General features: G+C 43.6%; 1 protein-coding gene across 4 annotated transcripts; it reads left to right on the top strand.

Moving 5' to 3' along the window:
- Nucleotides 1-56,794: 56,794 nt before the first annotated feature.
- Nucleotides 56,795-106,853, top strand: LOC124010083 (protein FAM110B-like). 4 transcript variants are annotated; one of them, XM_046322425.1, is made up of 4 exons: nucleotides 56,795-56,936; nucleotides 95,278-95,374; nucleotides 104,046-104,079; nucleotides 104,327-106,853. In XM_046322425.1, exon 4 carries the CDS (start codon nucleotides 104,534-104,536, stop codon nucleotides 105,794-105,796), a length of 1,263 nt encoding a protein of 420 aa, XP_046178381.1. In that variant the 5' UTR covers nucleotides 56,795-56,936; nucleotides 95,278-95,374; nucleotides 104,046-104,079; nucleotides 104,327-104,533; the 3' UTR covers nucleotides 105,797-106,853. The 4 variants fall into 4 exon arrangements, with proteins under 4 accessions (XP_046178381.1, XP_046178379.1, XP_046178382.1 ...); XM_046322423.1 differs by having other exon boundaries at nucleotides 104,046-106,853; XM_046322424.1 differs by lacking the exon at nucleotides 56,795-56,936 and adding an exon at nucleotides 77,819-77,983 and having other exon boundaries at nucleotides 104,046-106,853.
- The last annotated feature ends 14,483 nt before the right edge of the window (nucleotides 106,854-121,336 follow it).

Genomic DNA, 121,336 nt, shown 5'->3' with positions numbered 1-121,336 from the left:
TGTGTGTGTGTGTGTGTGTGTGTGTGTGTGTGTGTGTGTGTGTGTGTGTGTGTGTGTGTGTGTGTGTGTGTGTGAGCGCGCCTGTTTTGACCCGTTGAGACCAGTAACTAGGTGGAGGAGGCAAAGTATTATTTTTCAGCTACTCTTAGAACATAAATATCAAAACAATTCATATTTTTGCACTCAAGAGGTAATTATCTTGAACAATAACTGTTTCCCCATACCTCATCAACCCTCAGTATAGAACATTTACATGCAGTACATTATTATTACCCTCAGGTGGTGACTAGTCCATTTCCAGCATTTTATAGAGAACAGCAGCTCTTGTATCTACAGTTTAGGAGATTAGTCAGATATATGGAACCTAGTATATAATTAGAGAGAAGTGAAATAGTCTCCAATGTCACAACAGTATGTTAGGTTTGGATGATGTAAGCTTTTTTGGGAAGAGCCTCTCTACATGGTTGTTTTGGACAAGTGAATGAGTCAGACACACATGCTTGAACAATAGGTACCCTGTCATGTCGGGATCTTTGTGGTTGAACATCACGTGTCATTTCATCAGTAAATACTATGTAGTGCTGGAACTGAGTGACACTGCTCTTAAAATAGGCTTTCTTTCTCAAGATTAATTCATATTCAAAAGTGTGACAATTTGACCTCAGAGTGTGTGGATTTTCAGAATCTAAGTAAAATCTTGAAATTGTAAGAGGATTGTTGCATCTTTCCTCATACATTTTTACACAGGTGAATTTCCCCTATATTCTCCAAAACACATGATGATGCTCTGATGAAAATAACTAACTAAGATGTTAATTTATGTTCATCCATGTCTGCCTGACTTGCCTACCAATGAAGTACTATACTTATTTTCTTCCCATCTCACCAAATGCAGCCACTATGCACACACAGCAGACAACTGACAGTTCAAGATGAAATCATGAGATTGATTAAAGAGGAACAGTTGAAATGAACCAGTGAAGATGTGAACAGGATGGGACTTGTCCACCTGATGGAACACTGAAATACCTGTGATGGTGTGTGTGTGTTTGTTTCAACCTTAAGTTAGCCGTTCACGAAAGAGATGACGTATTTCACCTAACCGACGGTTTGAAAAGACTTGCTGACACAGGTTATGTCCTTAACCCTGGCGTCATGCCAACTGATTTCAAGTTTAAAGTATTGTTCATTGTTTTTATTATGTCCCTTGTGGTCTCAGATGGAAAGGAGTTTTGCTACATGTTTTATTGTAAACTATACTATGGGGAAACTTTTAAAACATTCCTTAATAGATGTACTAAAAAACAGACACTCAAATCAGTTGATCAGATGAATCTTTGAAAAATTCAAAAAAATTCTGCACTTGTGTTTACACAAAACCATACCAAACCCCTCTTTCTTTCTGTAACTAACTCCCTACTTTACATAGCTTCAGATTTACTAAAAATGTGAGTCAAACCAAAAGCTCCTTCTGACCAGTGATGTGTTTGGATTGCATCACCACTTTCCTGCCCGCCTGCCCTTTGAGTTTAGACTGTAGTAACCTAAATCCATCCGCCTCCACACAGGTCACTCCTGGATAAAAGGTTACTCCACTACCATGGTTGTGGCAACCTGTGGCGGATGGCTCTAATATCATTCAGTTAACAGTCAGGAAGGCCAACCATTCCTTAATTTGAGCTATAATGCTGGGATGGGCAACTTTGATGGGGGTGGGGGCCACAACAAATCTGAACTCGCAGTGGCTCGCAGGTCTGTGTACCCACATATGCGGTCAGAGCCAGCCCTAGCCTTTTGGGAGAACCTAAGCAAAATGTTGTGTATTTTACTATTCTTACTCTCAACAGTAAGTTGAGCCCCTGACTGAGTCTACCATTTTTGAGAATGGCTATGTTGGTGGTTGTGGATCCTGTTAATGCTTGTATTAGATTGGTGTCACAATTTGTGACAGAATGTATTTATACACTACTCTGTCAGGCAGCTACAGTGCCTTCAGAATGTATTTATACACTACTCTGTCAGGCAGCTACAGTGCTTCAGAATGTATTTATACACTACTCTGTCAGGCAGCTACAGTGCTTCAGAATGTATTTATACACTACTCTGTCAGGCAGCTACAGTGCTTCAGAATGTATTTATACACTACTCTGTCAGGCAGCTACAGTGCCTTCAGAATGTATTTATACACTACTCTGTCAGGCAGCTACAGTGCCTTCAGAATGTATTTATACACTACTCTGTCAGGCAGCTACAGTGCTTCAGAATGTATTTATACACTACTCTGTCAGGCAGCTACAGTGCTTCAGAATGTATTTATACACTACTCTGTCAGGCAGCTACAGTGCCTTCAGAATGTATTTATACACTACTCTGTCAGGCAGCTACAGTGCCTTCAGAATGTATTTATACACTACTCTGTCAGGCAGCTACAGTGCCTTCAGAATGTATTTATACACTACTCTGTCAGGCAGCTACAGTTCCTTCAGAATGTATTTATACACTACTCTGTCAGGCAGCTACAGTGCCTTCAGAATGTATTTATACACTACTCTGTCAGGCAGCTACAGTGCTTCAGAATGTATTTATACACTACTCTGTCAGGCAGCTACAGTTCCTTCAGAATGTATTTTTATACACTACTCTGTCAGGCAGCTACAGTGCTTCAGAATGTTTTTATACACTACTCTGTCAGGCAGCTACAGTTCCTTCAGAATGTATTTATACACTACTCTGTCAGGCAGCTACAGTTCCTTCAGAATGTATTTATACACTACTCTGTCAGGCAGCTACAGTGCCTTCAGAATGTATTTATACACTACTCTGTCAGGCAGCTACAGTGCCTTCAGAATGTATTTATACACTACTCTGTCAGGCAGCTATGCCTTCAGAATGTTTTATACACTACTCTGTCAGGCAGCTACAGTGCCTTCAGAATGTATTTATACACTACTCTGTCAGGCAGCTACAGTGCTTCAGAATGTATTTATACACTACTCTGTCAGGCAGCTACAGTGCTTCAGAATGTATTTATACACTACTCTGTCAGGCAGCTACAGTGCTGAATGTATTTATACACTACTCTGTCAGGCAGCTACAGTGCCTTCAGAATGTATTTATACACTACTCTGTCAGGCAGCTACAGTGCCTTCAGAATGTATTTATACACTACTCTGTCAGGCAGCTACAGTGCCTTCAGAATGTATTTATACACTTCAGAATGTATTTATACACTACTCTGTCAGGCAGCTACAGTGCCTTCAGAATGTATTTATACACTACTCTGTCAGGCAGCTACAGTGCTTCAGAATGTATTTATACACTACTCTGTCAGGCAGCTACAGTGCTTCAGAATGTATTTATACACTACTCTGTCAGGCAGCTACAGTGCCTTCAGAATGTATTTATACACTACTCTGTCAGGCAGCTACAGTTCCTTCAGAATGTATTTATACACTACTCTGTCAGGCAGCTACAGTTCCTTCAGAATGTATTTTACACCCCTTTACTTTTTCCACATTTTGTTGTGTTACAATTTTGGATTAAAATGGATCAATACAAAATACTCAAAGTGGAAGAAAATATATAATAAAAAAAAGATGAATAAAAAATTAAACACTAATAGTGTATCTGTAACGGTTTTCCTCCTGGGAAGGAGAGGCGGACCAAAATGCAACGTGGTTGAAGTTCATGTTTTTTAATAAGAACTAACTATGAACATAATACAAAACAATAAACGTGGAAAACCCGAAACAGCCCTATATGGTGCAACAAACACAAAGACAGGAAACAACCACCCACAAAACCCAACACAAAACAGGCTACCTAAATATGTTCCCAATCAGAGACAATGACTAACACCTGCCTCTGATTGAGAACCATATCAGGCCAAACATAGAAATAGACAAACTAGACACACAACATAGAATGCCCACTCAGATCACACCCTGACCAAACAAAACATAGACACATACAAAGCAAACTATGGTCAGGGTGTGACAGTATCTTGAATAGATAAGCATTCAATCCCATAAATCGATGCGTTAGAATCACCTTTGGTAGCGATTACAGATGTGAGTCTCTAAGAGCTTTATTTAACTAGGCAAGTAAGTTAAGAACAAATTATTATTTACAATGATGGCCTACCAAAAGGCAAAAGGCCTCCTGCGGGGATGGGGGCTGGGATTTAAAAAAATAAAATAACTTAGGACAAAACACACATCACGACAAGAGAGACACTGCAACACTACATAAAGAGCGACCTAAGACAACAACATAGCATGGCAGCAACACAAGACAACACAGTATGGTACAGTAGCAACACAACATGACAACAACATTGTAGCAACACAACATGGCAGCAGCACAACATGGTAGCAGCACAAAACATGGTACAAACATTATTGGGCACAGACAACAGCACAAAGGGCAAGAAGGTAGAGACAACAATACATCACGCAAAGCAGCCACAACTGTTAGTAAGAGTGTCCATGATTGAGTCATTGAATGAAGAGATGAAGATAAAACTGTCCAGTTTTAATGTTTTTTTGCAGCTCATTCCAGTCGTTAGCTGCAGCGAACTGAAAAGAGGAGCGACCCAGGGCATGTTCGTGCTTTTGAGACCTTTAACAGAATGTGACTGGCAGAACGGGTGTTGTATGTGGAGGAGGAGGGCTGCAGTAGGTATCTCAGTTAAGGGGGATTGAGGCCTAAGAGGGTTTCATAAATAAGCATCAACCAGTGGGTCTTGCGACGGGTATACAGAAATGACCAGTTTACAGAGGAGTTTAGAGTGCAGTGATGTGTCCTTTAAGGAGCATTGGTGGCAAATCTGACTACAAGCGATTATGATAGAGGAAACCAAGTCTAGATTTAACCTTAGTCTTCAGCTTTGATATGTGCTGAGAGAAGGACAGTGTACCATCTAGCCATACTCCCAAGTACTTGTATGAGGTGACTACCTCAAGCTCTAAACCCTCAGAGGTAGTAATTACACTGGTGGAGAGAGGGGCATTCTTCTTACCAAACCACATGACCTTAATGTTTTGGAGGTGTTCAGAAAAAGGTTAAGGCCAGAGAAAGCTTGTTGGACTCTAAGAATGCTTTGTTGTAGAGCGTTTAACACAAAAGTATAAGAGTATAAGACTGTATCATTTGCATATAAATGGATGAGAGAGCTTCGTAACTGCCTGAGCTCTGTTGTTGATGTAAGTTGAGAAGAGCGTGGGGCCTGAGATCGAGCCTTGGGGTACTTCCTTGGTGACAGGCAGTAGCTGAGATAGCAGCTGTTGTGACTTTATTCACTGCACTCTTTGAGAGAAGTAGTTAGCAAACCAGGCCAAAAACCCCTCAGAGACACCAATACTCCTTAGCCGGCTCACAAGAATGGAATGGTCTGCCGTATCAAAAGCTTTGGCCAAGTAAAAACAAATAGCAGCACAATATTGCTTAGAATCAAGAGCAATGGTGATATAATTTAGGACCTTTAAGGTTGCAGTGACACATCCATAACCTGAGCGGAAACCAGATTGAATACCAGAGAGAATACTATAGACAACCAGAAAGCCAGTCAGTTGATTATTGTTAAGTTCTTCAACACTTTTGATAAACACGGCTAAATTAAAATGGGCCTATAATAATTAGGATCAGCTTGATCTCCCCCTGTAAATAAAGGACGCATCGTGGCTGCCTTCCATGCAATGTTGAAAGGAGCTCCTTTAGCACCTCAGACTCAATGATAGCCTGCAGGGGGAAACCTTGTAGCGGGCAGGGAAAAAAGAGGGAGGAGCATTGGGGCTAATCACATTAGGGGTAAGAGAGGAGGAAATGTTGGACAGGCAAGGAGGCATGGCTGAGTCAAATAGGAATCCTGACTTAAAGAGCTCAGCCATGTGCTCCTTGTCAGTAACAACCACATCATCAACATTAAGGGGCATGGGCAGCTGTGAGGAGGAGGATTTATTCTCCAGGTTGTTAACCGTTTTCCAGAATTTCTTGGGGTTAGACCCACTGAGAGAAAACTGCTCCTTAAAAGTAACAAACTTTGGCCTTCCGGATAGCCTGAGTGCACTTATTTCTCATTAGCCTCAACTAGAGCCAGTAAGCCTGAGTATGCGTGTGCCGAGCCTTTCGCCAAATGGAATTCTTGAGGTGGAGTAACTCTGCCAGATCATGATCGAACCAGGTGCTGAACCTGGTTTAAATTCTCATTTTCCTTATGGGGGCGTGTTAAGGGGCGTGTTTGGGAGCGTTTGTTAACAATACCACTGAAAATATCAAAAAAGAAGGTCCAAGCGTATTCGACAGAGAGGATCAGGTTGATTCTATGCCAGGTCATGAAGGAAGGCTTGCTCATTAAAGTTATTTAGCAAGCGTCTATGACAATTCAGGACAGGTCGTTTCACTGAGTAGCCATTACGTACACAGGCTGTAAAACAGTGATCACTAAGGTCATTACAGAAGTGGTCAGATGACGCAGATGCTAAGCTACAGGACTGTTTTGCTAGCACAGACTGGAATATGTTCCGGGATTCTTCAGATAGCATTGAGGAGAACACCACATCAGTCACTGGCTTCATCAATAAGTGCATTGATGAGGTCCTCCCCACAGTGACTGTATGTACATACCCCAACCAGAAGCCATGGATTACAGGCAACATTCACACTGAGCTAAAGGGTAGAGCTGCTGCATACAAGGTGCTGGACTCTAACCCCGACGCTTAAAGTAGTACACCTATGCCCTCCGACGAACCATGAAACAGGCAAAGCGTCAATACAGGACTAAGATTGAATCGTACTACACTGGCTCTGACGCTCGTCGGATGTGGCAGGGCTTGCAAACTATTACGGTCTACAAAGGGAAGCACAGCCACAAGCTGCCCAGTGACACGAGCCTACCATATGAACTAAATCCCTTCTATGCTCGCTTCAAGTCAAGCAACACTGAAGCATGCAAGAGAGCATCAGCTGTTCCGGACAACTGTATGAATATGCATTACCAGGACGTGAATTACCAGGACGTGAACTCAGAGCATGCTCTGACTCAGAGTATCTTCACTGACATTTTCAACCTGTCCCTCCTGTATGTAATAGCAACATGTTTTAAGCAGAAAACCATAGTCCCTGTGCTTAAGAACACTAAGGTAACCTGCTTAAATTACAACCAACCCGTAGTGCTCACGTCTGCTGCAGCCATGAAGTGCTTTGAAAGGCTGGTCATGGCTCACATCAACACCATTATCCCAGAATCCCTAGGCCCACTCAATTTGCATACTGAAACAGTGGACTGTAACTGGAACAGAAACAATAATGCCTAGGGAAAGAACCAAAGGGAGTGACATATATAGGAAGGTAATCAGGCAGGTGATGGAGTCCAGGTGAGTCTGATGAGGCGTTGGTACGTGTAACGATGGTGACAGGTGTGTGTAATAATGAGCAGCCTGGTGACCTTGAGCACTTGAGAGGGAGTACACACGACATAATCATTGACTATAGCTCAGTGTTCAACACCATAGTGCCCTCAAATCTCATCACTAAGCTAAGGACTCTGGGACTAAACACCTCCCTCTGCAACTGGATTTCCTGGACTTCCTGATGGGCCCCTCCAGGTGGTAAGGGTAGGTACCATCACATCTGCCACGCTGATCCTCAACACAGGGGCACCACAGGAGTGTATGCTTACTCCCCTCCTGTACTCCCTATTCACCCATGACTGCATGGTCAGGCACGACTCCAACACCATCATTAAGTTTGCTGACAACACAACAGTCTGATCACCGACAACAATGAGACAGCTTATAGGGAGGAGGTCAGAGACAACCTCTCCCTCAATGTGATCAAGACAAAGAAGAATAATTGTGGACTATAGGAAAAGGAGGACCGAGCAAGCCCCCGTTCTCATCCATGGGGCTGTAGTGGAGCAGGTTGAGAGCTTCAAATTCTTAGGTGTCCACATCACCAATGAACTATTATTGTCCAAACACACCAAGACAGTCGTGAAGAGGGCACAACAATGCCTATTCCCCCTCCGGAGACCAAAAAGATTTGTCATGGGTCCACAGATCCTCATAAAGTTCTACAGTTGCACCATTGAGACTGGTTGGTTGCATCAAATGACTTGTATGGCAACTGCTCAGCCTCTGACCACAAGGCACTCCAGCGGTTAGTGCGTACAGCCCAGTACATCACTGGGGCTAAGGTTCCTACCATCCAGGACCTCTATACCAGGCGATGTCACAGGAAGGACTGTTCTCTCTGCTACCGCACGGCAAGTGGTACCGGAGCGTAAGGTCTAGGTTCAAAAGGGTTCTCAACAGCTTCTACCCCCACAGCTTATCAAATGGCTACCTGAACTATTTGCCCCCTCTGAACTATTTGTGTGACAAATAACATTTGATTTATTAACGTGCAGAAAACCCAGGCTTTTACGAAAGCAGAAATCAGTGAAGCAGATATCAGAGCACAAGTCAGAATTGGGGCTAGCAACGATAGATGGGCCAGGGTGTACATGCACATTTCAAGATATAATCAACAGTAATACAATCAGGGCATGGCAGTGTTGATTTTTTTAATGGCATTTGAATGTAAATCAGAAGGTAACAAGATCAAATTGTACAGAAATGTAATTAGGTAACATGAAAACAAAGCCGGCGAGAGGTTGTTAGAATAGGATGGGAGGCCAAGAGTCCATGTAACCAATAGAGAGTTAGAGTCGTGAGTGTGGGAACAAACATTATCTGTCCCACGGTCGGGTAAACAATCAAGTTTATACTCAACAAAGCACACAGGAGTCATGGGGCAAATAGCATAGAATAGAACAGAATAGAATAAAACTTTGTCTATCCAGGATGGACATTTTTCTTTGGAGTCACTTTCCATTACAAGAATCACATACACATACATTCTCACATCATACACAATTAAACCAGTCAGTCCATCATGTTGCATACACTAACAACATAGAGGACAATTAATACATTCACTCACAAATGACCACTGTCCCAACTGCACTAGAAAGATAAGTAAATATACCGATAAAATGTATTTTGCATTTCGTAGTCCAGCCGCACAAGAAACAAATGAATGTTTCAACACGTTCTTCTTGGCCATGGGCATTCTGAAGCGCCAGCCAGAGGAAAGCCTCTCGAACTGAGGGTGTAGATGGTGTTAGGGGTCGCCAACGACAGCCAGTGTCTTCTTTTTGGTTGCCTTGTGGAACAGAATGCTCAAATGTGCCTGTGGTCGACCAATTACTTTGCTGGCTGTGTTTACTATTCTGGTCAGTTTGCTTTTGCTCATCACACTCAGATTACCAAACTGTCATATTGAACGTGAGGATGCTCTCCACCATGCTGCTGTACACCCTCTCCAGAACATGCTGGCTGACCCCAAACCCCTTTAATTTCCTGATTAAGAACAGGCGTTGGCTTGCTTAAAAAAAAAATACACGGCATTCTCTGTAAAAAGCCTGTTAACAATTTGTGTCCCTAGGTATTTGTTATGGGATTTATATGAATAATGACTCAAATGATGTATATGTCACGAGTCCGACCGAGGGTGGTTTCCCTTTCCGGGCGGGTGGCGCTCGGCGGTCGTCGTCACCGGCCTATTAGCTGCCACTGATTGTCTTTCCTCCCCCTCCTTGTATGTTTATTGGTAGCACCTGTTTATGTATGATTAGTTTGTCTTTATTAGACAGCCGGCCCGTCTGGTTGTTGTGCGGGATTATTTCAGTGTAACCTTCGGCTCTGTTGTAGAGGTACATGTTAGAGCCTGGTTGTGATTTTTCCGTTGTACATTTTCATTCCCTGTGTTTGGGGCCTTTACTATTGTGAGCACCTTGTGGTGCGTTGGTGCTATTAAAGACGCACAGCATTGCACTCTCTGTCTCCTGCGTTTGACTCCACACCCACGACACCCGGAGCATTACAGTATACTTTTAACGGAGAACTATAACTAAACAGAATACTACCCTGTCACTGTATGAATGTATGAATCGTATAATAATCATAACACCGAATATAATGTGTGTAGTTTTAGTCAAGAATTAGAACAAGGACTTTCTGACCAGAGCTCTCGAGAATAAACGCTATTGGCTCATTTTGGTGGCTGGTCTCTGTTTATTTTATGCAAATAAGAACCTTATAAATTCTTAGAAACGGAGTGTATTAATTGAATTGGTTAATGAACACAAAAGAACTAAATTCCTCTAACAGTATTTAAAAACACTTAACCTGTAACGGCGTTCTTCGTTTGTAGGAAGAGAGTCGGACCGAAATGCAGCGTGGTGGTTACTCATGACTTTAATATAAAAAGTGACACATGAAATAACTATACAAAATACAAAACAACAAACGGAACGTGAAACCTACTTACAGCCTATCTGGTGAAACTACACAGAGACAGGAACAATCACCCACGAAATACAAAGCGAAACCAGGCTACCTAGATACGGTTCCCAATCAGAGACAACGAGAATCACCTGACTCTGATTGAGAACCGCCTCAGGCAGCCAAGCCTAAACAACACCCCTAATCAGCCGCGATCCCAAATACTACAAACCCCAATACGAAAATACAATATAACATAAACCCATGTCACACCCTGGCCTGACCAAATAATATAACAAAAACACAAAATACAATGACCAAGGCGTGACAGAACCCCCCCCCCCCCCCCCCTAAGGTGCGGACTCCCGGACGCACCTCAAAACCATAGGGAGGGTCCGGGTGGGCGTCTGTCCATGGTGGCGGTTCCGGCTCGGGACGTGGACCCCACTCCATAAATGTCCTAGTTCCTCCCCTTCGCGTCCTGGGATAATCCACCCTCGCCACCGACCATGGCCTAATAGTCCTCACCCAGAACCCCACAGAACTGAGGAGCAGCTCGTGACTGAGGGGCATCTCGGGACTGAGGGATAGCTCGGGACTGAGGGACAGCTCGGGACTGAGGGGCAGCTCGGGACTGAGGGGCAGCTCGAGACTGAGGGGCAGCCCGGAACTGAGGGGCAGCCCGGAACTGAGGGGCAGCCCGGAACTGAGGGGAAGCCCAATACTGAGAGAAAGCCCAGTACTGAGAGGAAGCCCAGAACTGAGATGAAGCTCAGGCAGGTAGTAGGCTCCGGTAGATCCTGGCTGGCTGGCGGATCTGGAAGATTCTGGTTGACTAGCAGATCTGGAAGAGACTGGTTGACTGGCAGATCTGGAAGAGACTGGTTGACTGGCAGATCTGGAAGAGACTGGTTGACTGGCAGATCTGGAAGAGACTGGTTGACTGGCAGATCTGGAAGAATCTGGTTGACTGACAGATCTAGAAGATCATGGCTGACTGGCAGATCTAGCTGCTCTATGCAGACTGACAGCTCCTTGCAGACTGACAGTTCTGGCAGCTCCATGCAGGCTGACAGCTCCTTGCAGACTGGCAGCTCTTTGCAGACTGACAGCTCTGGCTGCTTCATGCAGACTGACAGGTCTGGCTGCTTCGAACAGACTGACAGCTTTGACTGCTCCATGCAGGCTGACAGCTCTGGCTGCTTTATGCAGACTGACAGCTCTGACTGCTCCATGCAGGCTGACAGCTGCTTGCAGACTGACAGCTCTGGCAGCTCTTTGCAGACTGACAGCTCTTTGCAGACTGACAGCTCTGGCTGCTTCATGCAGACTGACAGCTCTGGCTGCTTCATGCAGACTGACAGCTCTGGCTGCTTCGAACAGACTGACAGCTTTGACTGCTCCATGCAGGCTGACAGCTCTGGCTGCTTTATGCAGACTGACAGCTCTGACTACTCCATGCAGGCTGACAGCACCCTGCAGACTGGCAGCTCTTTGCAGACTGACAGCTCTGGCTGCTTCATGCAGACTGACAGCACCTTGCAGACTGACAGCTCCCTGCAGACTGGCAGCTCAGGCTGCTCCGAACAGGCAGGAGGCTCCGGCAGCGCTGTAGAGGAGGAAGGCTCTGATAGCGCTGAACAGGCGGGAGACTCCGACAGCGCAGGAGTGAAGGAAGGCTCTGATAGCGCTGAACAGACAGGAGACTCCGACAGCGCAGGAGGGAAGGAAGGCTCTGGCTGTGCTGAACAGGCGGGAGACTCCGACAGCGCAGGAGGGAAGGAAGGCTCTGGCTGTGCTGAACAGGCGGGAGACTCCGACAGCGCAGGAGGGAAGGAAGGCTCTGGCTGTGCTGAACAGGCGGGAGACTCCGACAGCGCAGGAGGGAAGGAAGGCTCTGACTGTGCTGAACAGGCGAGGCGCACAGAAGGCCTGGTGCGTGGTGCTGGAACTGGTGCTACAGGATCGAGGACACGCACAGGAAGCCTGGTGCGGGGAGCTGCTACTGGAGGACTGGAGTGTGGAGGTGGCTCTGGATAGACCGGACCGTGCAGGCGCACTGGAGCTCTTGAGCACCGAGCCTGCCCAAGCTTACCTGGCTCGATGCCCACTCTAGCCCGGCCAATACGAAGGGCTGGTATGTGCTGCACCTGGCTATGCACCCGCACTGGAAACACCATGAGCTCCATAGCATAACACGGTGTCTGCCCGGTCTCTCTAGCCCACCGGTAAGCACAGGGAGTTTGCGCAGGTCTCCTACCTGGCATAGCCATACTCCCATTAAGCCCCCCCCAATCATTTTTTGGGGCTGCTTTTTGGGCTTCCATCCGCGTCACCGTGCTGCCTCCTCATACCAGCGTCTCTCCGCTTTTGCCCGCCTCTATTTCCTCCTTGGGGCGGCGATATTCACCAGGCTGAGCCCAGGGTCCTTTTCCGTCCAGTTCCTCCTCCCATGTCCAATTCTCCAAGTGGTGCAGCCTCTCCCACTGCAACTGCTCTTCACGATTAACAGGGAGAGTAGGCTCAGGTCTGACTCCTGACTCAGAGACTCTCTCTCTGAGCCCTCCCCCAATAAATATTTGGGTGACGTTCGGTTTTCGCTCTGCGCCGCTGTGTCTTTCTTTTCGACTACATTTGCCTATAGCCCTCTTCGCACTGCTCTAGCGAATCCCAGGCGGGCTCCTGCACTCTCTCTGGGTCGGCCGCCCACCTGTCTATTTCTTCCCACGTCGTATACTCCATGCCATTGCTGTCCATAACGTCCTCCTTTTTCTGCTCCTGCTGTCGCTGCCTGTAACCACGCCACTCGGTCCGTGTGTGGTGGGTGATTCTGTAACGGCGTTCTTCATTTGTAGAAAGAGAGTCGGACCAAAATGCAGCGTGGTGGTTACTCATGACTTTAATATAAAAAGTGACACATGAAATAACTATACAAAATACAAAACAACAAACGGAACGTGAAACCTAATTACAGCCTATCTGGTGAAACTACACAGAGACAGGAACAATCACCCACGAAATACAAAGCGAAACCAGGCTACCTAGATACGGTTCCCAATCAGAGACAACGAGAATCACCTGACTCTGATTGAGAACCGCCTCAGGCAGCCAAGCCTAAGCAACACCCCTAATCAGCCGCGATCCCAAATACTACAAACCCCAATACCAAAATACAATGTAACATAAACCCATGTCACACCCTGGCCTGACCAAATAATATAACAAAAACACAAAATACAATGACCAAGGCGTGACACAACCACCTCCACTGGTTGGTTGTTCAGAGAGAGAGGTTATTCATCAGAGAGGGCCCCATTCATAAGGACCCTCTGTGGGCATTCAATTAAATAAATAAAGCACAAGAAAAAACTTGGGGCTTGAGGCTAGCCATTGTAAGTTCAAATGGTCACTCGCCCCAACAAGAGAACTTTGCACACTTGGATTGTACAATATTTTCTCATTGTTTTTTTAAACTCGTCAAACTGTGTCAAGTTGGTTGTTGATGATTGCTAGGACAGCCAAGTCTTGCCATAGACTTTCAAGCCGATTTGAATATAAACTGTAACTGGGCAACTCAGGAACATTCAATGTCGTCATGTGGTGATGCGCAAGTTGATTTATAACCCACCCGCGGTGGGGACGGATTAAATAATTAAACATTGTGTGGATGAATTGCAATTGGGTGGCGAGTGGGTTGAATAAAGAGAAAACAATACCTTAAAAATCCCTTAAATGTATCATTCTTGTGCAATTTATAGGCTACATTGATGTTTTTCTTTCATTATTTTAAGGCTTAACTGACATTACTGCATAAGCCTAAACTTTAGGGTCTAACTGTATGCGAGCCAAATAACCTATAAGCCAATTGTCAATCGCCAAATGCTTTTGGAACGGGCAGATAAAGTTTATCTCAATTTGTGGAGACAAAAATGACAATGTCCGAGTTTAATTCAATAAGAGAAAAGCTGCGGAATTGAGAGTTGAAAATAGAGATGGGAGGGCCAGAAAAGTAATGTTTGGGAAAGATTTGGTGAAGTGGTAAAAGAGAATGATAGCAGTGTCCGCTATGTTATGTGTGATGATTGTGAGGCGCTAAACAAATTCAACAGTCACAAGATGGGGACATCAAATAGAGAAGTTCAAGGGAACTGTAGCCTACTGTTCAGATGGATGAAATGGAACCTGAAATCTGGACACTGACTGTATGTCTGTAACCTCTCACATAGTCTTAATATTAATTCCTGCATAATTAAGCACTTCTTGCAGTAAAATTATACACCAAATGTATGCAACATTTTGACTAGGGAACAGGAATGGAGAAATATGGCTTCTTTCTTAGAATGCTAATGCTCAGTTAGATACCATCTGTGAGATGTGTTATCTTTATCAGCATCATAAAAGCTGATAGTATTTCAACCATATAAAATATGCATCCAAGCCAAACTGAAATCTTATCAGGTACATATTGGGTCGTTTTGACAGCTTTCTATTTCCTTTTGGACTATGTCATTTGGACATTTGGCACAGAAAATGTTTGCATTTTCTCTGAGGTCCCTAAACGTATTTGCTCCGCATAAGATGACAGAGAAAAGTACAGATGTCAACTAGATGAAAGCTATTTTGTAGTCAACTTGTCTATAATTAGATACATGCGACTTCTCTTCTGTCATTATATGTTGCCCAAGAAGACAAAAAAAACGTTGGTCACCAGAATAGTGTCATAAATTCATATAATGAATGCTTACCAAAATGTTGGAAATTATAAAGAGAAACATATCCAAATCAGGCAACAAAAAATCCTGTAACCCCTTTCAGAAACTGTTCTGCAGTATTTGACTGTAGCCTACAGCACATTTTCTATATTAGCGCGTTAGGGTTGGGTGCAGGCCTCAGATTTTCACTTTATCACATAGGTTTTTATGAAATACCACATATGGAATCATGTTGTAACCAAAAAAGTGTTAAACAAATGATAATGGAACTTATATGTTTAAAGTAATGATTAGAATATTCCACCCTGAAACCATATCATTGTATGAAATTGATTAGAATCATAAAGTTACTAGGAATGAGGTGTGTGGGTTTAGTCTGTAAAATTATATATCTGTACAATATATTTTTATAGTATCTTAAACACATATATCTGTACAATATATATTTATAGTATCTTAAACACAGACTGTCTGAGCAAAAGTTGGTGCCGACCTTGCTGGGGGCCTCTGAGAGATTTGGGAGAGGGCAGGGAGTACTTCTCACATCCTCCCTAATCTTGAGGGAGGACAGGGAGTGCTTCCCACTGTCACCCTAATCTTTGTGGGCTGGGTAGTGATACCGTGTGTGCATAGGATACCTACTGTTCGTGTGTATGTATGTGCGTATGATATCTGCTGTTTGTGTGGAAGTATGTGCGCCGCTATAAAATGGATGTCTTTATATTGTGGACTTCAGAACGTTCTCGTGAATAAACTGTACTAACCTCTTGCATAAGCTGAGTCTTTGACTAATTATTATTAAACCTATGGTCTTACAAACTTCGGGATTGGTCAAAGCTATTGATTGATTGTTATTATCATTGGGATTGAAAATTCTCGTGGCAGCAAATCAACGTATATTTGATATTTGATATTTTTCAAAGTAGCCGTCCTTTTCCTTGATGACAGCTTTGCACACTCTTGGCATATGTGTTATTTCATACTTTCGATGTCTTAACTTAATATTCTACAATGTAGAAAATTGTAGAAGTAGAGAAGAACCATGGAATGAGTATGTGTATCCAAACTTTTCACTGGTACTGTATGTAGTGACTGGGTGTAGTGATACATCGTCCAAGGCGTAATAAATGACTTCACCATGCTCAAAAAGATGTTCAGTGTCTTTTTTTAACCATTCTCCTTTTTTTGGGACAACATCCCTGGTTTTTGTGTTTCAATCTGTGCTTGCAATTCACTACTCGACTGAGAGACCTTACAGATAATTACATTTGTGGGGTACTAAGATAACATATGGAATTGTTTTAAGACGGTTATACCGTGGATCATTTAGCTATTTCATTTTGAATTTTAGAACCCCTCAATATTGAATTTGGCCCTTACTGCTATAACCCATAGAATACATAAGAAAGGTAAGGAAATATTTGTTTTTTCGACATATTTAGACCCTTTTTTTGGGACGCTGATTCCTAAGGTTGCAAGTTCAAATACAGTGTTTTAAGCTATCCCAAACCTTAACCCTTACCGTAACCATTTGGAGTTAATGCCTAACCTTAATATGTCAGAGTTAATGCCTGAACTTAACCCTAACCTTAAAAATGAGTTTGCAACAACATTGACATGTGACGTTTGAGAAACATAGATGAACGTCTAATTCTGACATGAGACTGTGAGAGCTAGTTGCCACCTGATCAATGTAACAAAAAAAAGGCACATTTTTTATTACACTACTAGGTACAATTTCTGAATTGCCAGACATTTATTAGCCTGATGATTACTGGTGAGGTTCAATAAAGATATGAAAACAATTTACCAGTCCGATCTGATGTGTCCCTTGTCAAGTTGCCATGGAGCTTTGGTTCAGACTGTTGGCTGGATAGAGAGAGATAACCCACTGCACCCTACTCCCCGATCAACAGTCATAGCGATTAGCAAGCAGTCCAGGGGACTGTTGTAAAATGGAGATACTTTAAAAAGTGAAAGGAATAGAAAAGGGAAGAGAGAGAAGAGCCCTCAGGGCAATTCATATTGACAAAGTTATTGCAGTCTTGTGCTGTCTTGTGCTCCTGAAGATGAAGCATACATTACACTTGAGGGGATTATTTCAGTGGTATTATCCTGTATTTTGTTTTACTAGACAACAATGACTAGAAACAGTTTTAACGTGGATACTTTATCCAATCATATTGAAGTTCGAGTTTACAGTATATCTGTAGCTGTTACATACCCAATATTTGTTCAAAGATTACACGATAACAACATGATATACTACTTTTTTGAACTTCAATTTAAGTAAGTACTGTAAGTATAAGTAATTCAATAAACAGTAATCATGTCACTCAAATAAATTAAACAACAAGTAAGTTAAACAAACATATTGTTGTTTCAGGGAAACCAGAAGAAACCAAAATGATTTGTTTGGTTATAATGACATTGCAGTTACTTTTACAGTGCACCGTACTTGTAGCATATTGTTAAAAGTAAATGACATTAAGGGGACAAGAGAGCTGATGTCCACAATCGGTGCTGCTCCACTCTCTATGATTCACAGATAGACTTATGGGTGTAGTAGGGTTATCATAAGTCATGGATGTGTTCATCTTGAACTAGCAAACAATAGGACTGGATAGAAAAGGAGGTGGGATTAGCGTTGATACAGCTGGGCTGATGATGGAATTACTTTGACACTATGTTGATTTTGTTATGTGATCATTTATGATTACTTATCATTTTCATACTTTCAGCATGTTTGATGTAATGGAAGACCTACACTGTCCCATCGAACAACCTCTACTTTGACACTCTGACCCACGCATGCACGCACGCACACATGCCCACCCGCCCGCCCACCCATACACCCCCCCCCCTCCCACCCCACCCCACACACAGCTGCACCTTGACACAGACAACAGATGATAGCTGTGGATAATTGGCCTTGACAGTAATGCTGTGTGGAGGATAATTGACCTTGACAGTAATGCTGTTTGACAGATAAGAAGCTGTAGAGTTATCTGCCAACTAGAAATTTATCTCAGATATTCTTCCTCTGAAATACAGTAGTACTGTGAAGCAGGCAAAGATCTGGATAAGAAGAGTGAACGCCTCATGTAATGGTGATCCACAACCTTGTATCAATCTCGTCCTGAATTCTGCAATTCAGATCTAGACCTGGAAGAACTGTGGACTTCTTAGCTAATCAACGACCTTGATCAGTTACAGTTGAAGTCGGAAGTTTACATACACCTCAGCCAAATGCATTTAAACCCAGTTCTTCACATTTCCTGACATTTGGTCCTTCTGTAGCTCAGTTGGTAGAGCATGGCTCTTACATTTACATTTACATTTAAGTCATTTAGCAGACGCTCTTATCCAGAGCGACTTACAAATTGGTGCATTCACCTTATGACATCCAGTGGAACAGTCACTTTACAATAGTGCATCTAAAACTTAAGGGGGGGGGGGGTGAGAGGGATTACTTATCCTATCCTAGGTATTCCTTAAAGAGGTGGGGTTTCAGGTGTCTCCGGAAGGTGGTGATTGACTCCGCTGTCCTGGCATCGTGAGGGAGTTTGTTCCACCATTGGGGGGGCCAGGGCAGCGAACAGTTTTGACTGGGCTGAGCGGGAGCTGTACTTCCTCAGTGGTAGGGAGGCGAGCAGGCCAGAGGTGGATGAACGCAGGTGAGACACTTGTGGGGCTTGGATTTTGATGGGGATTATTTTATTGTGTTACTTCATACACCACCGTGATATTCAATAAGGCCGTGACAACAAAAAGACAAAAGTCACACAGTGGTGTGAGGAGAGGAGGGTTGAGGAGGCAGAATCAGGAGATAGGTTTGAGCGGAGGGAAGAGATGATAGGATGGAAGAGGAGAGAGTAGCGGGGGAGAGAGAGCGAAGGTTGGGACGGCGCGATACCATCCGAGTAGGGGCAGTGTGGGAGGTGTTGGATGAGAGCGAGAGGGAAAAGGATACAAGGCAGTGGTCGGAGACTTGGAGGGGAGTTGCAATGAGGTTAGTGGAAGAACAGCATCTAGTAAAGATGAGGTCGAGCGTATTGCCTGCCTTGTGAGTAGGGGGGGAAGGTGAGAGGGTGAGGTCAAAAGAGGAGAGGAGTGGAAAGAAGGAGGCAGAGAGGAAAGAGTCAAAGGTAGACGTGGGGAGGTTAAAGTCGCCCAGAACTGTGAGAGGTGAGCCGTCCTCAGGAAAGGAGCTTATCAAGGCATCAAGCTCATTGATGAACTCTCCGAGGGAACCTGGAGGGCGATAAATGATAAGGATGTTAAGCTTGAAAGGGCTAGTAACTGTGACAGCATGGAATTCAAAGGAGGCGATAGACAGATGGGTAAGGGGAGAAAGAGAGAATGACCACTTGGGAGAGATGAGGATCCCGGTGCCACCACCCCGCTGACCAGACGCTCTCGGGGTGTGCGAGAACACGTGGGCGGACGAAGAGAGAGCAGTAGGAGTAGCAGTGTTGTCTGTGGTGATCCATCTTTCCGTCAGTGCCAAGAAGTCGAGGGACTGGAGGGAGGCATAGGCTGAGATGAACTCTGCCTTGTTGACCGCAGATTGGCAGTTCCAGAGGCTACCGGAGACCTGGAACTCCACGTGGGTCATGCGCGCTAGGACCACCAGAGTAGGGTGGCCGCGGCCACGCAGTGTGGAGCGTTTGTATGGTCTGTGCAGAGAGGAGAGAACAGGGATAAACAGACACATAGTTGACAGGCTACAGAAGAGGCTACGCTAATGCAAAGGAGATTGGAATGACAAGTGGACTACACGTCTCGAATGTTCAGAAAGTTAAGCTACGTAGCAAGAATCTTATTGACTAAAATGATTAAAATGATACAGTACTGCTGAAGTAGGCCAGCTGGCAGTGGGTGCGTTGTTGACACTACACTAATCAAGTCGTTCCGTTGAGTGTAATAGTTTCTGCACTGTTGCTATTCGGGGGCTAGCTGGCTAGCTAGCAGTGTTGTTTACGTTACGTTGCGTTAAAAGAACGACAATAGCTGGCTAGCGAACCTAGAAAATCGCTCTAGACTACACAATTATCTTTGATACAAAGACGGCTATGTAGCTAGCTATGTAGCTAGCTACGATCAAACAAATCAAACCGTTGTACTGTAATGAAATGAAGTGAAAATGTGATACTACCTGTGAATGCGACCGGGTTGTTGAGTTCTATACAGAAGACGTTGGCTAGCGTTGGCTAGCTAGCAGAGTCACCTACGTTAAGGACGACAAATAGCTGGCTAGCTAACCTCGGTAAATTAAGATAATCACTCTAAGACTACACACTCTAAACCTAAACAACACAATTATCTTGGATACGATGATACGAAGACAGCAAAGACAGCTATGTAGCTAGCTAACACTACACTAATCAAGTCGTTCAGTTGAGTGTAATAGTTTCTCCAGTGCAGCTAATCAGTGGACGTTAGCTAGCTGGCTAGTGAAGACTACGTTAGGACGGCGAAATACGATAATTACGCAATTATCTTTGATACAAAGACGGCTATGTAGCTAGCTGAGAAGAAATTGCTAAGATTAGACAAATCAAACCGTTGTGCTATAATGAAATATAATGAAAAAGTTATACTACCCGCGGGAGCGAAGTGCAGATGCGACCACTCGCTCCAACCGGAACCGGAAGTCACTCTTGTAACGCCAGGGTAGTGGGTTCGATCCCCGGGACCACCCATACGTAGAATGAATGCACACATGACTGTAAGTCGCTTTGGATAAAAGCGTCTGCTAAATGGCATATATATTTTTTTAAATATATATACATTTCATCTGAGTAAAAATTCCCTGTCTTAGGTCAGTTAGGATCACCACTTTATTTTAAGAATGTGAAATGTCAGAATAATAGTAGAGAGAATGATTTATTTCAGCTTTTATTTCTTTCATCACATTCCCAGCGGGTCAAACCTTTACATACACTCAATTAGTATTTGGTAGCATTGCCTTTACATTGTTTAACTTGGGTCAAACGTTTCAGGTAACCTTCCACAAGCTTCCTACAATAAGTTGGGTGAATTTTGGCCCATTCCTCCTGACAGAGCTGGTGTAACTGAGTCAGGTTTGTAGGCCTCCTTGCTCGCACACGCTTTTTCAGTTCTGACCACAAATGTTCTATAGGATTGAGGTCAGGGCTTTGTGATGGCCACTCCAATACCTTGACTTTGTTATCCTTAAGCCATTTTGCTACAACTTTGGAAGTATGCTTTAGGGTCATTGTCCATTTGGAAGACCCATTTGCGACCAAGCATTAACTTCCTGACTGATGTCTTGGGATGTTGCTTCAATATATCCACATAATTTTCCTCCCTCATGATGCCATCTATTTTGTGAAGTGCACCAGTCCCTCCTGCAGCAAATCACCCCCACAACATGATGCTGCCATCCCCGTGCTTCATGGTTGGGATGGTGTTCTTCGGCTTGCAAGCCTCCCCCTTTTTCCTCCAAACATAACAATGGTCATTATGGCCAAACAGTTCTATTTTTGTTTCATCAGACCAGAGGACATTTCTCCAAAAAGTATGATCATTGTCCCCATGTGCAGTTGCAAACCGTAGTCTGGGCTGGGCTTTGTGATGGCCACTCCAATACCTTGACTTTGTTTTCCTTAAGCCATTTTGCCACAACTTTGGAAGTATGCTTGGGGTCATTGTCCATTTGGAAGACCCTATTTTTGTTTCATCAGACCAGAGGACATTTCTCCAAAAAGTATGATCTTTGTCCCCATGTGCAGTTGCAAACCGTAGTCTGGCTTTTTATGGCGGTTTTGGAGCAGTGGCTTCTTCCTTGCTGAGCGGCCATTCAGGTTATGTCGATATAAGACTTGTTTTACTGTGGATATAAATACTTTTGTATCTGTTTCCTCCAGCATCTTCACAAGGTCATTTGCTGTTGATCTGGGATTGATTTGCACTTTTCACACCAAAGAACGTTCATCTCTAGGACAAAGAACGCATCTCCTTCCTGAGCGGTATGACGGCTGCGTGGTCCCATGGTGTTTATACTTGCGTTTGTACAGATGAACGTGGTACCTTGCTCCCAAGGATGAACCAGACGTGTGGAGGTCTACAATTATTTTCTGAGGTCTTGGCTGATTTCTTTTGATTTTCCCATGATGTCAAGCAAAGAGGCACAGAGTTTGAAGGTAGATCTTGAAATACATCCACAAGTACACCTCCAATTGACTCAAAATATGTAATTTAGCCAACCAGAAGTTTCTAAATCCATGACATCATGTTCTGGAATTTTCCAAGCTGTTTAAAGGTACAGTCAACTTAGTGTATGTAAACTTCTGACCCACTGGAATTGTGATACAGTGAATTATAAGTGAAATAATCTGTCTGTAAACAATTGTTGGAAAAATGACTTGTGTCATGCACAAAGTAGATGTCCTAACCGACTTGCCAAACTTCTAGTTTGTTAACAAGAAATTTGTGGAGTGGTTGAAAAACAAGTTTTAATGACTCCAACCTAGGTGTATGTAAACTTCCGACTTCAACTTTATATGCAAGGGAGGAAGGGAAACGCATAGACTAGAGTTGAACAATGTGAGCTATGAGATCCCTCATATAGGTTGTGAACTATTGTTCTTCATTCCTGATCCTTGGGACCCATAGGGCGTTCAGGCTTTTGTTCTATACGAATTCTAACAGATCATCGAGCCCTTGATTAGTTGATTCAAGTGTCTTACAACAATGTAATGTATAGGTCACGTATAGTTTACCCATCTCTTTATTTTGGAAAATCTCTCTGGTTTTTGTATTTGAATCTGTGCTTGAAATTCACTACTCGACTGAAGGACCTTACAAATAATTGTATTTGTGGGGTAGTAAACTAACATATGGAATTGTTTTAAGATGGTCATACCGTGGATCTATAGCTATTTCATTTTGATTTTTAGGACCCCTTAAGGTATCCCCAAAAAATATTGATCTTGGCTTTTACTACTATAGCCTATAGAAACGCACTGAATAACACATTCATAAATGGGAAAAAAGACAGTCAAAAAATAAATAATAAGGAAGATTGTTTTAAAGTGTCTATCCTATATCTAGGATATATAAGAAAGTTCAGGAACTGTTTTAAAAAATTGACACACAATTTTTTTTGTTGCCACAAAACTACCTTCATACTTCAATTTGTTTGTATGGGTTACCTTACATTTACATTTAAGTCATTTAGCAGACGCTCTTATCCAGAGCGACTTACAAATTGGTGCATTCACCTTATGACATCCAGTGGAACAGTCACTTTACAATAGTGCATCTAAATCTTAAAGGGGGGTGAGAGGGATTACTTATCCTATCCTAGGTATTCCTTAAAGAGGTGGGGTTTCAGGTGTCTCCGGAAGGTGGTGATTGACTCCGCTGTCCTGGCGTCGTGAGGGAGTTTGTTCCACCATTGGGGGGCCAGAGCAGCGAACAGTTTTGACTGGGCTGAGCGGGAGCTGTACTTCCTCAGTGGTTGGGAGGCGAGCAGGCCAGAGGTGGATGAACGCAGGTGAGACACTTGTGGGGCTTGGATTTTGATGGGGATTATTTTATTGTGTTACTTCATACACCACCGTGATATTCAATAAGGCCGTGACAACAAAAAGACAAAAGTCACACAGTGGTGGAATAAATTATTTAGAACCACAGAGTTACCGCAAGTCAGCACAAAAACAACAGGAGCACTGCCTCCGCTATTCAAGCACCATTTCAACTTAAACATTTAAACATCATCAAACCAACAAGGCTATATATGCTTAATAACCCCTAGAGTTGATTGATGCACCGGTGCGGGCAATCTAAGTGACCTAATAAAAAATCCCCATCATAATCCGTCAATTTAAGCTAGAGATATCTGTTTTTTCCATTTTGATGCGTCTCAATCCACCACAAACCGCCTATGTCACACTTCCTTATCTGGGGTGAAAGGTGACAGAGCTCGAGCAGTGTTTGTCCATGAGACATTCCGAAAATCAGTCTTCTCAGTCTGTAGCTTCTGAACTGTTTGACATTCCGAAAATCAGTCTTCTCAGTCTGTAGCTTCTGAATGGTTTGACCTACAAACTATTACAAACTGACCACTCTTTGGAGAAAGGATACTCTCACGAACACGATGGTGTTATCTTTTGCTCTTACAACCCTAACAAGTGTCACGGGACTCGTTTGGTAACCAGTACTGTATTTTTTGCCATTTATGAATATTTTATTCAATGTGTTTCTCTGGGCTCTAGTAGTAAAAGCAAAATTCTATTTTTTAATTCAATCATTTAATTTTTTCGATTTTTTTGATACCGCCCCCCCCAATGGCTTAGATTTACAGTGGTTTTAATACACTGAAAGCAAACTTAAAGATGCCAACAACAATTTAGTCCAATCAATGTTGCTAAATATCATGTGGCTGTCCATGGCACTGATTTCTGTCTGTGTGGGCATGCGTGCTTGCATGTGCAAGTAAAAAAATATATAATACTCACCCTACTTGTAGACTAGTTAAATGCCAATGTCATCCTCCTCTCTTTCATGTTGGCCAAGCGATCTATGGCTCTGTCATACAGTACACTTTTCATTTTCGTTTTCATAGGCTACCTAGCTAAAATGCTTGCTAGACTAACTTCCTCTCATGGGCAACAATGAACCAGCTATGTTAGCTAGCTATACTGAATAAAAATATAAACGCAACATGTAAAGTGTTGGTCCCATGTTTCATTAACTGAAATAAGAAATCTAAAAAATAAATCCATGCACACAAAAAGCGTATTTTTTGTACATATGGATTTTGGCCACACATTTTATCACATCCCTGTTCGTGAGCATTTCTCCTTTGCCAAGATAATCTGACAGGTGTCATATCAAGAAGCTGATTAAACAGCATGATCATTACACAGGTGCACCTTGTACTAGGAACAATAAAAGGCCACTCTAAATTGTGCAGTTTTGCCACACAACACAATACCACAGATGTTTCAAGTTTTGAGGGAGTGTGCAATGTGCATGCTGACTGCAGGAATGTCCACCAGAGCTGTTGCCAGAGAATGTAACGTTTATTTCTCTAACCTAAGCTACCTCCAATCATAAGCCGCCTGGCTCCCAAGTGCTTCTCCCAGTCCCTGCTACTGAAAACATTCCCACAGAATTATGCTGCCACCACCATGCGTCACCATAGGGATGCTCTCAGGCCCACCCATGGATGCACCCTTGTCCAATCATGTGATTAGGAATTGAATGATTTCCTTATATGAACTGTAACTCAGTAAAAAATGTCAAATTGTTGCATGTTGCGTTTAGATTTTTGTTCAGCATAGTTAACGTGAGTCTACTAGGATACATCTAGGTTACATATTGAACTTCAATCATCTCAGGCCAGTGGCACAACATATTCATGTATGGTTAGATCAGAATTGCCATTATGATCATTGGCCTGTACAGAGAATTAAATCTAAACCACAAGTCCAAATCCCCATCTACAACCATGGTTTAGGAAAGGGCCGATTTAGCAAGCTAACTACTGAAAGACATCAACACAAGCAGACTAGAAACAGACAACATTTTCTGATAATGATGACGTTTCGCTTAGGATGTGATTCGCCAGGACAAAACACAGTTGAGCTCAGCTTAGCGCTGATTGGTTAATTCTTTAATAAAAATGTTATCAATGGAGGCCAAATTCTGGTTGGCATCAATCAAATGGTACGACGGTAACATGTCATACTCTTTTGTTCCTGACAGAATCAGATATATGGGCTACACATACTGAGACAGAGGAGCGCTGTTTCCCTTACTCGGATGATTTGTCCGGTGAGCTTCAGCCACTTTCGAATTGACCGAAAATGATAAAAACACAGAGACGAAAGATAAATGATTTATATATATTTTTTATTGTTCAAATATTTGGGGAAGTCTGGCTTCCCTCGGCACCCATGAATACACACCACTGCATAAAGGTTCCTTTTTATAAACTCTAATTAGATTCTGATTGTCTGAAGGACTAGTCTGGAGGAAAATAACACTGCATTTTATGTATAGTAGCCTATGTCTATAATTCATTAACTAGATCTCTTTATCGAAACATCTTTCAACTTTGTTAGACTACTTTGCAAAATGAAACATATTATTTGCAAAATTCTTTCAATATTTAAAATGTGTCAAAATGTTATACTAAAACAGATATTTGGGAATTGTACCAATGGCAGTATCAAATGCCTGGATTAGCACATTCATTCACTGTAATGGATCACCTGTTTCAGGGCCAACGCGATGATATTCCCTGTAGCTGCTGATGTGAAATCAGTATCGCATTTCCTTCCCTTACGATTAAGGTTCCAATTTGGGGATGGTAAACTGATCCTACATCAGTGCCTAAAAGCAACCACAACTGGCAGCGTGTAGGGAACTCTGGGTTTGTCATGTTACAAACTTGTTTTTCTTTGTGTGTGTGTGCTGCCCCCTTCTGTTGAAACAGTAAAGTACTAGTAATAGCTTACATCCAATGGGTATCAAGTATAACAGATTAAGAGCACAGCAGTGAACCCCCCTGATGATATCTGATTCTGTGTGCAAAATCAACATCTCTGTGCTCTAAACATTGCATAACATTCCCAATGTTGTGTTTGTCCACCAGTGTGTCTTCATACAGTCATCATGACCTTCAATGAACAAAATCATTTCAAGAACATAATGTCAAAGTATTGTTGCCTGCATGTTTGTTTTTTACTTACTAAATAAACAATAGAAAAAATAACTAGCTTGCTTGTAGATTATTAATCTCCAATTCATTATATGGTCTCCTATTAATATATTTATTGCATAGATCCATTGCTCATAGCTGTTATGCCCAAAATGATACTTTGTCAACTCAACATGTTGTCAAACTGAGGATGTCAAACTGATACACCATTCCGGTGCTAAAGGCCTTGCAGAGTAGGGGTTGGATTCTGGACTCTGGACTGAAAAGAAAGCTTTTTAGGTCAATTATACCCTGCATGACTGCCCCTCCAGGATTTAGCAACCTCGGACACACAACCGTATCAAACCTCATTGATTCCTACCCAGTCTGTCTGAGAAACATACAATTTACCAGGCTAAAATGGATACAATTGAGAAAAGTACATAAAATATGAATAATACTTAATGTGTTAAGAATATAATGGTTTTGTCTTTTTTAGGCTCTTTGGAATTATAGATTTATGTTTGAATGTGAGGTAGAGTTAAAAATAAAATAAAAAACATTTTCAAAAACAAACTGTATCGTTGGTGGTCCTGATTCAACACACCGTGTTTGAATCAAAACACAGATACACCAATTCCACTACAGAATGACCCATGAACCCATCTCCTGTCCCCACTGACATCCTAAACGGGGCTGTGGTCAGTGGTTAAATCATCCTAACAGCCACTAAATAACAGTCACTGTATTTATCTCTCAGTGTGTTTACAAATGTCATCTGCAGCAGTAGCGGTTGACTGTGTATCAGCTAGTCATTTCAGGATGATCAGGCCATTTCCTCAGAAACTGCATCTAACAGCCCGTAATTCCGATGTATCTTCATGTAGTATTCCAGAGCATCGTGGGAATTCTTTGGAATTGTAGAACATTGGTGGGAATCCTGTTTCTTGGAAAGCATGTTCCCAGAAGTATAGTCTGAAACCACACTGTATTGTTTCTCCATATATCCCAATTCCCGATTTATGATTCTGTCATTTGATTTAATGCAATTAATTATTTTACATACACCATAATCATATGCCGGAAGTCATAACGGAATTACAGCATCTGCATCCAACCTAAAGTATAGAGACAGACACTCATATTACATCACCTGTATTAACATGTATATCACATCTATATACCGTATTTAATCATCTATATGTTTATTTTTTAAATCACATGGATTATCTCAATTATGTGACGTGACTATCTAATGTCAAGGTAGTCTTAGCCATGCAGTTATTATTGTGCTGTTTCTATCTCCATGTATTCCTTGCTGGATAAAAGTGTGTCACAGTAACCACGGCGACGTCACATTAAACTTGAGTTTATCCCTCTGGTGACAGAAAGACTTACAGCAGAACCGACATGACACATGGGGGCTGCCATCTCCACAGCTTCACCCTTCAACAGCATTGGAGCCAAACGGCTTTTGATGAATTCAATAGTTTATTCCCATCCCTGCAATGTTTACAGCAACAGTTCAATACTTCACTCCGTTAGGAAAAGTTTCACACCATATTGGATCTGATCAACTGATTTATAGACCCATTGTGTGACATGGCATTGTCAGTGGTGAGGCCCGCAAACCTGTCTGTCTGTCTGTCTGTCTGTCTGTCTGTCTGTCTGTCTGTCTGTCTGTCTGTCTGTCTGTCTGTCTGTCTGTCTGTCTGTCTGTCTGTCTGTCTGTCTGTCTGTCTGTCTGTCTGTCTGTCTGTCTGTCTGTCTGTCTGTCTGTCTGTCTGTCTGTCTGTCTGTCTGTCTGTCTGTTTGTCTGTTTGTTTGTCTGTCCATCGGTTTTACGGAACAACACAAAGGAGGCATGCTGTTGAGTGAAATATCTATAGGACTCATCTGTTAAAGTCATCTAGCCTTTTTGAGGTTAACCTTTCTCCTTCAGAATGGAGTTGTTGATGGATAAACGAGCAGACAGACAATATTGAATGCCTTTTAACTGAAAAGCAAGCTGAAACTATCAATTGATAACGATGGCCAACTGTGATTATTACAAATCATTGTACAAATCTGAACAAAACCCCTAATTTCCCAATGCAATGAGGTAAAGGCCTATATGTAAATCATCTTGCAAAATGGCTACTAATATTCATCAGCAAACAAACCTCTTAAAGGAGCAAATAGATAGGCTTACTTATGCAGACACACTTACAGTACAGTATACAGGAACCAAGACAAACAATAACAATCGGTTGAATGATTACAACAATTACATACAGTACAGTGCATTCGGAAAGTATTCAGACCCCCTTGGCTTTTTCCACATTTTGTTATGTTACAGCCTTATTCTAAAATGGATTAAATAAAACAGTTGCCTCATCAATCTAGGCACACTAACCCATAATGATAAAGCAAAAACTGTTTTTTAGAAATGTTTGCAAATTTATTCAAATAAAAACAGAAATACCTTATTTACATAAGTATTCAGACTCTTTGCTATGAGACTCGAAATTGAGCTCAGATGCATCCTGTTTCCATTGGTCATCTACAAATTGATTTGAGTCCACCTGTGGTAAATTAAATTGATTGGACATGATTTGTAAAGGCACACACCTGTCTATATAAGGTCCCACAGTTGATAGTGCATGTCAGAGCAAAAACCAAGTTATAAGGTTGAAAGAATTGTCCTTAGAGCTCAGAGACAGGATTGTGTCGAGGCACAGATCTAGGAAAGGGTACCAAAAAATGTCTGAAGCATTGGAGGTCCCCAATAACACAGTGGCCTCCATCATTCTTAAATGGAAGAAGTTTGAAACCACCAAGACTCTTCCTAGAGCTGGCTGCCGGGCCAAACTGAGCAATCAGGGGACCAAGAACCTGATGGTCACTTTGGCAGAGCTCCAGAATTCCTCTGTGGAGATGGGAGAACCTTCCAGAAGGACAACCATCTCTGTAGCACTCCAATAATCAGGCCTTTATGGTAGAGTGGCCAGACGAAAACCACTTCTCAGTAAAAGGCACATGACAGCCCGCTCGGAGTTTAGCAAAAGGCACCTAAAAGACTCTCAGACCGTGAGAAACAATATTCTCTGGTCTGATGAAACCAAGATTGAACTCTTTGGCCTGAATGCCAAGCATCACCTCTGGAGGAAACCTTGCACCATCCCTACAGTGAAGCATGGTGGTGGCAGCATCATGCTGTGGGGATGTTTTTCAGTGGCAGGGACTGGAAAGAGGAACAGATCAAAGTACAGAGAGATCCTTGATGAAAACCTGCTCCAGAGCACTCAGGACCTCAGACTGGGGCAAAGGTTCACCTTCCAACAAGACATTGACCCTAAGCACACAGCCAAGACAATGCAGGAGTGGCTTCAGGACAAGTCTCTGAATGTCCTTGAGTGGCCCAGCCAGAGACTTGAACCCGGTCAAACTCTCTGGAGAGACCTGAAAATAGCTGTACATCATCCAACCTGACAGAGCTTGAGAGGATCTGCAGAAGAATGGGATAAACTACCCAAATACAGGTATACCAAGCTTGTAGTGTCATATCCAAGAAGACTCGAGGCTGTAATCACTGCCAAAGTTGCTTCAGCAAAGTACTGAGGAAAGGGTCTGAAAACTTATGTAAATGTGATATTTCAGTTTTTTATTTGTAAAACATTTGCAAAAAAAAAATTCAACAGTTTTGCTTTGTCATTATGGGGTATCGTTTGTAGATTGATGAGGGGAAAAAACAATTTAATCTATTTTAGAATAAGGCTGTAACGTAACAAAATGTGGAAAAAGTCAAGGGGTCTGAATACTTTCCAAATACACAGTGTGTTTGTGTATGTATATATGTGTGTGTGTGTATATATATATACATACATACATACATACATACATACATACATACATACATACATACATACATACATACATACATACATACATACATACATACATACATACATACATACATACATACATACATACATACATACATACATACATACATACATACATACATACATACATACATACATACATACATACATACATACATACATACATACATACATACATACATACATACATACATACATACTTTCTGAATACTTTCCGAATGCAGTGTATATGGTCATGTTAAGTAGCCCTAACCTCCTGCAGAAGAAAGTTCTTTCCACTCTTCACAGCATTCCTATGTTATTAGACTCGTTGTACCGGGGTCTGTGTGGATCTGCCTGTTCCTGGATGAGCCCTGATCCTGGTGATACTGACCAGGGAACAAGCCCTACTGTAGAGGGGAGATTACGCTAAATCATTCTGTATAGTGTTTTTGCTGTTGCACTACCTACATTCATCATTAACGTAATTACAATCCTCTCTCTTGGATTGGCACTGACTGACTGTACTGTATCGTGCTCTTCTCCTCTGTGGAGAATGCTGTAAAAGTTTTTGTGTGTGGCAGAAATTTGTCAGGGTCTCACAACTCATCATCACTAATGATCTCCATATGGGGTGACTGCAGCTCCATGCCGCTTTACTCACTTCCTGTTCTGACTAACCACAGGGAGTAACACCAGTGAAAAAATTCCTAAACTTCTGGTGCAGAAGAAACTAATACATAGATTTCTTTCTGACCATGTCATTTGATAAGGTTGAACTGCATGCACACAGAGCAGCGTTTTCCTAAACTAGGGCGTGACACCGCTTGATTTGAAAATGGGGTCGCAAGAGAAACTCAGATTTTCTTTATAATGTGACACTCGGTTAATAAATATCCACTAAATGCGGTTGTGACAAACACAGAATATTCTGTTATCTTCCTACAAATGTGGCTCTAACTTTTGAAGTACTATTTGAGAAGGTTCAGTCACACACATTTCCTAGGTGGCAAAGGTCTGAATGGATATTGTCATTTATCGACGTAGTAACAAACCCCAGCCTCGCAACCCATGCGACCCCAAACTGTTCAAACCCTTCTTGTTGGCAGAGAGAACATTTTGCAGTTTTCAAACTAATTGCCTGTAATTGTACATGTTTTGCCATGGGGCTGGGAGAAAATGTTGCAGTTTGAAAGGATAATTTCCAGTAATTCTACATGTTTTGCCATGGGGCTGGGAGAAAATGTTGCAGTTTGAAAGGACAATTTCCAGTAATTCTACATGTTTTGCCATGGGGCTGGGAGAAAATGTTGCAGTTTGAAAGGATAATTTCCAGTAATTCTACATGTTTTGCCATGGGGCTGGGAGAAAATGTTGCAGTTTGAAAGGAAAATTTCCAGTAATTCTACATGTTTTATATGATATATATATGATTTATATGACACCAGTGGTCGAGGCCCGACTGACCCCCCCCCCCCCCAAAAAAACACAAAAAATGGAATAAACAACCGGCGGTCTGTATTGACCCCGTTCTGGGTCCGAATCCAAATTGGATTTGATTTCGAACCCATTCCTGAAAACTAGGACTCCCAGGAACATGTATACTACCTGTCAAAAGTTTTAGAGCACCTACTCATTCAAGGGTTTTTCTTTATTTTTACTATTGTATACATTGTAGAATAATAGGGAAGACATCAAAACTATAAATAACACATATGGAATCATGTAGTAACCAAAAAAGTGTTAAACAAAACAAAATATATTTTACATTTGAGATTCTTCAAATAGCCACCCTTTGCCTTGATGACAGCTTTGCACACTCTTGGCATTTTCTCAACCAGCTTCATGAGGCAGTCACCTGGAATGCATTTCAATTAACAGATGTGTCTTGTTAAAAGTTAATTTGTGGAATTTGTTTTTTCTTTTTTCTTCTGCGTTTGAGCCAATCAGTTGTATTGTCACGAGGTATGGGTGGTATACAGAAGATAGCCCTATTTGGTAAAAGACCAAGTCCATAATTATGACAAGAACAGCTGAAATAAGCAAAGAGAAATGACAGTCCATCATTACTTTAAGACATGATGGTCAGTCAATAGGGAACATTTCCAGAACTTCGAAAGTTTCTTCAAGTGCAGTCGCAAAAATCATCAAACGCTATGATGAAACTGGCTCTCATGAGAACCGCCACAGGAATGGAAGACCCAGAGTTACCTCTGCTGCAGAGGATAAGTTCATTAGAGTTACCAGCCTCAGAAATTGCAGCCCAATAAATGCTTCACAGAGTTCAAGTAACAGACACATCTCAACATCAACTGTTTAGAGGAAACTGTGTGAATCAGGCCTTCATGGTCGAATTGTTGCAAAGAAACCACTACTAAAGGACACCAATAAGAAGAAGAGACTTGCTTGGGCCAAGAATCATGACATCCTTTGGTCTGGAGTCCAAATTTCAGATTTTTGTTTCCAACGACTGTGTTTGTGCGATGCGGTGTGGGTGAACGGATGACCTCCGCATGTGTATTTCCCACCGTGAAGCATGGAGGAGGGGGTGTGATGGTGCTTTGCTGGTGACACTGTCTGTGTTTTATTTAGAATTCAAGGCACGCTTAACCAGCATGACTACCACAGCATTCAGCAGCAACACGGTATCCCATCTAGTTTGGGCTTAGTGGAACTAAACTTATTTTTCAACAGAACAATGACCCAACAGGCTGTGTAAGGGCTATTTTATTGAAAGCAATGATGGCGTTCTTTTCAGACTGATTTGTAATAGACGGTCATAGCCCCAAATAAAAAAAGTCAACATTCACTGTTGATTGTGTCACCTTTTTTGAAATACCAGGTTGAAATAGGGTCACGGACCAAAAAAAGTTTGAGAACCCCTGCCACAGGGTCTATGACTAACCTGGTCTCAGAGTTTTTCTTGTCAGAAAAGAACTGGCCCCCCAAAAATGCCCTCTGTCTCTCACATAGACACATTTTCACTTAGCTACCTTTTACCACAGTGTAAATACCAAATATATACTTTATTGGAGGGCAAGACAAATAGCACGCAATGAATAAAAGAGTGAAAAGGACTAGAGTGCCCGCTAAAAGCAAACCTTTGGTGAGTGCATCGCGGGTGGTTTATGCAATTTTCAGCCACAATACTGTTTTGATATCAATCTTTCATGATTCAACACACTCTCTCTTCCCAGAATGTCCTCTGGATGTACTCTCTGAACCCTCTTTATAAATTCATCATCTCTGCTGAGCTGAGGGAGAAGGCACGGTACAGTTCCTCATGTTGGCCACGCAGTTTAGTCCCCCCCCAACCACCCGTTTCCTTTGTAAACCTTTAACCCAACTCTATGACCTTTGTCCTAGTTGTTTCAGTTATTTTAGACAGACTGAGAGAGATGCTTAACTTGGTCAAATACAAATTAAAACCCTGTAAGAGGCCAATATAATAGTTTTCAGACCAAAACAAAACAGATTCTGACTGTAGTTCATTCATTTTGTTTTATTCCAAATGAGATGAAACATGGATAGAATCTAGATTACTTAGATAAATCTTGTGTATCACCGCAACATGCATGCCTCCTGCACGTGCTCTCTCTCTCTCTCTCTCTCTCTCTCTCTCTCTCTCTCTCTCTCTCTCTCTCTCTCTCTCTCTCTCTCTCTCTCTCTCTCTCTCTCTCTTTCTTTCTCTTTTTCTCTCTCTCACACACACACACTCCCTCTCTCTCTTATCTCTCTCTCCCAGATTTCTTTCCCTCTCGCCCTCCTCCCTCTCTCCTGGTGCTAGTTCAGCAGACGCTTCCTTCTTGAATGAGCACTTCCTCCTCGGGGCCCTGTGATCAGTGGGGCGGCTGTTATGAGGAATGTGGAAAGGAGAGCATCAGCACAATGATCTCTCTCTCTCTCTCTCTCTCTCTCTCTCTCTCTCTCTCTCTCTCTCTCTCTCTCTCTCTCTCTCTCTCTCTCTCTCTCTCTCTCTCTCTCTCTCTCTCTCTCTCTCTCTCTCTCTCTCTCTCTCTCTCTCTCTCATTCTCTTTCACTCTCCCCTCTCTCATTGTTTTCCCTCTCCTTTTCACCTCATCACTCTATATAATCCCTCTACACTCTCTCCCCTCCCTTTCCTCTCTACTTTTCTTTACCTCACATGCTACTCTGATCTTATGAACTGCATGGTCAGGACACTGTGGATATTAACATGGCTTTGAACTACTCCAACCACCTGGTATTTCTGGTATGGCACTGCACAACGGCACCAAACCTTTGCATTGTGTATTCATACTCTCCTACAATAGCGTGTCAGTGAGTTTTTCTAAAAACAATATCCAAGCAGGGATATGATGAGCAACCTCAAATGTTCTCCTCCAGTCTCGAGCAATACCCAATGTTATGAATAATACATCACATATGCTCCAGACTTACAAATCATTAGTTTACTGTGACCTTAGAGAACATCTCTACTTTATGAATACCAGACAGATCCCAGCACCGGCCCTGATTGGTGGATGCGTGAGTTTCTGTGAGTGGGGTCCGTTCAGTACTGTTGTCTGCCAGTTCTCTGGGAGAAGAGAGTGTGGGAACATGACCTACATTATACTGGGGATTGGTTGCAGATGCAGCCTCGGTGCCGTTGTAGCAGGGAGCTGCTATTGAATCAGCAAAAACCCAGGCTTCCTCTGAGGTTTGCCCCCAAGCACGAGCTCTCTCCCTGGGCGGAGGTGTTGTGTGTCTCTTTATGTGTACTCTATCTTACTGTGCCCGGGATATGAGGAGGGAGAGAGACAGAGACAGAGAGGGACATAGCGAGAGGGAGGGGGAGAATGCGGAGAGATGAATCAAATCACATTTTATCCATTCAATGCGTTGTAAACAACAGGTGAGAGAGGGATAGAGAGAGAGAGAGAGAGCATCCATGATATTATAATTCACCGCTGCGGGGAAATGCCCTCACACTGATATCTGTCTAATACACAAGACACTTGTAATTTAATCCATTTGATAGGAAGTCGTTCATTGAAATATATACAGTCAAATCAAATCAAATGTTATTTGTCACATGCTTCGTAAACAACAGGTGTAGACTAACAGTGAAATGCTTACTTACGGGTCGTTTTCCAACAATGCAGTGTTAAAGATAATATACAAATTAATACACAGTGAATAACAAATAACAATAATGAGTAAAAATAACATTGCTATGTGCAGTGGTACGATGTGCAAGGGTACGAGGTAATTGAGGTTAGCTATGTACATATACTGTAGTTAGGGGTAAAGTTACTAGGCAACAGGATAGATAATGAATAGACTGAGCTGTAGCGTATGTGGAGCAGTAGCAGCAGTGCATGGTGTAAGTGTGAAAGTGTGTGTGAGTGTGTGTGTAGCATCAGTATGCATGTGTGTGTGGGCGTATGTAGTGTGTGTGTGTTTAAAAAAAAAGTAACCTTTATTTAACTAGGCAAGTAAGTTGAGAACAAATTCTTATTCACAATGACCGCTTACCCAGGCCAAACCCGGACGATACTGGGTCAATTGTGCGCCGCCCTATGGGACTCCCAATCACGGTCGGATGTGATGCAGCCTGGAATCTAACCAGGGACTGTAGTGACGCCTCTTGCACTGAGATGCAGTGCCTTAGACCGTTGCGCCACTCGGGAGCCCATGTATGTTGTATGTCAGTTTAAGTACTGCATGTGTGAGTTTGTGTGCATAGTCAGTGCAAGAGAGGTAGTTCAAAATAGAGTTGATGCAGGTAGTTCAGGTTGCCATTTGATTAGCTATTTAGCAGGCTTATGGCTTGGGGTAGAAGCTGTTCAAGAGCCTGTTGGTTCCACACTTTGTGCACTGGCACCGCTTGCTGTGCGGTAGCAGAGGGAACAATATATGGCTTGGGTGACTGTAGTCTATGAAAAATGGTTGCGCCTTTCTCTGAAACCGCTAGTTATGGAGGACTTGGATGGCAGGGAGCTGGGCTCAGTGATGTACTTGGCCGTACTCACCACCCTCTGTAAGCCCCTTGCAGTCGGGTGCCTTGTAGTTGCTGTATCAAGCGGTGATGCAGCCAGTCAAGAAGCTCTTAATGTTGCAGCTGTAAAACCTTTTGAGGATCTGAGGGCCCATACCAAATCTTTTAATCTCTTAAGGGAGGAAGAGCTGCTGTCGTGCCGTCTTACCACGTCGTTGCGTCAGAAAATGTGATGGTGGTGTTGGAGTCGTGCGCAGTCACACAGTCTTGGGTGAACAGGGAATACAGGAGGGGACTAAACACACACTCCTGAGGGGCCCCCGGGTTGGTGGTCAGCGTGGCGGATCTGTTGCTGCCTATCCTCACTGCCTGTGGGCGGCCTGCCATAAAGTCCAGGATCCAGTTGCATAGGAAGGTGTTCAGTCCCAGGGTCCTGAGCTTGGTGATGAGCTTAGAGGGGACTATGGTGTTGAATGCTGAGCTGTAGTCAGTGAACAGCCTTCTTACATAGGTATTCCTTTTCTCCAGGTGGGTGAGGGAAGTGTGGAGTGCAATAGAGATTGTGTCATCTGTGGATCTGTTGGGGCGGTATTCGGGCGGTATTGTTGGGGTTGGTCCAGGATGTCTGGGATAATGTTGTTGATGTGAGCCATGACCAGATTTCACAGCTTTTTATGGCTATAGATGTGTGTGTTGAAGGCAAAAGGCATTTAGGCAGGTTACCTTGGCATTCTGGGGCACAGGGACTATGGTGGTCTGCTTGGTATTACAGACCAGGTCAGGATTAGGTTGAAAATGTCAGGGAAGACACTCATCAGCTGGTCAGTGAAAGCTCTGAGTACACGTCCTGGTATTCTGTCAGGCCCCACGTTCTTGTGAATGTTAACCTGTTTAAAGGCCTTACTCACATTGGCTATGGAGAGTGAGATAACACAGTCATCCAGAACATCTGATGCTCTCATGCATGGTTCAGCGTTGCTTGCCTCGAAGGGAGCGTAGGAGGCATTTAGCTCGTCTGGTAGGCTCATGTCGCTGGGCAGCTTGTGGCTGGGATACCCTTTGTAAATCCATGATAGTTTGCAAGCCCTGCCACATCTGTCAAGCATCAGAGGATTCAATCTTAGTTCTGTATTGACCTTTTGCCTGTTTGATGGCTTGTGGGAGGTATAACGGGATTTCTTATAAGCGTCCGGATTAGTGTCCCGTTACTTGAAAGCGGCAGCTCTAGCCTTTAGCTCAGTGCATTTGTTGCGTTTGTTGCTTGTAATCCATACGTACAGTCACTGTGGGGATGTTGTTATCAATGCACTTCTTAACTACTAAAGCCGGTGATCGATGTAATAAAATCCTCAATGTTATCGAATGAATCCTGGAACATTTTCCATGCTGTGCTAGATAAACAGTACTGTAGTTTAGCATCCTCTTCATCGGACCACTTCCGTATTGAGCGTTTAACTGGTACTTCCTGTTTGAGTTTTTGCTTCTAAGCAGGAGGATAGAGTTATGGACTGATTTGCCAAAGGGAGGGCAAGGGAGGACCTTTTATGTGTTTCTGTGTGTGGCGTAAAGGTGATCGAGAGTTTTGTTGCCTCTAGTTGCACAGGTGACATTCTGGGAAAAATGTGGTAAAACGGATTTCAGTTTCCTTGCATTAAAATTACCGGCCATGACAAATGCTGCCTCTGAATGTACATTTTCTTGTTTGCTTATGGCCCAATACAGCTAGTTGAGTGGAATCTTTGTGTCGGCATCGGTTGTGGTGGTAAATAAACAGCTACGAAAAATATAGATTAAAACTCTCTTGGTAAATAGTATGGTATGCAGCTTATTGTGAGGTATTCTAACTCAGGTGAGCAAAAATGTGAGACCTCCCTAACATTAGAGATCGTACACCAGCTGTTGTTAACAAAGAGACACACCTCTCCTTCCTTCGTCTTACCTGAGTCTACCGTTCGGTCTTGACAATGTCATTTTCAGGTTATGGGAATTTGTTTCATTAGGTTAGTTATTTTGATTTAGAAATGTTTAAGGGGATATTTTATGTGTCCATAGAAACAACATCTCAATTTAATCAACAGGTGGGTCCAATCCTGGATGCTGACTGGTTAAAACCGCATTCCAGCCAGTGTCTATTCCACAAGTTACCACAGGCTAAATCTATGACGTTGAAATGCTTATTTATTCTGTTCCATCTGACTGTATAATCCAGTGTCTCATCAGCTCAGCCAGGCAATTTATATACTAAATCTACACTGTAAAAACATCTAGACATTATCTCCTAGAATTTGGTTTTCAACAGCGGAGATTTGTATAAACCTTGCTGTCTGTCTCTCCAACATTTGCAGCATAGTTTCAATATTGAAATTTGATCTCCAGCTGTCCTATGATAATGAACGTGCCGGGAGTCGTGACAAGACAGACAGGCTGGCAGCTTTTCTCAGCCAGTTGAAATCATTAATCAGCATCATTTTTATGGATATATACAAAGAAATGTCAATAGAAAATGCAGTTAGTTTGCTGTCATTCCAGCTTTAGTTTGAAGTGATTGTGTTAACTGTGTAGTTGGCGATCTCTTCTGAACAGTGGCTGGCAAGAGAGCAAATGTTCTATGCCAGGCAAAAATGCACATCATTAGCTCATTGTTATGGATGTACCCACAACAATAACTAGAAACAAACTTACACAAACGCAAATACAGCTACTTTGCTGTTATTCTGACTGCACAGTTTGACGTGACTGGGTTAGCCAAAATTGGCTAAGCAAGGGTTAAGAATGTTTCCAGCCATCATGGCAACAGAACATTTAGAACAAACGACTGAGTCGCGTCCATAGATTTATAACAAAAAGACTTAACGACTGGGTCGCGTACGAACGACCAGCTGGACCAGCTGAGTCCTACATTTGTTGCCGGACTATAACTCATGGAAGGATGAAACAATAGGAATAAATTCATCAAAATAACGTTTTTAAGGAAAATATGTCAATAGTCTCGGGCCTAACAACACCTGTGCTTATATATCCTCCAAACACTGTCTTCTCGGGCATTATCACAAATAAACCTCCTCCCTCCAACTCATGTGAGACTGAGTGAGACATCTCCTCAAAAATAGACAGTAAAAAACTACTTCTTCACAGTTTTTGCAACAACATAAACAACTTATTGTAGAGGTGACGATAGTGACGGTGACATAATTTATCATGCGTTGTTGTTTACATGTTTGGGATGAAAACGGACGTCATATAACCTGTACCTCTTTTCTCCAAAGCACAGCCTTTTCAACAAGGTTTGCCATTGAGTTCAATTATCCGCCGGCAAATGAACCAGGGCCCGTCTTCCATGGAAAAGAACTTACCGGATTGTGAATGCGGCCCAGAATGCACCACACACTGTAGTTGAATCTACTGTTGTACGATGATTGACAGCTAATGATGGTGCTGTCACTGCTATCTATAATTGCTCCTGTAACCACCCTAGTTTCAGGGCTTTTAAACATATTCAGACTGCACTGATGAACTGCTTTGCCAGGGAAAATCGAAACAACATCTCACATACCATCTCACATTGCCAGCAGCATACCACCCTGCATACCACTGCTGGCTTACTTCTGAAGCTAAGCAGGGTTGGTCCAGATCAGTTCCTGGATGGGAGACCAGATGCTCCTGGAAGTGGTGTTGGAGGGCCAGGAGGAGGCACTCTTTCCTCTGGTCTAAAAAAAACATCCCAATGCCCCAGGGCAGTGATTGGCGACACTGCCCTGTGTAGGGTGCTGTCTTTCGGCTGGGATGTTAAACGGGTGTCCTGACTCTCTGAGGTCATTAAAGGTCCCATGGCACTTATCCTAAGAGTAGGGTTGTTAACCCTGGTGTCCTGGCTAAATTCCCAATCTGGCCCTCAAACCATCATGATCACCTAATAATCCCCAGTGTACAATTGGCTCATTCATCCCCCTCCTCTCACCTGTAACTATTCCCCAGGTCGTTGCTGCAAATGAGAACGTGTTCTCAGTCAATTTACCTGGTGAAATAACAGATAAATAAAACATAAGGAGCACAACATACAGTAAACCCCACACACCTGGATGAAGTGATGTCACTCAGTAACATTTCCAGGTTTTAAAAAACAAGATTGAGGTTCCTAACTAACTAAGGTTTATGCGTCGGTTTAAAGGGTGTCTGGTATTGTTTTTGTTGTACATCTCACTGCATTCCTGAATGCAGACTTAATTTGACAATGCCTGCTCTCCGTATTAGCGTTCAATGAACCAACAACACGTGCTTTGGGCCAATCGATATGGGAAAACTCAGTCAACCGTGTTGGTCTACATTCACGCCCCTCGGCTCTGACGTTTAGAATAGATTAATCCTGATATCAACAGGGTCACTTGACCAACAATTCGTTTCCTTAATGATTTGTTGTGTAAGCCTCAATGGAGTGTCATTGGAAATGGATCCTCTTCATTTGAACCTGTCAATTATTCTCAAGTGTCCTTCATGTCCCCCTAACACCCGTGTTACATATTTCTAACATCATGTGACATGTATTTTTCTTTTCTTGATCAGAATAATGTTTGGCCTTTTTTGTGTATGTCCCTGTCAAATCAAATCAAAACAAACTGTATTTGTCCCGTGCTTCGTAAAAAAAAACAGGTGTAGACTAACAGTAAAATAAAATGTTTACTTATGGGCCTTTTCCAACAATGCAAAGGGCAAAATTCTTTAAAAAAGTAACAATGTCATGACAATAATTCTGGTGTTCCAGCCTGGTTGTGTAATTGCTAAGTAACAATGTATACGGTGGAAAACAGCCCTCCCTTTCAGCCCAGCGCATGTACTTACTGTAATGAATCTCGACACATTCCCCATTCCTTTACATCTCCCTTACAAAATGAAGAGACAGGGGCCTACACTGAATGGCTATGAGGGGAAGTCTAAATTAAATGAGATATTGTGTTGATACTATTGGACTTCCTGTCTGTACAGTATATTGTCTGCTTTCACAACAACCAGTAACACAGTGGGTCATGCTACGATATTAGAAGATAAGGGATTTAGATCTGTGGCTGCTACAGTATGTCTATTGTTTGAATAAATATTAATTTCATCAAAATTGTGATCTCTCTTTATTAAGTCCGCTTATAGGCACTGGGAGAACACGATTTGTGAGAGCCATACTATGCAATGAATGTGATCTGACACCCAAACCACAAGCACAAGATGAGGCCACAAGTTCAGAATCCTAGATGTCGCAATTCCTTGGGCTCAACTGCAGTCTATAGGTTCAATGAGGCATTTGTCTTGGTGATGTAAACCAAGACAAATGCATATCTATTTCCTTTCAGTTTATGCAACATTTTAGACCCTCTCTGTGATTTGTCTAAAAGAGATGAGAGCACCCGCCTTTCCCCAAATACCCTGCTGTCTAATCAAGTCTGTAGACAGACAATAGGCTGCCTGACTTAGCCGTTAATAGATAAAAAGCGTTAATAGACTGTAACTGCAGCCATCTCTCTCTCTCATCCATCCATCCATCCATCCCTTTCTCAATGCAATACAATTTCAATTTAATGGCTTTAACATATTGCATGTAGATAATAAACAAACGTGAAATAAACAATAAAAATGTACTGTTAACATTGCACCCACAAAAGTTCCAAAATAATAAAAACATTTCAAATGTCATATTATGTGTAAATAGTTTAAGTACAAAAGGGAAAATAAATAAACATAAATATGGGTTGTATTTACAATGCTGTTTGATCTTCACTGGTTGCCCTTTTCTTGTGGCAACAGGTCACAAATCTTGCTGCTGTGATGGCACACTGTGGTATTTCACCCAATAGATATGGGAGTTTATCAAAATTGGGTTTGTTTTCAAATTCTTTGTGGGTCTGTGTAATCTGGTATGGTTATACATTTGGCAGGAGGTTAGGAAGTGCAGCTCAGTTTCCTCCTCATTTTGTGGACAGTGTGCACATAGCCTGTTTTCTCTTGAGAACCAGGTCTGCTTACGGCGGCCTTTCTCAATAGCAAGGCTATGCTCACTGAGTCTACATAGTCAAAGCTTATCATAAATTTGGGTCAGTGACAGTGGACTGGTATTCTCTGTCCAGTGTCTGTGTTCTTTTGCCCATCTTAATATTTTATTTTTATTGGCCAGTCTGAGATATGGCTTTTTCTTTGCAACTCAGCCTAGAATCAAATCAAATCAAATCAAATTTATTTATATAGCCCTTCGTACATCAGCTGATATCTCAAAGTGCTGTACAGAAACCCAGCCTAAAACGCCAAACAGCAAGCAATGCAGGTGTAGAAGCACGGTGGCTAGGAAAAACTCCCTAGAAAGGCCAAAACCTAGGAAGAAACCTAGAGAGGAACCAGGCTATGTGGGGTGGCCAGTCCTCTTCTGGCTGTGCTGGGTGGAGATTATACCAGAACATGTGAAGGGAGTAGTTCACAGCGTTGTACAAGATCTTCTGTTTCTTGGCAATTTCTCACATGGAATAGCCTTCATTTTTCAGACATTTACATTTACATTTAAGTCATTTAGCAGATGCTCTTATCCAGAGCGACTTACAAATTGGTGCATTCACCTTATGACATCCAGTGGAACAGTCACTTTGCAATAGTGCATCTAAATCTTAAAGGGGGGGGGGTGAGAGGGATTACTTATCCTATCCTAGGTATTCCTTAAAGAGGTAGGGTTTCAGGTGTCTCCGGAAGGTGGTGATTGACTCCGCTGTCCTGGCGTCGTTAGGGAGTTTGTTCCACCATTGGGGGGCCAGAGCAGCGAACAGTTTTGACTGGGCTGAGCTGGAGCTGTACTTCCTCAGTGGTAGGGAGGCGAGCAGGCCAGAGGTGGATGAACGCAGTGCCCTTGTTTGGGTGTAGGGCCTGATCAGAGCCTGGAGGTACTGAGGTGCCGTTCCCCTCACAGCTCCGTAGGCAAGCACCATGGTCTTGTAGCGGATGCGAGCTTCAACTGGAAGCCAGTGGAGAGAACGGAGGAGCGGGTGACGTGAGAGAACTTGGGAAGGTTGAACACCAGATGGGCTGCGGCGTTCTGGATGAGTTGAAGGGGTTTAATGGCACAGGCAGGGAGCCCAGCCAACAGCGAGTTGCAGTAATCCAGACGGGAGATGACAAGTGCCTGGATTAGGACCTGCGCCGCTTCCTGTGTGAGGTAGGGTCGTACTCTGCGGATGTTGTAGAGCATGAACCTACAGGAACGGGCCACCGCCTTGATGTTGGTTGAGAACGACAGGGTGTTGTCCAGGATCACGCCAAGGTTCTTAGCGCTCTGGGAGGAGGACACAATGGAGTTGTCAACTGTGATGGCGAGATCATGGAACGGGCAGTCCTTCCCCGGGAGGAAGAGCAGCTCCGTCTTGCTGAGGTTCAGCTTGAGGTGGTGATCCGTCATCCACACTGATATGTCTGCCAGACATGCAGAGATGCGATTCGCCACCTGGTCATCAGAAGGGGGAAAGGAGAAGATTAATTGTGTGTCGTCTGCATAGCAATGATAGGAGAGACCATGTGAGGTTATGACAGAGCCAAGTGACTTGGTGTATAGCGAGAATAGGAGAGGGCCTAGAACAGAGCCCTGGGGGACACCAGTGGTGAGAGCGCGTGGTGAGGAGACAGATTCTCGCCACGCCACCTGGTAGGAGCGACCTGTCAGGTAGGACGCAATCCAAGCGTGGGCCGCGCCGGAGATGCCCAACTCGGAGAGGGTGGAGAGGAGGATCTGATGGTTCACAGTATCGAAGGCAGCCGATAGATCTAGAAGGATGAGAGCAGAGGAGAGAGAGTTAGCTTTAGAAGTGCGGAGCGCCTCCGTGATACAGAGGAGAGCAGTCTCAGTTGAATGACTAGTCTTGAAACCTGACTGATTTGGATCAAGAAGGTCATTCAGAGAGAGATAGCGAGAGAGCTGGCCAAGGACGGCACGTTCAAGAGTTTTGGAGAGAAAAGAAAGAAGGGATACTGGTCTGTAATTGTTGACATCGGAGGGATCGAGTGTAGGTTTTTTCAGAAGGGGTGCAACTCTTGCTCTCTTGAAGACGGAAGGGACGTAGCCAGCGGTCAGGGATGAGTTGATGAGCGAGGTGAGGTAAGGGAGAAGGTCTCCGGAAATGGTCTGGAGAAGAGAGGAGGGGATAGGGTCAAGCGGGCAGGTTGTTGGGCGGCCAGCCGTCACAAGACGCGAGATTTCATCTGGAGAGAGAGGGGAGAAAGAGGTCAGAGCACAGGGTAGGGCAGTGTGAGCAGAACCAGCGGTGTCGTTTGACTTAGCAAACGAGGATCGGATGTCACCGACCTTCTTTTCAAAATGGTTGACGAAGTCATCTGCAGAGAGGGAGGGGGGGGATTCAGGAGGGAGGAGAAGGTGGCAAAGAGCTTCCTAGGGTTAGAGGCAGATGCTTGGAATTTAGAGTGGCAGAAAGTGGCTTTAGCAGCAGAGACAGAGGAGGAAAATGTAGAGCGGAGGGAGTGAAAGGATGCCAGGTCCGCAGGGAGGCGAGTTTTCCTCCATTTCCGTTCGGCTGCCCGGAGCCCTGTTCTGTGAGCTCGCAATGAGTCATCGAGCCACGGAGCGGGAGGGGAGGACCGAGCCGGCCTGGAGGATAGGGGACATAGAGAGTCAAAGGATGCAGAGAGGGAGGAGAGGAGGGTTGAGGAGGCAGAATCAGGAGATAGGTGGGAGAAGGTTTGAGCGGAGGGAAGAGATGATAGGATGGAAGAGGAGAGAGTAGCGGGGGAGAGAGAGCGAAGGTTGGGACGGCGCGATACCATCCGAGTAGGGGCAGTGTGGGAGGTGTTGGATGAGAGCGAGAGGGAAAAGGATACAAGGTAGTGGTTGGAGGGGGAGTTGCAATGAGGTTAGTGGGAAGAACGGAGACTTGGAGGGGAGTTGCAATGAGGTTAGTGGAAGAACAGCATCTATTAAAGATGAGGTCGAGCGTATTGCCTGCCTTGTGAGTAGGGGGAAGGTGAGAGGGTGAGGTCAAAAGAGGAGAGGAGTGGAAAGAAGGAGGCAGAGAGGAATGAGTCAAAGGTAGACGTGGGGAGGTTAAAGTCGCCCAGCACTGTGAGAGGTGAGCCGTCCTCAGGAAAGGAGCTTATCAAGGCATCAAGCTCATTGATGAACTCTCCGAGGGAACCTGGAGGGCGATAAATGATAAGGATGTTAAGCTTGAAAGGGCTGGTAACTGTGACAGCATGGAATTCAAAGGAGGCGATAGACAGATGGGTAAGGGGAGAAAGAGAGAATGACCACTTGGGAGAGATGAGGATCCCGGTGCCACCACCCCGCTGACCAGAAGCTCTCGGGGTGTGCGAGAACACGTGGGCGGATGAAGAGAGAGCAGTAGGAGTAGCAGTGTTGTCTGTGGTGATCCATCTTTCCGTCAGTGCCAAGAAGTCGAGGGACTGGAGGGAGGCATAGGCTGAGATGAACTCTGCCTTGTTGGCCGCAGATCGGCAGTTCCAGAGGCTACTGGAGACCTGGAACTCCACGTGGGTCGTGCGCGCTGGGACCACCAGATTAGGGTGGCCGCGGCCATGCGGTGTGGAGCGTTTGTATGGTCTGTGCAGAGAGGAGAGAACAGGGATAGACAGACACATAGTTGACAGGCTACAGAAGAGGCTACGCTAATGCAAAGGAGATTGGAATTACAAGTGGACTACACGTCTCGAATGTTCAGAAAGTTAAGCTTACGTAGCAAGAATCTTATTGACTAAAATGATTAAAATGATACAGTACTGCTGAAGTAGGCTAGCTGGCAGTGGGTGCGTTGTTGACACTACACTAATCAAGTCGTTCCGTTGAGTGTAATAGTTTCGACAGTGCTGCTATTCGGGGGCTAGCTGGCTAGCTAGCAGTGTTGTTTACGTTACGTTGTGTTAAAAGAACGACAATAGCTGGCTAGCTAACCTAGAAAATCGCTCTAGACTACACAATTATCTTTGATACAAAGACGGCTATGTAGCTAGCTATGTAGCTAGCTACGATCAAACAAATCAAACCGTTGTACTGTAATGAAATGAAATGAAATGAAAATGTGAATGCGACCGGGTTGTTGAGTCTATTCGGTAGACGTTGGCTAGCTGTTGGCTAGCTGTCGGCTAGCTGTTGGCTAGCTGTTGGCTAGCTGTTGGCTAGCTAGCAGAGTCTCCTACGTTAAGGACGACAAATAGCTGGCTAGCTAACCTCGGTAAATTAAGATAATCACTCTAAGACTACACACTCTAAACTACACAATTATCTTGGATACGAAGACAGCAAAGACAGCTATGTAGCTAGCTAACACTACACTAATCAAGTCGTTCAGTTGAGTGTAATAGTTTCTCCAGTGCAGCTAATCAGTGGACGTTAGCTAGCTGGCTAGTGAAGACTACGTTAGGACGGCGAAATACGATAATTACGCAATTATAATTGCAATTATCTTTGCAAGTTTCAGAACAAGAATAGACTGACAAGTTTCAGAAGAAAGTTCTTTGTTTCTGGACATTTTGAGCATGTAGTCAAACCAACAAATGCTGAAGCTCCAGATACGCAACTAGTCTAAAGAAGGCCAGTTTTATTGCTTCTTTAATCAGAACAACAGTTTTCAGCCGTGCTAACATAATTGCAAAAGTTTAGAATTATAAAATGATAAACTTGGATTAGCTAACACAACATGCCATTAGCACACAGGAGTGATGGTTGCTGATAATGGGCCTCTGTACGCCTATTCCAATACAAATCAGCTGTTTCCTGCTACAATAGTCATTTACAACATTAACAATGTCTACACTGTATTTCTGATCAATTTGATGTTATTTTAATGTATATATATTTTTTGCTTTTCTTTCAATAACAAGGACATTTCTAATTGACCGCAAACTTTTGAACGGTAGTGTATGTATAATTTTTTGTGTGCTCTAGGGGAACAGTGTCTAGATGTCATTTGTATTTGTGGTCCTGGCAAATGGACCTTTTTTGAAACACCATTCTTTTTTTTTACTGAGATTTACTGTCAGGGCTCACATCTGACAGAATCTGTACAGAAGATCTAGGTGCTGCTGTAGGCCCTCCTTGGTTGGGGACAGAAGCACCATATCATCAGCAAACAGTAGATTTGACTTCAGATTCTATTAGGGTGAGGATGGGTGCTGCAGACTGTTCTAGTGCCGTTGCCAATTTGTTGATATATGTTGAAGAGGGTGGGGCTTAAGCTGTATCACTGTCTCACCCCACGGAAAGAAATGTGTATGTTTTTTTTGGCAATTTTAACCGCACACTTGTTGTTTGTGTACATGGATTTTATAATGTCTTATGTTTTTCCCTCAACACCACTTTCCATAAATTTGTTTCGCTGACCCTCATGCCAAATTGAGTCAAAGCTTTTTTGGAAATCAACAAAGCATGAGAAGACTTTGCCTTTTTTTGGATTGTTTGTTTGTCAATTAGGGTGTGCAGGAAGAATATGTGGTCTTTTGTACAGTACTTTGGTAAAAAAGCCAATTTGACATTTGCTCAATACATTGTTTTCACTGAGGAAATGTACTAGTCTGCTGTTAGTGATAATGTAGAGGATTTCCCCAAGGTTGCTGTTGACACATAATATAATAATAATATATAATAATAATAATATAATAATAATAATATATGCCATTTAGCAGACGCTTTTATCCAAAGCGACTTACAGTCATGTGTGCATACATTCTACGTATGGGTGGTCCCGGGGATCGCACCCACTACCCTGGTGTTACAAGCGCCATGCTCTACCAACTGAGCTACAGAAGGACCAGAAGGACACATCAAATTTGTCTACACTTTTTTGGATTGGAGTTATCAGTCCTTGGTTCCAAATATTGGGGAAGATACCAGAGATAAAGATAATGTTAAAGAGTTTAAGTATAGCCAATTGGAATTTGTGGTCTGTATATTTTATCATTTCATTGAGGATACCATCAACACAACAGGCCTTTTTTCGGTTGGAGGTTTCGTATTTCTGTCCTGTAGTTCATTCAATGTAATTGGAGAAACCCCCACCACCCATTTCTCTCTCTCTCTCCCTCTCTCCCTCGCTTCCTCTGTCTCTACACATCACCCACTCTCTTTCTCCAATTCTCCACCCCTCTCCATCCCTCACATTCTCTCCCTCACGCTATCCCTCTCTCTCTAATCACTGCACAGTCATGGGCTAGGCATGGCAGCATGCCAGCGGGATTGATTTTCAAGACCCTCCTCCTGACAAGGAGGACAAGGAGATCAACGGGGTGGTTTTGTGGGGGCTCACTTCTGATTAAATTCCACACAATCTTTGACTTTTCCTCTGAGGGTTCCACTCCCCCACATGTACCCGTCCACCCCCTCTTTATCCCACACAGCAGCTGGTCACAATGATTACAATAACACCCTGGGTGCTTTGTGACAAAGCCTAGATCAGACCTGGTAATGCCAGCAGTCACATGTGAGGGAGGTGAGATAGTAGCTTAGCAGGGGGTGATCTCACTGTCTGGTCTCTGAGGTGTTGTTGTATTGAAGGGATGTGATACCAGGCACACTGTTGATGCTTGACATAGTAAAGGTCCTTTGACATCCAATTTATGATCTCTTTATGATTGATTCATTATTTGTTGAGTGCAAACCTTGGACATTATACTGTATGTCTGAGAGAAGCAGTTTTTGTCAATGCCTTGGTCTCTTGCTGTGTTTTGTGGGAGAATCAGTGATGTTATGGTACCACCTTAAATGTCCCGACTCTTTGTCGTGCACCTGTAAGTCATCAGATGTGGTTGGCCCACTTCCGGTTGATCCATTTCTCCAGGTGGACATCAAATCTCACATAACTCCTTGTTGCCCAAATAATTCAATAGAGAGATCTAATGTCACTCTGGTCAAAAGTAGTGCACTATAAGATACATAATATCTTGTGAATTGAGATGCAGAATGAGAGAATAGTATCTAACACCCTTTCCCATTATATTAGATATTCAATACCAAAAGCCTCAATGTCTGTCCTGAGATGTCCTCTGTCAGAGAAGCATCTAAGGATATACTTGTCAAAGGAACGGCTCATTGAGTCTGAAAATCCAGTAAGATCCTTTTGTTGATTTCAGTCCAAGCATTGTTTAATAGATTTCAATTTTCATTGTTCCTCACTCTGACAGTCTCCCAGCAATACCCCCGCCCCCATGCAGTCATGGCAACCCCTGTAGTGTCTGTGCCCATGGTACCCATCCCCCTCAGCTCAGAGGGAGCTGATGCCATTGTAGGATAAGCCTGGCACTGGTAGGGTTCCAGTAGGCCTGGCATGGGACACACGGGGTAGGTCGTCCTATATGGTTATTTGTGTGACAGTGGAACAGAGCTTAGCGCCATGTGTTTCTGAAGATCCCTTTAGTGAGAGGGGGAATAAAGGAGCTGTAATCCTTTTGCATCTCCATAAATCCTGCAGCAATTAACATCAAAGAGGCTGGTGAAAAGGCAGATGGGATGTTTACTGAGGCCCCCAAGAACAAAAATAGGTAATTAGTACCAATCTGTGATTGGCATGTCTAAATTACAAGGAAACTAGACTCTTAATAGTTTTCAAATGAGTCTGCTTGTATTCACAGTGATATAATTTGAGGATTTCCCTTTTGAGATAAAACTATACTAAATATATATTAATATATATATTAATTCACATGTCACATGGAACTCCTCTTGCACTATTGTTAAGTGACTGTCCCACTGGATGTCAAAACACATTTGTTTTGGATAAGAGCAAATGACTTAAATGTAAATGTAAATGTCACCAAATAGCTGATTAAAACACATTGTTTTGCAATGGTCTACAGTAGCCTCAACAGCACCATCTAGGGTAGCCCCATGGTACAGCCAGGGGACAGCTATTTTCTGTCCTCCGTGTACATTAACTTCAATACAAAACCTAGGATGCTTATGGTTCTCACCCCTTCCATAGACTTACACAGTAATTATGACAACTTCCGGAGGACGTCTTCCAACCTATCAGAGCTCATGTTGTCCATCCAATCAAATGATCAGAGAATGAATATAGTACTGAAAGCATAAGCTACAGCCAGCTAGTACTGCTATGCATAAAGTGTGGTGAGTTGTTGACTCAAAGAGAGAAAAAGACAATAGTTGAACAGTTTTTAAAAGATGCTTTTTATTTATTTAAAATAATTATAGAGATGCAGCAAAGTGAGAGTTAGCTATACTTGTTGTATTTTTTAAATTCACTTAGTTTACCATTTGCTTACTTAGCTAATGCAGCTAATTTAGCATACTCAACAACCTGACAAAAAATGCCAGTTATGTTAGCTAGCTGGCTAAGGCTATGTACACATGGATTGGATTGTGGGTTTCCTAACGTGTTTGTGAAAGTCCACAAACGAAGGGAAATGGTGAAAGGAGGAGAGCGCGTAGATGTGAGAAGGAATTACACAACAAGCAAAATGATGATGCTATATGTGGCTGCTATGAAAGTGAACTATGTGTGTGGATGATCAAGTGTGTATTCATTCTGCCGAATATGTTGCAAAATATTTCTTAAAGGTAACCAAACGGGGATGGACCTACCTGTCTTTGTCCAAAATAAACTTGTTTTAGTTAATCAAAACGTTTTGCTACTGTTTGGACTAATGGATACACCCCAGATCAGCTAGACGCAGGCAAGAGTGTGCAAGGTGGTATTTAATGCGTCACTGTCTTTCACCTTGATTACTCCAATTTGTCTCTAGACCAGTGCACCTACGATATAAACTTAAATTTGTAGGCTAGGTTGTAGCAACCTCGTGATGGGTATAGGGAAAATTAGAGTATTATGTAGTAGCTTAAACCTATCGATGTTACATAGAGCTGGGAGAATGGAATATGAATGACAGTCACCCAGTTTGCTATAATACTTGTCAAACTCATTCCACCAAGGGCCGAGTTTCAGTAGATTTTCTCTCCTCCCTTGTACTTGATTGATAAATTAAGGTCACTAATTAGTAAGGAACTCCTCTTACCTGGTTGTATAGGGCTTAATTGAAACTAAAAACCTGCAGACACCCAGCCCTATGTGGAATGAGTTTGACACCTCTGCTGTAATAGAAATAAGGCCATGCTCATAAAAAAAAACAATTGTCCCCACTAATCTTAAATGGCACCGACTGACACTGACATTATCATATCTTGTTAATATGCACACCACACAAAGGCAAGTCACAAGGTACTTCTTTCAATTCAAGGCACAGATTGGATCATGCTCCCTAATGAATTCAATTTAGCATGAGATGGAAAGAATAATTCATGTGTAAAGCAATGTATATGCCAATGCCTGAGGATCACTGGGATATGGTTAGGGAAAAAGTTAACTGAACCATTAAATGATAGTGTCAAATATATGTATATATATATATATATATATATATTTTTTTTTTAAACTTCCTCTATTAAAGTAACTGCCTACTGAAAATCACACTTTTAAAAGTTAATATACTGTTAACTCAATACACAAATAATTTTGTTGACTCGTCCCATTGTCGTATTTGTGGCCAAAGCATAAAATGGAGAAAAAACACTTTAAAAAACCCCCACCTATCTTAAACAGACTGCTTGCTATCTCCTCACAGAGGATGATGTCATCCTCCTGAGGATGAGCTGGCCAATCAGAGGTCGACTTGCGTTTAATATTTTTAACGACCATTATATCCCCACACCATTCTGTTTTTAGGGTACAGCCCAACCATTCAAACACAGAAAAACAGCTTTTTAATGTACTTAATATTTTTTAGAAGAAAAACCATTTCACTCATTGTAATTAAATTGTAATCACTCATATTTAATAGAAATCTGGAAACACTGGACAGTTACTTTAATGCTCTGATTAATGTGCATACCAGGCCAGCATGATTTGCCCATAGAAATAAAATGGATAGAAGGGGCCTCCCCATTCAAGTCAATGATGGCATAATGGATGGACTGGCAGCGTTTGCAAGTGTACCTTTCGGAGCAAAGCAGGTAGTAAAAGCAGAAAGTGTACCCAACCAATATGTGCTGTGAATTGTTGAAAAAACAAACATTCAATTTCACATCAGTTATCATAATTTGAATTAGCATTCTACATTACCATGGGAAATTATTGCATCACAATACCAGGCATGTCATGTTTGTCATTTATTATCATGTCTTGTCCCTGTGCTCCCCATTCTGTTCGTTTCCCTCTGCTGGTCTTATTGGGTTCTTTCCCTCTTTCTATCCCTCTCTCTCCCCCTCCCCCTCTCACTCTCTCGCTCTCTCTTCTCTCTATCGTTCCGTTCCTGCTCCCAGCTGTTCCTATTCCCCTAATCATCATTTAGTCTTCCCACACCTGTTCCCGATCCTTTCCCCTGATTAGAGTCCCTATTTATTCCTTTGTGTTCCGTTCCTGTCCCGTCGGTTCCTTGTTTAGTATTCACCATGCTGTGATTGCGTTTCGCCCTGTCCTGTCGTGTTTTTGCTGTGATTGTGTATCGCCCTGTCCTGTCGTGTTTTTGCCTTCATCAGATGCTGCGTGTGAGCAGGTGTCTCTGTCAACTACGGCCTGCGCCTACCCGCGACCTGCAGTCTGTGGCCGCTTCTCCAGTTATTCCCCTCTACAGACTAGAGGATTTCTGTTATTCCCTGTTTGGACTTAAATAAACTCTGTTTCTGTTAAGTCGCTTTTGGGTCCTCTTTCACCTGCATGACAAGGCAGCCATAGCGAGTGTACCCATGAGTTGACCCTTTGCTAAGCCCCACACCTTCAGTTACTGTTTCAACCTTCGACAACATTTTCCCGGGAAGCCAATTCCCCATTCTAACTAGTGGAGAAAACCCTTCACAATTATCTCAAAATGTGCATCTAATACACAATTAAACTAAACACAGATTACCCCTTGCTAATCAGGAAACCCTTGGGTATGTTGTGGTGAACTATCATTACAATTGCTTCACGGGAACCTGGTAAAATTATGTAGTGTAGCTAGCCACTGAATGTCTCTGAATTCACTGTCAGCACCAGTGGTGAATTTAGCATGTAAATCATGGTGGGGCAAAAAAACCACTACACAACATAACACTAAACAATACAATAATTGCACTATAAGAGTGACACAAACTGTTAGGGCCTACATAAAGCTGTCCCAACAGCAGTCCCAACACCTTACTACTGCTACACCTCGCTATCTGCGGAGTCTTGTCTGGCAGCGAACCAGTTCATTCAGCCTCATTTACTGCCTTTTAAGAAAAACATAGCTGATACGGCTGACATTAAACAAATGTGGTTTCTACTGACAATTGAGATGCACAAACTATGGAATAAGGGAGTGGATAAGAAATCCGTAATTTAGATTAAAACATTAATGGATGAGCTAGGACGGACGTTGTATATATAACTATTTGTTCAGCACTTTTGAAATATGCAGCAACAGAATTCAGAACATGAGTCTTTCTAAAAGTATTCTCCCTGGAAACCAAGTCAGAACCGTAGGATAAATAAAGGGGGCATATAAGCAGACAATGAAAGCTCTTACAATACTTGATGTTGACATTTCTCTAAAACAGGCTATAAGCTATATGTGCACCACCAAGTTTGAACAGTAGGCTAAATTATGCGGAGAAAAGGGACCAAATGATTAGGGTGAGGCACATGGGCTACTAACAGCTTACTACACAACACACACGTAGTATTGCTTTCTTAGCTACAGTATACATATCTCGCTGGCATATTACATCATTTATGCAGTAGCATACAAGACATTTTTGGACACACCTTGTTGTGCTTTGCTCACTTGAACAGGAAGGTGGCGTGACGGTCCTTTGTGGACAAACTTTGTCTTCAAAGTCTGGCATGTGTAGCAGGGATCTTCAGGTCGGAGCTCTAGAAAGAGGCCACGACTTGCAATTCTGAGTTGAATGACCGTTCAAAACGTATTTTCCCAGTCAGATTTCATTTTTTTCTGAGGTCTCAGAAGTCCAAGATTTCCCAGTTTTGTTGTTTTGAGCATGCTGGATTGACAGCATGGCCGATGTTGAATGTTTCTCCTTTTTTAAATGTTTTTAATTTTACCCCCTTTTTCTCTCCAATTTTGTTACTTGTTACTATCCAATTGTTACTATCTTGTCTCATCGCTACAACTCCCATACCTGCTTGGGAGACAAAGGTCGCAAGCCATGCGTCCTCCGAAACACAACCAAGCCAAACTGCTTCTTTAACACAGCACGCATCCAACCCAGGTGCATGGAGGAAACACCGTGCACCTGGCGACCTGGTTAGCATGCACTGTGCCAAGCCCGCCACAGGAATCGCTAGTGCGCGTGCGACGCTAGGCCAATTGTGGACATCCATGGACATCCCGGTTGAGGCCGGCTGCGACAGAGCCTAGGCTCGAACCCAGAGTCTCTGGTGGCATAGCTAGCACTATGATGCAGCACCTTAGACCACTGCACCACCTGGGAGGCCCTTGTTTGTCCTTTTTAAGCTTGGAAAAGAGACCCTTAAACCCAGACTTGGACCAAACACCTTGGAAAAGAGACCCTTAAACCCAGACTTGGACCAAACACATTGCTTTGCAATGCTTGCAGTTAGCCACTGATTCCTTCCAAACCACTCATTGTTAAATTTGCAAATTTCCAACTTGTTGTGTAATGTTTATGTCTAATGGCCGATGAGCACAGACACGTAATTATCTGTAATTAATATTCATTATTAATTTTCATTTGACAAGGATTGTCGACTTGATTCATGATGAGGACTGCTTGTCTAGCTAAGATTTTAAAAGGGAAAGGGGATACCTAGTCAGTACAAGTACAACTGAAATGTGTCTTTTGCATTTAACCCAACCCCTCTGAATCAGAGAGGTGCAGGGGGCTGCCTTAATCAACATCCACAGTGCCCCCAGGAACAGTGGGTTAACTGCCTTGCTCAGGGGCAGAACGACAGTTTTACCTTCGCAGCTCAGGGATTTGATCCAGCAACCTTTTGGTTAATGGTCCAGCACTCTAACCAGTCCAATCAAAGCTACTGTAGATATACCATGATTTGATGTAGTTTTATGTGTTGCAAATGACCTTGAGCCTTCTTGGATGGGAACTTCTAATGTAACTCTATGGCAGCACCCAAAGGGCTTAAAATGTCTAGCTCTACCTGTAGAGCTCACTGCAGTGACGTAGTGTCCTGGGAGTGACAGAACACTGAGCCAATCACGGTGCAACTAAAAAACATGACCAACCCTTACGCTTCGTGTTTTCCAACGGCTGCCTCACCACCACTGAAAGCACTGAGCTCGACTGAAACACCTGCATTTTAGAGCTGCCTTAATCAAGCAAAAAAGAGTCCAAGTTTGTATGCGGCTTTATTAACTCAATTATATATATATATATACATACATTGTTTGCAAACTGATATGTGACACATATTAATGACAAAATAACATGCAAAACAGGCAACACATTATTTTTTATTTTTTTAGCTAAACAGATGGGTCTCTGCCCTACCTGAGGGTCGCTACTGGTCAGCATGCAGTCAAAGCTATAACCACTTTTAGAGCTAACTAGTGCTCTCCAATCGTATGCTGATGTCAACAGCAGATGGGAGTTGTAATCATAACATGGCTAAGTTAGCTAGCTAACACACATTTTGAGAAAACAAGTTATTTTAAGTGGTTAGTGAGACTGAGCTAGCAAACAATAACAAAAGTATAATTTCATATTAGAAAGATATTCCATCAACAGGCTGCATTTCAGGTGTCACAGTAGCAAGTACTCCTTGTTCAGTGTTCAATTATTTAGCCATTTAAACATGCATTTAAAAGAAAAAGGAACTTGCCAAAGGCCTCACTGGCTTTCATGCGATGTAAACGTGAGCTTGACCGAGGTGTCGGACTCGATCCATTGGAGCGCTGCGATTGGTTGCCCAACATTATGACGCGGGGCATAGCGAAGGCTCAGGGTTAGAGGTTCCAAGGCCGTTCTATTCATTCTATTTCTATGTATCTAACTGTGCCTTGCGTTCATAAAAAAAAGGAGGTGTATCTTTTAAGAGAAAATGGAACACATCATATGCAATGGTAGGGGTGCACAGATCGACTGAGAATAAAACATACTCTCGATTCTCAAACACAATAATGTATCGTTAACAATCCATAGATATTAACACGAAATAATGTAGGAATAAGAGTGAATCCCTCTTAGATGATTTATATGCAAGGTAACTCAGAGTATTCTCCTAGCACCCCCCCCCCTTCCACGGCGCAGGGATACAGACTGTACAGTCGCTTGTAGATTGCATTGAATGAGCTTGTTTGGCGTTTCCCTTGAAGCTTTGAGGCCATCCCCACACATTCCGTCTAACGGAAAGATACCGCAGCATCTTTTGTTTTCCTCCGCTGGGTATCAAGGTAAGTGTTTTACCTATGGTTTACCTGCTACGATTATATCTTCCGCACTGACTGACGTGGACATACCTTCTTATGTCCAGTCGTTATTTCCCCAGAATTATCCACCAACGTAGGCTATACATCAACATGGCTGTTTGACTGATGTCGGGCTAGTCACTTACATTTTTACGACAAAAATATGATAAGGTCAGTCTGAGTGAAAATGTTAAAGTGTGCGACGTCGTGTTTCAACAGCCATGCAATCACGAGCCAACGTTCGTACGTAGCCTACTCTGGTTGTATTTAGGCTCACATTGCACCATACAGGTGGCTGTCATTTAGCTAAACTGGTGATCGAACGTTGCATCTTTGCGTTGTGCATCAGCCTGAAGCAGCAGGTCACAATGAAACGATGCTCCTAAACCTCAATGTCGCTCTTTGAGGTTTTAATATTTCGTCGTGATGATGGTTCGGGTGGCTCGAGCGCTGGGGGGATTGCAGAGTCAGCATCGTTATTGTATGGGGTTATGAGATGTGACATAATTCGAGTAATTGCCCACTAACAAGCAAGAACACTTGGACTTGCCAGTCCACTGGGAACATGGCAATGTTATGGCTCCTTTGAGATATTATTGTGGTGTTTGTCTGTTTGTCTGTGTTTTTAGGCTGAGACACTGTGTCATCATAAGTTAAGTGGGAAATTAAGAGCAAGTGTAAATTTGCAATGATCATTCTTCAATGTAATATATTAGCATCAGGGCTGTAGCATGGGATGCATATAGTAACGAGTAAATATAGGCTACCGTGTTCACTTGTTCTGTTTGACATGTCATATCCGTTAGTTCACCTGTCTATACCCACTCCTCACACTTCACAGTGAATAGCTGCTGGGACCCTTAAACTCTGTCTGAGTCATTTGATCTAGAGAGCCTGGTACACCGCTACACACAACAGGTTTATGAATATTGAGATTGGAGTGTGTGTCTGTGTCAGTGTGTTCGTTGGGAGGTTGGGGTGGTAAAATGATTTGGGTAAAGTGTCAGTGTGACTAGATTGTCATGACAAAACAAGTGAAAGGCATTAGGCTTGGATGACTTTAGTAGGAGCCCTTTATTTGAATGTTCCATCATACTGCCTGCATAAGTCATAAACATGACTTAGCTTGACAGAATAAGTAGCCTAATGACAGTATGTGAAGCATGATGCACTCATAACAGGTTTATAACAGAGACCAGCGAAGAGAAGCAAGTGGTCATAAACAGATGCATTTGGCCCAGGCCTTATCATTTTTAAGCTGGACACTGTTGTGATGCATATTGCATAACATTAATAGCTAACCATTTAGGCTAAAACCCTGACTGTGTGTGTAGTTTACCAACTCGAAGCAACACAGTATGACAACGTCAACACATTCCATCCCTGATGTGTAATTAACCAATTTGAATTCCCCTGTTGATCACATTAAGATTAAACACTTCCCAGTCTCTCACTGATAAACTCTTCCCCTTTTTGGCTTGACCAAACACACACCCAGGCTGGCACAGTCAAGACAACAACAGCTGTTGATTCTAGTGTTTCTCACAAAAACGTGTTAGCTGTGAGGAATGCTGAACAGTGAAGAATACGGTTTGTTACGGTCATGACTGGCACGGACACCATGCCTTTGTTTGAGACAGAGAGAGAAAAGACTGCAGTGTTGTGTTCTGGGTCCAAAACTATCTCTAACATATGGCCTCGAGATCAATGCCAGGTCAATGATGTTCGGGGTCACAGTGGTTAGATTATATTTATCCCACTATTCCCACAACAATGGATATGAAGTTGAGAGTAGAGGTCGACCGATTTAATTAGGGCCAATTACATTGCATTCCATGAGGAAACTGCGTGGCAGGCTGACCACCTGTTACGCGAGTGCAGCGAGGAGCCAAGGTAAGTTGCTAGCTAGCATTAAACTTATCTTATAAAAAACAATCAATCAATCTAAACATAATCACTAGTTAACTACACATGGTTGATGATATTACTAGGTTAACTATCTTGTCTTGCGTTGCATATAATCAATCACAGCCTACTTCGCCAAATGGGAGATTTAACAAAAGCACAATCGTTGCATGAATGTAACTAACTATAAACATCAATGCTTTTCTTAAAATCAATACACAGAAGTATATATTTTTTAAACCTGCATATTTGGTTAAAAGAAATTAATGTTAGCAGGCAATATTAACTAGGGAAATTGTGTCACTTCTCTTGCGTTCATTGCACGCAGAGTCAGGGTATATGCAACAGTTTAGGCCGCCTGGCTCGTTGCGAACTAATTTTCCCGAATTTTACATAATTATGACATAACATTGAAGGTTGTGCAATATAACAGCAATATTTAGACTTAGGGTTGTCACCCGTTCGATAAAATACGGAATGGTTCCGTATTTCACTGAAAGAATAAACGTTTTTGACACTATTAATGACCAAAGGCTCGTATTTCTGTGTTTATTATATTATAGTTAAATCTATGACTTGATATTTGATAGAGCAGTCTGACTGAGCGGTGGTAGGCAGCAGCAGGCTCGTAAAGCATTCATTCAAACTTTACTCCGTTTGCCAGCAGCTCTTAGCAATGCTAATGTGCTGATTATGACTTCAAGCCTATCAACTCCTGAGATTAGGCTGGCAATACTAAAGGGCCTATTAGAACATCCAATAGTTACAGGTATATGAAATACAAATGGTATAGAGAGAAATAGTGGACGTGTCATAATTCCTATAATAATTATAACCTAAAACTTCTTAACTGGGAATATTGAAGAACTGGGAATATTGAACCACCAGCTTTCATATGTTCTGAGCAAGGAACTTAAACATGAGCTTTTTTACATGGCACATATTGCACTTTTACTTTCTTTTCCAACACTGTGTTTTTGCATTATTTAAACCAAATTGAGCAAGTTTCATTATTTATTTGAGACTAAATAGATTTAATTTATGTATTATATTAAATTAAAATAAGTGTTCGTTCAGTATTGTTGTAATTGTCATTATTACAAATATATATTTATTTATTTCATCAAAATTGGCCGATTTTAATTGGAATCTGCTTTTTTTTGGTCCTCCAATTGGTATTGGCGTTAAAATCATACTCGGTCGACCTCTAGTTGGGAGTAGTACGCTACTCTGTGCTGTGCTATAATACACTACATGTTTGTTGCCACCCTGCAAAAGGATATAATTTAGGCTAGCCTACACTCTTTGCAATGGCCAGCAGAGAGGGCCAATGTCAAGATGAAAACACAATGTGCATGCTAACACAAATAATGTGCTTGCTGCCTCTCCATCCCATTAAAATGATTCAACATTACCACCATCTGTCAGTTTCCATGAAAAAAACAAAGCATGAAGATCATAAACTAGCCTACAAATTTGCTTGCGCAGGAAGAAAATCAATAGGTCACTTGAAATATATTCCGAAGCCTGCATTTAGGACATATTCAGATATGTAGCTTAACTATTTGCCTAAATACTCAACCCCATATTAGCCTGCCTATAGTGAAAGACCAGTAGGCTAAATCCCTGTCATGTGCGGTACTAGCGCAGGGATCAGGGGATGGTGGAGCCCTGGCTTTCTGAGGAATGCCATGAGGGTCAAAGCAGAGAGGCTCAGTAGAAATGGATGCTGTGAAGCGGGAACAGTTGAGTACACAGACAGTCAGACAGACAGAACATGAACAGAACAGTAGTCAGTATGCAGCTCTGCCTGAGAGAGCGCCAAGGGACAGGGAGGGAAAGAGGACGCGGGGTTGCTCTGTGGCTGAGGTAGAGATACTTTTTGTTATGAATACTGACTAGGCTGTGCCCCCCCTCCCAAGTAATTATTTTGAGTTGTCAAAATGTTTAAACTCATAGGGTGTGTCTATATAAGGAAAAATAGCCTATGTGTTTTAATAAAATCAACTACTGTATATGTAAGCCACTGAGCTTGTCTGATGCTTTAAGCACACTGTGATTAAATAATTAAGACAAACAAATGACTCAAGGGAGCCAGAGATAAAGATCGCCTAACTAAACAAACCAAAAAATTGTTCCCGAACCACCACCTGCTGCTGGCCTTCGTAGGCTAAACCAGGGATCGGCAACCTTTTCCATTTGGAGTGCCAATTTATCTTACCATTTCTACCGATCTGTGTGCCAGTTATGATTTTCTTAAGCACATTTTCGTAGAACATTTATTATATAATAAAGTCTTGATCTCAATCATTGTCGTGGTTAATAACAATTATATCTAAATGAAAATGCTACAAATCTAAAAGCAACTTCAATTGCCATTGCCAACTATGTAAAAATAGCCTACATAAAACCAACAAATAAAAACAATATCCTGATCAAAATAAATCACATTGGCTTTGCACGGCCTGTCTGCAAGGTAAGGGAAGACCCCCATGAAATGGACAAAAATGAACGGCATCTTATTGGCATTGGGCGAACCAAGTACACAATCGCAAATACCACTCAAATGGACGGCAGTTAATCAAAAACATATTGCAAGTGGAACATGGCAAATACCAAGTGTCATACTCCAAAAATCCCAAAGGTGGCGAGCGCGCTCCACCTTCCGTTTGCCATATATGATCATAGGAAGTCGGCTTCCGAACCCAAAAGTCAGTGAACCATGTCCAAATGGCATAGGAAATGTCCAAATGGCATATATAATGACCAAATGATCTATATCACTATGTTAAGCCCTGAATCAACCTAGAAGGTCTATTTGTCATGTTTGATCATAGGAAGCAAGAATTTCTCATTGATGTTGATTCAGGATGTCCATTTCCTAATGGGAAGTCATTATGGATATACATTGGCAATGGACACTGTCAACTTACAGAAGAGCATGTTCACACTGACAATATAGCATATGTGTAATGGACACTGTCCAATTGCTCGTTGGTGTTGATTTCAGCCTGTCCATTTGGTGATGTTAAATCCCTCATTAAATACATTGGAAATGTACAATTTTACACTGTCTGTTTGCAATGTTTTACAATGGGCATTTACCATGACGAATTGGACATGCTCTAATATACTGCAGAAATGCCCAATTGACTGGCTTGTTGAACTCGGGATGGCCGAGCAGTGATAGTGGTTCCTCTCCATTGCTTGTTGATGTTGATTTGAACTTGTCCACTTGGTGATGGTAAATCCCTCATAAAATATATTGGAAATGTACACTGTCCATTTGCAATATAAAATGTACAATGCCAATATATTATACTGCCATCAGGCCAGCCATCAGTCAATAAGATGTCATACTGACACCAAACTTATACATACTGACACCAAACTCACTTTGTCCAACTCTTTTAGAAGCGAACTATCACATGTTTCAGAGTCGGCCCACAATTCATAGCGCATTCTGTTAAAACCATAGGTTCCTTCGAGCTGTGAATCCAGGGTCCAGTTCTGACATTATGTGTATGCCTAGCTGAGGCGACCCCGAATCCCGAATTTTGTCTCGATAGGTCATTCGTAGACCGAACAGCAACCTTATTTAGTGCTGAAAATTCACATTTTCCAGGCGTTGCTACGGGGTCCCTGAAAGAGCTATTGGACCAAAACTTTAGGGTCCGTCTCTATGGGCTGAGGAGGTTTCAATACACCTAGTCTTGTGATTCGGGGACTTCTCTAAATCTCGTCATTTTCGCGACGTTAAAAATGAATTGAAGTTATTGCAAACGGACAAGGCTGTTTCTCAGCCTGATAACCTTCTAGAGCCACATAACTCATCGTGCACTACCGAATGAAGTTATGAAGTTTCAGAGCTCTAGGTCTGACGGTTCTGTGATGGTTCGTACACAGGTAACTATTGCAGGCTCTGTGTGTCCGTAAACCCCACAGTGTCACTCCACATTGACTGTGTGTGTGTGTGTGTATGTACACAGAAATCACATAGAGCTCCGAAACCTGCCTTTAACATGCCGTAACTTGATCTATAACTTTTTTTAAATTATTTTGTTTAACCATCATCAACCGGACGTTAGATAAATGGCTGATTCTATTTTTCCTTACACTGTAGGTTTATGTACTTTGACGTGAAGCTGTCAAATTAGCATTGTATTACCATTTTCAACCTTTAATCCCAGAAAATGGGCATTAACTCAAAGAGCATTGAGGCATCTTGTTTCTGGGCTAAAAGTACATTTGGCTAAACCTGTGCTCACCGAATTTTGTCTTCGAAGTCTTTTCAGTTTACGAGAAACTGCAATGTCCATTTGGTGATGTTTTGTCCATTTGCAATATACAGCCAGTCGCCACCTGGTGGAATTTTCCAGTACAGCAGAAAAATGTCCCAAAACTGTACAAAAATATAACACGGAAACCAAATGTCCTAGAGTCTTCATTTGATGACTTCCCGAAGACCGGGCCCTGGGGGACGACCGAGAGGCGGTTGGTTAATTTGAAAAAACACCCACGGACGTCTAGTAAGGGACCGTACATTTGTAATATGGAGATCCTCATCAAACATACGGGAAATGCCACTTGCATCACTTAATGTGTACATTTGAAACTTCAACTTGGTCCATCCCTAAGCTAACAAACTTGCAACATTGTATAAAATATTCTAGACCCTCAAGAGTTTCCCTGGCCAGTGGGCTCTGGACAGACACAGCTGTAGGCTATTTGCACACGAGATAAGAAGTAATCAGGTAGGCCTATTTTATGACATTTCCACCGGATCAGAGCATGACGGGTTATCGAAAGGGAGCAAGCTGGAAAGATTTTTCAAATAGGCTACATTGAGAGAACTATTGTCATTTTCAATGGATGTAAAAACAGACTTTGTTCACTTGCTGTTTGAGGTGAAGAAAAAATTACTTTGAGAATCTCCACAGCTCATTAGTGGTGGTGAGTTAAGACAGAAATACTGTCAGATCCCCAAATGGGCACATTTATACGCCTACATGTGCACTCAAGCCAGGTAGCCTAGGCCTACTTCTATGCGTAGTCAGGTGTGCGTCCTTTGTCAACATTGACAGGAGCGCTCCAAACCAAACACAATGAATGGCCTCGTAAATGGAATTAAATAAACCAAAACGTGTTTCTCACAAGTGTAGCCTAGTATGTGTTTTCTGCATACAACATGTCCACTCCAAAATGGAGAAGAAAAAGAATAGTAATATATTGAATGCATTAACAGAAATGACTGTATCCAAACAAACATTGTAGATTAGAAATGATGTGAATTAACGGTAAATGTACTATTGATATGCCATCCCTGCGGCTTCCGCAATGGATTAGTCCACTGAGACATGCATCAATCAAGACATGTCCCATACGTGTTTTGGGAATTTTCTGCAATTCTACACATTTTGTCACGGGGCAAAGGGAAATCTGCAGTTTTATAGCTAATCTCATGCTATTGTACACATTTTGCCATGAGGAAGTTTATCATTTTTAAAGCTAAAATATACATGTATTTCCATGACAGAATTCAAAAGCTATTTTGGACTGACCAATGTAGATAGTTTCAAAAAGTTACAACGCAGGAAATTTCGATTAGAAATCTTTTGGATATCGGATCAACCTTGAGGGAATCTTATTTGAGTCAGAAAGGATGTTCATACGATAAGGAAGATATGCGAAACCTTGCGGAGAGCCTATCCAACTGACAATCCCTTAGAGAAAAAAAAAACACTTTTGGGACTTAAAACAAACTGATGTTGGCACAAGATGGAGGGAATGTTAGAACATAACTAACAAAATTACAGTTAAAGAAAATGTACGCTTGCTTAATCCGGTATAAACTAATGTATAGAATGTATTATACGAGAGACAAAATTCACAAATTCCACAGCACAACGGCATAGTCATGTCTTCAGTGTTAAACTAAATAATGACTTGATAATCCATGCTTTCTGGGAATACTATAAAGCCCAAAAGTTATGGGCGGAGCTGGAAAGTTGTCAGACGTATTACAATATAAACATATTTTTAATTTGTCTGTTTGCATATTTCAAGACATTGCATTATGGGGGATGTAGTGAGATACCCAATGGGCTGGACGATTCTCTTCTCATCTTGAAAAATGTCTGCTAAAAACGTGGACATCAACCAATCCGCAATCATTAACACAATGGAAGAATCTAAAGATTTATTATTGAAACATCATGGGTGACCTAGAAAAAACAAACAATTTAAGGCTATGTGGCAAACACTAATGCAGGCACTAGGGATGGGTTGTGAGCATGCAGGTCTGGGCAGATGAGATGTAGTCATTGTTCGTATAAGTTTGTATCTGGAGTTTAAAAAACAATGGAGCGAAAATAAAGGAAGAATATTAAAGAAACTATCAAATAAAGCTAAAATAAAGGTTTATTGACTGTGATAAAGGCACAGGATTATGAGCTGTGCTGTTTGCTAAATGAACAAGTGAAGTAGGCAGTGGCATAGAGCATGTAGCCATAGAAGCACAGTGACATGCCTCAATGCGGTCATATTCATCGTTTATTGGGGGGGGGGGGGGGGACTTTCAGTTATTTTGGGCCTCCCATAACATGAGTGGATTAAATTGAATTTAATCAGAATGTCATTCCAGTACACTGCTTGCTATGGATTCTATCTGATAGTGTTTGCATGTTTTGGTAAAGAGACAAATCATGTCAAGTGTTCCAAACGGGGACAAGTAGAGAGCATGCGAAAGATGAATTGGTCACACAGTGTGAAAATGTATCTTGATAGTGATGAGTGGGTTGTCATCCTCCAGGCCTGACCTTGTGCCTGCAGCGATGGGATCTAGGGCTGCAAGATATATCGAATGAATTAGATTAATTCAAATGTATGATTTTTTGCACAATATTCCAAATACCTATATTGCAAGGTACCTGTATCGTATTTAAAAAAATGTAATGAGCATTTATGTCCCCTTGTTCCCATGTTGTCTTTTTGGTCACGTCGTCTTTGCTCCTTCTGTGCTGTGTTCACCTTCCCATTTACACCAGAGATCTGTATATAATGACAAGATGCTCATCTCTCCGCCCTAACAATGGGAGTCGTTGTCCCAAAGGCAGCACGGCAGGCGACAAGGTTAGGTCCAAAATAAGCCCATAAAAATGCATTGGGCTTATTTTGGACAGATTTTGGCGAGAGTGAAACCTTACCTCACCTCTTCCTCTGTTTTCACACAGACATCAAGCCCCTCCCCCTGACACTCGCACAACAAAGATGAGAGATCACTTCTTCCTCTCTGACAAGCGGTTTCAACTCACTGTTTGCATTTGAGATTTGGTCCAACAGAATGGGTCATACGGACACCAACACATTGAGACATTATTTTACTGTAACAGAGGAGACGTTAACTTTTCTAACCATACCCTCAACTCCTCAAATTGAGCTCATAGTAGACACTACTAAAACAGGAGTATCAATGAACATTGATTCTGGAAAATGAATTCTCAGTTTGTCGCGCACGGCATTGGGGTACCACTTTAGCCAAAGACTGTTATACCAGCTGCCTAGTCAGTTTTTTTATGCTTATTGCATATTTATAAAACACAAAGGATTTGGCAACTCGTTCTGAGAAAGAAGGAAGGCCACTTGATTTCAACATCTGAACAAAGTGGACAGGCTAGCCTGCTGTTCAAACAGTTGGAGAAGGACAGAACGGCGTGTTCATAACAATTCAACTGTTCTGCCTTGTTAACTAGCAAATAGATCGAAGTTGGCTAAACTCTAAATATAAAGATTAACTGGCTACGTCCTAGCAGGTGGGCTTGTGCTTGAGATTGTTTGAGACCTGTGGTCATTTTCTATAATGCCTGTTACAAGATGTGAATGGTTGCATGGTTCTGGTTACATTTGTAACAAAAGTGCATTTACATAGGCAGAGTTTTGGTTGTGGAAGGCTTATATTTAGCCAAGGTATAATTGAAAAAGCCCTGAATTCATTTAGATTGTTGACTGTTTGAAATGCAGTGTATTTGACCTTCAATTGTACAACAAAGCTTATTTAGAGAGAACATAAAATCTAGATATACAGTCGTGGTCAAAAGTTTTGAGAACGACACAAATATTAATTTTCACAAAGTTTGCTGCTTCAGTTCATTTCACAAGTGTCAAAGGCTTTTATTGACAATTACATGAAGTTGATGCAGAGTCAATATTTGCAGTGTTGACCCTTCTTTTTCAAGACCTCTGAAATCTGCCCCTGGCATGCTGTCAATTAACTCTGGGCCACATCCTGACTGATGGCAGCCCATTCTTGCATAATCAATGCTTGGAGTTTGTCAGAATTTGTGGGTTTTCGTTTGTCCACCCGCCTCTTGAGGATTGACCACACGTTCTCTTTGGGATTACGGTCTGGGGAGTTTCCTGGCCTTGGACCCAAAATATTGATGTTTTGTTCCCCGGGCCACTTAGTTATCACTTTTGCCTTATGGTAAGGTGCTCCATCATGCTGGAAAAGGCATTGTTCGTCATCAAACTGTTACTGGATGGTTGGGAGAAGATGCTCCCGGAGGATGTGTTGGTACCATTCTTTATTCATGGCTGTGTTCTTAGGCAAAATTGTGATTGAGCCCACTTCCTTGGCTGAGAAGCAACCCCACACATGAATGGTCTCAGGATGCTTTACTGTTGGTATGACACAGGACTGATGGTAGCGCTCACCTTGCAAAGCACCCCCACAACATGATGCTGCCACCCCCATGCTTCACGGTTGGGATGTGTTCTTCAGCTTGCAAGCCTCACGCTTTTTCCTCCAAACATAACGATGGTCATTATGGCCAAACAGTTCTATTTTTGTTTCATCAGACCAGAGGACATTTCTCCAAAAAGTATGATCTTTGTCCCCATGTGCAGTTGCAAACCGTAGTCTGGCTTTTTTATGGCGGTTTTGGAGCAGTGGCTTCTTCCTTGCTGAACGGCCTTTCAGGTTATGTCGATATAGGACTCGTTTTACTGGGGGTATAGATACTTTTGTACCCATTTCCTCCAGCATCTTCACAAGGTCCTTTGCTGTTGTTAGTGTGTGTAAACTTCTGACCCACTAGAATTGTGACACAGTGAATTATAAGTGAAATAATCTGTCTGTAAACAATTGTTGGAAAAATGACTTGTGTCATGCACAAAGTAGATGTCCAAACCGACTTGTCAAAACTATAGTTTGTCAACAAGAATTTTGTGGAGTGGTTGAAAAACAAGTTTTAATGACTCCAACCTAAGTGAATATAAACTTCCAACTTGACCTGTATATCGTGAATCACCCATAAGTTTGAAAAAATCAAGATATAATTTTTTGTTCATATAACCCAGCCCTAGATGGATTATCCAGTAGGTTAGCCAGGGCGAGTTTCTTTCTCAAACGTGGATACATCTCCCTGCTTTGTCTTCATTCCAGCGATATGCGAAGCGGAGGTGAGTCTGATTCACACGATGGAGTGGGATTTTGATGACATTTAGCTTGCTTGAAGCGATCTTTAGAAGTGAGGCTCTCAGCTGCTGCAAATGCCTGACCTGGAACAATCTGCAAATCACACGTGAATCTTTACATCATATTACTCTGAGAATCAGCAGACTACTAAGAGTATGAGTATATTATGTAAAAGACCAGCATTCCAATAAGGGGCTGAGGGGACCTGTGTTTATCAACCTTTTCTGTGCCAGGGACTGGCAAACTGTGGTTCACAACCTTGTACCTGAGATTAAAACTAGTTCTTGAGAGCTGATGAAATAGTGTCAGCTCCCTATCTGACAGAGCAGGAAGCGACATCACAAGGACCGGCGCTGGTCAACGGACCAGAGGGTTGAGAACATTTGTAAGCCTACTTTCCCACCTTTTTTTTCCTTTTTTTTCCTTTTTTTTCCTCCAAAGTTCATGTTCTTCCTCAGGAGAGAGGGGCAGGTCTTTTGGGATGTTGTTGTTTTATGTTCAACATTCTGTTTTATTGCTTGGCGTCCTGCTGAGTAGTAAGATCTGCACCAGCTGTGAAAGGTTGCGTTTCTGCTGTTTTTTTGTTGTTGAAAGAGAGCCTGAACAGAGACATGAACAGAGACAGCCAGGCCTTGTATCTAGGGCTGGGAATTGCCAGGGACCTCGCAAAACGATATTAGCACGATATTTAGGTGCCTATTACGATTCTCACCATTCTGTATGTATTGCGATTCGATATTGCGATTTGATGTTCCAAACATGTTGCTCACTATATGTCTGCTGCAGAGGGACCAGAGAGCACGAGAACATGAGTTGTGATCAGTCATGGGGGAAAAAAGCGCTGAAAACCTGTTGGCTCACTATTCAAAAAGAAGATGGAGGATAAGCTATAGGATGAAAAATACCAGAGTTTTGTCTCAGGTACAGCCGACTAGCGCTAGCTAACGCTACCTAGCCAAATACAATATTATAATAATTGACATGGAGTCAAAGTATCGATATGTCATTCAAAATAATATTGCGATATGTAAAAATCTGTATTTCTCTCCATCACTACTTGTGTCCCCCATGGTAGGTCCCCCTCATCCTGCTTGTCTGATGTAAAATTGGGTGCATCTTAATGGTCTATAAGAAGCTTCCTTTCCCCCTCACTCTCCTCTTCATCTGCACTAATCTGAAAAGACAGGCTAGGGGAATCATGAAAGGAAGACTCTGGATGCCTACTGGAAATGATCTTTCACCAGTCCAGAGCTTTCAGATCAGGACCAAAGACCATAGTAGCCATCTGAAGTTTAGACTTGCCTGTGGTGATTTTGGTTATAATGAAAAGAAAAAAAATGGAACAAATTATTGTAGCACAATCACTTGCCACTCAATAAGGTTTAGGCCTAACAGATGATACCTTTGGCTATATGAAATAGCAGAGGGAAATCTATGATGTACATGGTGGTCCAGTCCATCTACTACAGATCTCAAGGGAACACAAAGCAGCTCATGGTGACTGGTACGGAGGTTAGTCTGGGGGTCCTCGGAATACATATCACACATCAAAAAGCTAGTGGATTGCCATGTCCGACAGCACCTGTACCACATTTCCTCTTTTCTATAATGCAGGCAGGTCCTTTCTCTGCCCCAGGGCTGGAGGTTGCCAGTGACATGCTGAGAGACCAAGTCAGTCGTGACTAATCAGACATGATCTCAGCGAGACGCCCCCCCCCCCACGTTTTGATGAGGACATTTGTTAAGACTTAATTATTTGGGCCTTACTTGTTGAGTGTGCAGCTGGCTATGTTTGTGTCATGAACATTTGGAGTCAAAGTGCGGTTGCCACTAGCAGGGGCATCAAATAGTCACGGTTCCTGGAAATGTGCACAAATTACAGTCATAGCAGCATCTCATAGAGCAGTTATGTTTAGTCAGTGTAACTACAGTGGGGGTCAATCCTGCTAACCAAACAAACCTCTGTTTCTGTACTCAAACAATAGTGCACTCTTGTACACGAGTAGGCCTACATGGTACAGTGGCTGAGGTATGTTAGTTTGCAGTCTGAGGATCAGTAGATAAGAGACTGGGTCAGACAGCGTTCACTAGGACAGCTCCACTGAAAGGAGCCATGAGGGAGCAGACAAACGGGGAGAGAGGGCAGGGTAAAGAGCGAGGGAGAAGGGTGTGTGTAGTAAAGCCCGTCCGCTTTCAGCTGGATCCCCGCTTCTCACCAATGGATTTAAAGTAGCAGTGGAGTTTTACTGAGACTGGTATGAAGCTGGCACTCGGGAAGGGAGAAGGGTGGAGGAGGAGAGAAATAACAGTACAAACACTTTGGGGAGGGGGCATTCACTGTAGACGGTGGGGGCCTTGAAGGTTGACCAGAATCCTTTCTGACTATACTAATTACAATGGGCCTGGTGTGATGGCGGCTATCTGGCGGATGCTTAATGCGTTAAAACAAGCTGTGATAAAAACCTTGCAGCTGCTGCTGTTGTTCGGGAATGTTCTCTGCTGGTTGTAAGTTAGTATGGTGACTTTATCTCAGACCTGAGTAAATGTACTGTTTACAGTGCATGATAATGGCTAGGTTGAATAGTACCACAGTTATAGTTAGTGTGGCTGTCATCTCAGCTAGCCTGATTTATGTCTGGGCTATGTTTGAGTTAGCTGGGCTACTTCTGAGATTGCGGTGGCGATAACGTGTATATTGGATCATTTGAATGCTCTGACATGTTAAGCGACGTGATAATGTGGCCGTGTGGTGTCAAGTTAGGGTTGTAGTATTGCGGCTATTGGTTGTGATGGCATAGCTTATGTGTGTGTCATGTTGTGTATGTCGTATCATATCGGAGATGATAAACCATGTGGTTCGAGCCCAGAATGCTGATTTTTGTTTTTCTTCTGAAAGATGTGGTATATCAAATCAAATTTATTTATATAGCCCTTCGTACATCAGCTGATATCTCAAAGTGCTGTACAGAAACCCAGCCTAAAACCCCAAACAGCAAACAATGCAGGTGTAAAAGCACGGTGGCTAGGAAAAACTCCCTAGAAAGGCCAAAACCTAGGAAGAAAACTAGAGAGGAACCGGGCTATGTGGGGTGGCCAGTCCTCTTCTGGCTGTGCCGGGTAGAGATTATAACAGAACATGACCAAGATGTTCAAATGTTCATAAATGACCAGCATGGTCAAATAATAATAAGGCAGAACAGTTGAAACTGGAGCAGCAGCACAGTCAGATGGACTGGGGACAGCAAGGAGCCATCATGTCAGGTAGTCCTGGGGCACGGTCCTAGGGCTCAGGTCAGTTGAAACTGGAGCAGGAGCATGGCCAGGTGGACTGGGGACAGCAAGGAGTCCTCATGTCAGGTAGTCCTGGGACATGGTCCTAGGGCCCAGGCCAGTTGAAACTGGAGCAGCAGCATGGCCAGGTGGACTGGGGACAGCAAGGAGTCATCATGTCAGGTAGTCCTGGGGCATGGTTCTAGGGCTCAGGTCCTCCGAGAGAGAAAGAAAGAGAGAAGGAGAGAATTAGAGAACGCACACTTAGATTTACACAGGACACCGAATAGGACAGGAGAAGTACTCCAGATAAACAAACTGACCCTAGCCCCCCGACACATAAACTACTGCAGCATAAATACTGGAGGCTGAGACAGGAGGGGTCAGGAGACACTGTGGCCCCATCCGAGGACACCCCCGGACAGGGCCAAACAGGAAGGATATAACCCCACCCACTTTGCCAAAGCACAGCCCCCACACCACTAGAGGGAAATCTTCAACCACCAACTTACCATCCTGAGACAAGGCCGAGTATAGCCCACAAAGATCTCCGACACTATCAAACCGTATGCCCAAACAAAGGACTTTTCACTGCTACGACCCTTAGCTGTGGTATATTGGCCATATACCACACCTCCTCTGGCCTTATTGCGTAATTATAGTGTGGCCGTTTCAGTTCTGATAATGTTTCTGTTGTGTTTGTGTGTAGCCTACTAAGTCACGTTTTATAGGCTCGTTTGTGATAGTGGGGCGGTCGTTTCGTCTCTCGGTTTTGATAGTGTGGCCCTCGTCTCATGTTTCCCCTGCTCATGTGAATCCTCTGGAGGCGGAGGATTCGCATGAAACCCATCTGTCTGATTCCTGACACATCAATGGAGAGGAGACGCAGCTGCGTCGTGGACCCAGCAGGCCTTTTCCACACTCGGTGAACATGTCTGTTTGTTCTGTCTTTTGCCTCCAGTCAACGGTTGCCCTACCTGCAGTTTAAACAAATAGTTTTTAGTCGAGTGCATCTGCCTCCAGAGAAACAAGAGAACTAGCTGGTCTGATCATGTGGCCTAACACTCACCAGTGTGAGGTGTCCCAGATGGCAATTTGACTACAAAACCACAGATACCCCTAATAACCATCCAACACATTATAACATGCCAATCAAACACACCTGAGCTCTGGCTAATAGGCCAACTGAACATCTGCATATTGTACTAACACATTGATGTAGAGTAGTGCTGAGCCATTCGTGCTTTTTGAGGTCAGTTTCTGTTAGATTATACAAAAAATGATCACAGTAAAAAATGAAATGCACTATGCATTATGTGGTTTGATTTCTCAAAAATATAACAACTAATAAAAGTCCCATGATGGTAGTGACTGCCCATGACTGCTTATCACTTATTAACTGAAAGTTATTCACAAATCTTTAAGAAACTATTTCATTTGTTGTGTATATTCGATTACTTTTTGTTATTTCATTCCAAGTCATCTCATCTCTATAGAGCTGCTTCCTATGCTGTCTGATATTCAGTCGTCCTTCAAAGTAAATAAGGTATACTTTTATGACTGCGGAATACCTTCTATCAGTCACTTGGATAATGTATTTTCAGGTAGAGATACCTCGTGAAGCAACCGCTCTCTGTCCCTCTCGATGTCTCTAACATAGCAGCCATAAAGGAAACACACCGGATAAGTAGGTGCACAATGGATTGTGGTCAGTGTAGTTAATTACCACATTTTCTCCTCTAAACTATGTAGAATATTGGCCTGTGGGGAAACTACAACTCCCTACTACATCGCACAGTTTGGGCTTGATTTGATTTTAATTGAGAAACTGCAATGTGTGCATTGAGCTCGCAGAAAAAAAAAACCAAAATGGAATTCAAATAATTGAACCACATTTGTCAGTTAGTTGTTTGACATTTTGGTAATCGCTCAGCACTGGTGTAGAGCCCTCCACACACTCCGAGGCAGTCTGTTCATTTGTGCTTGATTGCGAGGAGAGCTACTTTCAGGGACATTCAGGAACCTCCTTTTTTCCGTGATGTAGGTCAAGACCTTTTCATTTTAGCGAGTGTACTTGTAAGCTGCTTGAGTTCTGCTGTGCTGTTATGTGAGGGTGCACATCACGTCCCTTTGTGCACACACTGACTGATTTTCACAGTCCCGAAGCCTTGGCAGTGTATAGTCTTAGGATTAGATCCGGAGTGACATTTGTCTTGCTGAGGTTGTGCTTATGCCTCACCTTTGTCCTGCTTCTGCTTGGCGTTAACCCTTCCTGGGTCTCAGGCTGTCTCTCTAGAGGTCTCTCAGGCAGACCTGTTCATATGCATGAGGTCAAATGCCACTCTCGACTGTTTTCACCCTCTAAGAAACAACAAACCCTGATAGGCCTACATGGGGCTGGACTATTTGTGTGACATTCATGGCTGTGTATTAGATCAGTGGTTCACAAACTGTGGGGGGCGAGCCGTTCTAATAGTAGAATGCACAAGGTGCAATTTTGAAATTGGGTAGTGCATCATCAGTTTTCCTCTCGTCATTACAGACCTCAGAGAGCTATTTATAACTTGTCAGAAATGTCCAGATCAACTAGTCCATGTCAGCTAACGTTTTCTTTGGCTAGGTCTTTTAGCCCATTGATTTTGTGTTGTAATGTTTGAGTCATTCAGATATCACATGAACACGCATAAGACATGACAAAATGTGTAGAATTGCATGAAGTTTGCTTTAAAATGTTCTCCGCCAACAAGAGGGGTGTGAACAGTTTGTCATTGACAGAACTTGTGCCAAATAGACGTCGCACTTTTTTGAGTGAAAAAGTTTGGGAACCTCTATCTTAGATGTTTTGTGACATTCATATAACCCTTAAAATGTTAATGTTAATGGTGATTCCATAGAGAATAAACGTCTTGTTTACAAAGGCTTTGTGCCAAACAGGAAGTAGCAATATTACCCTGTAACTCTGCTTTATTTATCTGCACCCTGTAAGGTGTATTTGTTTGTTGTCCTCCGTCGTCTGGGTCTTGTGTAAAGGCTTATTTACAGATGGCTGGGATTGTTACCGGAGTCGTGAGATTATTCCACCATCAAGTCGAATGAAGGGGGATTATACAGCAGCACTGCTGTGAGTGTGAACGACCTGCCAGAAGGTACTGATGAGACGGCCCTATTGTACCAAGCCTGAGCAGATGGTCTCAACCAAAGGTCGCCACAGGAACAGTTGAAGGGTGCCAGGTCACGAGCACTTCCCTATTTCCCAAACGCAAACAAGCAGTGCAGAGGGATAGAGAAGAGCCGTGTCTACAGTAACACTGCGGACGATTGTGACATTGACAGTATTCGGATAAAGTCACGAACTGCTCTCTACCTGTAAGGGCGAATTGTTTTAGGTTTCGAATTAAGTCAGCCTTGTCCAAGTGTTGGAACATTCTTTATCATTTCTGCTGAAACCAGACTCTACATTGCTGCCGATAAATGAAATACAGGAGAGAAAAAAAATGGTGCCTGATTTGACAAATGTTTTGTCCATTGACAAAAATGACTTGCAATTTGTGGCAAATAACCTACATCTGTTATTGTTATTGTTTTTCCTTCAGCACCTGAGGCATCCTGTAACCTCAGCCGTAGCAGCAGAATCTCAGAATCAGAGAACTAAAGGGCATGTCATGGCAGGTGGATGCATACAGGTGAACACACCTGGTGCTCTTCAATGGACTCCTATCTTCAGTAGGATTTCTCGTTCCAGGTGTCGTTGACAACTGAAGACCTGTCCTAACTATGACTTTTAACTATGTTTTCCCGTCTTGTAGCGGACTTGTAGCTAATAGAGCCCTTGACCTTGAACCAGTTAGAACTTGTTCTTCTCTGCCCCCTCCCCGACCCAGCCTGCTCCTCCATAAACCAATTTTGTTATGTGCTTTGCTGTCGTCCCTCAATGTAAAATAAAGATGCCCAAAGAACAGTATCAGTATCCCTGCCCCCTAATGTTGCCTCCCTCACTTTTTCCAGTCACAACTACACCTGCCCGTATCCAGTAACTTAGGGACAAAGAGATCCTTGCTGGTGTTGTTATGACGATGAGTTGTGATCTCTGCAGTATTTACCAGGGAATATATAACAGTAATAGGAGAAAGAACCCAGACAAAAACCCACCTTCCACCTACCAGTGTGCATCCTCTGTAGTCAAAATATTTGACAGAACTGCTCTTAGTGGAGACAGTTCTTCCTGGGACAGGATTGGGCTTACTTCCATTTTAACTCCATAAAAAGAGAAAGAAGAAATGAGCTGTTTCTGTTCAGCCTCTGGACTGACTTGTCCCCAACCCTGTCTGTAGGATTACTTTGAGGTCACGTCATGGTACACTACACTATCCCTGCTTCACCCATAATGTCTATCTGTGGTATAGCATCGTAACCTCTTAATCTTAAAACCTTTTGGGTCCATGATCCAGTTGTCTCTCTAAGACTTTCAGACTGAGACCACGGCTGTTTCAGGAAGGCTCTGCTTTCTTTTTGAGTTTGTGTGCATTTGTCCCTCGTTATTAGCCCTCTGAGTTGAGCCAGGGTTGTTTTGTTAGCCTATTATTTGTGGATGGGACATTTTTGTCTGATCTTCCTCCGTGAACTCTGCACCCCGGTGTATTGGGACAATAGGCAGTGATTACGGTGCTGTACAGTCGATCTTGGTGAATTAACCCCAGGGTCAGTGAGATCAGTCTGACGATGGGATTAAAGGGTGACCCAAATCCACGTAGTACCTGGTACAGTAGTACTCTTTAAGTATTTTTGTTTTGTTTCCGCATCATCTGACATTTGTTTCACAGTCAGTCACTCTTACGTAGGTCATAACGAGGCCAGTTGTCTTGAAAGACAATGATTTGTTTTTAGGTGGTGTCCACTTGACCACTGTCCATCTACTATTGGTTTTCCTGAGGTAAACTGCTGCATCAAGCACGACGCGGACAAAATAGTTGAAAGTATGAATTGACTGGATGCCAAGTGTTTTCTGTACAAATGTACCATATACAGTATCTTTTGCTCAGCAACACCCTCAATATGTGAAAACGCCTATCTTCAGTTTTGCTTGGACGTCCCCTGGGATGAAGACTGACTGTCGTCCAGACTTCAGACTTTCCGGGGATCCAAAACAAGAGGATTACACTTATTCAGGTTGGTGGATACAGGTCCCCTCAGCCAAATTGGTTTCTCTGCCATAAAAAAAACAGATCCTGTCCAAGTTAATACTCAACTATTTTGGCTAATGGACCCTATGTCTGGAGGGAAGGCTAAATGTAGGCTAGTACATTAGTACATGGGTCCACCTTGGTCGATCAGGTTGTCTCTCATAGTTCGGGGAGTAGGGCTTTAAGTAGGATGCAGTTGCTCATACAGACACTGATTTAAGCTTTCCCCCCAAAATGCTTCAGGTTAGGATTTTATGGAAGCCAGCTGCTGCTAGGTCTGTGCTTATGGGCAGCTTTTAACCTGAGTGTTAGAGTGAAAGGGCTCTGAAGGGTAGTCAAAAAAGCAGGGTCAGGTTATGCAAAAAGTGGATTGCTGAATTCAGGGTGGCCTGAATGACCGCGTTTGAAGTTTCTCATGTTCTCTTTTGAAGATTTCTGTTATTTTTATAATACCATTAGCCCCACACCAGTTTGTTTCAAATGAACCGTGCTAACTTTGCCAGTGTAAATAGAAAGTGGTTTGCATTGTGCGTCTTAACTCAGTTGGCATCCTCATTCTCTGGTCTGAGTGTTCTCTTATCTGGCTGTCAATGTGAGTGTGTTCCTCAGGCGTCACCTCGTGTAGTCTTTTGGACCTATGGACAGGGTCAAGGTTAACTCAAGTTTTGGCCTTTTGTTATGTCGTTATCTCTTCAGAGAACATTACCCTGAGAGTCATTGGCCTAATCTGTGTTGAGGGCTGCAGCAAGAGGATTATTTCTCTCTCGTGCACCTTATCAGAATGTCTAAGTGATCTTATCCTTCCCATGCTCAAAATAAAGAATACGATACCTTTGCTTCTCTTTTCTGTGTTGACTTGTTGAGGTTAAACAAGGGCCTTGCCGAATCTGCTCATAAGGGTCTTGCCACATGGTTTGGCTAGCATAGCATTAGCTGGCCTGAGGCAGGATGTTAAGCTGTGATTAAGGTGGCAGGTAGATCAGACTGTATTAGTTTAATGGGGTCTGACAGCAGGTTCTCATGTCCTACTCAGTTATTTTCCTATGTGTGGTTGTACCATTTGGGTTGTAAAAGGCTCCAATTCGGGCACCCCTATGAAGGACGCCAGTCTACGATGTGTACCGTGATTCTGTGTTTCCTGATACGGCAGCTCTGGAAAGTGCTTGTCAACATTTGGGCTGCCAAGAAGAGCTGCTCAAGCAGTAAGTTTGTCTGCTAATTTGCTTGTTTCTTGTATCAGGCAAGGTGTTAGGACAACAACCTGTTAGGAATGTTTTTTTTCCAAGTAAGATGTGGCACATAGTTTGACGGTGTTGAAAGTTTTTATTTTTATACAGGCTAGTAGAGCTGTTGTGACTATTTAGCAATTACTATAGGCCCTACACAGGTCTATCTTCACCCTTGAATTCCTGCCAGTGTACCAGTATCTATGGCTAAGCCTTAAGTCCCTTTCCAAGAATGTCAGTCTCATGGCAATGTTCAAACCAATATTCAGGGGTTTTCAGTCTTAGGCAAAATAGCCACAACATTGCAAGAAAGTGCATGAAATTGACACACATTCAGTCAACTTGTTATTTGTTTTACTCCATAGCCTATAGTTGAATTCTGTGTTATTTATGTGGCAGAAGTGTTATTTTCTCATACCCTTTTAACCTCTAGATACCACTTGACTGTCGTGTCGATCTCGATTTCAGTGGCTCAAATGTGTGACCAGTACAACTGTCACAGCACAGGGGGCGTCCCTCTCTCCTGTGACCAGTACAGCTGTCACAGCACAGGGGGCGTCCCTCTCTCCTGTGACCAGTACAACTGTCACAGCACAGGGGGCGTCCCTCTCTCCTTCACTTTTCACTAAAAGCAGGCCGTTAAAGACATCATAGAATACGGAGGCGGAGATTGATCTCCTCTTTTATTGTTGAGTGTCTGCGCTGGTTTACATGACGGATGAATCACCATGCAGCTGATTGATCGGGACTAACCTCCTTTTTAACAAGAGAAGATAATCCGCCTGCATGGGCCTCCAGTCGAAATAACATGACTCACCTCACTAAGGGATCCCTGTATTGGCTCTTACAACACGGATGGTTCTTTTCCTGTGGTTCTGTAGGTCCTTTGTTGCACAGAAGGCTCCCCAGTTCTCACACATGTTAATAATGAACTGAACCATCAGGTATGGTTACTGTTAGGGAGAGTCTTAAGACGGATGTTCTGGGCATACGTCTTACTGCTTGCTTGAACTAGTGCAATGACTCTTGAGAATGTTGGGTCACTGTGCAAAAGGAAAATCTTAAAAGAAGAGGGGGGGAAAAATGTTTTTACGTAGACCTAGCCGATCCTACAGGGTCGCGCTGCATCTTTGCACACGTGACACCACACACACACGTGCTCTGGTGTGCTGTTACACTTGCATTCACTGCTTCGTGAGGTCATGGCAGGCAGACACTTTCCGTCACCATTATGTTCTGGCTGACGAGTCTACACACACACACACTTACATATAGGGACACTGGGGCTGACGTTGGGTTCTGAATTCCTTTTTTGGGGTGCAATAAAAATAGTCTGGAATCAGAGCATGCAAAAACCCAAATAAGAACAAAAAGTCTTACCCTACTAAGGCTCTGATATCACATGGACAACGCCAGTAAGCCTGCCGCTCTCCGCACTTAGCGGATAAACATTGAACGCATGTACGCACACCGTAAGGACCGGCTCGGTCTGTCTACGGGGGCTGGATTGAGATCATTGTGTCTGTCCTCTCGGCAAAGTTATGAAAAGGATGGCTGCTTCACTTCGTCTCCTGATGATTCCATTTCTGAAAATATAATACTGCTGCTGATAACCTGCCTGGCTCACCATCACGTCTGACTATAGTAACAGTCCACTGAATGCCCATAATCAGATTAGAGAGGGAAAGGGTTGAAAGAGGGGTTATAAACATCCTACAGAAAGGGAGCGAGAGAAGGTCAAATTATTGTATTAAACAGAGGTCATATTACATAGAAAAAACTGAAAACACCATCAGTGGAATATATTGCCTAGACCTGGCTTTTTAAATGTCATTTTTTGTTTGTTTTATTTAACCAGTCAGTTAGGATCAAATTCTTATTTACAATGATGGCCTACCCCGACCAAACCCTAACTCGGACGACGATGGGCCAATTGTGCGCTGTCCTATAGGACTCCCAATCACGGCCGGATGTGATACAGCCTGGAATCAAACCAGGGACTGTAGTGACGCCTCTTGCACTGAGATGCAGTGTCTTAGACCACTGCGCCATTAGGGAGACCAGCCTGGCTGCAGCCTACAACATCTTAACTCTCAGCAGCATGTGTTTGCCTGGTGCTGCAGGTGTCAGTGGCACGCGTCAGCTGATGTCACGGTCTGACAGGTGGACTGCTCCCCCCTCCCTTAATCCTGACACTGCGGGTCCTTGCTGCTGGTGGAGGCCATCCATCTCGGTGCCTGCGGGGAAACCATGGGCAGGAAAGGGGAGGGGGTAGGGAGGGTAAGGGGGGGTGGCTTTGTTTTCATCTCTCCCTAAAGGTCAGCAAAAAGTATTCAGCAGAAAGCGGCGGCAGTAAGAGAGGTGTGTGTGTGTGTGTGTGTGTGTGTGTGTGTGTGTGTGTGTGTGTGTGTGTGTGTGTGTGTGTGTGTGTGTGTGTGTGTGTGTGTGTGTGTGTGTGTGTGTGTGTGTGTGTGTGTGTGTGTGTGTGTGTGTGTGTGTGTGTGTGTGTGTGTGTGTGGGGTGTGTAGGGGTGTGTAGGGGTGTGTGTGTAGGGGTGTGTAGGGGTGTGTAGGGGTGTGAGCGGGGTCAGGTAGCCTAGCGGTTAGACTGTTGGCCCAGTAACTGAAAGGTTGCTGGTTCAATTTCCAGAGCCAACAAGGTGAGAGAGAAAAATCTGACACTCTGCCCTTGAGTAAGGTACTTAACCCTATTTGCTCCCGTATGTCGCTTTGGATAAGAGCGTCTGCTAAATGCCTAAAGTGTGTGTGTGGTCCGTAACAAGATTCTGGGCCACATTGATTGTCTAACCCGAGTCATCACTGTGTCCAATGAAATGTAATCAGGCACATGCCATGATCTGGTAATGCCTGCGTGTGCGATCGTGTCTGAGTGGGAGCCTGTTTCCAGGCGCCTGTGTCAAGTGACTGTTATGTGTGTGTTTCAGCACTGGGAGCTTGTAGATGAATAACCCTAAGAGTTTTTCAGACGGTGCTGATTTGTGTGTGTTTGTGTTGGTGAGATGCGGAGTAGCCCTAATCGTATTACTTAATACTGCTGCAGAGGTCAATCTAAAGCAGCGGAACCTGTGCAATGGAAATTCATTGAGGCTTTATCTAGATATTTTTTTATTTCAGTGTTGTCATAAATGATGTAATGAAGCCTGAGCATAATTCGAGTAACACTTTATGGATTGAACCATTGATGTTTTTACCTGGCCGCTATTTCACAGTTGAGCATGTTGTTCCTCTTTTAAAGCGGCACTAAAACAAGCGTATGTTTTGGGTTCTGATGGGTTCTAATTCTTCAAGAATAGAAGTTCTATTCTTCAAGAATTAATGAGTTGACCTACATATTATTCACTTACAAGTCCAAAAATGGATGTAGCAACTGCTGATTGCGTCTTTAAATGTCCTCAGACGTGCGACTCTGACTGCAGGCTCATGGTAGAGGATACGCCACATGTATCAAGGCTTGTTTCCATGCCAAAGCACTCACTTCCGTCATCATGAAGTGCTTTGAGAGACTAGTCAAGGACCATATCACCTCCACCCTACCTGACACCCTAGACCCACTCCAATTTGCTTACCGCCCAAATAGGTCCACAGACGATGCAATCTCAACCACACTGCCCTAACCCATCTGGACAAGAGGAATACCTACATTTACATTTACATTTAAGTCATTTAGCAGACGCTCTTATCCAGAGCGACTTACAACTTGGTGCATTCACCTTATGACATCCAGTGGGACAGTCACTTAACAATAGTGCATCTAAAACTTAGGGGGGGTGGGGTGAGAGGGATTACTTAACCTATCCTAGGTATTCCTTAAAGAGGTGGGGTTTCAGGTGTCTCCGGAAGGTGGTGATTGACTCCGCTGTCCTGGCGTCGTGAGGGAGTTTGTTCCACCATTGGGGGGCCAGGGCAGCGAACAGTTTTGACTGGGCTGAGCGGGAGCTGTACTTCCTCAGTGGTAGGGAGGCGAGCAGGCCAGAGGTGGATGAACGCAGTGCCCTTGTTTGGGTGTAGGGCCTGATCAGAGCCTGGAGGTACTGAGGTGCCGTTCCCCTCACAGCTCCGTAGGCAAGCACCATGGTCTTGTAGCGGATGCGAGCTTCAACTGGAAGCCAGTGGAGAGAACGGAGGAGCGGGGTGACGTGAGAGAACTTGGGAAGGTTGAACACCAGACGGGCTGCGGCGTTCTGGATGAGTTGAAGGGGTTTAATGGCACAGGCAGGGAGCCCAGCCAACAGCGAGTTGCAGTAATCCAGACGGGAGATGACAAGTGCCTGGATTAGGACCTGCGCCGCTTCCTGTGTGAGGCAGGGTCGTACTCTGCGGATGTTGTAGAGCATGAACCTACAGGAACGGGCCACCGCCTTGATGTTAGTTGAGAACGACAGGGTGTTGTCCAGGATCACGCCAAGGTTCTTGGCGCTCTGGGAGGAGGACACAATGGAGTTGTCAACCGTGATGGCGAGATCATGGAACGGGCAGTCCTTCCCCGGGAGGAAGAGCAGCTCCGTCTTGCCGAGGTTCAGCTTGAGGTGGTGATCCGTCATCCACACTGATATGTCTGCCAGACATGCAGAGATGCGATTCGCCACCTGGTCATCAGAAGGGGGAAAGGAGAAGATTAATTGTGTGTCGTCTGCATAGCAATGATAAGAGAGACCATGTGAGGTTATGACAGAGCCAAGTGACTTGGTGTATAGCGAGAATAGGAGAGGGCCAAGAACAGAGCCCTGGGGGACACCAGTGGTGAGAGCGCGTGGTGAGGAGACAGATTCTCGCCACGCCACCTGGTAGGAGCGACCTGTCAGGTAGGACGCAATCCAAGCGTGGGCCGCGCCGGAGATGCCCAACTCGGAGAGGGTGGAGAGGAGGATCTGATGGTTCACAGTATCGAAGGCAGCCGATAGATCTAGAAGGATGAGAGCAGAGGAGAGAGAGTTAGCTTTAGCAGTGCGGAGCGCCTCCGTGATACAGAGGAGAGCAGTCTCAGTTGAATGACTAGTCTTGAAACCTGACTGATTTGGATCAAGAAGGTCATTCAGAGAGAGATAGCGGGAGAGCTGGCCAAGGACGGCACGTTCAAGAGTTTTGGAGAGAAAAGAAAGAAGGGATACTGGTCTGTAATTGTTGACATCGGAGGGATCGAGTGTAGGTTTTTTCAGAAGGGGTGCAACTCTCGCTCTCTTGAAGACGGAAGGGACGTAGCCAACGGTCAGGGATGAGTTGATGAGCGAGGTGAGGTAAGGGAGAAGGTCTCCGGAAATGGTCTGGAGAAGAGAGGAGGGGATAGGGTCAAGCGGGCAGGTTGTTGGGCGGCCGGCCGTCACAAGACGCGAGATTTCATCTGGAGAGAGAGGGGAGAAAGAGGTCAGAGCACAGGGTAGGGCAGTGTGAGCAGAACCAGCGGTGTCGTTTGACTTAGCAAACGAGGATCGGATGTCGTCGACCTTCTTTTCAAAATGGTTGACGAAGTCATCTGCAGAGAGGGAGGAGGGGGGGGCGGAGGATTCAGGAGGGAGGAGAAGGTGGCAAAGAGCTTCCTAGGGTTAGAGGCAGATGCTTGGAATTTAGCGTGGTAGAAAGTGGCTTTAGCAGCAGAGACAGAGGAGGAAAATGTAGAGAGGAGGGAGTGAAAGGATGCCAGGTCCGCAGGGAGGCGAGTTTTCCTCCATTTCCGCTCGGCTGCCCGGAGCCCTGTTCTGTGAGCTCGCAATGAGTCATCGAGCCACGGAGCGGGAGGGGAGGACCGAGCCGGCCTGGAGGATAGGGGACATAGAGAGTCAAGGGATGCAGAGAGGGAGGAGAGGAGGGTTGAGGAGGCAGAATCAGGAGATAGGTGGGAGAAGGTTTGAGCGGAGGGAAGAGATGATAGGATGGAAGAGGAGAGAGTAGCGGGGGAGAGAGAGCGAAGGTTGGGACGGCGCGATACCATCCGAGTAGGGCCAGTGTGGGAGGTGTTGGATGAGAGCGAGAGGGAAAAGGATACAAGGCAGTGGTCGGAGACTTGGAGGGGAGTTGCAGTGAGGTTAGTGGAAGAACAGCATCTAGTAAAGATGAGGTCGAGCGTATTGCCTGCCTTGTGAGTAGGGGGGGAAGGTGAGAGGGTGAGGTCAAAAGAGGAGAGGAGTGGAAAGGAGGCAGAGAGGAAAGAGTCAAAGGTAGACGTGGGGAGGTTAAAGTCGCCCAGAACTGTGAGAGGTGAGCCGTCCTCAGGAAAGGAGCTTATCAAGGCATCAAGCTCATTGATGAACTCTCCGAGGGAACCTGGAGGGCGATAAATGATAAGGATGTTAAGCTTGAAAGGGCTAGTAACTGTGACAGCATGGAATTCAAAGGAGGCGATAGACAGATGGGTAAGGGGAGAAAGAGAGAATGACCACTTGGGAGAGATGAGGATCCCGGTGCCACCACCCCGCTGACCAGACGCTCTCGGGGTGTGCGAGAACACGTGGGCGGACGAAGAGAGAGCAGTAGGAGTAGCAGTGTTGTCTGTGGTGATCCATGTTTCCGTCAGTGCCAAGAAGTCGAGGGACTGGAGGGAGGCATAGGCTGAGATGAACTCTGCCTTGTTGACCGCAGATTGGCAGTTCCAGAGGCTACCGGAGACCTGGAACTCCACGTGGGTCGTGCGCGCTGGGACCACCAGAGTAGGGTGGCCGCGGCCACGCGGTGAGGAGCGTTTGTATGGTCTGTGCAGAGAGGAGAGAACAGGGATAAACAGACACATAGTTGACAGGCTACAGAAGAGGCTACGCTAATGCAAAGGAGATTGGAATGACAAGTGGACTACACGTCTCGAATGTTCAGAAAGTTAAGCTACGTAGCAAGAATCTTATTGACTAAAATGATTAAAATGATACAGTACTGCTGAAGTAGGCCAGCTGGCAGTGGGTGCGTTGTTGACACTACACTAATCAAGTCGTTCCGTTGAGTGTAATAGTTTCTGCAGTGTTGCTATTCGGGGGCTAGCAGGCTAGCTAGCAGTGTTGTTTACGTTACGTTGCGTTAAAAGAACGACAATAGATGGCTAGCGAACCTAGAAAATCGCTCTAGAATACCTATGTGAGAATGCTGTTCATTGACTACAGCTCGGCATTTAACACCATTTAGTGCCCTCCAAGCTCGACCCCGCCCTGTGCAACTGGGTACTGGACTTCCTGACGGGCCGCCCACAGGTGGTGAGGGTAGGCAACAACATCTCCACCCCGCTGATCCTCAACACTGGGACCCCACAAGGGTGCGTTCTGAGCCCTCTCCTGTACTCCCTGTTCACCCACGACTGCGTTGCCACGCACGCCTCCAACTCAGTCATCAAGTTTGCGGACGACACAACAGTGGTAGGCTTGATTACCAACAACGACGAGACGGCCTACAGGGAGGAGGTGAGGGCCCTCGGAGTGTGGTGTCAGGAAAATAACCTCACACTCAACGTCAACAAAACTAAGGAGATGATTGTGGACTTCAGGAAACAGCAGAGGGAACACCCCCCTATCCACATCGATGGAACAGTAGTGGAGAGGGTAGTACGTTTTAAGTTCCTTGACGTACACATCACAGACAAACTGAATTGGTCCACCCACACAGACAGCATCGTGAAGAAGGCGCAGCAGCGCCTCTTCAACCTCAGGGGGCTGAAGAAATTCGGCTTGTCACCAAAAGCACTCACAAACTTCTACAGATGCACAATCGAGAGCGTCCTGTCGGGCTGTATCACCGCCTGGTACGGCAACTGCTCCGCCCACAACCGTAAGGCTCTCCAGAGGGTAGTGAGGTCTGGACAACGCATAACCGGGGGCAAACTACCTGCCCTCCAGGACACCTACACCACCCGATGTCACAGGAAGGCCATAAAGATCCTCAAGGACAACAACCACCTGAGCCACTGCCTGTTCACCCCGCTATCATCCAGAAGGCGAGGTCAGTACAAGTACATCAAAGCTGGGACTGAGAGACTGAAAAACAGCTTCTATCTCAAGGCCATCAGACTGTTAAACAGCCACCACTAACATTGAGTGGCTGCTGCCAACACACTGACACTGACTCAACTCCAGCCACCTTAATAATGGGAATTGATGGGAAATGATGTAAAATATATCGCTAGCCACTTTAAACAATGCTACCTAATATAATGTTTACATAACCTACATTATTCATCTCATATGTATAAGTATATACTGTACTCTATCATCTACTGCATCCTTATGTAATACATGTATCACTAGCCACATCCCTATGCCACTTTGTTTACATACTCATCTCATATGATACAGTGCCTTGCGAAAGTATTCGGCCTCCTTGAACTTTGCGACCTTTTGCCACATTTCAGGCTTCAAACATAAAGATATAAAACTGTATTTTTTTGTGAAGAATCAACAACAAGTGGGACACAATCATGAAGTGGAACGACATTTATTGGATATTTCAAACTTTTGACCCCACCTCCAAACCAGCTACAATAAATGCGGACTCAGGATTTGAAATATATTTTCCATAACCAAAACATTGTATTTTCAACTGTTTGAAGCGTGTCTACAAAACTAAAAGTAATATACGCAATAACTAAACATCACGGGAAGCATAGAAATAGTGCACATAGAACACGTCGAAAGGTTTTTTAGACTTGCTCTTAATGAGAGTGACATCTATAACTCTCATTTCTATGTGGATTTGGTCGGGTCTCCCAAAAAGTTGCATATTTCAGCTTTTAGGGCAGAAAACATTGAATAACTACAATGACCAGAATCCGTTGCGCCTACAGCTGCCTGTTCTCATCGGTCCGTGCCCGGGCAAGCCTGTGTGGAGCCTGCAGACAGACCAGGAGAGCAAGCGTGATAGACACGATGGATAGAGACCAGTTGCTTAGGTATCTCTACCCGACAACACATCTAATTGATTGATTTTTGTTATTCAGCAGGCTTAAAAGTATGCCTTTGAAGAGCCACTGAAATAGTGATTTAGTCAGGCAGCACAGGCAGCTGCTAGCTAGCAGAGATGCGATGATGACTTTAAGAAATGAAATTAAGTCATTAAATAATAAAAGGAATATACACAACTGAAATATTGTATTCAAATAATGTGAATAAATGATGGTTAATAGGTGATAAGCACACAGTAATGAGCAGTCACTACAATCATGGGGCTTTTATTGTTTTCTTCTGTGTTAGACAATATTTGGCTTTGTAATAATTGCAAGGTCATATTTCATAATGTATTTTATTGAAATCAAAAACCTTGGTAAATTGTTTAACTGAATCAACCTCAAACAGCACTAATTCAAAACAATATTAATGACTTGAGATTTGGTGCCGATTCAAACTCTATTTTCCACGTTTTTAAAACAAGATATTCTCCCCTTTGATCAAAACCATGAAAAAGAGCAATCTATCAAATCCAAACACTATCGTACTCAAACTGTTCCCTACTTCAAAACACAGGATTCAGGGATAAATTGTTCAGTGTCATCCATCAGCCCAGAAACTGTGTCTGTTTAGACGAAGAGGCAAACACCTTAAAAAGTAGTTGTGATTTAACATTCCCTCGGTGATCCTAAGCAGCCCTCATTCCTTTCTCACAGTTCACACCCTCTGCTGCCAAACCCTGAAGTACTGTAGCTAGCTAGGCCAAGCGCTGTTGGCCAACGGAGCATCATCCCAGATGTTCCTTCCTTGCTTCAGTGTTTTCAGTGCTACAGTGTTTTTCCACTCTACACTGAGGCCAACAGGCAGCTACCAGGCAAGCAGCAAGGTAGCAGCATGCTTCTGCAGAAGAAGAAAAAGCAAAGACCCCAAATTCTCCTGGAGTGTTTAGGCTAATGTCAGAACAGAGGACAAACACCAGTGGACTAAGTTTGTCACTCACTGGTGATGAGGATGACATTTTTCCACTGTAAGACACTGAGGCTGGTTGGAAGTTCTCCTTTTAGCCAGCCGAGTTCTCTTGCATTTGGGATGCATTTGCTTTCATCTGAGACAGTGTTCTATCTATGGCAAGGGAAGGCTTTCCTGTCAATCTGTAACCGTAAACTGGTATCTGTACCATAAGCTGGTATCGCTAACAGAGCAAAACACTGATCGCCCACTGAGTCAAGAAGAAGGGATTTTCAAACACGCCCACCTTTCTGCATCTGCTGGTGTTAGTAAACAAACAGATAATATATCCCAACTGTGACTATCGCCGCTAAGAACAGGATGTATTTAACTGTGACAAGGAAAGCCGTTATGAACAGAGTAGAATGCTACTGATCAAAGTTAGTTCTGCGTTTGGTTAGGATTTGATCAGGTAGGCCTACTATCTTCTACCTTTTTTAGAGTTTAGAACAGGGAACAGAGGAAGCCAACCATTCTGGGGAGCCATACGGTGCATGTAGTGCAACCTCCTTTGTTCCAGAACACTAAACACCTGACTCAACTAGTTGTGGTTTTGAACCAGTTCTGTCAAGACCATGAATAGTTGAAGCAGGTGCTACGGTGAAACCAAAAACTTGAATTTCCAAAAGGATCACTGCCTTGCTCGGTTCTAAACAGTCATAAGTCACAGTAACCTTTAACCTACATTGTTTTTAATTGTACACTGAAAAATCATTACGGCCAAGATTAGATTTAGCCTAGATTAAGCGATCGCAGAGGCCTGCTGGTTAGGCAAGGGTCAGTGTAGGCCTAACCATCTGAATGGCAGACCCTCCGACAACTAGGCTTACTGTTGTGTGTAGCAAAACAGCAGAGTCAAAGTAGCTAAAGTTAAGCAATAACCTATCAGATGGGGTGCCCCAAGGGTGAGTCCTAGGGCCAGTTTCATTATCCCCACTGCTGAAAGTCATGGTCATTCAATAATGTTTGGGGATACAGATCCCGGACCTGCTTTTCTACATCAAGGACATTGTTCAGCCACCTTATTTCTTCCATGACTCCCACTGTCCGGGACTGTTTTTGTGGAGGTGGGGTGAAGAAGGGGGGAGGGGAGTGCTACTCTCCTCTCTGTTTTCCTCCTGTGCCAAATTTAACACCACCGACACACACAGCATTCTGTGAGATGTTAGGGATGGGGATGAGGTGGGGTGAGATGTAGTCAGGCGGGTTAGCGACTCAAGGTGAGGCAGCGTGTGTGGGGGCGTCTGCCAGGAACCCTGTTTATAAATAGCCCTGCCTACACTGCTGCATCGTGGGATGCTGAGGCAAATTGTGTGGAGACTGTGCTCTTTGCAGTGTGTGAGATAATCTGCTGTTTCTTATGAGGGAAGAAGAATGGATATGAGGCTATGCCACCATACTGTTTCAAAATTTAGAGAACAGATTTGAAAAAGCTTTAGCCTACTTAATTTGCATCAAAATTGAAAAAGTATTTCTTATTAGGCTTATTTGTCAACAAAATAGTCCATACTGCTATTTTACTCTCTTGATTTAATTGCATTCTCTCAAAAGTCCTCCATGTGAAACTAAAGTAAAATAAGTTATGCTTAATTATAAACTAGGTGGTTCGAGCCCTGAATGCTGATTGGCTGACAGCCGTGGTATATCAGAGACTGTATACCATGGGTATGACAAAACATGTATTTTTACTGCTCTAGTTGTGTTGGTAACCAGTTTATAATAGCAATAAGGCACCTCTGGGGTTTGTGGCATATGGCCAATATACCACGGTAAAGGGCTGTTCTTTAGCACGACGCAACGCTTAATTAGAATATACCATTGTAAAATATTACATATATTTTTGAATTGCAAATACCAACTTCAAAATAAGTTCTAACATACAGTACCAGTCAAAGGTTTGGACACACCTACTCTTTCAAGGGTTTTTCTTTCTTTGTACTATTTTATACATTGTAGAATAATAGTGAATACATCAACTATGTAATTTCACAAAGTTTGATCTCTGCGTGTCTGGTTCCCACCGTGAAGCATGGAGGAGGTGTGATGGTGTGTGGGTGCTTTACATGATTCCATGTGTTATTTCATAGTTTTTTTTAAATGTTGCAAATGTATATAAACTCAGTATTTTGTAGAAGCACCTTTTGGCAGCGATTACAAACTTGAGTGTTTTTGGGTATGACGCTACAAGCTTGGCACACCTGTTATTATGGAATGTCTCCCATTCTTCTCTGCAGATCCTCTCAAGCTCTGTCAGGTTGGATGGGGAGAGTCGCTGCCTAGCTATTTTCAGGTCTCTCCAGAGATGTTTGATGGGGTTCAAGTCCGGGCTCTGGCCGAATGCCAAGACGTGGCGCTTGGCATTCAGGCCAAAGAGTTCATCTTGTTTCTCATTGTCTTAGGTGCCTTTTGGCAAACCCCAAGCAGGCTGTCATGTGCCTTTTTACTGAAGAATGTCTTCCATCTGGCCACTCTACCATAAACACCTGATTGGTGGAGTGCTGCAGCGGTGGTTGTACTTCTGGAATACTCTCCTATTTCCATAGAGCAACTCTGAGCTCTGTCAGAGTGATCATCAGGTTTTTTGTCACCTCCCTGACCAAGGTTCTTCTCCCCCGATTGCTCAGTTTGCCCTGGCGGCCAGCTCTAGGAAGAGTTTTGGAGGTTCCAAACTGCTTCCAAGAAGGATGAACACCACTGTGTTCTTGGGGACCTTCAATGCTGCAGAATTGTTTTGCCACCCTTCCCCAGATCTGTGCCTCAACACAATTCTGTCTTGGAGCTCTACATACAATCCCTTCGACCCAATGTCTTGGTTTTTGCTCTGACATGCACTGTCAACTGTGAGACCTTATATAGACTGGTGTATGCCTTTCCTGCCCAATCATGTCCAATCAATTGAATTGAATTTACCACAAGTGGACTCCAATCAAGTTGTAGAAACATCTCGAGTGATCTATGGAAACAAGATGCACCTGAGCTCAATTTTGAGTCTGAATAGTTATGTAAAATAAGGTACCTATTTCTTTATACATTTGCTAAAATTTCTAAAAACCCGTTTTGGGTTTGTCATCATGGGGTATTGTGTGTAGATTGATGTGAATTATTTTATTTAATACATTTTAGAATAAGTATAATGTAACAAAATATGAAAAGGTCAAGGGGTCTGATCACTTTCCAAATGCATTGTATTGTATTCTGTATGTGTATATCAAGTTGCACCCATCCTAATATTGAGTTGCACCCATGCTGGCCCATGTTGGTGGCCCATGTTGGTGGCCCATGTTGGTGGCCCATGTTGGTGGCCCATGTTGGTGGCCCATGTTGGTGGCCCATGTTGACTCCAATGCTTCCCACAGTTGTGTGAAGTTACCTGGATGTCCTTTGGGTAGTGGAGGCCGTTGGGGAGTTGCAGCGATGAGACAAGATTGAAAAAGGGGGTAAAATACAAAAAATAACAACAAAAATCTCCAGCATTGCAGTTCTTGACACACTCAAACCGGTGCGCCTGGCACCTACTACCATACCCCGTTCAAAGGCACTTAAATCTTTTCTCTTGCCCATTCACCCTCTGATTGAGACACACGCAATCCATGTCTCCGTTGTCTCAAGGCTTAAAAATCATTCTTTAACCTGTCTCCTCCCCTTCATCTACACTGATGGATTTAACAGGTGACATCGATAAGGGATCATAGCTTTCACCTCGGCAGTCTGTTGTGGAAAGAGCGGGTGTTCTTAATGTTTTGTACACTTAATGTATAGAGCCATGTCATCATGGAATGCTCTGCCACCACAGGTTACTCAGTCAAGAAGCAACTTTAGCTTTACAAAACAGATAAACATATTGTATCAGAGCGCCTCTCATCTTTCTAAAGATCTAATTTAACTGCACTGTATATAAGAATATGAATATTTATATCTGATTGTTTGTAAATAGTATTTTTGTCGTCTCTTGGCGCCTTTTCAATAGATATCTCTTATGTGTTGTTCATGTCTATAACTGTTCTGTACTCCGTTCATGCATTTGTACGTTTCATGTGGACCCCAGGAAGAGTGGCTGTGCAGTAGCTAATGGGGATCCTAATAAACATAACTATAACTGTTCTGTACTCCGTTCATGCATTTGTACGTTTCATGTGGACCCCAGGAAGAGTGGCTGTGCAGTAGCTAATGGGGATCCTAATAAACATAACTATAACTGTTCTGTACTCCGTTCATGCATTTGTACGTTTCATGTGGACCCCAGGAAGAGTGGCTGTGCAGTAGCTAATGGGGATCCTAATAAACATAACTATAACTGTTCTGTACTCCGTTCATGCATTTGTACGTTTCATGTGGACCCCAGGAAGAGTGGCTGTGCAGTAGCTAATGGGGATCCTAATAAACATAACTATAACTGTTCTGTACTCCGTTCATGCATTTGTACGTTTCATGTGGACCCCAGGAAGAGTGGCTGTGCAGTAGCTAATGGGGATCCTAATAAACATAACTATAACTGTTCTGTACTCCGTTCATGCATTTGTACGTTTCATGTGGACCCCAGGAAGAGTGGCTGTGCAGTAGCTAATGGGGATCCTAATAAACATAACTATAACTGTTCTGTACTCCGTTCATGCATTTGTACGTTTCATGTGGACCCCAGGAAGAGTGGCTGTGCAGTAGCTAATGGGGATCCTAATAAACATAACTATAACTGTTCTGTACTCCGTTCATGCATTTGTACGTTTCATGTGGACCCCAGGAAGAGTGGCTGTGCAGTAGCTAATGGGGATCCTAATAAACATAACTATAACTGTTCTGTACTCCGTTCATGCATTTGTACGTTTCATGTGGACCCCAGGAAGAGTGGCTGTGCAGTAGCTAATGGGGATCCTAATAAACATAACTATAACTGTTCTGTACTCCGTTCATGCATTTGTACGTTTCATGTGGACCCCAGGAAGAGTGGCTGTGCAGTAGCTAATGGGGATCCTAATAAACATAACTATAACTGTTCTGTACTCCGTTCATGCATTTGTACGTTTCATGTGGACCCCAGGAAGAGTGGCTGTGCAGTAGCTAATGGGGATCCTAATAAACATAACTACGCTGTGACTGTTTCACTCAATGTTCCAGATGTAGATTCTCAAGAGTAGAGCACTAAGTACACAGTGTACTCTTTCACCGGCTATGTCTCCTCTCTTCCAGCGGGGTATGCAACTGAAGTCCTCGAGGGCCTCCTTGCATGGTGCTAGCCCACTCTTTCTCCCCTCCAGCCCAGCACACTAGTTCCCCTGTTTTTCTGCAGTGCAGAATGATTGTGATTTCAGATAAATAATCTCTTTTTAAAGACCTGTGATTTGAGGCCTATCACTCAGCTTTGAAATGTGACAGGCTTTCAGAATGTCACACGCAAGCCTTGGCACCTGTCCACGACATTCCCTGTGAAATGTGTTGTCTAACTTGATTTCTGAAATGCCTCTGGTGACAGAGTGGAGCTTTTCGTCTTCCTTTTGGAGTTTGATGTATCTCTGTGTTCCCTGCATCTAGACAGCTCGCAGCGCTAGTGTCTGATCGGTCTGCACAAGTGCTACTCACACAGCGAGAGCATCTGCATCTAGGAGAGTGGTTGATGGACTATGTCACTGAACCTGACTAGACTGAGTTGTGATAATGAAGACACAGTAGTTGTATATCACAGAGTTTCTAAACCCAGAGGTGCAACTTCGCAAGACTTCCCGGGAACGCTTGCGAAGCAGACCAAAACAGACCAGGTTAGGGAAGTCAATGAGAGAAGTGAAACGTTCCTTTAGTTGTTCATTTTCTCAACCTAAATTCCAGCCAATGTCTTAAAAAACCTCTTAGGGCTCGGGACTATTTGTTTCAACATTTTGTTAAAAATCGCGCAAAATTTCAAAGTCCTGCTACTCATGCCAGGAATATAGTATATGCGTATGATTAGTATGTGTGGATAGAAAACACTCTGAAGTTTCTAAAACTGGTTAAACCATGTCTGTGACTATAACAGGACGTGTTTAACAGGCGAAACCCCAAGGAAAACTGTTCACCAAAAAAAAAAAAAGATCAATCCGCCAGTTGGCTGTATCGTCTATGGCCTGAGAAAATATATACCTCCCAGTTTACAGGTCCTACAGCTTCCATACGATGTCGCTAGTCTTGGCAATTGCTTTGAAGTTGTTCCTTGGTCAAATGAAGAAGAGACACTTGATTTCATCCGGTACACGACAGGATGTTTTGGAAGAGAGAATATCGACCATTCATTTCAAGACACGGAGCTATTGAATACACATCGCCCCGCGATCAATTTGATCGACTATTAACGTTTACTAATACCTAAAGTTGGATTACAAAAGTAGTTTGAAGTGTTTTGTCAAACTTTATAGGCAACTTTGTTAATTTTTTAAAATGACGTTGCGTTTTGTAAAGCAGTTTTTTCCTGGATCAGACGGGCTTCATAAATGGACATTTTGGTTATACATGGACGGATTTAATCGTGAAAAAGACCCAATTGTGATGTTTATGGGACATATAGGAGTGCCAACAAAGAAGTTGTTGTATATTGTATAAGTTTTATATTTTATTTATTTCTCTTGTGTAGCACCGGCTATGCTAATTATTTTGTTTACGTCCCCTTCAGGTATTTCGGGGTGTTGCATGCTATCAGATAATAGCTTCTCATGCTTTCGCCGAAAAGCATTTTAAAAATCTGACTTGTTGGCTAGATTCACAATGAGTGTAGCTTTAAATCAGTACCCTGCATGTGTGTTTTAATGAAAGTCTGAGTTTTAGCGAGTACTATTAGCATTTGGCGTTGCGCATTTCCATTTCCTGTTGGCTAGGTGGGACGCAGACGTCTCACTTATCCCTAAGAGGCTTTAGTAGTTGAACATGTTATTACTTCAACCTCTTGGAAGTGACAAACTGACACGTTTTCATTTTCGTCAAAAACAACGTTATATCGAAGGAGTGGCTTTGATTTGACGACCTACACGTGCGCAGGTTGGCACGAGACGACCGTTAGACCCGATGACATGTTACTGTGGATGAACGCAGCTAGCCGTCGTCACCATGACAGCACCTACCAGCGTGACCAGGGATTTCTAATTGGAGAAGCAGTTTCTTCCGCTCTTCATATGGTCTTTGGTTGTAACCATAGACCTATGAGTTTCTTGGATTTCGTTAGTGATAGTTTACTCAGTTTGTCCGATTGATTTTTCAGACCTCATGGTCTAATGACATGAGTCCATGTCCCACACCATATGTTGAGTAGCCTAAATTAAAAACTATTCTACTACTTGCTGTTTAGAGCTGGAGTATTCCTCTATAGTACAATATAGCCTATGTGTCACCGAAGAGTGTTTCCTGATCTAACCAGACGTATGTGTTTTCGCAGCTGTTTCCCCTGCTGACAACCTGCAGCGGTTGGAGGACAAGGGGGACTCAGAGTTGGCCAATGGACCACAATCTGCCAACACCTGAGCTCTGAACAGGTGAGCCCCATCATCATCTCCGTGTCCATCCATGCCTACACACCTGATTCAACTAAGTCTAGCCAGCCGGCCTGCCAGCCCCTGCTGGTATGCAGCTGCACAAGCCTCCCTCAAACTAGACCACTTCATCTTAGTTCATCTATTGGACCAGATCTATCAATTACAAAATGATCTTTGTGTAGGGCAGACACAATATAGACTACCTTTTGTGATTTGGTAGGCTTGTTAGGGCTAGACTTATATTACTATATAGACTATCTACAGTGCAGTCTGCTTCCTAGTGCTTCCTAGGCTATGCGGTGTACAGCAGCTATAAAACATTGTTAATTAGTGTGTCTTAGAGGGTGTATTCATGCAGTAGAAGACTTAGCATGTCCGCTCATCTTGATGATATTGGAATGGGACTTGCGTAGACACTCTTACTGACAGTTGTGGCTGCTTCGCGTTGTGTATTGTTGTCGCCACCTCCTTGCCCTTTTGTGCTGTTGTCTGTGCCCAATAATGTTTGTGTTGCTGCCATGCTATGTTGTTGTCTTAGGTCTCTCTTTATGTAGTGTTGTGGTGTCTCTCTTCTCGCGATGTGCGTTTTGTCCTATATTATAATTTATTTTTAAATCCCATCCCCGCAGGAGGCCTTTTCTCTTTTGGTAGGCCGTCATTGTAAATAAGAATTTGTTCTTAACTGACTTGCCTAGTTAAATAAAATATAAAATAATTGTGTTCAAATTAGTCTGTCTTTATGGCTTAAAATCAGTATGGATAAGCAAGGGTAAATCTAGGCTATCGACTCCATTACACGCTCTTACAACGTGGTGAGTGACAGAATACGATATCTCTCAATGCTTTTCCAGAGGAGCGGTCCGCCATAACAAATGCAGAATTAGCCAACGGACGCAGTAAAGTTTAAGCAATGCACTGTTTGATTCCATTAGTCTTACACCGACTAGTCTCTGCATTCACCCAGACCAGTTTGAGTAAATGAACATTACTGCTGGCGTGAATAAAGCTGTCAAAGGTGATGTGCTGGCAGGGTTGTAAAGAAGTGTCTGTGCTGAACAAACTGTCCCAAAACAGCCTCTTCCCCTGCCATCCCATTAGCAATATCTGTCAGTAGCTGTTAGGCCTGCTGATGGTGGGTCACATTCACCTAGCGTGTGTGTGTGTGTGTGTGTGTGTGTGTGTGTGTGTGTGTGTGTGTGTGTGTGTGTGTGTGTGTGTGTGTGTGTGTGTGTGTGTGTGTGTGTGTGTGTGTGTGTGTGTGTGTGTGTGTGTGTGTGTGTGTGTGGAGGAGGAGGGAGGTTTGTGCGTGCAAGAAGTAGAGAGGAGAGGGAGAGATGGTCAGAATTCATTTAGGATAGAGAGGGTCGTCAAATCACCCAGGGTGAGAGTACACATAACCCCACTACACACAAACAGTACACGTATTAAAAAGTCCTATAGCCTGATACTGGAGACCTACAGGGTGTGTAGGCTTTGGTTTTACACTCCTAGAAAAAAGGGTTCCAAAGGGGTTCTTCCATGTAGAACCCTCTGTGGAAAGGGTTCTACGTGGAACCAAAAAGGGTTCTTCAAAGGGTTCTCCTATTGGGACAGCCAAAGAACCCTTTTTGGTTCTAGATAGAAATAAAGGTGCTAAGAGTGTAGCCCACCTCTAACACTGCTGATAAATCTAATCAAGGTCTTGTTGACTTTATGCATGCTATATAAAGCTTTTGTAAGTTAGTTTTAAAGTGGGACCAAGCCTCAACACCCTGTGGGACTAGGAGTGACAATGTTATCCATCAACTTGGTGTAGTACACAGTATTGTGGACGATAGTCTCACTACTTTGCCACATGAGACTCAGTTTAAAGTGGGTCACCGTGTGTGGTGTGGGTGTGTGAGCGTATGTGTTATTCCCATAGAGACTGTGGTGCGTGTGTGTTTGTCTCTCTGTCTCTCTGTCTCTCTAAGAAACCCTGTCTGTCTACCCTTTTACATGTGTTTGCCTCGGACCACAGATGATTCATTCATAGCTTTACCTCCTTCTGTTCCATCAACATTGATTATCTCAACACCCAAAATAAGTAACATAGGACGGCTAGTAGTCGTATCAGCACAAATATGCTTTAATGGAAACGCTGGCACATTTCGCGGAACGTTTTTAGCCTGCATTCGCTCCGTTCTTCCAACGAGCATCAAATTAAACGGACTGAGATTCCTCTATTTGCTAAAAATAGCAGAAGGCCTGAAAGAGTCTTTTCCTGTTGTAAGATTTAACTGAAATTCTAAACAGTTTTCAGACTGGATGGTTGAACGTTTATTTACGCTGCGGGGCCGGCCAAGATGTAACGGGATAGCTGCAGTGTACAAGAACAACAGATCTATTACAGATCTATTTTAGTGTCTGTTGACCGAGGACACAGTGTCCTGGCTGCCGTCAATATCTCCTCAGAGCGATAGAGATCATCCAAAGTCTTGTATTGAGATTGAAAAGTATTGACATAATTGTCACTGCAATATTTTGGGGGAAATAAAGCAATTTTCTATTCTACCCACAAAAATCTACCATAGACCCCCCCCCCCCCATCTCCCATTCCTAAATTACCTTTCTGGGCCTGGAGCCAAGAAATAACAACCCTCCCCTTTAAAAAAAACAGTCCCCCTTAACCACACTGAGACGAGAAACCTGGGAATGACAGTCCTGTTTCCTGTGGTAACATCTGCATGTGAACTTCAGATAAGTTGTAGCTGGATTGAACCATGTTCCCAAGAACCACACACAGAGGTGATGGGTGATGGGGTGTTACCTCTGTCAGGAGTCCAGTGAAGCAGTGCCGGCACATAATCAATAAAACCACTATCTGGAAGGAAGGCTTGCGTAAATCTGGAGACATTTTGGGGAAATAAGGACACATGTTTTGGGTCACAGGTTGTCTTTTGCATTCAAGTGAATTGAAATGACTTTAAAATGACATGATAATCTGGCCCGTATTTTGGCCCACCATCTCCACTGTCTGTTGCCGATTTGTGTACAAGACATTGACAGATGGTTAGGGTTCCGAACCCTATTAAAATTCAACCACCAGTTGAATGACTCAACACAGACTGTCATTATGTGGGGGTAGGGCTGGGCGGTATACCGTATTTTACTATATGCACACCCGAAGGTACAGACACATGAATGCGCACACATTGTTGTATGGTGGTATTGAACATGTTGTGTGGTGGTGTAGGGATGTTATATGATGTACTGTTTTATCTTTAGCACATTCAGTGCAAACATAGTTCACTGTTTTATATATTGTTTTACAGGTAATGTGGATGCTTTGGTGTGTTTGGACCCCAGGAAGAATAGCTAATGGGGATTGTTAATAAATACAAAATATACAGGTATTGATGCACGGACCGGTTTGGGTTTTTACTTGACCTTCTATAACGGTATTTGAATGTTTGGTTTGTTAAATGTGAAAGGCCGTGAGTAACATCCATTTCTATAGTTTACTCCGCTACTTGAATCATCTCGCTCTGCTCTCTCTCCATGCATTTTTTTCCACACGAGCTCGCCCCGCCCCCTCACTCAAAGAGCACATTTGTTGTTGCTCGACCATGAGACACTTGCATTCAGTCTGCATGGTCAATGCAGCACATGCAACGATGTTGATGACAATGATGCTGCTTCCATTTTGCTTCTTAATATAAATCCACTCGTGTTCTATAATTACACCATTAGTTTGTTTCTCTTATATCTGCGAACAGCTAGTTTGTCTTTTCTTAGCAAGTTGTGGCTAAGTCATGCTAGTCAGAGTAAATGTAGGTAGCTATACAGCCTGATACCAGTAACGGTGTAGGCCTAAATCAGCATGTTTGTGCAACAGTGTCTTCTAATTCAAAGAGGAATTGGGAATGCATGAATATGTTAGCTACATGGAGTAGCTAAGAGAAGCATTTAATATTGACAAAGAATAGAGTCTGCAAGGAAACACTGACCAACACTTTGGTTACTACCCTGTCACAGTAACTCCTCCCTGGCATTTTCATTCGTTATCATGTCAAACAATACTGTATTCAAAGTAACTGCTTATATTCTAACTATAGAATTAGAATAAACATTATTTTTCCACGATTACAACAGTTCACCCAAGTGTTTTGACCTAAATCGCAAGTCAAATGGCAATTGCAACATTTGGTTAAAAATAAGGCCTAGATTGTTTGCCAGTATCGTGCAACCCTACTTGGCCATGTGAAAATCATCTCAAATGAGTGCAGGAAATGCAAACATTTATGAAAATGCAAAAAAATATTTTTTTAAATTGTTGAAGTATAATTGAACAGTATAAAACGATCAGAATGCAGAGAAACCTATTAACCTCTATTATTAAAAACATAACAGATTTGCAAACATCTGAGTCTTGAGAATTGGCGATCGCAAAACATTTGTCTAACCCCTTGTGCCTTAAAGCTGACCGTACGTTTTATTATCAAGCCAAAGTGATTGAGGAAGGTGCTTTAGCTCGTTGGAGTATAATTGAGTAGCCTAGTAGTAACATTGTGTACTTCCGTTGTAGTCTGCAGCCACCAAGCCTCCCTTGCTTTGAAATGAGTTAGGACTTTGCATTCAGTACTTCCCTGTGCACGATGTGTTAGTCCTGCAGCTATATTGGATGAAAGTCTTACTCCGTCACAACAATAACATGATTTAACTGAACATGGGCCTCTAGCCATATAAGTCCAGTCATTCCATAAGGCCTGACTGCATAGTACGTAACACCCTCTTGTATGACCGTCATGTGTTTGGGGCCTAGGGGTGAAAAGAGAAAAGGATTGTCTCCCAGAACCAGCAATGGATTTGACCTCTTGGCTTTATGTGGGGTTTTTCTAATGGCCTTTCATTTATTTTCAAGGAGGAGAATGGAATGTTGGGCTGATGCGGTTCTGAGAACGAAGGATTCCGTTGGGTCAAACATTCTGAGCATACCGCTGTTATGGATGTGGTCATTTTGGTCAAAGGACACTATGCATCTCTGTGTTGCACTGTCATAATACGATCTATGGAGATTATAGGTCTGTTATAGAGATTGCCTATTAGGGAGAAAGACAGGGCACGTGGTATTAATTAGGGGGAATCGGTTTCTTCAGACATAGGAAGAGGGGGAGAGAGCCGTTTGTGTGCACGCGTCACATTTGTGTGTGGACTTATCTGATAGGTACTTTCGCTTTGATTTACCGGAATCATGACTGTAGATAACTGACTGAAACAATTATCATACATTCTCTATTCTCTAGATGCTGATTGAATGCCTGAAGAAAAGGTACTGAACTCTGATGACATCATGCATATACTGTACAGTAGATACAACACATTCACTCACCCCCTCCACTAAACAAGGAGAGTGTTGCAGGGCAGTCAGGGGACAAAAGCCCACCGCTGGTATGGGGTAAGAGGTTAACCTCTATGGGATTGTTGTCCCTATATCGGGACGGTTGAGCTAACATGCGCTAATGTGATTAGCATGATATTGAAAGTAACAGCAAACTTTCCAGGACATAGACATTTCTTATTCCATTGTGGTGGCAGGTAGCCGAGTAATTAGAGCGTTGGGCCAGTAACCGAAAGGTTGCTAGATCGAATCCCCGAGCTGACAAGGTAAAAATCTGTCGTTCTGCCCCTGAACAAGGCAGTTAACCCACTGTTCCTAGGCCGTCATTGTAAATAAGAATTTGTTAGGCAATTTGTTGGGCAAGTTTTAACTGACTTGCCTAGGATAAATAGGATAAATAAATAAAAATATTGTTAAAAACTGCACTGTCCAATTTACAGTAGCTATTACGGTGAAAATACCATGTTATTGTTTGAGGAGAGTGCACAACAACAAAAAACGTATCACGGCGACTGGTTTGATACATTCACCTCTGAAGGTAAATTAATGAACTTTACATTCAGTAATCTTGCTCTGATTTGTCATCCTGAGGGTCCCAGAGATAAAAATGTAGCATAGTTTTGTTTGATAAAATAATTTTTTATACTCAAATGTAGGAACTGGGTTCTAAAGTTTGAACCACTGCTGTCTCTGGCTCCACACCCCCCCCTTCCCGGCCATCTAGATGTGTGAAAGTTAGTGTATAAGCTAATGATCCATGTATGATATTCCTGGGAGTGTGTAAATTTAAATGTAGTATTACCATATCATTTTTGTATGTTCTCTTTAGTTATGTACTTAAATGTATCAATTGACCAATTCAGCACATTTGGACAGACTTGATACAAAATATTGGCCTGTATTGCAGCGCTTCACTGATCAATCTGAAACTTTGCACAAACTGCTGCCATCTTGTGGCCAACATCTAAATTCCACCTAAACTGCAATATTATATAATGGCCTTTCTCTTTCCCAAAGACGAAATTTAAAAAATATAGAAAACGCATATTTTTGGTTTGTATTACCTTTTACCAGACCTGTGTTATATTCTCCTACATTAATTTCACATTTCCACAAACTTCAGTGTTTCCTTTAAAATGGTATCAAGCATATGTATATCCTTGCTTCAGGTCCTGAGCTACAGGCAGTTAGTTGGTTATGTCATTTTAGAGGAACATAAAAAATTTTAAAAAAGGGTCCGATCCTATTAAGACTAGCCTAGTAGTCAAGGGGGAGGATAATAGTCACTTGGTATATTGGGTAGAGGAGAGCCTGGCTTCATTCACTGTTATTACTGTGTATAGTGCCAGCTCTGACCCTCTCCTGCTCCTTAATTACAGTATGGGGTAGTGTGTGTGACTGCAGACAGTGTGGTGGCAGATTGCAGCCTCATTGTATGGGCCCTGCCACCGACCCACCCCCTTCTAATGAGAGATCAGTTGCCTGTTGTCCCGCTGTTTTACATGGTCCTCTGTCTCCCGTAACATTCACAGGTCATAGTTATATATGCCTCTCTTGTGTTTACATTATAATACAGGCGATCTACAGGGTCCTGTAGATCTAAGGTCTAACCATGACCTTATCTATAGTCAAGACTTGAGGAAATTGAGCCTGGCAGTGTTTCTGTTCATTCAGACGTCCTGCTATGTGTTTTCATATAGCCGGGTTTGAGGCCTCTGAATCTGTATCCAGGGCTAACCAAACAAATGTCTTTCATTGAAACTAATTTGATTGGGGGAAAAAATGTAGGTGGGGGCAATTGGCCTATGGGCAAGGCAGGCCGCCTTGCCTAATTTGGTTTATTACCTGGAGTGTCTTACTGTTAGATGATGAAATTGGGTCCCTACGGTTACCCCGTGGCCAATGGCGTGTCTCGGCTGGAGCTGTGTCGTTGCTGGATTGAGTTTTGCAAATATGTCTGTGCAGATTGCTGTGGGACTCCCCAGGCCCCTAACAATATACTTATATTTCTAAATAGAGGGATGCGGGCTCACTTCAGGTCTTTGAGTGGTTGATGGGTCAGGATATAAGCTGTAGTAGTGTGTTTCTACACCGCACGACGACTGGCACGGGGATGGGGGAATTGGAAGTGAGTATTGGATGATCTATATCTAGTCTGGGACTATAGTCCCACCCCGTCCCGTATGGATGGTTTTGATTATTAGAAAACGTGAATGATCACAATGATTCGGCTGGGTAAAATCAGAGCTATTGGATTCAGGCATTTCTATGAAAAAATAATTGCTGATAAGTTGGGGTGGGGACAGTCACATGTTTGCAGATTACGATTACATTATGTTGTAGCTTATGCAGTTAAAAAAATTGTCAATTTCAGTGATTTTGAGACGGGAATAGTCAAACGGTGCCCCCCCCCCCAAAAAATAGTTACATCCGCCCTGGTCCAGGACCCCATCACACCATCAGTTTACAAACAAGTCCCAGGCAGGGTGAAACGTACAGGTTGCGCCTTTGAAATGAACTCATTAATCTACTCTTTAGTAAGCCAGACATTAGGGCCACCACCAGGCATGTGTTTTACGTTTTACTGAATCAGTCCAGGCGTCTGCCCCGCATCGCCCCAGACTCCCTCCCTTCCCCTCAGTAATGTATGACGTGTCGCAGGCAGCGCAACCACACACTCGTGCGCGTGCACACACACACACACACACACACAGTGGGTCCATAAAACTGCTTTGTCACTGCAATTTCCCTGTCCATTGGCCGGCACACAAACAGCCCTGTCCCTGATGCCACTGTAATTACTTTTATTTATGATCCCCCCCCCCCAACATCCTTGAGGTTCTTCGGTCTATATTTCCTTTTCTCTTGCCATTCTGTTCCTGTATCTGATCTCACTCTCGTAGTCCCTTTTCTCTCCCTGGCTCTGTGGTGGGAAAAAACCACACCACTGGCGGTTGTGTCAGCACTTTCTCGTGTGTATCTGAGGGAGAGCTGGAATAATCGCACTCCTCACTTTGACAGACAATGAGGTTCTTCATAACACTTGCGATTTTAGAGCAGGGAAAAGACATGGCTAACTGTATGCTTTTCTACTCAGCCTTCCTCCTTTTGACTAGGAACATATTTCCCTCTGTGTTTAAGTGTGTGTGCGTTTGCGTGTGTGCATGTTTGCGTCTGCATGTGTTCCTATAGGTGTGTCTATACAGTGTGCCTCTCAACAGTCAAGTACATGCATGTGTCCCAGTTCTTCATGTTGTTGCTATGACCGTGATATCACCTGATCCCCTAATGTGATTGGTCTCTTTGTTTCAGATCTGCTGCCTCCAGTTGTGGGCGAACAAAGGAGGTGAGACGAGGTTGTTCCTTCCCACAATCCTACACCCCGGTGCCTACTGATCCGGACCACTGCTCCTGCACTCGCTCTGCCTCTCCCTTCTCACCTCTCTCTCACTTCTCCCCACTCTCCCTCTCTCTCACTTCTCCCCACTCTCCCTCTCTCTCACTTCTCTGCCTCTGCCTCTCCCTTCTCCCCATTCTCCCTCTCTCTCACTCCTCTTGTTTCTCTCTCTCTCTGTCATTCCACCCTGGGGCAGGCAGGCTGTGGGGCAGTAGGAGCAGGGCAGCAGTAGGGGCTGATTGATGCTCTGTGGGGATGAGTCCTGGCTGTTGAAGGCCAGTGGAGACGGCCCCCATTCTCCGCTCGCCTGGCTTCATGTGCGTGCCTGCAGGCTGCCCTACGCGCAGCAGCAGAGCCACCCCCCGCGTCAGCCACCACGGCGGCCACCCCGAGCCACCCAGACATGCCCACCGAGACCCTGACGCCGCTGGCAGATAGCAAGCCCCCCGGCCACGGGGCGGCCTTTGCCTCCACCGTCCCCCTGCGCATACTCAACAAAGGGCCTGACTACTTCCGGCGCCAGGTGGAGCCCAACCCTAAGCGGCTGAGTGCTGTGGAGCGGCTGGAGGCGGACAAGTCGAAGTACGTCAAGAGCCAGGAGGTCATCAACGCCAAGCAGGAGCCTGTTAAGCCCCCACTGCTGGCCAGGCCGCCTGTCTGCCCTGCCGTGGCTAAGAGAGGGGCGAATGGGGGCGGTGGTGGTGGGGTGGACCTCAAGGCATCCAACAACAACTCCAAGTCAGACACATGCACCACCACCAGCAAACGGGAGAACCTCAACCTGGAGATCCTTAAGAACCTCCTGAACAGCTCCGGCTCGACCTCTGAGGGCCACACTAAGAGCGCTACTCTAAAGCCCGGGGCCAGGAGCTGGGCCCCCCACCGCTCCATCCCCACCACAACGGACTGCTCTGAGCCCACCAGCCTCTGTTCCTTCTCCGAGTCCCTTAAGGTGCCTCCCCCTGTACCTGGCCGACGGAGCCCACAGGGGGGCAACGCCCAGGGGAGCAACTTGAACCTCAGCCGCCGCCTGTTGGAGGAGCGGGGTGAGGGCGATCGTTCACACCTCCACGCCTCCCACAGCTCCTCCGACATCCGCAGGCTATGCAACGGTAAGCCTCTAAGGGCGGCCCGAAGTAGCAGCAGCTCCGCACCTCCCTTACCCCCCAAACCCAGCCCCAAAGTCCTTGCCCCTCTCTGCGACAACGCCCCCCAGGCCCCTGAGAAGGAAGCCAACCCCACGCCGCCCTCCTCTGCCGCTCCAGCTGAGCAGTTGGAGCTAGAGCTGGGGAGCTCTGTGGCCCGCCGGCCGTCCCTGCATCGCTCCAAGTCGGACCTGAGCGACCGTTACGCACGAGCCGGCGCCGACGTGGAGCGCTTCTTTAACTACTGTGGGCTGGACCCCGAGGAGCTGGAGAGTGTGGGCGTAGAGAGCTTCGCCCGTGCTAACTCCGATATCATCTCACTCAACTTCCGTAGCGCCAGCATGATCAGCTCGGACTGCGACCAATCACGGCACAGCAACGAGGACATGACGGATGAGGAGGAAGATGCGAGCGAACGCGTGCCTTACGGGATCTCGGCCGTAGAACGCAACGCCCGCGTCATCAAATGGCTGTACAGTATCAAACAGGCACGCGAGTCGCAGAAAGTATCTCATGTCTAAAAGGCAGGGAAGAAACAAACTAAAAAAATATATATACTACCGATGCAATGAAGGTCTTTGGACACTTGCGCACTGAATCTCTATGAATGTCAAAGTATTGATCTAGCAAGGCACCCGTGGATGGCTCTTGCGGTCGCTTTCGCGTTCAGTGTTTGTTGTCCTCTGAATCTGCATGACTCCTTTCACCCAACCCGCCAGTGCGGCCTCCAGCTAAAGCAGCAGGTTTAGGAAAAAATAGCCTTTTTCAAGATGGCTGCCTTTCAGTGCCGTCTCTTCGAGCAGCGCAGCTCTCTCTCTCTCATCGTTTTGCTTTCTCTGTTTAGACCAGCATTATGATGCCAGCTCTTTTTAGGTGTGTCTTCTCAATGTCCTTTCGTTCTGAACAACACTAAGCCTGGAAGCCATACGGGTGTGAATGCAGCGCTTCAGTGTGTAACCAGTCTTTAGTCTGATAATTCTCTCTGATGCATCTGAGCTTTGTGTGTGGAAAAAAACTCCCCTGAAAAAAGGACTGTGGAAGCATGGTACAGTCCAAACCTGCCTCACCCCTTTGGTACCAGGAGAGTTTGTTTGGTACATTCCAGACCCTGCCCCCTTCCTGGGGAAACCCCAGCTTAACCCCTCTCTCAGCATTACTATGGCGATAACATTCAGGCAGCATCATGAAACCATTCAGCATTACGTGGTTTTTACATCTGTTTAGTTTGTTGTCCATAATGTTCTTATTGACAGTTGGATTTTGTGGTACTGGCTTTTCTTTAAGATGTGTGTAAATGCTGTAAGAAAATGTATATACATAATTTTTTTTAAATTGATTTTTGTCAGAGGGCGCCTGTCAAGCTAACTTACTACATTGTTCAGTCTTCTCTCTGGGCTTGACTGTGAGACTGCGTCAAACCCTGTTCATCATCAAATGTGTATGACGTTGTTATGATGACATACATGGTTCAGTATATGGGAGTTGGAACTGTTACAGTACTTAAAAATTAAGGCAATTAATTGTTTTCAATGTTAGTTATTTTGCATTATTTTAATAAATGTCTTGTTTTGCCATCTACGTTGAAAAATGTGAGTTATTTCATTAAAATTATATTTGATGAGGAAACACGAAGCTCTGTTCATTTTCTGTACTACAATACTTATGGTTACCGCGTTACCGTTACATCAGCCATTTAACCGCTGGAGGATCAGAAGAGTACCCATGTTAGTCAGTGGAGTCTGTTGATGTTAGCTCATAGATCAGAGGTCCCCAATATCACCTTCCTTGTGCGGTCCTATAAAGCTGTCAAGATGTATTTTCCATGCTTCTATGTATCGCTCCACTGACAATACAATGAACCTGAGCTAGTATGTAAAACTGAAAAAGAGTCTGTTTACAGTTACTCCTATCTCCACTGTTCATGTTCCAGGTTTAAAAGGCTGTGGGATATGGCAGGAGAGTGATTCATTGTGGGTAATGCAGTTTCTTTATGTAAATTGTTACTCCCCGAGCTCAGAGACAAAGTGATCTAATCTAAAACCTCTGTGGAAAGGACAGATTTCCTCATCTTTCAAATACAGTTCAGACGTTCATACTATAGATAATTTAGCTATTTGAGTTTGAATTGTAGGACCCCTTTAGGAATAAAAATATTGAATTTGGCCTTTACTACTATAGCCAAGAGAAACACATTCATAAATAGTCCAAATCTGTATTTTTTTGCCATCATAAGAAACAAGGTTTTGAAGTGTTTGTCTTATGTCTAGGAGATATAAGAAAGCTCATGGAAATATATATATACAGTGGGGCAAAAAAGTATTTAGTCAGCCACCAATTGTGCAGGTTCTCCCACTTAAAAAGACGAGAGGCCTGTAATTTTCATAATAGGTACACTTCAACTATGACAGAGAAAATGAGAAAAAAAATCCAGAAAATCACACTAGGATTTGTAATGAATTTATTTGCAAATGATGGTGGAAAATAAGTATTTGGTCAATAACAAAAGTTTATCTCAATACTTTGTTATATACCCTTTGTTGGCAATGACAGAAGTCAAATGTTTTCTGTAAGTCTTCACAAGGTTTTCACACACTGTTGCTGGTATTTTGGCCCATTCCTCCATGCAGATCTCCTCTTGAGCAGTGATGTTTTGGGGCTGTTGCTAGGCAACACGGACTTTCAACTCCCTCCAAATATTTTCTATGGTGTTGAGATCTGGAGACTGGCTAGGCCACTCCAGGACCTTGAAATGCTTCTTACGAAGCCACTCCTTCGTTTCCCGGGCGGTGTTTTTGGGATCATTGTCATGCTGAAAGACCCAGCCATGTTTCACCCTCAATGCCCTTGCTGATGATAGGCTTTGTTACTTTGGTCCCAGCTCTCTGCAGGTCATTCACTAGGTCCCCCCGTGTGGTTCTGGGATTTTTGCTCACTGTTCTTGTGATCATTTTGACCCCACGGGGTGAGATCTTGCGTGGAGCCCCAGATCGAGGGAGATTATCAGTGGTCTTGTATGTCTTCCATTTCCTAATAATTGCTCCCACAGTTGATTTCTTCAAACCAAGCTGCTTACCTATTGCAGATTCAGTCTTCCCAGCCTGGTGCAGGTCTAAAATGTTGTTTCTGATGTCCTTTGACAGCTCTTTGGTCTTGGCCATAGTGGAGTTTGGAGTATGACTGTTTGAGGTTGTGGACAGGTGTCTTTTATACTGATAACAAGTTCAAACAGGTACCATTAATACAGGTAACGAGTGGAGGACAGAGGAGCCTCTTAAAGAAGAAGTTACAGGTCTGTGAGAGCCAGAAATCTTGCTTGTTTGTAGGTGACCAAATACTTATTTTCCACCATAATTTGCATATAGATTAATTAAAAATCCTACAATGTGATTTTATGGAGAAACAAATCTAATTTTGTCTGTCATAGTTGAAAGTGTACCTATGAAAATTACAGGCCTCTCTCATCTTTTTAAGTGGGAGAACTTGCACAATTGGTAGCTGACTAAATACTTTTTTGCCCCACTGTATATACATACATACATACATACATACATACATACATACATACATACATACATACATACATACATACATACATACATACATACATACATACATACATACATACATACACACACACACACAGTTGAATTCGGAAGTTTACATACACTTAGGTTGGAGTCGTTAACTTGTTTTTCAACCACTCCACAAATGTCTTGTTAACTAACTATAGTTTTGGCAAGTCAGTTGGGACATTACTTTGTGCATGACACAAGTAATATTTCCAACAATTGTTTACAGACAGATTATTTCCCTTAATTCACTGTATCACAATTCCAGTGGGTCAGAAGTTTACATACACTAAGTTGACTGTACCTATAAACAGCTTGGAAAATTACAGAAAATTATGTCATGGCTTTAGAAGCTTCTGATGGGCTAATTGACATAATTTGAGTCAATTGGAGGTGTACCTGTGGATGTATTTCAAGGCCTACCTTCAAACTCAGTGCCTCTTTGCTTGACATCATGGGAAAATCAAAAGAAATAAGCCAAGACCTCAGAAAAAGAATTGTAAACCTCCACAAGTCTGGTCAATCCTTGCGAGCAATTTCCAAATGCCTGAAGGTACCACGTTCAACTGTACAAAGAATAGTACACAAGTATAAACACCAAGGGACCAAATCAATCCCAGAAAAACAGCAAAGGACCTTGTGAAGATGCTGGAGGGAACAGGTATTGAAGCAACATCTCAAGACATCCGTCAGAAAGTTAGTTTGGTCGCAAATTGGTCTTCCAAATGAACAATGACCCCAAGCATACTACCAAAGTTGTGGCAAAATGGCTTAATTATTGGAGTGGCCATCACAAAGCCCTGACCTCAATCCCATAAGAAATTTGTTGGCATAACTGAAAAAGTGTGTGCGAGCAAGGAGGCCTATGAACCTGACTCAGTTACACCAGCTCTGTCAGGAAGAATGGGCCACAATTCACCCAATTTATTGTGGGAAGCTTGTGGAAGGCTACCCAAAACGTTTGACCCAAGTTAAACAATTTAAAGGCAATGCTACCAAATACTAATTGAGTGTATGTAAACTTCTGACCCACTGGGAATGTGATGAAAGAAATAAAAGCTGAAATAAATAATTCTTTCTACTAATTCTGACATTTCACATTCTTAAAATAAAGTGGTGATCCTAACTGACCTAAAAACATGGAATTTTCACTAGGATTAAATGTCAGGAATTGTGAAAAACTGAGTTAAAATGTATATGGCTAAGGTGTATGTAAAACTTCCGACTTCAACTGTATACATAATATTTCTACACATAGCCCCTTTTTGGGTAAGCACAAAACTACCTTTATACTTCCATCCCGTGACACCACCATCGTGTTTGTGAGAATCTCCCCGTTCCACAGTGGGGTCACATTAGTTTGTAGATCAAACCATTCGGATGCCGCAATCGTTTTCATGAGAAGACCGATTGTCGTCTCATGGTCTGATAAACACCACTCCAGCTCTGCCACGATTCACCGCAGATGCAGAAGTGCAACAGGCGGATGAATGCGCAGGATTGAGATGCCGTTCAATGCAAAAAAAGATACTTTATCTTTAAACCGACGTGATTTTTGTATGATGTTACTTAGATTGATTCACCGATGCATCAATTGACTCTAGGGGGTTAATCAACACTTGAAGCACGAGGTCACACGTTACACAGGGAAACATCACTGATGGACCCCCGCATTGAATGAAAGTGCTCACCCTCAGATTATTTATCCTATTGTAATTGGGTGGTGAAACTTCCAAGATAAGACGGTCGGTCTGTCAGATGTTTTTAACCACAAGTCTAGTCACTACACCCGAACATGTTTCACTAAGGGGTGAGTATGAACGCACATACCCATACTTTAAAACTACAACTGCTAGATAGACAATATGGTTATAGTTTCTACGGTGCTCTCAGGGGAAGCATTTCCAATCTTCATCCCCCACAACTGGTTGTTTTAAAAACAGTATGATCTCCAGCAAGACCAAGCATGACCTTAGCCTCACCCTTGAGTCACAAATGGTTAGTGTCTGTCTGCTGGTGTGCTGCCAGGATACTTCTAGGGTACCTTTTTAGATGGCCTAGAATCTGGAACAGGACAGTTGCAGTTGACAATAAGGGGTGTAGATAATCATTGTAACATCTAAACCGCCGTGAAATATCGTTTCCATGACCAAAAAATATTGTATCTTCTGCTGTTTGAAGCTAGTGTACAAAAGTGAAAGTAAAAGATGCAAAAATGAAACATAAGAACGGGAAGCATAGAAATAACGCACATAGAACAGATCTAACGCTTCATATACTTGCTTTAAATGAGAATGACAGATCTAGAACTCACATTTCTATGTGAATTTGGGCAGCTTTACATTCAGCTAAAGTAGGGTTTATTTCAAAGCCATGGGGTCAAACAACAACAACCTCACCAAACCCAATACAAAACATTAATGAGGGCCTGCTGGCCCAGGGCCGGTAAAAATGTGTGTCCGGCTAGTGTATCCAGTGACTGTATATATGAATGGAAAAAGCCATCGATCACATGACACCATTTATTATTTTGTGAAGACTCAATACCACATTGAAGCCAAATAAAGTCAGTTAAGATGGTGTCTCATGGAGAAAAATCATGAGCAGTTTGAGCTACGACAGGAAGTGACGTTGCAGGCTAGCTCAGTGCTGCCGCCTCTCATTGAGTAACTCCTTTTGAAGGCCGACAGTTCAAGCACATACATCTAGTGAATTAGAAGAAATGATGCTAGAGTGACTAATTATCTAGGACTGCTAGTCCCAAATGTTGCTTGTCACTTTCAGAAAATAAGTTTGCAGCAATCTGTTGTTTACGACCTGGTGGAACGTAAGGTGCAACATGGTGGTGGAAAATGTTGCATACAATGCTTTTGGAAGGTAAGATGAAACGACTTTAATATCGCCAACTGCCAGCCTTTGGGTTACAACTTCTCGAGCACCCTATTCTAAAAAATATATATTTTAAAATTAAATCCTCATCATTCCACACACATTACCCCATAATGACAAATCGAAAACAGGTTTTAAGAAATGTTTGCAAATGTTTAGCTCCGAGACAGGATTGCGTCGAAGCACAGATCTGGGGAAGAGTACCAAAAAATGTCTACAGTATTGAAGGTCACCATCATTCTGAAATGGAAGAAGTTTGGAACCACCAATACTCTTCCTAGATCTGGCCGCCCGACCAAACTGAGCAATCGGGGGAGTAGGGCCTTGATCAGGGAGGTGACTAAGAACCTGATGGTCACTCTAACAGAGCACCAGAGTTCCTATGTGGTGATGGGAGAACCTTCCAGAAGGACAACCATCTCTGCAGCACTCCACCAATCAGGCTGGTTTGGTAGAGTGGCCAGACGGAAGCCACTCCTCAGTAAAAGGCACATGACAGCCCACTTGGAGTTTGCCAAAAGGCACCTAAAGACTCTCAGACCATGAGAAACAATATTCTCTGGTCTGATGAAACCAAGATTGAAATCTTTAGCCTGAATGCCAAGCGTCACGTCTGGAGGAAATCTGGCACCTTCCCTACGGTGAAGCATGGGGGTGGCAGCATTATGCTGTGGGATATTTTTCAGTGGCAGGGACTCAGAGACTAGTCAGAATTGAGGGAAAGATGAACGGAGCAAAGTACAGGGAGATCCTTGATGAAAACCTGCTCCAGGGGCGAAGGTTCACCTTCCAACAGGACAACTACCCTAAGCACACAGCCAAGACAACGGTCTGAATACTTACGTAAATGTGATACATTTTAGTACATTTGCAACCATTTCTAAAACCCTGTTTTTGCTTTGTCATTATGGGGTATTGTGTGTAGATTGATGAGGAGAAAAAACAATTTAATACATTTTTGTAATGAACCTCGTCCTCCTCTTCTGAGGAGGAGTAGCGAGAAAGATCGGAGGACCAATTTGCAGCGTGGTAAGTGTCCATAATGTTTATTTTAAAACAAACTGAACACTACGAAATACAAAACAATAAACGTGAAATGAACTAAACAGTCCCGTGTGGTACGAACACTAACACGGAAGACAAACACCCACAAACTAAAAGTGAAACCCAGGCTACCTAAGTATGATTCTCAATCAGGGACAACAATTGACAGCTGCCTCTGATTGAGAACCATACTAGGCCGACCTCAAAAACCAACATAGAAAAACAAACAGACTGCCCACCCAACTCATGCCCTGACCATACTAAAACAAAGAGATAATAACAGAACTGAGGTCAGAACGTGACAATTTTAGAATAAGGCTGTAATGTAAGAAAATGTGGAAAAACACAAGTGGTCTTAATACTTTCCAAATGCACTGTACATTGCTAAACTATATTACACAGCGTTTTAATACATACACTAAAAGTATGTGGACACCTGCTAGTCGAACATCTCATTCCAAAATCATGGGCATTAATATGGAGTTGGTCCCCCCCTTTGCTGCTATAACAGCCTCCACTCTTCTGGGAAGGCTTTCCACTAGATGTTGGAACATTGCTGCGGGAACTTGCTTCCATTCACCCACAAGAGCATTAGTGAGGTCAGGGACTGATGTTGGACGATTAGGCCTGGCTCGCAGTCAGCATTCCAATTCATCCCAAAGGTATTCAATCGGGTTTGCGGTCAGTCAAGTTCTTCCACACCGATCTCGACAACTACATATTCTTGAAGCTCCAGACGAACAGGTCTTGTGCTGATGTTTCATCCAGAGGCAGTTTGAAACTCGGTAGTGAGTGTTGCAACCGAGGACAGACGGTTTTTACATGCTACGTGCTTCAACACTCGGTGATCCCTTTCTGTGAGCTTGTGTGGCCTACCACTCGCGGTTGTTGCTCCTAGGCGTTTCCACTTCACAATAACAGCACTTACAGTTGACCAGCGGCAGTTCTAGCAGGGTAAAAATTTGACAAAATGACTTGTTAGAAAGGTGGCATCCTATGATGGTGCCACATTGAAGTCACGGATCTCTTCAGTAAGGCTACTCTACTGCCAATGTTTATCTCTTGGGATTGCATGGCTGTGTGCTCGATTTTATACACCTGTCAGCAACGTGTGTGGCTGAAATAGCCAAATACACTCATTTGAAGGGGTGTCTACAAATGTTTGTACATATATTGATATCAGAATAACCAAATGTAGCCTATTAATAGCTTAATATAGAGAGAAGCATGCCAACGTATAGGCCCTGCATGACCCCAATACATTTAAAAACTACACCATGTCTGTGTGGGGAACGGTAGATTTTTGGCCAACTGGCCCGACCGGGTCAGTGAGATAAAAAGGGAGGCTTTGGACTTCACTCTAACATCTCTGGATTTGGTATTGGATTTGGAAGCTTCTCTCCTCCCGCACTCCTCCACACACAGTAGAGAACCGCCTGCTGCCTTTGAGTCATTCTACTCAACTGCGGCAGCTTAGCCGAAGCCCATTCGCCGTGCGAAACAGAGAGGAGACGTTTAGCTCTGAGTAAAGAGCTGACAGACTCCTTAACTCAGAAACGCTCTGTCACCGCCACCATCGTGGAGTCTCCTCCACTGAGCTTCAGAGCCGCAGTTGTGTGTGAAGTGGTGAAAATAATGGAGCTTTCTGTGAGGCAGCGCTTAACTGGAGGGGGAAAAGGCCTAAAAGGTCTGTTTTTTTGATAAGCCTACTATTCCCAATGTTAATCATTATGAGGTTCCCTGCACTATCACTTTAGGGCCGCAGTCACCCAGTCAGGTTTTAGCTGTTGGCAAGGCTCCATATAAATAGACATATTATAAGTAGAGCCAGGAGTTCTGCCTGATCAAATGAACTGGCCAGGCAAAACTCAAGGTCCTAGTTATAGGGTATTTTGCCAACAGGTGAGCAGGTCATGTGAACCATGGGAGGTAGGAAATACCAGTGTTCGGTTGATACCTTATGAACCCCGTTGCACCCGAATGTGTGTTACACCATCCATAGTCATTTCTACGCAAACAATTAAGAAATCGAAGGTCTCAGGTTCAAAAGTTGAATCTCTAAGGATTTGTGTTCCATACCATTCCTATGTTAAATGGATAGATGGAATGTGTTGTAAAGAAATCTAGCTACTGTAGTCTGCCCCACTAAGCAAAAGAGCAATAACTGCTCAGAGTGAAACTGAGAAAAAATATATATTGTTATCTTTATGTCTTACTATGAGGTCATTTTTTATTAAATTGACCCTGACCTCTGACATGACCTTTGTCCCTGGACGGCAGTTACTGCCTTCTTGCTTGGTACACCCACTGGAATACGTTTCCATGACGATTGTTCTTAACACAAACTGGGGTTAATATGTTTATTTGTATGCGGCTGTCAGTGTCATATAGTTTGACACTTGTATCAGCGAAGAACAATAAATAATACCAAGGTCAACCGTAGACACTGCAGCACAAAGCTCAGTGACATCATGGTAAAAGGCAGTAACTGACGTGTGATGGCAGTTACTGCCTTTTTCCTTGGTTTCGCTGTAGCTTTTTGCAGTTACTGAAAACATAAGCCCAAATGTTCTCCATAACACAACACAATGGAGGCGGGATATTTATCCACATGATAAAGCATGTATTTGATGTACAAAAAAAAATGGAAATAACTACTTTTTGGCCAAATGCACAGTTACTGCTTTTTTGCTTGGTAGGCCAGTAAGGATGCGTACTACTCCAAAAAATGTTGTCTATTAGTCAACTAATGAGTTGTTCCTGCTTTTCAGGAAGAGCATCTCATACAGCACTACCTCGAGTGTTTTATGCTATTAGACTGCAGTGTTACAGCTCTCCCACGTGTAAGTCATGTGGGCATAGCTATTTTCAATGCCATGCCTGTGTGTCAAGTAATTTCAATGGTGATATGGCCCTATTACATCACCTGAAAGGATTGTAAGCCAAAAACCTATACTCATTTCTATGGGTGTAGGGGTGCATGTTTCACCTCATTCCGCCTTTGTACAATCATACCATGTGTACAAAATGCCAGCCCTCTCAATCTGATTCATCCAACCAATAAGGGAACTTGGACGCATTCCAAGGCTTCGCCCCCGACACCTCATGTTAGTGCCTGTGTTTACATGCTGCCGCAAGAAGAAGAAAGTGTTGTGCTGATGGACAGTTCGCATGCTGTTAACTAAACTCAAGTGTTTTGGGCGTCAAATGGCATAATCACAATCACATGAAGAACTATTGCCGCATTCAAGACAACTGGGAACTTGGAAGAAAACCATTTTTCCCGTCGGAGCTTGTTTTCAGCGGTAATCCAACTCGGAATTCCAAGTCAAACTCGGGCATCTTTCTCCGACTTTACAACCTAAAGGTCACAGACATCATGATTTGACCTTATTCCCATTCATCATCAAAGCACCATATGAAACAGCTGTGTTTGCATATGTGTGATAGTGACAGACAAGGGTATAGTTATGGGCCTCAACATCAAGTTCTAAGCAGACACCACTATAGTGGGGTGAACCAAAACCAATCGGCATTAAAAACATAGCGGGTGAGGGCTCCGAAGCCCACCACTCAGAGGAGCTCCAGCTAGCCGTCTTTTTTCATGGTTCTAGTTTTTCGCCGGATTTAGTGACCAACCGTTTTTATCACCATGAAGACCTGATGGCTACACTGATTCAATGACTCAAGACTGATCCTTGATCATACCAGTAAACATCTGGTCCCCTCTCTCTCTGTCACACATTCACACATAGATCAAACTCCCTCTCAACACAGCACCCTACCCGCATGTATGGGGCCGGCAGACAGCAGGACAGGACGAGGCAGAGACAGACAACTGACTGTTTACCACAGAAACATATGCCCCCATTCCCATGGAGTAACCTATATATAGAGCCAGAAGTTTGGGGGCACTTTTTGAGGCACTGTGCTTTTACTGATATTTCCACCATTATCTACTAGCGTTGCTGTAGGTAAGAAATCCTATGAAATGTTCTGTAATTGACAAGCTGTCTCCAATCAATGTCTAGTTCTGCATGTGTGTTTGGCAGGGGGATTGCCTAAGCCAGGGGAGGTGTAGCTCTGTAAATCTTAAATCGCACAAAACCTATTATTTGGCAGGGAATACTATTTGTAGATCAGTGATTCTACACCTCACTTTGCTCAATTAAACCTCTCCGACAGACTCGGAAGATGTAACTAAAAATGGGTCAATTAGGGGCAGTTAAAGAGGAGAGTCAATGAAACCAACCATGGAAGTACAGTATATTGTACAGAATTCAGGGGGGTAGGCCCGAACGGGACTACATTTGAAATGTTACCATAGTGTTTTTGCGGACATGCCTGTAGTATAGTGTAGTGGTTTTGTGGACATTACTATAGTATACTACAGTATTCACTGTAGTGTTTTTGCGGACATGGCTACTACAGTAAAGTCTGTAAAAGTCTTTAATCAGTTCAACACCCGCAAGGCCACGACTGGCCACGACTGAGTTCTGAGAGAAAGCGCAGAACAACTGGCAGGCACATTCACTGTAATTTTCAACCTCTCCTTGTCTCAGTCTGTAATCCCCACATGTTTTAAGATGACCACCATCCTTCCTGTTCCCAAGAACTCAAAGGATTGATGCCACAATGACTACCGTCTTGTAGCACTCACATCTCTAATCATGAAGTGCTTTGAGAGGCTGGTTATGGCACACATCAACTCCATCATCCCAGAAACGCTAGACCCAGTCCAATTTGCATACCGCCCCAACAGATCCATAGACAACGCAATCTCAATTGCATTTTACACAGCCTTCACCCATCTAGATAAGAGGAATAAGTATGTGAGGATGCTGTTCATTGACTACAGCTCAGCGTTCAACACCATTGTCCCCTCCAAGCTCATCACCAAGCTTCGGACCCTGGGACTGAACACCTCCCTCTGCAACTGGACCCTGGAACTCCTGACGGGCCGACCTCAGGTGGTGAGGGTAGGTAATATCACCTCCGCCACGGTGACCCTGGACACAGAGGCCCCACAGGGGTGTGTACTTAGTCCCCTCCTGTACTCTCTGTACACCCCCGACTACATGGCTACGCACGACTCCAACGCCATCAAGTTTGCTGACGAAATGATGGTGGTAGGCCTGATCACCGGCGACGATGAGACAAACTACAGGCAGGGGATAAGTGACCAGGCAGTGTGGTGGCAGAACAACAACCTTTGTTCAAAAGAACAACTTTTGTTCCGGAGTTCTAAATTGAGCAGCTGCTGAAAAATGAGCTCCTGTATATATTGAGATTTAAATGGTTTTTTAGAGTGAAGTACATCAAAAAAATCAAGAGAAAACTGCAAGACTCAATAGAAGACAAAACAAGGAACAAACCAAAAAGACAGGCTTTTGAAAAATTAACTATTTTTCATAAAATTGTACAGTTATCTTAGCTAGCTGAATTGCTAGCAGAATTGTTTACTTGTTGCTAAGCAGTTGCTAGGGACTCTCCTGGAAGAAGCTAGCTAGCTTACAAAGAATAACAACAAAAAATATCTAGTTAACAGAAGAAAGGAAGACAAAATAAGGACAAAAGAAGGACAGAAGAAAAAGGAAAAGAAAGAGGACAACATAGTGAAACAGTCAGCACTTCTATTGCAACTTGTATTTCGTCGTCCTAACGTAGTCTACACTGCTATCTGCCCAGCAGCTAGCCAGCTAGCATACGTCCACCGTCTACCGAATAGCAGCACTGTAGAAACTATTACATTCAACTGAACGACTTGATTAGTGTAGTGTTAGCTAGCTACATAGTTGTCTTTGCTGTCTTCGTATCCAAGATAATTGTGTAGTTTAGAGCGTGTAGTCTTAGAGTGATTATCTTAATTTACTGAGGTTAGCTAGCCAGCTATTTGTCGTCCTTAACGTAGGAGACACTGCTAGCTAGCCAACAGCTAGCCAACGTCTACTGAATAGAACTTCCGCACTCAACAACCCGGTCGCATTCCGCTTCGCTCCACAGGTAGTATCACATTTTTCATTTCATTTCATTACAGCACAACGGTTTGATTTGTTTGATCGTAGCTAGCTACATAGCTAGCTACATAGCCGTCTGTGTATCAAAGATAATTGTTGTCGTTCTTTTAACGCAACGTAACGTAATCAACACTGCTAGCTAGCCAGCTAGCCCCGAATAGCAGCACTGTAGAAACTATTACACTCAACGGAACAACTTGATTAGTGTAGTGTCAACAACGCAGCCACTGCCAGCTAGCCTACAAAGTCAACAACGCAGCCACTGCCAGCTAGCCTACTTCAGCAGTACTGTATCATTTTAATCATTTTAGTCAATAAGATTCTTGCTACGTAAGCTTAACTTTCTGAACATTTGAGACGTGTAGTCCACTTGTCATTCCAATCTCCTTGCATTAGCGTAGCCTCTTATGTAGCCTGTCAACTATGTGTCTGTCTATCCCTGTTCTCTCCTCTCTGCACAGACCATACAAACGCTCCACACCGCGTGGCCGCTGCCACCCTAATCTGGTGATCCCAGCGCGCACGACCCACGTGGAGTTCCAGGTCTCCGGTAGCCTCTGGAACTGCCGATCTGCAGCCAACAAGGCAGAGTTCATCTCAGCCTATGCCTCCCTCCAGTCCCTCGACTTCTTGGCACGGACAGAAACATGGATCACCACAGATAACACTGCTACTCCTACTGCTCTCTCTTCGTCCGCCCACGTGTTCTCGCACACCCCGAGAGCTTCTGGTCAGCGGGGTGGTGGCATCGGGATCCTTATCTCTCCCAAGTGGTCATTCTCTCTTTCTCCCTTACCCATCTGTCTATCGCCTCCTTTGAATTTCATGCTGTCACAGTTACCAGCCCTTTCAAGCTTAACATCCTTATCATTTATCGCCCTCCAGGTCCCCTCGGAGAGTTCATCAATGAGCTTGATGCCTTGATAAGCTCCTTTCCTGAGGATGGCTCACCTCTCACAGTTCTGGGCGACTTTAACCTCCCCACGTCTACCTTTGACTCATTCCTCTCTGCCTCCTTCTTTCCACTCCTCTCCTCTTTTGACCTCACCCTCTCACCTTCCCCCCTACTCACAAGGCAGGCAATACGCTCGACCTCATCTTTACTAGATGCTGTTTTTCCACTAACCTCATTGCAACTCCCTCCAAGTCTCCGACCACTACCTTGTATCCTTTTCCCTCTCGCTCTCATCCAACACTTCCCACACTGCCCCTACTCGGATGGTATCGCGCCGTCCCAACCTTCGCTCTCTCTCCCCCGCTACTCTCTCCTCTTCCATCCTATCATCTCTTCCCTCTGCTCAAACCTTCTCCAACCTATCTCCTGATTCTGCCTCCTCAACCCTCCTCTCCTCCCTTTCTGCATCCTTTGACTCTCTATGTCCCCTATCTTCCAGGCCGGCTCGGTCCTCCCCTCCCGCTCCGTGGCTTGACGACTCATTGCGAGCTCACAGAACAGGGCTCCGGGCAGCCGAGCGGAAATGGAGGAAAACTCGCCTCCCTGCGGACCTGGCATCCTTTCACTCCCTCCTCTCTACATTTTCCTCCTCTGTCTCTGCTGCTAAAGCCACTTTCTACCACTCTAAATTCCAAGCATCTGCCTCTAACCCTAGGAAGCTCTTTGCCACCTTCTCCTCCCTCCTGAATCCTCCTCCCCCCCCCCCTCCTCCCTCTCTGCAGATAACTTCGTCAACCATTTTGAAAAGAAGGTCGACGACATCCGATCCTCGTTTGCTAAGTCAAACGACACCGCTGGTTCTGCTCACAGTGCCCTACCCTGTGCTCTGACCTCTTTCTCCCCTCTCTCTCCAGATGAAATCTTGCGTCTTGTGACGGCCGGCCGCCCAACAACCTGCCCGCTTGACCCTATCCCCTCCTCTCTTCTCCAGACCATTTCCGGAGACCTTCTCCCTTACCTCACCTCGCTCATCAACTTATCCCTGACCGCTGGCTACGTCCCTTCCGTCTTCAAGAGAGCGAGAGTTGCACCCCTTCTGAAAAAACCTACACTCGATCCCTCAGATGTCAACAACTACAGACCAGTATCCCTTCTTTCTTTTCTCTCCAAAACTCTTGAACGTGCCGTCCTTGGTCAGCTCTCCCGCTATCTCTCTCAGAATGACCTTCTTGATCCAAATCAGTCAGGTTTCAAGACTAGTCATTCAACTGAGACTGCTCTTCTCTGTATCACGGAGGCGCTCCGCACCGCTAAAGCTAACTCTCTCTCCTCTGCTCTCATCCTTCTAGACCTATCGGCTGCCTTCGATACTGTGAACCATCAGATCCTCCTCTCCACCCTCTCCGAGTTGGGCATCTCCGGCGTGGCCCACGCTTGGATTGCGTCCTACCTGACAGGTCGCTCCTACCAGGTGGCGTGGCGAGAATCTGTCTCCTCACCATGCGCTCTCACCACTGGTGTCCCCCAGGGCTCTGTTCTAGGCCCTCTCCTATTCTCGCTATACACCAAGTCACTTGGCTCTGTCATAACCTCACATGGTCTCTCCTATCATTGCTATGCAGACGACACACAATTAATCTTCTCCTT

Source organism: Oncorhynchus gorbuscha, linkage group LG22 (assembly GCF_021184085.1).
Source record: "Oncorhynchus gorbuscha isolate QuinsamMale2020 ecotype Even-year linkage group LG22, OgorEven_v1.0, whole genome shotgun sequence".
NCBI lineage: Eukaryota > Metazoa > Chordata > Actinopteri > Salmoniformes > Salmonidae > Oncorhynchus > Oncorhynchus gorbuscha.
The sequence above is the reverse complement of the archived record's forward strand: the minus strand, read 5'-3'. Positions and strand labels throughout refer to the sequence as shown.

What these genes read in the sequence shown, in the direction of transcription:
- LOC124010083 (XM_046322425.1), top strand. Translation starts at nt 104,534, where the DNA reads ATGCCCACCGAGACCCTGACGCCGCTGGCAGATAGCAAGCCCCCCGGC.